At 49.1% G+C, this 104,134-nt stretch overlaps 1 protein-coding gene across 2 annotated transcripts; it reads right to left on the bottom strand.

The window, feature by feature from the left end:
* Positions 1 to 2,365: 2,365 nt before the first annotated feature.
* Positions 2,366 to 88,769, bottom strand: SPTB (spectrin beta, erythrocytic). 2 transcript variants are annotated; one of them, XM_044229791.1, is made up of 36 exons: positions 88,733 to 88,769; positions 67,212 to 67,410; positions 48,977 to 49,128; positions 47,628 to 47,801; positions 46,601 to 46,692; positions 46,080 to 46,160; positions 45,664 to 45,779; positions 45,104 to 45,216; positions 44,154 to 44,341; positions 42,223 to 42,340; positions 41,435 to 41,593; positions 40,405 to 40,707; positions 39,510 to 39,660; positions 37,700 to 38,570; positions 36,497 to 36,634; positions 31,816 to 32,560; positions 30,437 to 30,639; positions 30,235 to 30,325; positions 28,328 to 28,474; positions 26,792 to 27,055; positions 26,216 to 26,422; positions 25,687 to 25,776; positions 22,733 to 23,011; positions 22,123 to 22,253; positions 21,010 to 21,214; positions 20,361 to 20,735; positions 18,727 to 18,971; positions 17,419 to 17,557; positions 16,872 to 16,956; positions 15,846 to 16,042; positions 15,494 to 15,543; positions 14,948 to 15,026; positions 5,480 to 5,727; positions 2,976 to 3,149; positions 2,665 to 2,707; positions 2,366 to 2,537 (listed from the first exon to the last, which is right to left on the bottom strand). In XM_044229791.1, exons 2-36 carry the CDS (start codon positions 67,357 to 67,359, stop codon positions 2,370 to 2,372), a joined length of 6,969 nt encoding a protein of 2,322 aa, XP_044085726.1. In that variant the 5' UTR covers positions 67,360 to 67,410; positions 88,733 to 88,769; the 3' UTR covers positions 2,366 to 2,369. The 2 variants fall into 2 exon arrangements, with proteins under 2 accessions (XP_044085726.1, XP_044085727.1); XM_044229792.1 differs by having other exon boundaries at positions 5,480 to 5,619.
* Between the last annotated feature and the right edge of the window lie 15,365 nt (positions 88,770 to 104,134).

Raw genomic sequence — 104,134 nt, 5'->3', positions numbered from 1 at the left:
GACTGGAGCGTGTCAACCTAGTTTGGGAATACTGCGAAAAGATTGCAAAGTAGAAAATGTAAGGAGGGGAAATCCCTTGCCGGGGCACAGGAACTTCACCCCCTGTGGCACAATCTCCCCAAGCCGGCCTTCTATAGCTTCAGGGCTGTTGGGTGAGTGTCTCGGGGCCTGCGTGATGGGGGAGGGGTGCCTGGGGAGCTGGCAAGAGCCAGTGGGTCACATGCGGCTGGCTGCCATTGCCCAGTCCGGGAGTCCTGGGGGACTGGTGGGATCCTCCCTCTTCCTTTGGGGCCCTTTCAGTCTTTGGGCTATGGGATTGCTTGCTGGAAATTTCTCACCTCAGTTGCTACTTTGGCACGCATGGAAGGAAGGGCGGAGGGCACCTTATCTCCCTAAAGACTGGTCCAGGGAAAGAGTTGAGGAAGATGGTTGCCACTACCTGCTCTGCAGTAAGGAACGTGCTGTTTGCCTTGGAGCACGACATGCCCTCAGATGCTCCAGAGGCCTTCATTGCCAGGTGAGTGTAGTCACTGCACGGCCTCCTGCCTCAGTTTCCCCAGAGGGAGAAAGAGGCTGGTGAGTGGTATATACTAGTTTCCCTGTAGATGCTAAGAGGGATGTAAGGTTAGATGCATAGAGGCCAAGGGAAGACCCTGGCTACAAAGGTGAGACCCACCCCTGATCTGGGGATGTCAGGCTCCCGTGGAGAACTTCCCTCCTGCTGTTCTTGTTTGAAGTTAGTTAGCTACCCTTTGGCAGGGTGGTTCTGATCTCTAAGCTGTGCCTGCAAGAAGGGCTCCTGGGAAGGCCTAATAACTCTGGGTGCCTACCCCTGTGGTTGCAACCGGAACCTCACCCCCCTTCCAGAGGAATCATCTCTGTGTGCCCGAGGCTCCGCATAGGGAAGGTGATAGAGTAGCAGCTGAGGCCCCAGGGACTTAGGGTCTCTTCAGGGGGAAACACTTGCTGCCCCTAGTTTGATCCCTCTTTTGGACCTAAACCCAGTGAAGATGCTGGGTTGGAGCTGTATTGCTTTCAGAGTGGTGGGGGAGATCTTTGGGAACGAGTGCCCTCTTTCCCCCAGAGTTTGGACCTTCACAGCACGGGGAAGGCAGGGTGGGGGGAGCCTCTCCCTGGGGAAATTGTGCACAGGGCTCCTTTCGGCTGGGCTTGGGGAAGGGGGTGTTAGATGTTTGGTGGCCTTTGTACCCATGTGACTTGGTAAGGACCTCAGGAGAAGCTGAGCAAGGGGTGCTGTACCTTCATGGCCCAGCCCTCGGCATTTGTCGTAGTTTCCCAGCGGTGGTGTGACATGGGTGGTAGTACCCAGGTTACGGTTCCGTTTGCTGCCCAGAGTGATAGGTCATGAACTTCACTGTCTGTTCAGCCAGTACCCTCAGATGGTACCAGCTACAGCCAGGACATTGAGCCTTTGGCTTTGGGCTGCTTCACTGCAGATGCTGGCTATCCATCTTCAGTCTGGGGAACTGTACTGTCCCTAAGGGACCCTGGGTCTGAGTTGGACAGTGCTGGTTTGCCTGGGAGTTGGGGAGGATCCCAGAGTGGAGAAGCAGAGCCTTGGGCAATGTCAAGGTCTGTCTAAGAGGACCAGCTTGAGAACTCTTGCTCCCTTCCACCACCTGTGGTGGTATCAGAGGGCCCCGGAGGCAGTGGAGGCCCTTACATTTAGGACCCACCAACCTTGGTAGTGCCCCACCCCCACCTTTTTTTTTTTTTTTTTTTTTTTTTGGTGAGAGCAAGAAGGTGGAAGGGATATGGTGGCCCCTGAGGTATGAGTCCCAGTTCCAAGGAAGCCCCGTGGGAAAGAGGCCCCTTGTGTCCCTGGGGTCCCCAGCAGCCCCTCGGCTAGAGCTAGTGCCCTGGGTGCCTACCTGAAGCTTCTTCCTCATGCCCCTAAGGGGCAGCTCAGGCATTTCCCTTGTTCTCTTCCATTTCCCTGGCCTTGACCAAATGGGAGGCAGCCCCAAGCAAGGCCTGCTTTGGGAGTGGGCAGCATCTGAGGAACCTCCTCTGTCTTTTCCAGTTTTTGTGGGGCTTGAGGGCCAGAGGGCCCTCCGTCGGGAGGAGGGGGCAGGCGGGAGAGGAGCGCGGGCGCCTGGGAAACCGTTTCCCGCCCCAGGGGCTCCTGCCCTGGGCGGGAGCCTGGGCTGCATGGGAGCAGAGGCGGGTAGGAGCCGGCGGAGGCGGGCAGCGCAGCGCAGCGCAGCGGGCCCCTGGCCGCCGGCCGTGGTCGCGGTTGGAACAGGCAGGCACAGGCAGGGGCAGGGGAGGACTGAGCCCGGGCTGAGGCCGAGGGCGCCCCGCCAGTCCCTACACGGCCCGGTCCCGCCGGCGGGGCGCCAGAGAGGCTACTTCTTTTTGGGGAAGAAGCTGAATCTCTTTTCCTTGTCTTTCTTGCCAAGGCTGGCATCGGGACCGGTGACGGAGGGCAGGGGCAAGCTCTGTGCCTTGATGCGGATGCTCTGGGACTCGTTGATGGCGGTGCTCACGCCCTGCAGCCAGGACAGCATCTCCTCCTGCAGGGCGGGAGGGCCGTGGGCCACCAGGGAGGGGCATGCCCCAGGACTGCTGGTGGGAGAGGGACCCCCTGCTCCTTGGGCAGCAGGGGCAGCAGGGGTCTGGGCGAGGCCACCGTGCACTTACCTCGTCCTTGCCGTGGAAGAGCCACTCACTGCCATTGCTCAGCCTAGGACAAAAGAGGGTTTCCTGCTAGGTGGCCACCTCTGCCTGGAGAGGAGCCAGAATCCGGAGCCTCCCCAGGACCAGAACCCTCACAGGCAGCACAGCAACCTGCTGAGAGAGGTGAACATCTGCACTCTAAGCTAAGCCTCTTTGGTTTGAAAAGTTCCTGAGGGGCAACTTAGGTGAGGAGCTGGTCGCCTCCAGGCTGCCGTCCAGCTGCTGCCACCAAACTGAGCTGCCACGGAAGGGGCCCTGGGTGGGAGGGGCCTCACCGCAGCTTGAAGACATGCTTCTTCTTCTTGTAGTTGGCCGCGACCTCACAGATGGCGTGTCTCAGGGCCAGGGGTTCCTCCCCGTGGTAGGGCACCCCCAGCGCCAGATTCTTGGCGTCCTTGTAGAAGGTCAGCTCGCTGTTCCGGAGCACGCAGTACAGGTTGTTCCACGACCTGTGGAGATGCCGGCCAGCCGGTCACGCACGTCTGGGTGCGACACCCCTGTATGCAATTCTTACAGCTTTGCCTTTTTTTTTTTTTTAATGATACCATTTTTGCTCCTATAAATATTAACACATTTTACAGTTAGAAAAGGAAATGGAAATCATCTGTAATTCCACTACTGAAAGTTAGCTATTGTCAACGTTTTATGTATTTTCTTCTAGTCTTTCTATTCATATTTTCTTCTATTCACATGTTTAATGAAAATGGGTTATAGTGTATATTCAGTTTCATAGCCTGCTTTTATTTTTTTCATATCCTGCTTTTAAGATTAACACTATATCAGGGCACCTGGGTAGCTCAGTCGGTTGAGCATCCAACTCTTGGTTTTGGCTCACGTCATGATCTTAGGGTCCTGAGATGGAGCCCTGTGCTGGGCTGCGTGCCCAGGGGAGTCTGCTGGAGATCTCTCCCTTTCCTTCTGCCCACCCCCCACTCATGCCCACTTGCTCTCTAAAATAAACCTAAAAAAAATGATTAACAACATATATCATGAATATTTTCATATATCCTTCAAATCTTTCCTAAAAACAATTTTAGGAATTAATTTTAGGAAATAATAGGGTATCCCATTCTATATATAATCCCTTTATTGGCGGGTCCTATAATTACTGGAAATTTAAACAGTGCAGTTTAAACAGCAATGTGATAAACATCCATGCGTAAATCTTTGCTATAACTTGGGTCTTACCTTGAGGTACATTTCTTTCCAATTTTAGTATATGTGCTGCCGAAGCGAGCACTTGAGGTACATTTCTAAGAGTGGGATTAGTGAGTCTAGGACCAACACTGTAACCTTAACTTTCAAAGCCCTTTGTACCCATGAGCATATGTGATTCTCACCACAGAACTGAAGGGAGCAGAGCAGCATTTTGTTCTGGTTGTTATTTTTCGTTTTATTGAGATCTGCCTGGTATACTATACAAGCACTTCTTAAAGAAACATGTTTGTGCAAATCAAGACTCAGCCGATGTTTGGTGACAAGCTTATAAGCTTACTGGTAGGCAGACCTGAGCTCCTTGACCGACTGATGGGAAACTCCGTACCTATTCACACTTCACAGGAATGAAGGCTGGGGAACAGGGCAACGGTCAGCTTTTCCTCCTCCCTTTGGAGGGCAGGAAGGTGGAGAGCTTGTTGGGCTCATAGGGAGGAAAGACTGCCAGTTCAAAGAGAGAACTTGACCTGTGCTGGACAGGCAGGCTATAGAGCCTTTTCATGGGGCCCAGGTTTCTGACATGCAGAGAAGGATCCTCCAGGAAAGCTCCGATCTTGCCTGCAGCAGTCCTGCTTTGAGCTTGGACTCCCAAGTAAAGCAGTTGCTGAGAAGGAGCTGGGTCCTGGAGTAAAATACTGCCTCAGACAAATGACTTCTCTGAAATTCTGTTTCTCCATCTGGGAAGTAGAAACCTTGGTTGGTATCACAGGGTGCTTGTGAAGATGGTATCAGTCCGAACGATGCCTTGCCTTGCACATCGTAGGTGCTCAGTAAATGCTAGTTTCCCCTTTTCTAGTGGGCTCTGTATAAATAATAAACTTCTTCAGGGTGCTTGGGCCCCCAAATTCATTTTTGGGACATGCTTTAGCATGGTCCACCCTGCTCCCAGCCCAGGCTCTGTATGCTGCCACTTGCCTTCAACCTCCTGATGCTGCCCTGTGTCCCCACAACCCTGGAACGCTGCCGGGACCTTGGGTAGCAGCAGCCCTGAATGGACTAAACTCAAGGACGTAACTGCCTCAGGGCCAGGAAAGGATGTGGCCTTTGAATGAGTTCCTCAGGGTCACAGAGTTGCTGCAGGACAGCACTGGGAGGGACCCCCGGAAGGCATGTATGCCAGCTCCATTCTTCTCCCCTGTTCTACAGCTGGGGAAACAGGCCCAGATTGGTTAAAAAGTGGGCCTTGGTCAAGGATATGTTGTTACTGCCAAGACCTACCTACCTCTTACCAAGCTCTGGGATAAAAATAACGGCTAGTATTCACTGAGAACCTACTCTGTGCTAGGCCTGGGCCTGGGATCTGTACCGGAGGTATGGTCTCCTCATCCTCATTTTACAAATGGGGAAACCAAGGCTGAGTCACTTGTACAAGGGCATCGGATTTGAACTCAGGACTTTCCCCATCATGCCAAGTAGCTCCTGGGCTGACCCAAAGGGAGCTCTCCGGTCAGAGGCAGAAGGCCCCCTTTCCCCTACAAATGCCCGTGTTGCCGAGGCTCTGTAAGGGGAGAGGTCCCTGGGAGGCGCCCACACCTCCCCCCCAGGCGGCCCCTCCCGCACACACCTGTTGGATGCCTTCTTGTTGGGTCCCTCCAGGTCATGCTTGCGTCCCAGGTAGCCCTCCATCTGCACGCTGTACTCGTGGTCCCGCTGGGCTGGCAGCGTTGTAGGCTCATCACCCTCACTCAGAGGCGTGTCTAGGACCTTAAAGAGAGGCTCGGTGGCGGGCCTCTCATCCCCACTGGATTTCTCCTGCGGCCCCGGAAGGAGTGGCGGCTGTAGGTCCTGAGGCCACTGGCTCTCTTCTTCCCCCTGCTCAGGGGCATATGGGAGGAGCACACCTTGCTAGGGGTTCAGATCCAGGGGTGGCTACTTGGCAGGACTGGGAAGGCTGAGCCCCCGATCTCGCAGTCTCCTTTTTTTCTGGCCTTTTCTTGACCTGCGGGGGCCCCCTGGTCTGCTCCCATAGGCTCTTCGCATGCCTCTAGCTCCATCCCCACTCTCCCCCACCAACACTGATGGAGCTGCTTAGAGTCAGCTGAGGGGCCCGGGTGATGGTTTCAATGCGGGAGCTTTCCAATGCTGCCCCGGCCCCTCCAGCTGAGTTAAACGTCTGGCAAGATTTCCTATGAAGGGTTGTGCTGCTAACACAGATGTGAAAAACATCTAGTATATGTTGAATGGGGACTCTGCTGGTGCTTGCTTGTATCTAAGTCCCCAAAGCCAAGGGGACAGGCCCTAAGTCTCCCCTGCCACCTTATGAAGGGAGAACCTAGGTCCTCCTGGGTCACCGCTCAGGGCTAACTGCTCCTGCCCCCTCAGTGGACTGGGGTTGGTTGGAGTAGGGCAGTGGCTCCCAACCCCGGCTGCCTTCTACCGTGGCCTCAGGAGCTTTCACAGAACAGGCACCAGAGTGGGGGCAGCACAGTGGTAGTTCTGAGTAAGCTTTTCACACTCTCTAATGAGCAACTGTTGAGAATCCCTGCTGGGCTGGGGGGAGGGGAGGGGGGGAGTACTGTGGCTTTTACCTCCCTGCACTTCCCTGCGGGGCATGGGGTGTTCCGGCCCCTGCCCAGCCCAGTGAGGGGCCTCCAGTGGAGGCAGATGTCCACAAGAAGGGGAGCGGATCTGGTCCCATCTGCAGAGGCCTTTGTGACCTGCCTTTGTGCCTATGGCAGAAGAGGGCAGGACAGATAGGAGCAGCAGGGGCTGCCGGGCCCCCACCACCGCCGCCAGGTCGAGCACAAACGGGGCAGTCTTCTGTGTGCCAAATGAGCACCAATGAAGGGAGCCTTGCGCAAGCCAGCTCATCAGAGCCCTGTCTCCAGGCCTGACTGCTGGAGACCTTAGAGCACCAGGTGGGAAGGGTCTTTCTTGCAGATCGTTGAGCTGGCCACGTCTGGATGGCTGAAGGACCAAGGGCATCAGCCCAGGAGTACTAGGGCTGCCCCAGGCAGGAGACCAGGTTCCCTTTGCTACTCCCTGCTGCTTGCCTCAAAACTGAAGGTGGAGCCTGGAGAAGCCAAAGAAGGGCAGAGACCCTGTGCTCCCCATTGTGGGTCCTTCAGACCATGACTCAAACCTGAAATAGAGAAATGGAGGATGGGAGAAAGTGGACACAACATTGGATAGTGGATTGAAGCTTTAAACAGACACACACTGGGTAGACTCTTTAACAGCTGAAAGTGACCGAGGACTGCCCGAGATGGTATTAAAGCAATGGAAAGAGAGGCTTAATGCTGAAGTCTGACACCAAGGCTGGGAGAAAGGTTTGGATGCCATCAAATTAGGACTGCCCAATAGACAGTTTTAAGTTGGGGTTCCAGTAAGATCTTCTTTAAAGAAAGGATAATGGGACTGAAAAGTTTGAAGACCACTAACCTAGTCCAATACCTTTAATCTATGAGGAAATCTATGCTCAGAGAGGTTAAGTGACTTACCCAGGCCACACAGCTAGTAAGTATCAGAAGTGACTGAGAGCATGCACTCCAGAATTCAAGAAGGTAAGGGTTTTTGTTTTTGTTTTTTAAAATTGTATCTTTAGGTCTTTCATCTTTTCCTGTCTTAGAGCCCCATGAGAGCTGTGGCTGGCTGACACTCATCTTAACTCATCCGTAGTACTTGTAGCTTCAAATGTCTGCAGTGAGCTAGCACTGGCCACAAGGATCTAGAGGACCCAAAGCCCTGTCCGGATCATCCTCTAGCAGGGAGGGGAAGGGCAGGATTGGCAGGGATGAGACTGGGAGCCTGGGTTCGGGCTTCTGTGGACTCCATCAGGCTGTCTTTCTGACTGGGTGTAAAACTTGGTGGGGGGTGGGTTATTAATGCAGGAAGTGAAGCCTCTTTCATCCCCCAGCTCTCCATCTGGCTGTACTGCTCCTAGTCATGGGCCAGAGCTTTCCCTGCACCTGCAGGGGCTTGTTGGGGGGGGGCAGTCAGAGAAGACCCTCACAGCCATGTGTGCCTCTCTTGCTCAGCCTCTGCTCTCTGCAGACTGGTTATACTGGGGACTGTGTCCACATATTCTCCCCGTGCTGCCATTCTCCTTCCTTTCTGGAACTGTCCTCTGAAAATAAAGGTAGATTTTTCCAGGACTGCCAACTTCATCTTAACCTTCCTTCTACTTCCTCCTCCTGAGTGCCAGACCGCCACTCCCTAGCAGGGGCATTCAGAGGCCAATGGCCTGCAAGGTCACAAGTGAAATAGCCAGGTCATGGGATTGTTTTAGAAAATGGGGTTTTCCAATGTCTGCAAAGGTTTCTTCTGTGCTCTTGACTGTTTGTGTGGAGACAATTTAAAAGCCACTCTGTCCCTCTGTCCTGAAGGCCAAGGCCTGAGCAAGAGCCCAGCATGAGGGAGAGAGGAGTGTTTGGCAGAGCTGCTCTTTGGGGCTAAGGGAGGAGCCTCAGATGAGAAAGATGGGTCAGAAGGGTCTTTGGCCAGAAGGATCTAACTTTCCCAGCCCCCTTTCTAAAAGAAAGCTGGGGGAGGGTGGGAGGTTGAGGGGGGGCATGTTCCTGCTGTCCCTGGAACTGTGCCATGCTCCGATATGAAGAGTCTGCCTCGCCCTATAAGGGAGGGATGGGTGGGGAGCAGAACAGGAGGAGGGGTGGCTAGGTGAGGAGTGGGGCCCAGAGCTACTGGGGCCCAGACTACTCGTGTGGCTATAGAGACAGGCAGTTTCTGCTGAAAGGCCCTGGAGAGGGGAGATGATCTAAGACTCCCTCCTGTCCTCTGTCCTATAAGGCAGGAGGCCCACTGCTTTAGCCCCTCGCCCCCGAGGACAGAGCACAGATTTCACCCACACTGCTGAGGGTGCCTCGCCGGGGGATGCCACTTGGGGTGGCTAAAAGAGAGGGACTGGAGGAAATTCTTGGTGGCAGGCTGGAGCAGCTGCGCAATCTAGACAATAAATGGGAGTGACTGCCTGTGGGAGAACGGCCTGGGTTGGGGGGCTGGAATCAGGGACGTGGAGCCAGGTTCTCCCATTTGGGGAACAGGTGGCTGAAGTGGGGGCATCTGAGAGGGAGTGTGTGTGTGTGTGTTGGCTGCTGGGATCGTGAGGTCAGAGGAGGGTAGAGGACAGGCAGCACTGCCTGTGGTTTGGGGACATCAGCGGAAGAAAAGGCACAGACAGGAGAGGCTTTTAGGATCTCACAGGACTGTAGTCAGGCAGGGAGAGGCCTCTCAGTTCCTGATGGGCAGGGGATGGCCACCTCTTTTCAGAGTCTTGTAAGCTTGACTTTTTAGGGTCCTGCCTTGCTAGGAAGCTGGCCTGGGCAGGCGAAGTATGCAGAGGACCACAAAGGAGGTTCAAGAAGTGGGGGAAAGATGGGTACATTTCTGCTCTGGACTAAAGGAGCTGAAGGTGTACTTCCAGGCCCAGCCAGCTGGTGGTGCAGAAGACAGCACAGAGATGGCCAACTTTCCAGCTCCCATGAGAAAAATCACCTGGCCTGGGACCACAGGGTGTTTTGGAGGTTCTAGAAGATGCTCAGTGAACTCAAGATGTATTAACAAGCAAGGTAACACAAGTGAGGGAGCTTCTCTCTAAAGGAGATGCTGACAAGCGAGAACCAGGCCATGAGGGTGCGCCCCCCCCCCCCCCCCCCCCCGCTGAAGACACCATTCTACCTTGTCATGTGCTGTTCTTGCCATCTGATCTCACAGCGAGGACTGAGCCTGGAATGCATACTTGGGCAGATAAAGGGGGAGGCGCTGGGGGGGGTGGTTTGGGAGGGCTCTGGCAATGGATGTTAGAATTCATATGGAGAAGGCTTCTTTTAAGAGATGGAAGACTGCAGTGAGGGACAGAAGAAAACAAAGGGAAAAATAAAGGCAGATACTCTCCTAGATGCCAGATGTTCTACCTATATTCTCTCTCCCAATAATCACACCTATGAGGCAGGTATCATCACCACCCCTATTTTATAGATTCTGGAAAGGGGGGGTTAGGGGGGATGAGTAACTTGCTCAGGCACACATCTAGTGAGTGGAAAGTCAAGGTCCCGAACTCTGCATTCTTCCTACAGAATCCTGCTGCACGAGGAGCAGGAACTACCGCTCCAGAGGAAGGCACCTATGCGGTGCAGTTCTTGATCAAAATGGGCCGAGCCCGCGGATGTGGGGTGAGTCAGAGAAGACCTTTAGGGGCCGGAAGAGGGGCTTGGGGCCACAGGAGACCTATGGCTGGATGCCTGAGGCAATCAAAACAAGGCTATGAAACGAGGTGAGGGAAGCCAGTCACTTCTACAGATGAGCATTGCATGCTCCCCCTTGTGTCTGATGTCTGGGCGCTCGTCCTCTGGGAAAGAGGTGGGAAGGACTGTGGGCAGGCGGGCTGGGAAGACAGTTCAGAAGACAGTTGTTTACAAGGGAAGAAATGCTTTGTTGAGTTGAGAGCAGAAATGAAGAGATGGCAACTCAGGGTGAGCAGAGACAAATGCCTACAGAGAGAAGCCAGCAGGAGTGGCTGGGGGGCAGCTGTCACGAGAGGTGGGACGAGGGGGCAGAATGGCTCCACATGGGACCCCAGGGGCCAGCTATCCACATGAGATGACAGCTAGCCCAGCAGGGAAGATGATGAGGGTGGAGGAAGGCACCAGGTGAAGTGAGGGGAAAGGAGAGGGAGTGTTCGGGGTCCCCTCAGACAGGGATGGGGAGACCTGGTCCACTGCCACCATGGGTGGGAGGAGAATGAGGCTTCCTTGGGAGCGGTCTTCATCATTCCTGCCAGCAGTGTGGGCTCTTGTCCCTCTGCCCTCGAGAAGCTGGTGGCCGCTCCATCCCATGGTGACTCTGAGCCAGTTACTCAGAAAGATTAAGATGCCCACTCCCCCATCCAGCTCCGACGCCCAGTGGTTAAGCTGGCAGCTTCAAGCCCCATTTCTGAGATGCCTCCAGTGTTAACTGGGTTCTGTCCCAAGTCTGTCAGTATCTGGGATGCTCTGAAACACAGCTTGGAAGAAAGAATTTAGGGGTGGCCTTTGGAGCAGCCCAGCCGGGAGGGTCACATGTGGCCATAGCACAGAGAGCTGGACACACCCAGCAGCGGACACAGGTCCAGAAGGAGCCCGCAGTGGCAGGGGGCAGGGCCAGACTCAGGCAGACCTCAGTCTCGCCACCACTGATTCAGGCATCTGGGGGAGACAGGGCCACTCCCAGGTTTGGGGAAAACAGGTCCTCTCCAGGCCCCTTCTGCTCCTTATGAACAAATGGGATTCGCCTGGGCTGACAAACGCCTGAAGCAGCAGCTATGTTGGGCCTCACGGGGCGGGGAGGAAAGATGGGAAAAGCTTGCTCGGGCATGAAGAAACACAGCTGCTCCTCACACACCCACGTCCCTTCCATCCAAGGAAGCGGAGCCCAGCCTCTGGCCGCGGAGTAAAGCTTCAGGCTGCTCGCCAGGGAAGCCGCTCAGAGGGGAGCTGCCCAGCCTGCCAAGGGGGCGACAGTGGCCGGAGCCAGCCAGGCTTGGTCTGAAAGGTATCCTGGCTGTGACCCAGAGCCCACTCGGCACCCGGCACACGCCCCTCACATCTGCAAGTGCCGGTCATTTCCCTGAAGCCACGGTGACCTCTGAGACCTTGAAAGGGAGGGGCGCGGGATCTAGGCAGCCCGACTGCCCGCCCTCCTCCCGGATGAGCCGCCCAGCCCTCCCTGGGGCAGCCAGCAGCGGGCAGTCTGGGAAGGGCGTGCTGAGAATGCCGTCTGTGGGCTGCGTGTGGCCAGAGCTCTCCCTGGGTCGCTGACGAAGGGGCCCGATAGCAACAGCACCCAGCAGTCGCTCGCTGGAGTAGCCTCACGTGCCACCCCGTGACTCTGAGGACTGACTCGTTGCTCTTGTGGTCACAGCCCCTAGGAACACCAGTCCCTTTCAGGGATGTCCCTTCCATGGTCACAGTTGCCCCACGGGGAGAGTTCCTCACGCAGGCCCCAATTCCCAATCCCAAAGCCAAGAAACATGCAGTGCGCAGCAGACATCCAAGCCCTGTCGGGGACCCTTAAGTCCGGAGTGACTTGGACCCACTGTGAAACCGTCTGTCTGCTGTGAAATCAACCACGTGTCACCACAGATACTACACCAGGGACTCTCAGGCCCCCAGGCTCTGGAAGACGAGGGTGCTTAACGAGACTCCCCAGCCCCTTCTAGAGCCACACCCCGAATGAAGGGGAGAAACGCAAGGCAGGGGGATTAGGGTGACAGTGCCCCAGGCACTAAGAGGAAGGGGGATGGCTCAGCTTGCTGCCAGGCACCCATCCAGCACCCTGGGGCCATCTTCAGAGCACAGACCCCGCCCCCCCCCCCCCCCAGCTGAGGCTCAACCCTGCCTCTCTCCGCCAAACAAGGACGAAGACAAATACCCCAGCCCTTTACCTCCTTTCCCCTCTCCAGCCTCACACCAACTAGCACCTGACAAGCGAACAGGCTCCTCAGAACTAAGGATGAGACCAGAAGAGAGAGGGGAAACCCACCTCTCCCAGCCTCTCCTTTATTTTGGTACATTTTTGACACACAGGAATGTTCTAGATTTTCTGTAATCCCCAAGAGAGGACTTTATAAAGGTGAGGGGACCCAGGAGGATTAGGCGGTTTGTCTAAAATCATGCAGGAAGTCTTCCTTAGAATTAGGGACTGGAACCCAAAGTCCTGACTTCCACTCCAGAAGTTTTGGCTTTCGTGATACCTTGTTTTTTCTGCGTGGCTGCATACATACTTACACACTTACCTGTATGAATGTTTTTTTTTTTGTTTTTTTTTTTTTTTACCAGAACATGCTCTAATGTGGAAAGGGAGTGAGGGAGGCAATTCATTGTATGGTGATGTGCTTGAGGAAAAGACTGAGGTGGAGTGGCACGCCTGCAGCCGGAAGAGGGAGGGCTGAGCTGGGGCCAGCAGACTGCTCCCCACCCCCACCGTGCTGTGTAGCCGGCTAGGCAGGGGTTCAGGTGCCTGGCCCACTCCCATCCGCTCCCTCAAGCAGGAAGCCAGCATGCACTAGTGACAGGTTTCACAGAAAGCAACACCACATGGTTCTATTCTACAGGGTGCCCACACCAGACCACACATAGGGGACAGCAGGAGAGCCACCGTGCCCCAGGCCAGACCAGAGAGAAGGGGCAGCGCACTGCCAGCCCTTCCCAGGAGAAGCCTGTGATTTCTGTAAAGGTGTCCCAGGCTCATGGGACCCATTTTCCTCTCTTCTCAGGTCAAAGACCAATTGCAGATCCTCATAAAGCCCAACAAAGGGCTCAGAAACGAGAAGTAGCAGGGAATTTCTTTCCATGAGGCCTCAGGCCTGGTGTTCCCTGGATTTGCCATCTGGTTTCTTCCTGTACCAAACACAGGTATTTTCCCCTCTGGCGCAGTGGCCGGCTCTCTGGGAAGGGTCTCAAATGTAGGCTCATTCCCTCCTTCCAGAGATACTCAGGTCCAAGCAGATTTTATTTCCCCAAACCCAGTGACATTCAGGCGCTGGACAGAGGCAGCTCTGATGCACACATAATTCCATTTGCACAGACGTACACGACACAAACCACGGAGTCGCACAGGTAGTCACAAAGGAGCCCACAGACCCAGGAAGCCACTGCACGGAGACACACAGGGATGGACAGCCGAAGCACGGGCGGTGTGTGACAGTCCCCGTCCCAGCCCCAGCGTCCACTGTTCCTGCCAGCCCCCAGAGTTCTCTCTCCTTCCAGGAGGGGCTGTCTCTGGGAAAAAGGGGCTGGGACGAAGTCCACCAGAGACCCCACATGCGGTGATGGCGCTTCAGAGGGCACTTCTGGGAGAGGCCCTCCATCGGGAGCCCAGGAATGCCCTCTGCTGGACATGACGGGCCGGTGCAGCTCAGAAAGGGAGGCCTCTGGCCAGGCTGGAGGCCACAGAGGGTGCTCGGCGTGGGAGGGGGTGTGTGTGACTCTCAGAAGTGTGAGAAGAGCTGAGATACAGACCTGATGGGGATTCTGCACAGGAAATATGCATTGTAGGTGCATTTTTCTGGGGTGGCTGGTGTATCAGAGATTTCCACCTAGAATACCAATCTCCCTAAAAGTTCAGGCAAGCTCCAGCGGGCAGCTGGACAGGTGGGGCGCATGCACTGGTGAGCCATGCAAGGCACATGCTGAAGTCTCGTCTTCTTAGCTGCTCCCCAGGGCATTTCTCCAAAATTGGGGTTATAGCCTCAGGTTCCCTGCACGGACACCTTGGGTCTTTTCAGCTAATGGACCTATTCCTTCCTGAAGCCATGTGTCCCACACCTTTGGCAGCTGGTCTATCTTGGACCCTCCCAACACTTCCATCAGCCCAGACTCTGCCGCACCCTCCTTTTCTATAAGGTTGGGGGACTGGCCCTGTGACGCAGAAGCCCTCGGGCTCTCTTTTGGTCCAGCAGGGCTCCCTGAAGTCTGTTCCTGCTTCAGAGCCAGCTCTACATCCCAACCCACCCATAGGCATTAGGCCGGGGGTGGGGGGAGCAAAGGGGAGGGGGCTCAGGGTAGGAAGGAGGGATCTGCTAGAGGGTTGGGTGTCCCCCCTTCACTGTCCTGAATGCCCATGGCTGGGGCAGGTGAGGTCAGATGGTCTGTGTATATGTGAGTGTGAGTGTGTGTGTGTGTGTGTGTGTGTGTGAAAGTGTGTGTAGGGCATGCTGGGTTAAAGACGGAGTAAGACGGAACATGGGAGAATGATGGGATGGTATATAAAAATAAACCTTCCCTGGATCAACTCTTTCTCCTAATGTAGATAGTGATGTATTTGGACAATAAAATTTATTAGACTAGATAAAATCAAACTAAAAAGAGTCATGTCAGTGGGCTGGCATGTCAGTTTCTTTGGGGTGAAGGAAGGAGGGGAATTATTCTAGAAATTAAGAAAACCTAAGTGAGAAGGAAGACTGATGTGAAAGAGGAGTCTGGAAGCATGGGTGGTACAAGCCTGTCCTCACGTTCGGCCCTGGCTGAGCCTAGTACGGATGGGAGGGCTCTGGCAGCAAGGACTCCCAGGAACCAGACAAATAGGACAGGAAACTGACCGGGGACGTTCTCTCGGTGGCTGCGCGATGCGGACCTCGGGGAGCCTCCCCTGCTGTCTCCCCTTCTTCCTCTTGAGGCCTGTGGAAGACCCAGCCCCTCTTTAGAAACTGCCTCCCTGAAGCCAGTGCCTGGCTTCCCGCTCTTCCCACCAGGAGCCTGTCCGCTCTCTCCTGGTCCCGGCCTCCCAGCAACAGGCTCTCAGCAAGGAACTGCTTAATTGGAAACACTATGGCAGACTCTTCAGAAATGGACACAGTTGAAGGCAGAATGGCCTCTGGAGCATGTGTTCAGTGGCTCCCAGAGCAGGGGGCCGTTTCTGCCTGCACCAGGCCTTCAGACCACCCGTGATTTGGGGGAAACACAAGCTCCTCTCTGCCTTTAGCCTGCAGACACCCCAGACTTCTCTGGCTAGTGGCCTAGGTGTGAGAGGAATTATTAAGACATCCGGGGGCCTGTTTCTGATGAAAAGCACCTTCCCTTCCCCTTCCCACCCATCCTCCTTGGCAGAACGCTCCTGCTAAATCCTCCTGGCCCTCCCCACTTACCCACTCTCCTCTTCGGGTCTGTCTGGGGTCTGGCGTTCTTTTAGCTCAAGCTAAGGGGAAGAAAAGACCCAGGGTATCAGAGTAGCCACAGAGAAGAGGCTTTCACTGCTTGACAGCCTTCCCTAAACACAGCTCCCCACGCACCTGGTGTTTGTTCTTTTTGAAATTACCGCCTTTATCTTTTGCATTCGGAAGTGCTTTCTACGTCTCCTATTTCCTTCCCACTCTGCCCCTCGCCAAGCCTTGTATACTGTCCGTGTATGCCTAATAACAGGCTCAGAGTTCCTAACTTGAGGTCCCCCCTCCTCTGAGGTGTGGCTGCGGGGCCTCCCGGTACGCATTCCCAGCTCACCGTGGTGGGCTTCTCCAGGGCGGCAAAGCGCTCCGCCCAGCTGGCCGTGGACTTCTCAAAAGCCTCATGCCTCCTGATAAGCTTCTCCACACCATCCACCGTGTGTCCAAAGTCCCGGCTGGCCAGGTAGGGCTCCTGGGCGATCAGCCACGCTTCGGCCACAGAGGCGTCCCTCGAGAACTGGCACACTTCCAGTACTGCCATGGGGAACAAGCCACAGACCCACCCACAGGGCCCAAGGAGGGCCTGTTAGCACTCAGCAGTGAGCTGCTCCCCAGACGAGGAGCTGGTGGCCAGGCAGGAGGCCCTCACAGGGGTCCCTGAACCATGGGGACACCCTGCTCAGCGGTGACCTACTGCCTGAGACCACTCGATCCCATGCCACATGGGGGAGGGTTTCCTCATCTCCATCCATAGTTATATTGGAAAAACACATGAAATAGAACAAACTCTACTTGGAAAAAAATGTAGCTTAGAGTCCCCTTTTGACAAGCAGCCTTTTGCCCTACACACTCCCTTCCCAGTCCTTGGCTGCCTCCCATAATTGTGCCCAAACAGCCGTGGGGCTGTCAGGTCTTCCTGGCTTGCGTGCAGCTCCCTCCTGAGTGGTAGGACTTTCCCTTTCCTCGGTCTCCAGCTGCAGAGGACAGAGCTCTGTGTCTGACATGCCTCAGATCCAGCAGTGGGAGGTGCTAGAGCCTTAATCTGACCCCTCCCCCCGGCTTCAGGGACACCAGCCTGGCACACAGTGGTGGTGTCCTCCTGGCAGAAGCTGAGCCACTCATGTTCTGCCTGGACCCAGGCGGGGCCGAGGGCAGGCAGGGAGAGGGCATGTGGGCTGGTTAGAGGTGGGCAGCCAGCAGCGTGTCTATGTGGCTCCTCTGTGTGGACCCCCGAGGACCTTGGCTCCAGAACCTTGCTTATGGGTGGCGTTCTGGGGTCTCCTATCTAGGAGGTGAAAATCACTCCTGCCCCGCCCCCACCTCAGCAGGAGTCTGCCCCCCGCCAAGTTCTGGGTGTACTCACGCATGCGGAGCTGTTCCTGGCGGTCCTCCCACTTCTCATCCATCTCCTTCCTCCTGGATAGCACCTGCTTCAGTTTCTCGCTAATCTGTGGGAAGGAAGGGAGAACGGCTCAGGCTTTTAGTAAACCTTCCCCTTGTCTGAGGTGGTGTGCAAATGCGTCCTGCAAAGCATGCTGAGTTTGGTCACAAGGACCTCACTTCAAGTCTTGGCCCTGCCACCAGCCAGTTGTGCCACCTGGGCAAGTGACTTAACATCTCTGAGGCACGTGTGCCTCTCCTAGGAAATGGGTCTTGCCAACGCCACAGCATGCACACATGTGGGTGGCTAGGTGGGCTATGAGCCCACTCTCCTCTACTAAGCTGCCAGCCTTGGCTGGGGCCGATGCGGCCCCAATCCCTGGGCCTGCACACGGCTCTGACGCTCCACGGGTGAGAGAGTCTCCTCAGAGAACCCACGGCTCATAGCTCCCTCCCAGGAAACTGTCCAGCCCAGCGAGAATGCAGGCAAGGACAGAGAGGGGCTCCCCTTCACCCCACTGTCCTCTCACCTCCTCCGAGGCCTGGTGCTGCCTCTCCAGCAGGGACTCGCCCAGCTCTATGCAGGCACTAAAGTTCTTGCTCCGGGTGTCGATCTCCGCCTTGATGCCCTGGTGATACTTCATGAGCAGTTCCACTGAGGAGACATCCCTGGGGGATGAAGGGGGGGGTCAAGGGTCAGGGAGGGAGTTTGAGGAAGAAGGAAACTCTGGGTGACTCTGGCCTGCCTGATGTCAAGTCCAGACCACAGAGGGCCGCCTTCCACCTGCCTGGGACTCCATCCCCACTTCCTCCTCTCTCTCTGGCCAGCCAGGGAGTCCTCTGTCAGCCTAGCCCCAGCGGGAACATTGATGCCCTAGTGTCTTCCATTGGTCAGCTGGCAGGGGATGAGTCAGGGGTTTGGGGACCCCAGAAGGAGTCTGGGAATATTATTTGAGAATAAAAAGGAATGAGGTTCTGATCCTCGCGACAACATGGATGAACCTTAAAAGGTTTGTACTAAGTGAAAGGAGCCAGTCCCAAAGGACCCCGTACTGTAAGAGTCCCCTTCCAGGACAAATCTAGGACAGGCAAATCTAGAGAAATGGAAACTAGACTCGTGGTTGCCAGGAGCTCGGGGGAGGAGGGAACTGTGGGGTGATGACTGCTAACGGGTACCGGGATTCTTTCTGGGGTGATGAAAGTCTTCTAAACTTAGAATGTGGTGAGGGCCATACCCGGTGATGGTGAGAAAACCCCTGAATGGGACATGTTAGTGGCCGAATGGTATGTTATGTGAAGCACATTCTGAATAAGGATGTAAAGTATAAAGTCTTGGCCGTGACGGGCACTCCAGGGCAGAGGGACAGAGATGGGCCAATGACCACTGCCAGCGAGACAGTCCCCTGGAGAGCTGCTCCCTGCCGAGGTTCTGTCATGAACCCCCCCCCCGGCCCCCACCTCACATGCATAATGAGCTCCTTCTGGAGCTTGGGGAAAAGGGCCTCTGCATCCCAGCACGGGGCTGATACATAGGCTCGGACCTGCCCAGCTTTGGGTGTGCAAAGTGCTTACTTTCCCTGACAGCTGTGGTCACTGCCCTGCCATCAGGTCTGAATGGCAGAGGTCTTTCTTGCCACTCTCAGGGCTCCCTTTACAATGAAATGATCGGTGCCCTCAGGAGAAGCTAAGCTACTCCGTTTCTCCCTGGACCCAATCTCAGGTGCTCCCACAGTCCAAGATAGTCCCCCAAGGAGGAGTCGCAGGGCAGCGGCCTGCTCTGCCAGCCTTGGGGACAAAGGGGCTGAGGGGTGGGGCTGTCCTGAGGATGTCCCCCTTACCTAGGCTTCTCCTGGGTCTCAATCTGCCGGATGACGCTTTCCATCCAGGAGAGGAGGTCTCGGGCCATGCTGAAGAAGCGGAATTTGTCTGCCGTGTCTACCAGCTGGGTGCGGCGGCCAGCACAGGCTTCAAGCAGCGCTTGCCAGGCGGCGGACACTTCTTGTTCCTTGTTCTGGATGGTCTCTGCTTTCTCCCCAGCATATGCCTTCTGCAAGCGGCCGGCCACATCCTGGAACTGCTGGACCTGTGGTTGGGCAAAACTGAACGTTGTTCCCCAGAAAGATGTGCCTTGGGCCTCTGCTGGGCAAGGGGTCTCTCTCCTCTGGGTCTCCCTCCCCAGGTCTCTTCTGGAAGGCAAGATCTTCAGCTTTCCACTAATGCTGGGGGAGAAGTCTCCTTGTTTTGGCCTCTATGGACCTAAGCCATCCTTTGGGTTTTGATGAGGATATAAGAGTGAAAGGGACTCTGTGCCCTTTGGTCTCCCCTGAAGTACTGTAATAATAGTAACTATGTGCCAGGCATGCTTCACAGGCACCCTATGAAAGAGGTACTACTGTGATCCCTGTTTTTGAAATGAAGAAACTGAGGTACAGGGAGCCTGAGTGAGTGGCCTGAGGGGTGCAGACTGGATTCCCTGTTCTTAACCTCTCCGTAAGCTGCCTGTCCAAGGGAGCGGCTCTCCCAGGTCCCCTGTCTGAGGCTAGTTCTGGTGCAATGAGGCCTCATTCCTGAGACTTCAGTGGGCTGTGCCCACCTCAGGAGCTACAGCACCCCTGAAGCCCAAGGGCTGCAAGGCAGGCCCCACCACCAGCTGGATGACATTCCCAGGAGCTTCTCTTCGGAGTGAACCAGGGCCCGACCCACCTCGGTGTCTTATCCCTGAGCCCCACTGGGTGGACACAGGACTCCACAGCCAGACCGTCTCTCCTGGGGCCTCTGAAGGGCTCCTGAGGCCTACGCAGCGGGGGGCCCCTGCTCTCACCCCTTCCATCACACCAAGTTCTGTGGAGCCCTACGGGCCTGCAGCAGTGTCTCAGGGGCCACCCCAGTGATGGGAGGAGCAGGTCTCAGCAGTTCCTGGGGTACCCTCCTGCCCCACCAGCTCCCATGTGGAAAGACTGAACAGCCCAGTGGCTGAGGGCATGGGGTCTAGAGCCAGGACGCCCAGATCCGAATCCTGGCGGCACTGTCCACATGTTCCAGGGAGCTCGTTTACGCTCCGTGCCTTGCTTTCCTCATCTATAAAGAGCAGATGATGTTTGTACGTAGCTCTGGAGTATGGGACAGAGTGCGATGCTGACACCAGCACCGAGTGCTGGAAATGCACCGTGTGCGAGTCTGCCAGGAATGCTGTGGCACCGCCAGACACCGAGCATTTTTAGGTATTTGATGCCTTAGACTTTTGTGAGGTTTCAGATTGAAGAACTACTTCCGAAGCTAAAGAATGACTGAAAGCCACAGCTCCCAGCCTTTCTGCCCCAAGCTGTTGCCTTTTGGAAGAGGTGAAATTTGCTGGTGTCCATTCCAGAGGCTGACACCCCCGAGCCCCTGGGGAAGAGATGGACAGCAGGTCCCTGGAGCCTGCAGGGGGCAGGGGCTGGGGTGGGGATGGACAGCAGGGGACAGAAGGCACCTGTAGTTCCAGCAGGTGGAGCTCCCGCTCGAAGGCCGTGTGCACCCGGTGGAAGGACTCGGCCGTGCTGGCGTCCAGCCCCACGTCGTCGGGCAGCTCTCGGTGCTTCTCATCAATGAGGCCCAGGATCTCCGTGCCCGTGTAGAAGTAGCGGTGCAGGTCGTAGGAGGCGGCCAGCAGCTGCATGCGCGTGTCAATGAGCTCCAGGAGGTCTGCCCACATTTCGTTCAACCCATCCTTCCACTCGGCGATCGTGGCCGCCTCGCTGTGGCCGGCGTCGATGAGCTGCTCGATGATGATGTTCACGTTGTCCACCCGCTCCTGCCCGATTGCCCCCGTCTCACGGGCAAAGTCCCGGAACTTGTCCCGGAGCAGCTGGACATGGGGGAAACACAAAGGTGGTTATCGGCGCCTAGGGCTGGGGTGTGTGGTGTCGTCTCCCTAGCCGCAGACTTTCACAAGGCGGGAACCACAACCACCTGGGGCCACACCTTCCCAGGGAAGCGTGGGCTCAGGGGCAGTGTGTCTCCAGCTCCGCGTAGCACTGTGTGTGTGTGTGTGTGCACGCGCGCGCGTGTGTCTGGCCTGACGGCACCCGTGTCTCTGGTATTGAAGGAAGACAGAGAGAGCAGTCACTGTGAGTACTCACAGTAACATGGTCAAAGTCTTGCCCCATCTCAGGGGAGGAGGCCACCAGCTCCTTTTCTGAAATCCACTGCTCCAAGTCATCTGTCTCCCTCTTCAGCTGGAACAGGTGATACATGTTCTCCAGCTTCCGCCTGCGTTCTTCGGCTACCTCCTTCAGCCCTGCGTACTGCTTGTCCACTTGCCCCTGAAGTCGTATGATCTGCTCCCTGGAATTCAAAACCAGAAAGCACTCAGAGATGAAGGTAGAGAGCCCAGAGCTCTGAGCCCAGCTCGGAGGGGCACATCTACTTCTCCCCAGCCCCGTGGCAGGGAAAGCTGGGGAGGGGAACTAGGCGGGACGAGAGCAGATTTTCCTGGGAATTTTGGGTGGTGGGGGGAGAACCATCCCGTGGACCAGAATGCCTCAGGAGAGGACAGAAATGTGTCCTGTCTGGACAGGGTGCCTCCCAGCATTGTCCCTCATTCCAGGAAGCTCAGGGAGACAAAAGGGACCTCCTCCATTATCTCCTAAGGAGGCTGATGGAGCAGCACTGGCAGCCCCGCTCCAAGGGCAACAGGGATGGGGCTCAATCCCTGGGGCTCCTCAGGAGATGCTGGGGTGGCTGCTGAAGCCCCACAGCTATGGAAGCCCTGCAGGCAGCTGAGGTCCGGGCTGTGCCTGGAGGAGCAGCCCGATGGGTCTGGCCCAGCAGACCCACCGACTAGATGGATGTAGGTTTTCTACCTTCATGCCTATATAATGATTCTTGCTGAGACACTGGGAGATCCTGAGGTACTTTCTGGACCATAAAGAGAAAAGCAAAATTATTCTCCAGTGTCTCTTAGCATAATCTAATTCTTAAAAAGATTGGAACTCTTGGTTCACCGAGAGGGTAGCTTCGCTATTGTATTTTCTGATCTTCTTGAAAACCAGGCCTTAGTTGGCCCTGTTCATGCAAAACCAAGGCATGAGATGCAATCAGGCCAATTAGGAGTCCAAAAAGCAGTGGTCTCCAACCCAGTTCTTCCCCAAACTGTTGCTGTTTTCCCCCTTAGACCTGAAGGGATCCCAGCTGGTGGGGTCCCCCAGCCTGATGTCCATCACCCGGCCAAGTCACTCCAGTGGCACACGCACCCCTCAGGGTGGCCCGCGGACAGGAGGCCCTGGGCCCTGGTGGCCAGCTGCTTGATGTTCCTCCCGTACTCTTCCAGCGCATGCTGCTGCCTCAAATGCCGCTTCAGCATCACAATGGCGCTCTCTTCGTCCTAGGAGGCAGTGACTTTCAGGGCACTTGCTCCCAGAGGTGCCCGAGACTGGGGTGTGGAATGGGGGGTGCAGCCAGGCTCGGAGGACCCTCACAGGAGAGTGGTGCACGCTTCCTTCTTGCTACTCGTTCCTCGGCAACACCCCGCCTTCCTCTTGATCTTCTCTGATGCCTACCCTCCCAGGCCCAGCTCCGATCTGACCCTGTGAAAACTTCTTTAGAGGTGACTCACCTCATCCCTCCCTCCCTCCTGGCAGGCCCTCCATACAGAAGCCATGGCACGAAAAAGCTGGGGAAATCTTGGGTTCGATCACATCTAAGTTGACAAACGGGGCACCGGGCTGCGGGATGTCTGCCACAGCGGCTGACCCTTCAGACGCCCCGACTTCCGATACGCGACTGCCCACTGCCAGCCCCACCCCTGCTCTTCCTCCTGGCCTTGGCTCCCAGCCTGGCACCAGTGCCCCAGCCCGGGCCGACCTTGGGGATCTCGTCGGAGATGATGTAGAACTCCTGCTCGCTGATCCAGGCCTCGGCCTCGCCTGCGTCCAGGTAGTACTGCTGGGCTTCGCTGGCGTCCCGCAGGCGCTGCAGCCGCCCGGCCGCCGCCTCCTGCAGCGCGTCCCATGCACCCTGCAGGTGCCCCAGGCGCTCCTGGATGTCCTGACAGTCGATCTCAGCCGCCTCCAGCAGCTGCCGCCCTCTCTGCAGCACGTCCTCCACCCGCGGTGCGTGGCCCAGGATCTCATTCTGCAGCGTCTGCGGCCAGAGGGGAAGGGCTGGGAGGTGAGGTGGGGGGCCAGCCCACAGGCAGCGGCTCTGCCAGGGCCCCCTCTGGTCACTCGGGCATACTCCAGAGCTAGTGAGGGCCCGGTGGTGGCCCGGACCGTGTAACCTGTGCATGGTGAGCGGCAGTGCAAGCCTTTGGACGTGGCTCTCTCTGTTCCCTAGGCCTCCCATGTCTCAGCACAGCTTGCTTCTTAGCTGATTCCTAAATGGCCTTTGAGATCCTATTTTAGCACCTCTGGCTCCATGGGAGACAACAGCTGATGGTGGCTCCTTGCTCAGAGTCCGCCCCCCATTTCTATTTCTCAGATCTTTTGTGAACTCTGTATTGTTTGCTGTTTAAGCCCTTGGTCACGGAGAGGGCATTTTCCTCTCTCTCTGGTGACAGGGTGGCTTTTTTCTTTGGTGGGCCATTACCCGTGTGTGGCTCACTTTGGGGTCCTAGAGGCCCTGCCTCGCTGCTGCTTGCATGTGGGCTCTCGGCTCCCACACCTCATCTCCTCCCTTTCTACAATCTCCCTGCAGCCTTGAAAACCATCAGAGGGCAGGGGCGAGAGCCCTACACACAACCCAACAGTGACTGTCAGCACTGAAAGTCCACAGAAGCAGCAAGAGTCACAAGTCACCTAACTTGCTGAAATACCTTCCGACCCTTTATACTGGGAATCTCAATCCTGACCCTTTTTCATGGTCCATGCAACTGAATTCCCACAACCCATGGTACCAGCTCTGTGTGCCACTTTCTTTCCGTGAGATCCTGTGACCTCTGCAAGGGATCCTAAAATGTATCTCTCTCCCTCTCTTTTTAAGTAATTCCTTTCCAGGCTCCCATGCAGTGTGCTTCCTTATGATGCATTCTTTCTACCTCATGTGTAAAAAGAGAGCTATGAAGTTATTTCCTAGGTCCTGGGCCTCATCCTGGGCTCTAGGGACAATGTGGAAATAAGATCAACAAAACCCCTGCCTTCATAAAGCTTACACTGTCGTAGACAGAGTGGATGGTAAGCATGGAAATAAGTGAATAAATGTGGATAATGAGTGCTATGAGGAAGATACCCCACTGAGATCGAGAGCTGTAATGGATAACCATCAGAGCAGTGTTTCTCAAAGTGGGATCCCACACCAACACCACTGACGTCATCTAGGATCTTGATAGATATGCAAAAGTTACCAGGTTCTCCTCCCAGAGTCTGATTCAGTAGACCTGAGACTGAGCCTGGTCAACTGTGTTTTAACAAGCCCTCTGGGTGAGTCTGGTGCATACTGAAGTTGAGAACCACTGCAACAAAGGGAAAGATAAAATGAGATTTAAGCTATAGCTGGTCTAGCCTGGAGAAGTCTTGACAAGGGCAGCCAGGCTTTCCCAAGAGGCTATCTTTCCCTTCTTGGTTGGGGAAACCCACCTATATTTGTCTTGCCCTTTTCCTGAAATAGCAACCTTCATTCAGCAGAGCTGGGAGTCTTCTGGCAGTCACACTGAGGCCAGATAGAGTCAAAGACTTTAGTGTCAAAAGGACTGATGTCAGCTCGTTTTACAGTTGAGGACTGAGGCCCCAGGATACTGCCTTCTACCAGTCTCCTTCCTTTAACTACAAGTTGTGGCATTAGTGGAACCCCTACCTACTACCTTCTAGCCCAAGACCCTGCCTGTGCACACTGGAGCCTTTGTGACTAGGTCAATGTCAGCTGGAAGCAAACGGTCTGAGGAACTTTTCAGACACCTCTTTGAATGTAACTCAGACCCTTGCCCAGTTGCTGGGCTCTGTGACCAGATGTCAGCTGCTGTTATTGTGAGAAAGTACTGTCTGCCAAGGCCTTTCTTCCCCAAGGAGGTGCTGAGCTGACTCAAATTCTGGGACACACTGCTCTTCTCCAAGACCATTTCCCAGGCTCTTGTTGCTCTTGGGCGTGGCTGCCCCCACTTCCTGACCCAGAGAGTTGAGCAGGCAGGAGGAGCCACTCTCTGCCCAAGACCAGGGGCTGGCCGCAGAGACACCATGAGCGCATGCAGCTGGCCTTCTTGGAAGACAAAACACGACACTTGTACTCCCGATACAGGAGGAAGTACTGCATCTGCTCACTCCCAGGAGTCTGACCAGGGTCTCTGAAATGATCCATGAGGTTTAAGAAAGAGCAGAGCAGCAAACGGATGTTGCTCCAATAGGCTCAGGGGCCAAGTTTAAAGGCTTCCCGTGAGTATCCTCACGTGGCAGAGAAACGGGGCCTACTTGCTCTGAGGATATCCAACAGGCCAGGCTCAGTCCTGAAAGAGGGGCAAGTCAGTCTTAGGAAAGAAACCAGGAGCTATGGGCTTCCTTTCAGGCAGGACACGGGACACATGACACCCCAGGCCAGGGTCCTATAGTCACTCGATGCTCTGGTGGGTCTGAATGGCTCCAATTCCCAAATCATCTGGACACCCCCCTACCAGCCCTGCCATGGACTTCCTAGAATTCTCTCTGCCATCACCAAAGTTCTCTTTTTATGGGATCTCGAGGCCCCACAGCTACCAACAAGAACAATAATCTGCTGTTGCTGGCCCTCTGAAGGTCAGGGCTGGGCATTCCGCCCTGTGCAGAGCAGGCTAGGGCAGGGCTGCGGCAGGGAGGGGGCAGGTGGGGACACTAACGAGATGAAGCAGGACTCACCTGATTCTTCTTCATTAACAGCTGCACGTTTTGCAGATTCGTGCCGTAGTTGGCTGACTGGGCCAGAGGCAGCCTCTCTTCCACCCAGAGCTGTGGAGACCAGAAGGCGGGGCTCAGCGGGTGACAACTGTGGCCACCACTCACCCCAGACAGAGTCAGACAGAGCTCTCTCCTGCCGTGTCTCCCTGGTTCTCTTCCCAGACCCCGTCAGGGTTTTGTCCCCATTTTACAGATGGGGACACTTAGATATTTTGAATTGAGGTTCCAAATAATTTGCTTCTGGTCATCCAGGTGGAAGGCAACACAGCTGGATCTTGAACCCAAGTCTGTCTGTCTCAAAGTCCGTGACTGAGTTACTGTTCCAAAAGCACTGGCTTTACTTTCGTATTTAATATAATTATCATAACGGCTCTGAGATCCGGAGGTGAGAGGACTGGACATGTGTTAAGAACCGCCCTGGGCGGCAGCCAGTTATCCTGATGGCAGCTGCCTGCTCGGCCCCTGGGGGAGAGGTCTGCGGCCAACTCACCGTCTCATCTTCTAAGTCCCTGGTGATCTGCAGCTTGGCTCGGGATGATTCCAGCTGCTTCTTCCTCCTCTCCAGGGGCTCTAGGAGGTCCAGGAACCGCCTTTCGATGCTCATGTCTGTGTCTCCTGCCTCCTCTCCCAGCGAGGGCACCTGGGCAAGTAGCTCCCCCAACTCCTCCTTCCGCACGTTCACTTGGTCCTCCACACGCTGGGACACAAGAGGACATGTTGGTAACAGCCTTGGCCCCTGGGTAGCCCTGCGTCTGTTTCATCATCCATATCCTATCCATCCTTAAAGGTCCCGCCTCCACCAGGAAGTCTCTCTGGATGCCCCCACTCAGCCTTCCCACAGGTGCTTGTCCTATACTTCCTGTGCATTTTTTTTTTTTTTAATCCAGGATCCCTGTCTTACCTACTGCAAAGGGGTAAGAGATGGGTTATCAACCAGGATATCAACTTGAGCAGTTTTGCTCAAGTCCCACTAAGAGGAACAGAAGGAGTTCTCACTTTCCGGTTTCAGATTCCCTCCCCAAGATCTCCTATTCCAACATCCCCAGTCTACAACCCACTCACGTGCCTTCAGCTTCGCCAACATCCGGTTGACACTGGTCAGGTCCTTGCCGGGGTCATCAGACCGCAGCTGGTCCTCCATAGCACTGATCCACTTGTTGAGGTCAGCATGGGTCTGTGAGCGCAGGTAGGAGCTCCTGGCAGCTGAGAGATGCTGGGCCCTCTCCTGTGTGGTGGCCTGAAGCTCATCCCAGAGCCGGTGCAAGTCTTCCAGCCTCTGGGCCACCCGGGCTGTATACTGGGTCTTCTCCTCCATCAGCTGCTTTCCTTCCTGCATGGGGAAGCAGGAGGGCTCACCCTCTGAGGCCCAGCAACCTTGGAGTGGCCCTCCAAGGGTTGTAGTTGCCAGGGGTTAACTGAGGGGCGGTCAGGGAGGCAAAGAATGTGCCTAGAATGCAGGTGAGGCTCCGCTGACTCTGCACCCCCAGAGTTATTTGCAGGAGAAGATGTGACAGGGAGGGGTAGGTCTGGGGCTAAGGGCTCCGGAAGACTGTAGTATGGGGAGTTGTTGCTGACCAGGATCAGCTGATGTAAATTATTTTTTAATTAAAAGAAAAAAAAGAAAGAAGATCCACCCAGGTCCAGCCAGCATGGAAAGGACTCTATGCTCTCAATGGTCTTCCCAGCAGCTGTGCACTGGTCTTCGGTGGTATCTTTTAGTTACTGGGTTTGTCTTACCGGTTTTCACCTGCATAAATGTACCCTTTCAGGTGGGTACAGTGTAATTGATTTGGGCCTAGGAATGTATGTTGCTAATAACAGCCGATATTTACTGCATACCTCATAAGCGCCAAGTACTATGCATGCTAAGCGTTTAATGTTCACAATTCCCTTGCACAGGTACTGCTATTACCCTCATTTTTCAGATGGAGAGAGTGAGGCTCCGGGAGATTGAGTCGTCGGACAGTCTGGCTCAGAATCTGCACCTTCGACCACAATGGCTGCTGCCCTGTGTGGACCCTACACCTGCTTCCTCCGGGACAGCCACAGCAGTGGGGAGCAAAGGTGAGGGATGCCCAGATCGAATGCCAGCTACATTTAACTTGGGCCCTGGAGCGGGCTTGTTATAAGGGGGTCATCCTCTTAGTGTCCCCCATCTATGAGGGGTGTGAGTGACCACTCCTTGGTGGTCTTGCCCATCCAAACGATGAGGTTCCACGGTCCCCTGGACTACTGTGCTCATCTCCCACGTCCCCCTGCCCTCGGGCAGGACAGTGCTGGGGCCCTGGTGAGGATAATGGAAGCACACGGAGAGAGCTGGTATCCTGGCACCAGAGGCTGAGGCACGCACCCAGGTCTCCTCAGTGTCTGGACTGTCCCCAGACTCAGGTGCCCCAGAGGACACACCGATTCTGACCAGGCCTAACAGGACTGGACGTGGCAGGAGCTCTGAAGGTTGGACTACTCTTTAGAGAAGTGTTTCACTTCCAGGTTCTATACTGTCCGGTAAGCTTCAGACGGTGTCCACGCGCCGCGTGAAGCCCCACTCAGGCACACGCATCTGGGAAGAGAGCCCCCAGCGCACCTCACTCATTTCACTTACCGCATCGATGCTATCCAGCCACCCCTGGTGGGAAGCCAGGTCTGCCATAAAGGCTTGGTGCTTTGCCCACTTGTTTTGCAGGTTTCTCGCGTCATCATAGGAGACATCCTGAGATGTTAGCAGCTTGTCATTGATCCAGAGAGTGAGCTGTGGACAGAAGGAGGGAGTCCAACAGTCTTTGAGTGGACCTCTTTGGCCAGGGGCTCAGGGAAGGACCTGCTGTTCACCTCTGACTGCGGAAGGCAGCCCAGGAGAGGAAGTATGAACACAGCGGAGTACTACTCTCTAAGGTTGGGTCCCTGACTCTGAGCACAAGCAACTTAACCTGTGTTGTCTCAGGGCTAAAATAGCGGTACCTGAGCGTCTTCCCCAGTTGAGTGTACGCAGGTGACACCAGGGATAGTTATGCTTCTTGCCATTTTTCCAGGACCTAGGACAGGGCCTGGCCTACTGAAGGAACTCAGGGAATGCTTACTGAATGGATAGATAAATTCACCCCTTGGCAGTAAGGTGAGAAATCACTAATAAACACAGAGAAAACGTTATCTGAGGAAGAAGCCAAGGGCAGATCTTGTAATTAACAATGAGGGAAGAACTCTGATGAGCATCCGATGTTTTCAGGATGTCCTGGCAGCAGACCAAGCCTGGTTGGTGCCAAGGGCAGAGGCAGATAAAAACAAAGTTGTTTGGGCTGAGAGGAGAGGGGTATGAAGACGGGAGAGAGAAAGAAGTCAGAGAAAGCACCATTCCACACAGAAGTACCACTCATGGAGGGGCTCCATGTGTTCTCCAGAAGTGCGGGGTTAAAAACATTCCTTGCACAGCTCACCCCAGGCTGAGCAAGGACCTTCTGAGTCAGCTCTCCAACTAGGAAACTTGTTGAAAACACTACTGTCTCTCTCATCCCTTAAGGTTTTGATTCATCTGGGCCTGAACGGGGCCCAGGACTTTGCATTTAACAAGTGCCAGGAGTGGCTCCATAATTTGCAGGGCCCAGTGCAAAATGGGAATGCTCAAAATTATTAAGAATTTCAAGATGGGGGCGCCTGGGTGGCTCAGTGGGTTAAAGCCTCTGCCTCCGGCTCTGGGCTCTGCTCAGCAGGGAGCCTGCTTCCTCCTCTTTCTCTGCCTGCCTCTCTGCCTACTTGTGATCTCTGTCTGTCAAATAAATAAAGTCTTTAAAAAAAACAAAAAGAAAAAAAAAACAAAAACAAAAAAACAAAAAGAATTTCAAGATGGCAGGGGTGCCTGGGTGGCTCAGTCATTAAGCATCTGCCTTTAGCTCAGGTTATGATTCCGGGGTCCTGGGATCGAGTGCTGCATCAGGCTTCCTGCTTGGAGGGGAGTCTGCTTCTCTCCCTTGCCCTTTGCCTGCTGCTCCCCTGTTCTTGCTATCTATCAAATAAATAGATAAAATCTAAAAAAAAAAAAAAATTTTAAGATGGCAACCACAGAGCATTAAAGCAAGCACGAGGCCCTTCTGAGCACAGGCCCTAGATGAATGCACAGGTGGCATGTCCTTGAAGCCGGCCTTGACCAGGGCCCCACGGGACTTCCATAGAGATAGCCCTCAGGCTATTCTTTGAGAAACCGTGTCCTGGACTAGGCAAATTAAAATCTGTAGATTCGGGGCAAAAATTATAGAACCCACGATTCTAGAGGATGACCTCAGAGCTCCCCTTATGAAATTCTAGACTCTCAATTTCTTTCAAGGTTTTTTTTTTTTTTTTTTTAGTAATCTGTAACCCCAATATGGGGCTCAAACCCATGACCCCAAGACCAACTGATCCTGCTCTTCGGACTGAGCCAGCCGGGTGTCCTCCCAGCCCCCATGACTGTTGTACCTCTAGGGCACTTTGGTCCTAGCAGGGACTCCCCTGCAAGGTGGCCCCCCGCTGGAGCCTCACCTCCTGGCAGTTCTGGAGGAAGTGCTGGAGCTCCAAGTTGTCCTTCAAAATGACAGAAGCCTCCTCGGCCTTCTCCTTGTTTTTCTTGTGCCTGGTAGGGAAGCCAGAAGCTGTTGTCACCACAGTACGGAGCCCGGGGACCTTGTACAACATCACCTGCCCTACCTGGCTCTAGCCCCGTGACCTTGGGGGCGGAGAGTACCTGTCCTCGATCAGCTGCACCTTCTCCAGGATCTTGTCTGAGTAGAGGTTTTCTTCAGCTACCAGCTTGTTTCCAGAGTCCACAGGACTCAAGACCTTATCCTGGTTGTTCTCCATAGATACCAAGAAGTCCTCAAACTTCCGGATTCCAACCTCTGCAGCTTCAAGGGAGTCTGGGGGCTCCAAGTGAGCCAGAGTATATTCCTGTTGAAGCAAGTTTCCAGACAAGGCATGGACACGTGCTGGGAAGGCAGTGAGGGCATGTGCCGGGCAGAAGCACCCTGTGCAGCCATCTAGGCTTCAGCATGAACAGTGCTCCCTGGAGTTGTGCAAGGAAGAGGCAGTGCTCTAGGCCTTGGCCCCACCCCCACCTCAGGGGCATCCATTGAACTGTGTGCCTGAAGCCACATGGAAGGGTAATGGCTCAGGGGAAAATTCACCTCTTCAGCCTCTAGGTGACCCAAGAACAGGGCACAATTTAGGAAACAGGGCTGGAAAAGGCATGTGATAAGGAACAAAGAGGATTTCCCCCCAATTCATGGCTAGAGAGGGTCCTCGGAATCTAGAATTTGAGGAGAAAAGGGAACCTTCTTGCACTGTTGGTGGGAATGCAAACTGGTGCAGCCACTCTGGAAAACAGTATGGAGGTTCCTCAAAAGTTAAAAATAGAGCTGCCCTACGACCCAGAAATTGCATTCCTGTGTATTTACCCAAAGGATACAAAAATACAGATCTAAAGGGATCCACGCACCCAATGTTTGTTTATAGCAGCAACGTCTCCAACAGCCAAACGATGGAAAGAGCCCAGATGTCCATTGACTGAGGAATGGATCAAGAAGATGTGGTGTGTGTGTGTGTGTGGGTGTATGTAATGGAATATTACTCAGCCATGAGGAACAATGATTTCTAGCCATTTATAACAATGTGGATGGATCTAGGTAAGATTGGTTGGTATTATGCTAAGCAAAATCAGTCAGAGAAAGACAAATATCATATGATCTCACTCATATGTGGAATTTAAGAAAGAGATGAACATATAGGAAAGGGGAAAAGAAAAAAAGGGGAGAGGGAAACAAGCCATAAGAGATTCTTACTGTTAAGAACCAGCTGAGGGTTGATAGAAGGAGAGGGGTGGGGGATGGGCTCGCTGGGTGATGGGGATTAAAGAGAGCACTTGTGTTGAGCACTGGGTGTCGTATGTAAGTGATGAATCACTGAATTCTACTCTTGAAAAAAATATTGCACTGTATGTTAACTAACTAAAATTTAAAAATGTAAAAAAAAAGTAGGATTTGGTCTCTGAGGACATTCAGACTCACCCGGGCTCTTGCCCTGAGAGATACCACCCTCCCCCCATCAGCCCCGAATACCTCTCCCTACCTGATTGCTGAGGATGGCTTCAGCTTGCTTGGCATCTCTCTGGAACTCCTGGAAGCCAAGGCACTGGGCGAGGGAGTGGTTGCGGCTCTCCCACATGCGGCACAGGGCATCCCAGCCAGCATCCAGGCCCTCCAGCCTCTGGCGCAGGAGCAGGTACTCTGGGTCTGTCTGATCACGGATCACATTCTTCCCGGACTCCTTGACCTTCTGGAAGCTCTCTTGGTGCCTGTCAATGTCGTCTTTGATGGCCACGTGCTGCTGTAGGAGCTGCTCGGCCTCTGGGAAAGACTCAGGCATGTCCTCGGAGGCCACAGATTTCTGGGCCATGGACAGCCAGGCCTGGAAGTCATCCAGATTCTGCAGGAAGGTCTGGAGTTTGCTGGCTTCCCCCAGCGAGGCTTCCTGCTCTTTTAGGGCTTCCTGCAGTTGCTGCCACAGTGTCTCCACACATGCCTGCCACTGGCCGATGTCCTCTCCTTGCTCGGGGTGTGAGGCCATCAGCTGCTGCGACTCTTGCTCCAGGGCACCCACACGGTCCTGGATGGCGGCCACGTCGCGCTCCAGCCCTGACAGCTTCCGCTGGATGGCAATGATGCCTGCCAGGTCCTTCATGGACTGCACCACCTGCATCTTGTCCTCGATCCACTTGCTGGTCTCCTCACAATCCACGCAGTAGTTTCGCACCCGGAGGGCCGAGTTCACTGCCTTCCGCCGGTCTGACACTATGGTCTGGAATGCCTGCCACCTGCAAAGGGAAACACAGAGACACCCTCTTTTTTTTGCCTTTTTAAAAAATTAACATAAAATGTATTATTTGCTTCAGGGATACAGGTCTGTGAATCATCAGTCTTACACAATTCACGGCACTCACCATAGCACACACCCTCCCCAGTGTCCCTGCCCCAGCCACCCCATGCCTCCCTCCCCTCCCCCCAGAAACTCTTAGTTTGTTTCCTGAGATTAAGAGTCTCTTACGGCTTGTCTCCCTCTCTGGTTTTGTCTTGTTTCATTTTTCCCTCCCTTTGCCTTAGATCCTCTGTCTTGTTACTCAAATTTCTCATATCAGTGAGATCATATGATAATGAGACACCCTCTTTAACATTTCCCACAGGGCCTCCTTACCCAGATTCCCACCGGAGTCTCTCCCCATAGATCTTGTACCCTGAGAGAAATCATCTACCCAACACACTGTGATGAGTGAGACTCATTTATCCAATTTTCCCCAAGACAATATGAACTGTCAATCAGATCTTCCCATCAGCGGGGGGCAAGCAGGGATGTGATTCCAACCATAAGTAAAGGAATGAAAAGGACTCTTAGCTCGGCTCTGTAGGTAGTTGAATTTTGGGCAAACAGAACTTCCTCAAATTTTTTGAAATGCTGAATATAATTAGAAAGTTTACATTTATCAACTTAAGGACAATTTCAGGGCATAGGGCCCCATAGGTTCCTGCTAGAGGAACCATACAAATGCCTGAGACTGTGTTCAAAGTACCCAAGGCCTAAAAAAGTCACCTTGGCTCTAAAAGAAAACAGGCCTTATGAAGGAGGAAGGGGAAGAGGAAAGGGAGAAGCTGGGGTTATAACGGAAATGGAGAGCATAACCTTAACCTTCAGATGCAGGGTTGGCATGGAAATAGGAACTATGCAAAGGAAAGGCACATGCCCTGGGGTCTGGGGTTGGCCAGAGCTCCCGATCACCCTCTTCTAAAGAGCTGTGCATCGCCCTGGTCCAAGACCACCAGGGACCCTTTCCTTGGACTCACTCTGAGTGACATGTAATATGTACGTAACATGTAAGCACATGGGAGTGTGCTCACTGCTCATTTGCTGAGCCCATCTTTCCTGAACACCCACAAGGTGTAAGCATTATGTTAGCTCTTGGGAGGATATAGTCCTGGCCAGACTTTGCCTCCTGGAGTGTGTGATTTAGAGAAAAATTAAGACAAGCTCACAAAATAACTGTAATATAGAATGCTGTGTATAAAGCACACAGCAGGCAGAGAGGGTTAAGGGAGCTGTGAGGGTGACAAGGGTGATGCGGGCGGGTCTCGTGGCGGCCATCTGAGCGGGATCTCAGTGAGCACCTCTCTAGCACTGCCGCCGTAGTGACCTACTTAAGGATGGGGCCCTGGCTATCTCACCCTTCTCTGTACCCCCAATACCGGGGGGGAAGGAAGCTGAGGGACTAGGCAAATGGCCTGGGGAGAGTGTACTGTGGGTTCTCCCAAGGTGTGACAACAGCTGCTAGACAGGTCTGCGAAGAGAAGTAGGAGACAGGCAGGGGAGACCTGGGAATACCAGGAGAGAGAAGAGCAAGAGCTCAGAGATTTCACAGCTTCTGTCCTAGACAGAGAAGTCCTTCAGTTCTGGAGAATTCTGTGCCTCCGTGCAAGAAGCCTCATGGTGATTTTCTAGGTTTTTCCAGGTGTGGACTCACTGCAGCCACGAGCAGAGGCCACAGAGAGCATGGGCTGGGAATTACATATGGTTCTCCATGCTGTGCTGTGTCCCCGATAAAACAAGTTGACAGAACCACTCCAGTCAGCCCTGGCCAGGCCAACTCAGAACCTCAGGTTTGGTCCTGGGCCCAAGATTATTAAAAAAGAAAATATTGGTCAACTGGAGTGCACACGGCAGAAGGCGATCACTTCTTCAGTCAGTGTCTGAATGATTCCTATGTGCCGAGCTTGGCAGAAGATATTTCAGTTTTGTTCCTGTTCACTCATTTCACTAAGCATTTATCAGGCAACTGTCCTGTGCCTTGTGCCAGGCACTGTTCTAGGCTCTAGGGAGGCAGCAACAAACAAAGCAAAGTGCTTATTCTTATTTGAGTGGGAAGGGACAAATAAATAAGTCCATGATTCATCCAAGTGGTGACAAACACGATGAAAAAATAAAGTGAGGTAACGAGATAGAGGCGTGGGGGCTGGGGGAGGAAGGAGGTAGTGGTGTTCAACTGGGTTAGTGAAGTCTGCTTCAATAAGCTGACATGGGAGCTGAGATCTGAATAATGTAAGGGAGTAAGTCATGTGGCTATCCAGGAAAAGAATATACCAAACAGAGGAAAGCTCAATTACGTGCTTGGTGCTCAAAGTACTGTGGGCAGTAACGATACTGCTTTTACTTGCTTATAGTATAGAAGGAAAGTACTTCAGGATAAAAGTAATTATAATACAAGGTAGAATGTAAAGCTCTAAACCAGTACATAAGAGGGAAAGACAGTTTTTTTCATCTCGGGCACAGGGAAAAAGAGGAACCTGAACTGGCCCAAAGGAGGGGACGGATCTGGAGCAGAGAGTTGGAGAATGTGCTCTGGGGCAGAGAACAGTGGAGCCTCGGAGGCAGGACTGTGGGCAAAGATGAAGAATGACAGTTGTTCCAAAAAGTATTTGAAGAGCTATCACATGGAAGAAGAATTAGAATCAGTTTTGATCTCTCTAAAGGGCAGGGACAGAACCAAGGTGTACAAACTGCAAGGAGGGAGATTTCTGTTCAATAGGGGGTCAAACCTTTTAACCCAAAGGAGTTGCCTCCGAATGGGATGGGCTGCATGGTGAAGGGGTGATCCCCACCCCTAGACGTGTTTGTGTGAGACAGAGTGGTCTGGGAGTATTTGGCCAGACTCGATGACTCCTCAGGTATGTTTCAGCTTTTAAGAAAACCATTTTACTATTTCATGCCCCCAGTTCTCTCTCACCTAAGGATGGCAAGTGCCCTGATATATTTCACTTTGGATGGCACAAAGCTTAGGGATCCGTAAAGATCATTCTCAGATGATTTTGTCAGATACACAGCTGACAAGTTCTTCCTGTCTGTCTTGCACACTCACACACATACACACTCACACACACAACACCACCCACCCCCGCCATTACCTCCAAGCCCAAAGAAGAACAAAGGAGCATCTTCCCCTTCCTCATAAACCTCAGATTACAGAGGTTCTCTACTGTGCTGACCTCCTTTTATTTTATTTCCCCACACAACTGGCTCTTTCCCTAACTCCACCTCCCAGATCGCTTTGGGCAGAGCAAGGCTCAGACACAAGTGGGGGGAAAGGGGCTGGGACAATGAGGAGCTGGTGAACACGTGGTATTGTGTGTGCGGGGCCCTGGGTAATAAACAGGAACACAGGCTGTCATGTTCTATCCTCAGAGATCCTTGAGGAACTCATGGCAATTACACCTCAGACCAAATGCACCCCATCTCCAAAGGCTCCTCAGGGCCTGTTTTTTTGTTCCAGCCACAAAGTGTGCTCAAGGCTTCCTGCTAATTCTCCTCTTCATTCAAGCCATCCTCCTTATTGATGCTGCATTCTGGCACAGGCTAGAGCTTTCTTTTATGGACAGTATTTAAGAGCTCTCAGAAAGCAATTTTCCTGGCCTAGGAATGTCTGGGGGAAATGTGGCATGAGTAGCATATGGCCTGATTCTAACAACACGTGCACTGAGAATGGCCCCTCCAGCCCCCAGGATACGTGCCCAGCCCCTGCGGCATTCACCATGCAGGGCCTCCCCCTTGTTGCTAGTGCTCCAGAGTCAGAAGAAGACTGGGGATGAGAAAGAGAAGAGCTTGGAGGGGACAAAAGGGCAGTGCATGGCAGGCATCCTGAAGTCGGGGTCACTCCCCAGTCGGTTGCTGAGAGAAGGTGCCCTCAGCCCCAGCCCTACCCACGCCGCACCTGTCGTTCAGGTGGTCCTGGTACTGCTTCACTTCCCCACTGCGCGGGTGGCCGCTGTCTACCAGGCTGTTGGCAGCGAGGTTCACGCCGTCAATCTGCGTCATCAAGGTCTTCATCTCCTGGTCCAGGATGTCAAACCTGATATGGACAAAGAAGATGACTGGGGAGGAAGCATGGGCACTTTGCCTACCGCCCAGTCTCTGGAATGTGGAACTCTTGCTTTCTCCTTCCATCTCCAGAACACATTTGACGGGGTAAGGGGGCAGAAAGGAAAAAGATATGCTGACATACCCTATTTTCTGGTTCATGGGTTCAGTTTCATGGTTTAGGATTTCTTGGACCAGGCTAGTAAAATGCTGGTTGCTTACTCCATAGGCCACTGGCTCAACGGAAAGGCAGAGGGGAATGAAGAGGTGTGTATGGGGGGCTTCTGATCACCTCAGAGAACACCTGCCATACCTCCAGGGCCACAGCTGCTGTCCTTGGGCCCTAATTCCATGCCTTGGCACCTTGCCCTGAAGGATCCCCTCCCCAGCCAGGTGCTCTGTCCTAGGAGAAGGGGGCACGGCCGGGGGGAGGAATGTAGTTCTGAAAGTGGACCCTTCCTTCTGCCAACCTGGGCCCACCTCAGTATGCTCTAGGGAGCGGCATCTCATGCTCCTCACCTCTCTGATTCTGTGCTTAGGAGGGCCACGTGGACAAGGGGTATGCTCCCCCATGCCCGAGCACAGAAACAATGAAAGTACTGGAAAGGAGAGTGGCCTTGCAGCCTTGTGCTTTGGAAACTGGTCCCTGGGGTCCTTTGGGGTTCTGTGGCTGAGAAACTGCCACGGAAAACTAGAGCTGGTGGGGTTCTGACTTCTCACCTCCCCCTGCACTCAACAGTTCTGTTTTCCTCTGTGCTCTATGTCAGGGGTTCTGACTACAATTCATTTGAACAAAGACCGCTGTGGCTGAAAAGGAATTCAATACCTTGTCTAGAAAGACCCCCTTTATTTTAAGGAAGGCCCCACAGGGTAAAGGACCGAAAGCCACAGAGGCTGATTAAAACCCGTGACTTTGGTGCATAGCCTCAGCCATAAAGGGCATCCCATCACCTCTCAAAGAGAACCTTGCTGATCTAGAGGTGGTTCCCACCCTAGGCAGGGGGTGGAGTGCAGGCCATAGTGGAGGGAGGTAAGGAAGAGAAAGTCAGGCTCTGACCTGTGCCGTGCGACCTCCAGGTCCTCCAGTGTGTCTGGGATCTCCATCTGGGTGAGCCACTTCTCCTTCTCCCCCATCCACAGCTCACAGGCATCTGTCTCCCCAAACACCGTGTACAGGTCCAGGGCGTCCTGCAGCCTCTGCCGACGCAGGTCTGCCTGGGCCACCACCTGCTGATAGAGCTCCCGGAGGGCCTGCAGCCGGTTGGTCACATCTGGGGAATCCCGAAACTCTTGGGGGAAGCCCTGGGCCTGCTGTTCCAGATGCTCCATCACCCCGCGGCTCTCCTCTAGCTCCTCCAGGAAGTCCTTGTGCTTCTTCCCCAGGGCCCGCGTGGCCCCCTCATCCTGCCCCACGTCTTCGCCTGAGAGCAGCCGGTGGGCGTCCTGCAGCCAGGTCTTCAGGTCGTCAGCGTCCCCCTGGAACTGGAAGAAGTTCTCGGCATCCTGGAGGTTCTTCTTGCGAAAGGCGGCTAGCTCCTTCAGCTGGTCCCACTGCGCGGACACCTCCTTGATTCGGGCCTCAATCTGTGGGTGCCCAAACTGCTTCCGCGCGACCATGCCCTCTGCCTCCTGGAAGATCTGCTTCAGGTGGGCGTCCAGCCCGCGGAGCTCATCCTCGAAGGCCTTGTGCTTGCGCTGTAAGATGAGCACACTCGTCAGGTCCTTGCCATAGTCCAGGGAAGAGTAGATCTGTTCCTTCTCCTTGATCCAGCTCTCCGCCTCATCCATCTCCCAGAAGAACTTCCAGAGTCGCTTAGACTGCTGCAGCTGGGCCTTCCGCCCGGCTGCCATGTTGCTCAGCTCCTCAAAGCACTGCTCCAGATGGCTGACACGGTCCCGGATAACCTGGGGGTCACAAGGCTGGTATCCTGGGAGGAATGAGAGAAGGGAAGACAAAAGAGGTCAGGCTTTGCTTGCGGGCAAACTTTAGGTCAGCTGCTAGGCTAGAACCACATGATCTAGAACCTGCCATCTCACGGGGGCTGTGGGATTACGTGTGGGGGGGTGGCAATTGCTCAGATGGCAGGCCAGGTTCTTTATAATTAGTTAGTGTTCTCACTTACACTTCACGAGTAAGTTGGGTCTGCTCTCAGTAGAAATGCACAACAAGAATTTTTTTTTTTTCAAGGGCTCAGACACACGGGAACCTTGGGAGCACAGTCGGTTAAGCATCTGAATCTTGATTTCAGCGCAAGGTCATGAGATTGAGCCCCATGTTGGGCTCTGAGCGCTACACAAAGTCTGCTTAAAACGCTTTCCCTCTTCCTCTGTCCCTCCTCTCTCTCAAATAAATTAATCTTATTAATTTAACAAGATTAAATTAAATAAAATAAAACAAAATAAAAAGGCCCAAATTTCAAGATGACTCTTCAAGAAGGCAACAACTTCTTTTACTTAAGACCCAAAGCTAGAGGGGTGCCTGGCTGGCTCAGTTGGAAGAGTGTGGGCCTCCTGATCTCCAGATCATGAGTTTGAACCCTGCGTTGGGTGTAGAGATTGCTTAAATAAAACTTTATTTAAATTAAAAAAAACAAAAAGACCCGAGGCTAGAAACCTAGATTGTCTCTGTTGTATCTTGAACTAGCAGAGTGAATGAAAGGCAGATGATGCCTTGTTAGGGCTTCTAAGTGCCTTCTGATCAGATGACCCAAGCAGCTGCCTGCTCCCTAGAGAATTCCACTTTCCTTCAAGCTTCTTTCTTGCACCATTAGCTGATGGAGGAAGCAGAATTCTAAAGCTAGGAGACTTATCCAAGCTCGGGTGCTAAAACGCTGAGCTCGGGGATGGAGAGAGAGCTGCGGCCTCACCTTTGTCCTCGGCGAACTGCAGTGTGGCTGCGGTGATGGCCCTCACTTTGTCCCCTTGGATGGCGATGTCAGCCTCCATCAACTTGTGCTTCTGTAGCAAGTCCTCGACTTCAAGCAAGTGCTTCCCGAACTCGGCAGACAAGAGGTGAGCCTGGCAAAGAGGACAGACCAGGTAGAGGGGACGAGGAGAGGTGAAGACACATACCTGCTAGGTGAAGAGACGCCTCCAAAAGGAGTGTCCGTGGTACTTGGGCCTGGGAGTCAGATGCAGCTGGAAAATGGTTGCCACTCAGCGTGGAAGCTACAGAACAGGACCTCCTACTGGGAGTGCCTTTCAGAACCAGGCATGGAACGTTTTTCAGAAGCTCAAGCCTCATACTCGATCTCCTGCATCTGTCTCAAGGTTTGGGGCCTGAGCATGTGTATTTTAAGAAAGCTCCATGGTCGGTCTGCTGGGCATCCTCGGTGAGACCCACTGTGGTGGAGGGAGAGGAGATTCAGACTTCTTGGTTGCCCCTAGGCTGGGAGGTCCGGATTCGAACCAGACTCAAACTGTGATCACTCAGAGCCTGATTCTCTGAACTCCTGATTCTGGTCTATCATTTCTAGGTCCTGTAGGTTGGCACCTGTGCTACCATGAACCTAAGATGTCTCGATCACCTGAAATACTGTGGACCTGGGCTGGTGACTTGTCTGGAGCAGAGGGAGCCAAGCAGTTGTTAGGTGGAGGCAGACAGGCACCGCAGTGCCTCAGTTTCTCCATGCTGGCTCAGGGTCATGCTTGGCTGGGAGGCATCTAAGGAAGCAGCGCTAACTGCAGGACACCCGCACCCCCCAGCATGGAGGTGGGGTCAGGGGCACGGGAGTGCGGGGACGGGCAGCCTCCGGGGCGCACCTTGATCTCGTCCATCCAGTCAATGCTGTGCAGCATGTCCTGGAAGAGCTTCTGCAAGGCCAGGGTGGCCTCGAGCCTCTGGCGCCGGGACCGCAACAGCTCCTGCAGGTAGCTCCACAGGCGCAGGATGTTGTCCTTGCGGGCTGTGATGCGCTTCTGGTCATGGTAATTCTCCTTCTCCAGCTCCTGGGCCAGGTCCTCCAGGGCCCTCACCCGCTCCTCGTAAGCAGCTGTGTCTGTCTCGATGGCCTCGTGCTTCTTCTTGGCGGCCTCCACAGCTGCCAGGTCATACCCAAAGTTATCCTGGCCCATGGGGAGAAAAGCAGGCAACTTACTCGGGCCCCCCTTGGCTGGTCCCCTTAAACACAGAGAAATGGTGGGCCCCTTCTGAACAGTGGCTTGAAGGGAAAACCCACTGCCGAGGAGCTCATTCTGCGCTGTCTTTTTCAGCTGATCTTGTCAGAGCCAAGTTCCAAAGACTACATGTCTTACAGGAACCTTGAAAAGCAGCTCATAATTTTATTCACTGTGCCATGCGTGCGGGAATGCTGTGTGTGAGTCACTCACAGAGCACTCTGGCGGCCTGCTGGCGCTTGCCGCCTGCCTGGGAAGGAACTGCCCGATTCTGGGCAGGAAGGGGCCACTGCTCACTCAGGAGCCCCGCATCTGTAAGCACATGGCTCGCCCCCACGTGATCAACGAGGCACGCACTCTCTAGTTCTCTCACAACACTGGCTTTGCCCTGCCCGGACTTTTGGGTCCAGACTCTTAAGTGGGAAGCAACAGAAGCTCTTACGGCGCACATCCCCGGGGTCAATTTTCAGCTAGTGGAATCTGACCTGGCCCTCAGGGCCAGAGTCCGTGGAGAGTTCTTCCTCAAGCGTGACTCTGGATCTACCCAGGGCTGCAAGGCCTGTGGCAGGGCTCATCTGGCTGCCACCAAGAAGCAAGCTGGGTTTCCAGCCCCGCTGACCGCGGGGGGCTCTGGAAAGCTTCCGCTGCCTGCCATGTCCTGCGTGTCTCCCACTACCTGAGCCACCAGGCGCTGGTTTTCATTGAGCCATGTCTCCCTCATGGCAGCCTTCCGATCAAAGCGCCGGGCCACCTGCTCCAGCTTCTCTTGCCGAATGAGCTCATTCCTCAGGGCCAGCTCCCGCTGATACTCAGCCTCCTCCAGGCTTTCCCAGGCCTGTGTGGGGGATAGATGAGAATTCTTGGGGCACAGGGGCACACCTGGATTTGGGGGTTCCATCTCTTTTACCCAACACTGAGTGATTTCAGGAATCCAGGCAGAGCCTGAAGTTCAGCAAATCGTTTGGCTGCCAAAGATTTGGGGAGCACTGGTCCTGACTTCCCAGTTTCCTCCTCCCCTAAACCTGCCTTAGACTGCTGGCCTGATATAACGTTACTTGTCTCTGTGGGTGTTCAGTACATTCTCACTGACTCATGGCTACTTTCATTGTGTTAGAACGTCCAAGTGGTGCAAAGCCTCCAATCCCTGAAATATCGAATGTGTCATAAGCAGGTAATGTTCATTCTATAGTCAGAGAAACTCAGGAATCTATAGAGACTAAGCTATAAAACTAGCTCCAAAAATGGACTCTGGGCATCTGAGCAGAGGGCTGAGCTAATGGACAGTGCGTGGTGTTGGACCTCTCAGAACTAGGTTCAGAGAGTACCCCCAAATAGCCAGCATGTGTAGTTAATAATACCAACAGAAAGGGGCTTGGTTTAACCCTGTCCAGTAACCATTCTCTGCCCCCTTGTCAGAAACTCAGCTACCCCGCTGGCAATGTATAATGGAAAACACAGCTGTACCCGGTTGATGTCCGACACTAGTTTCCCATCGTGAGGGGTATACACTTTCTGATTGTTGGCTCTCATCCGGGACTGGATGGTAAAAAGTAGGACTTCCAGATTCCCCTTCTCCTGGAACCTGTCGATAAAACAGAGGGAGGGAGATTAGTGTCGAGGTCCCCATTGCCAAATTTTTTGCTAGTCAACATGGAACCCTGGCATATCTTGGAGCTTCGATAGTGAAACATATTTTCTTTAAAAACAAAAAATAAAGAGGATATATAGGTTAATTTACCTGTTAAAACATCTATCATACTCACCAATGGTGATCTACTAGGGGCTGAGTCTTTAAAATACAAACCAGAAAAAACACAAGAGCCTCCACAGTGTTTACTTATCATCTGCTTCCCCAGGGGAATGGCTAACTGGAGGATTCTAGAAATTCCTGAAGACACCAAGAGTTTTACCAAGCAACAGAGAAAGCTCTTCCCTGTTCTGTGAATGATGAAGACTTCTGACTAGCTCTTTAGTTGTTTTTTTACTTTTTTTTAAAAAAGATTTTATTTATTTATTTGACAGAGAGAGATCACAAGTAGGCAGAGAGGCAGGCAGAGAGAGAGGAGGAAGCAGGCTCCCTGCCGAGCAGAGAGCCTGATACGGGACTCGATCCCAGGACCCTGAGATCATGATCTGAGCTGAAGGCAGCGGCTTAACCCACTGAGCCACCCAGGCGCCCTAGTTGTTTTTTTTTAACTGAGCTAGCCAATAAAACCTTAGAAGGAACATTAGCCACGTGAGGACATACTGTCTTGAAAGCAACTTTCACCTGAGTACTAATGAGCAGCCATCCGGACAAGTCCTAAAGGCCTGCTGCTTCTGAGGGGCGAGGAGAGGCTGCGCTCCAGGCCGATAGCAGGTGTAGATGAGAACCGACAGCAGGATGAATGTCTTGAGGCTCAGCTCAAGGGAACTGCATGCTTTTACATTTCTGCATGGACGCCAGTATCTGCCTACTTCTGCACCTCCCACGTAGCAGTCGAAGATGGGCTGTCGACCAGGTCCCCACCCCAAGGCCAGCCTAACAGAACTGACCACTCACAGTCATTTCAAGAGGGCTGGGGCCCAGAGCATCATCTACTCGGCCCAGAGCACCATCTACTCGGCCCTATGGTGTGCGGCCTGAAAGAAGCCCAGAGGAGGTTATCTGTACTGAATTTAGGACTTTAAAAGTGGGTTAGTGTTGGGCCAGAAATCAGTTAATTGCTTATAGTACATTTTAGACTCCGCGTCTCACCTTTCCCTGTTGGAGAGTCATGAATGAAGTGTGGGAGGTAAGGGGAAGGAACAGGGACAAGGGTAACACCAATGAGCTAGAAACTTGCTTCAGAAAAGCTGGACAAGCTAAGGGCAGATGAGCTGGAATGCCCCCTCTGTTTGTGTGTCCACCTGTACACGTGCCTATGGGTGTGTCTGTGCACGCATGCACATGCATGGGTGTGGTTGTGCAGACATATGAGCACATGACCCCTCACTGGGTTTCACTGGGGTGAAGAAGGGGTCCTGAGAGGTCCCCACATGCTCTGTTGATGAGCAGTGACAGATTGGAGAGAAACAGGATGTGCCTGGTCATCAGCAAGACCCCTACAGAGAGCCCTGGGGCTGTGGATACAGAGATCATTACCAGATAACAAAGCACAGATCAGTGCTTCTGAGTTTCTCAGAGAGAAACTTTCTAGTACTTTCTCTGGTTACTCATCAATGCCCCTTTCCTCCAAGCTGATGGCTTGGGAGCAGGAGAGCAAGATGGGGATGAAGGAGATGACAAATGTGATGCTCTCTCGTTTCTAGGTTACACCTCCGGGTATACTGCTCAAGGCCCAGAGCCTGGCTCTGCCTTTGGCAGTCAGGCTCCTAGCCACGAATGCCCAGCCTCCCAGAGCCCAGGCCCTTACTTAGGGGGCTTCTCCACGGTGCGGTAGGTGCTGAAAGCCTGTAGCTGTTGTTGGACGCCCGTCAGGGAGTTGGCAAACTTGCGGCTGTTCAGGACGGCGATGGTCTGCTCAATCCACGTGAGCAGCTCTGTGGCCAGCCCACTATACTTTTCAATCATCTTCTCCGTCTCAATGGCATGGTCAATGACCTGCGGAATCACTTTATTACTGATCCTTATCAGAAGATCAATGACACCAGTGAGGCCACTGGTGGGGCCACCTTCATCGTGAAGCCGGAGTGTTCCATGTTGGGTTTGTTCCCTGAGCTCAATAACACTGCTAAGGCAGGAGGAGGGGACAGGCAAGATTGCTAATCTAGCTCCGCTGGGGTTCATGGGCAGCTCCACCCCTCCCCCAACCCTATAAAAGACTGGTAAATTTGCTGGGCCAGGACATCAGCCACGAGGAAGGCTGAGGTTTTGTTCATTTTAAAATGCATTATTAGGAATCCAAGGCTTCTAGGCACTGCCTCTGCTAAACACCAGGCACACAAGGGTGAATGAGAAATGGTCTCTACCCTTGGGGTGCTGTGGACTGGCAGGGGAAAGGAATCTGGCAAGAGGGTCTGTACAGTGGGTTGGGTTCCCGATACACCACGAGTGAAGAGGCCCAGAACCACAACAGACTAATACATAGAAGCCCATAGTGTCCTGTGGAAATGTTCAGGAGATGGGGAAGAGGGGATCAGAGCTCCAGCCCAGGATATTTTTCAGGACAGACCAGCAGCTTGCCTTGGAATTTAGCTTGGGAGCCATTAATGTGGCAGTGCTTGGCTTAGGAAGGTGGTGGGGATTGATCTGTCTCCCTTCCCTGCAGCTGGGGTGCAGGCACAGAGCTCTCAGGACAGGAAGGGAGCATCACAGTGTGGCAAACAGGGAACCAAGGTGACACCCTGCGGATCAGCTCTGTACCTTGCCAACGCGCTTGCCCTCTACCGCGAGCACCTTCATCTTGGAGAAGTAGTGGTAAAACGCCACCACGTAGGTGATAATGGATTTCTCATCGGGGTTTTCTGTGAAGACATCTGCAAAGGGAAAGGGTGCATGCTCAGGACCCAACTGGAAGCTGGAAACGTTGGGCTCAGAGGGTTCAGCTCCCTGTTCCTCCAGCAGGAAATCCAACTCCAGGTGCCAAGCGACAACCAGAGGTTGAGAATGAAAGTGTGATTGTGATTTTCACCAGAGGATGAGCTCCATATCAGGACCACAAATGGAGTGGAGAGAGTGAAGAAGAAGGATCCACAGATGACAAATGGGCCCCTGGCTGGGCCAGGTGAGGGTCAGGAACCACCACGGATCTGAAGAGCCGGCCCGGAGCAGGGCGCTGGCCCAGCCACCAGCCCCTCGCTATGTCCATGGCTGGCCCTGCGCCGGGCCCAGACTCCTCCCAGTACCCCAGCAGCCCAGGGCTCCCTCTGGCAGGAACGCTGCCTCCCTCCCAGCAGCCAAGGGCTGGAGCAGGTGCTGCTCACCTTCGGGGTCCAGGAGCGGGATGATGCCCAGCTGGCGCTCGGCCACCTTGAAGGCGTGCTCCAGGTTGTGCCGTGCGTTCGAGTCCTTCAGCTTATCAAAGTCAATCAGGTCAGGCCTGGGGACAAGGCCAGACTGCTAAAAGGCGGTGGCCGCAGCATCCCCCACCTACTGGGCAGCCCCAGCACGAAGCAAAGACACTGGACAGACAGCTGGGCAGAAGTGGAAGGAGGAGACAGAAGCAAGGGAGGGACCGCTGTGAGCACCCGAACGTGGGGGGAGGGGCACAGGGCATGCCTGGGGTTTCAGGGAGGCAGGGAAGCCGACAGTGAGAGAAGGCTTAGAGGGACCTACATGCGGTGTGCGCTGTATCCGAGCAGCCCAGGGGTTCGGCCCTCAGCCCTCCTCTCCCTCTTACCGGTGCTTGTGTATCAGGGCGTTAAAGGCCAGGCCATCCTTCCAGCTGGAGGTGAAGTTGGTGACATTGACCTGGGGGTAGCTGTATCCAAGAGAAACGTTAAGACCTAAGAGACAGACTATTTTGGGGTCCTCGAAAGTGTCGGAACTGAGGGACCCATACACGGGAGAGAAATGGATCCATCCCTTCTTGGGCCCCTTCAACAACAGAGAGCAATTAAGCTACACGAAGAGGTTCCTCCGTAAGGTGGGCCCAAGACACTCACACACCCAACAGACACCACGGTCTGACCCAGGCAATTCTGGGAAGGAACCCTGAATTCCAGGTCTTCAAGAATCAGGTCAGGAGGGCGCCTGGGTGGCTCAGTGGGTTAAGAATCAGGTCAGGATATGTTTTGCATCTGTCACACTGAAGGTGCTATAGTTCTGGACGATGGTATGTGTGACCCTTGGCTATGGCGGTCCTTGGGGGAAGCAGGAGGATGGTGGGGAATGGATAGTGAACTGGTGCCCAGGGCTTACCCTGCTGTCTTCATCTGACACCACAACAGTAACGCATCCTTGGCTGAGCGTGTCTCACGGCCTTCCTGAGTTTGCACAACAATGTCCTGAATCTAGGGGTGCAGGAACGAGAGAGGGAGAAATGAGAGTTGCATTTGGATCTGTGCCTTCCTGTTCTCCCTGGGAAGCTCCCTCCCTCTTTCTTCCTTCTTAGCTCTCCATCTGTCTTGCCAACCCTGGGTCCCCATGGCCTGTTTCCCTACCTTAGTTGGCTGTAATGGGCCAGGGATGTCCTCCTCAATTCGGAGGAGACAGCTCTAACTAGATAACTAATGGGATACTGAGAATAAACCAAATCCTCCTCTGAGGCACAATGTCCTGTAAGGGACAATGTGAAAACTGAAAAGTATTGGCTTTGATTAGTATCTTCTCTTTCCTTTTCATTCTCCTCAGTTCCGCGGTCACTACTGTTTAACCATACACATCCACAACTGGAAACCCAGGGCCCCTTGGATGAGATCTTCAGTCTGTGAGTTGCGTGCTATCTTTACCCCCCTTGTCCTCCTGATTCCTCCTGTCCCCAAGCCAGCGGGTGGAAGGCTTTGCTTTCCTTCCCTTGTACTTTCTAAATTTCCTTACAAGTAACAGACTTTGAATTTCAGGGTGGGAAGAGAAAAGTTTCTGATTGAAAAACAATTTAGATCTTCTATATTGTTTTTATAAATTCTGAATCAAACAATTCTAAAAAACCTACACATGTTGAGGGAAAGAGACAAAATCAGATCTCCCAGCCAGACCTCACCCCTGCTACTGGTTTCTAACTTCTCCCTCAAAAGACTACACTGTTGACTGAACAGCTCACCCCAAGCTTCAGCGATTAGTCAGTGCAGACAACGGTCACTTCTTCCTATAAACAGTGCCCCACAGGACAAGTTTCTAGCCTCCCAGAACGTGCACAAACACTCACACTTCATTCACCATTTTATAAGGTTCCTAAGCCCTGGCCCAGAGAGGTTCCCCCACTCCCTCTGCTCCCCCAAGAACTTACCTGGAAGCGAAGGATGATGGTCCAGATGAGGCCCAGGACCAGGCGGTGGTTGCCATCCACGATGTCATGGGAGCCCATGTTTTCCAGGTGTACACGCTGCTCCTTGAGGAACTGTAGGGCCTTATCCACATTCTCCAGGCAGTGGATGCGCATCTTCCCCTTCGTGGGCTTTGGCTGTGGGATGGCATTGGCCCCATGGGCATGGAGGGACCTCACAGTTGCCCCAGGGGTGGATGCAGCCTGGACCAACTCCCATCATCAGCATCCCCTCCTCCACCTTCCTGGCCAATCTCTAACTCTCATGTTCAGTCTTTGATGCTTTTCAACTCCATCCTTCCTGCAAAGTTCAGATATACCCCCTTCCTTTAGCACCCAAAGCTCTGTAATGAGGCTGCATTGGTGCTATTCCTAGATCTGAACAAAGACTTCTGAGGAGTAATAAATGCCATTCAAAAGCACTGGCACATCAAATAGTTAATTGAGCACTTACTATATGCCAGGCACAGTTCTAAGAACTATTAACTGCTTGTGGTAAGAGCGACTTTTTGTTTGGTGACTGGTAACAGAGGCCATCCCACCATCCAACCTCTTCCCTCCCCACCCCCAAATGGCTCCAGCCAAAACTCGAGGGTACCATCAAGAGTAACCACATCATGTGAAGGGTTCCCAGTGGTAACTCTTTCTAGTGGCCTTTCGACACAGGGCAAGAGGCAGGAGCCTGGAGTTAAAAACAATGGGAATATGTAGTACCTTTTCATTCAAACCCTGAGGATCAGGTACAGGTATCATTTTATACTTAGGCGGAAACAAGGAAAAAAAAGGTCTTGACCGATAGACCCGAGGTTACGATGGAAGTAACGGAGCAAAACTTGAATGTTAATCTGGTTCTCCCCCAGAGGCAACATCACTGCCAGGTGGGTCACAATGGAGAGGGCCTATACTACATTTCCACTCGTAAGGGTGATAGAACACACAGGAAATTATCTTCCATGCTCTTCTCTTGGTTCTAAGAAGGATGCCAATTTCTCCAGCTGGGTAACAGAATCTCTCTTAGCCCGCACAAGGACACTGAGGTGGGTCCACTGCAGGCCAGCCACAGGGGCCTAAGTCCCCAGCAGACAAATCAAGAGCTGTGTATGGCTTCCAGGAGAAGCATGAAGATGTGGCAATGGCCCAGAGGCGATAAATTCTGAGAACAGGTCGGAGAACTCAGTGAGCCACACGGACATCTCACCTCAGTAAGTAATGAAACCCTAGAAGGCCGGGAGGGCTGGAAACACCCCCAGACCATGTCTTTTCTAAAGAGGAGGCACAGCACCCGCCACGGGGCTCGGGCAGAGGGGCTTTACCAGCATCTCTCCAGAGAGCACCTCCAGCAGCTTGATGAGCATGCGCCCGTCCCGCAGGTCCTTGTAGAGGTCGGTGATGCGGCAGGGTACGCGGGCCAGGTTCGAGTTCACCCATTTCGTGAAGGTCTTCTTCTGAACAACTTCCCGCTCATCTGAGTGGGGAGAAGAGACTTGGGTGAGGTGCCCGGGGTTGGCAGTGTCAATGTGCAAAGTGACATGGGGCTGAAGGTTGTCTCTTAATTCCAGGGTCCTCCAATCCTTGGCGGGGGGGCTGAAGTGTCTATTCCACCCCCTTCCTAGGGATGTTTGTGATCAGAGTGTAGCCTTGGGAGACATGGGTCTGTGTGCCATGACAAGGCAATAAAGAGATAACTTCCACCACCGCATTCTATGCATTGTGGTATGCACCCCTAATTCAGCCACCTGTTTCCTGTGCCTGGCAAAATGCTGTCCCGTTGTACTTGCAAGCTCAGAATTCAATGCCAGGTTCACCCACCTACTCATCCAACCAACATTCCCTCTGCCTAGAACAGTCCCTCTTGCCCTTCCCCTCCTCCACCCCCTCCAACCAACTCCTATTTGTCCTGTAGAGGTAGTGCTTCTCCAAATAGCTTTTCCTGACCCCTTGGCCAGGTTAGGCTTCCCTGTGTGTGCCTTCACCCTTGAATGCTCATTTCTTGTTTACGACTTGCTTCGCATTCATAGGAGTTGAAAGCCCGCCTCTCCTTCAAGAAGAGTACAGGTATCTCCAGCCCAGCGAAATCTTGTTTGGTTCACTTCTATCTCCCTAAAACCCAGAGCCTGGTATACAGTAGGTGCTCCAGAGCTGTACTGTAGTCGACTGCACATTTATTCAGCTCCTGTTGGTGGCAGGCTTGGGCTTGGTCTGATAATTCATAAAAATAAAACCAACTGTCTGCCCTCCAAGAGCTCCTGGCAGGCAGAGAAGAATGATAGGCAAGGCAAGGGGAATGTGTGGTCCACACGAGGTCAGGGATAAAGGGAGGCATGGGTTGGCGGCTATCCATTGCGTTATGCTGGATTGCTCACCCCCAGAATGGCAGGCAGGGCTTCTCCATCTTCAGACCTGAGAAGCGGATGTGACATCCCCACTCTATACCAGTGGTCAGCCAAACCAGGCTTCTCGCCCAGGCTGTACCAGCTCAGGGGAGGTACCTCTCAGCATCTCTGTAAATTAGGTGCTGGTAATCTGTCCAGTTTGAACAAGATGCTGGAGAGAGGGGAGGAGCTGGGATGGCAGAAAGAGTAGGGGAGGGGTAGAAGGTAAAGAGAGTGAGGAGAGTGGCAGAAAAGAGAAACAAAGGGAGAGAAGAGGGGACGAGGGGTGAACTCTTGTTCTGCTGACTTCAGTGAACAGTCTGTGGCAAGAGGATGCAGGCACTGTGGTGCAGGAGCTGGCCTGGCAGTGGGGCTGGGCCTACGGCCACGGAGGAACCCCAGGGAGGGTGTGTGGGGTTCGGGCACAGCAAGGGCAGACTCAGAACAGCCCGGCCAGGAGCGAGGTCAGTACCCTGGGAGCAGCCCAAAATGTCGGCTCGGCTGAGCCCCAACTGGGGCAGGGCTGGCTTTTTAAATTATTAAAAATCTGATTTAACAACAACAAAAAGAGGAGCCCAGCCAGTGGGGCCTCCGGGATATAATTCTGGCGGCTCCTGAGGCTCCCGGCGTCAGATCCCTTCCTATCGCGCTGCTATTTCAGTGTTAGGAGCTCAGACACTTAAACACTTACTCATTCATTCAGCCAGTGTTTACTGTGTAACTGCGAGGTGTTAGGCTCTGGCGGCAGGTGGGACTCAAGGGCGGGAAAGACAGCCCTATCCTTGAGGCAGACGCACTCTATCATAAAGATGAGTGCTGCTGTCCCAGGGAAAGAAGTCAGTGGCAGACCTCGAAATGAGACTTCCACAAAGAGGAATATTACTGCTGCTGCCTCTGTAAGTCTCACATGTAAAATTAAAATGGCAATCCATTCATACTGGGCCTCTGGGCAAAGTTTCAGGGGGAAAAACTCTCCTTACTCCTTTATTGGCAGCAAATTAAACCACTTTCCTGATTTCAAGGACTGTTCGGTCAAATGTAACTGAAGTTTCAATGATGCATTGGACAGGAAGCAACAACATTTATTCCAGGGCATGTCGGGATTCAACAGAACCAGCCACAACCCCATGGTGCCTTCCCTGGAAACAAGATCTGTTTAAAGAAGGGGCTAGCCCTTTTTTACCCAAATGATGGTGGAGCTTTGACCAAGGGGCTGAAATGCTCAGACCCTTTAGAGATCAGTGTATCAAAAACCCAAGGTGCTTCCTTCTTTCCTCCTTTTCCTGTTTTCAAGAATCCAAGAATTTCATTATATGGGTGCTGAAACCCATTTATTTGCACTTGATAATGGGTAAGGAAGTGCTATTTTAGCTGGGGACATGGGATTTAACTCTGGGCTGCTGGGCTGGCATGTACATTGGTACAGATGTGTCCTCACTTACCCTTAGATCTCCCCAGTTTTGAACATACAAATGAAGCCTCCTGTACCCCAAAATGTTGGAGCCACAGGTTTAGAGCCCAGGGAGGCAGCTTCTCGGCTGCCTTTTATTTGAAGGCGAGGGTGAAATTACCCAGAATCCCCAGCACCCTGATACATTTTGCAGTGTTGAGACATGGCAAAGATTCTGAGAAGCTAATGATGATCCCAAGGAGAGAAAAGGCCCAGGGGTGGGAATTAATTTCCATTAGCTGTTTGCTCTGGTTGTTCCACATCAGCATGCTCAGCACATTCACTCTTAGCATGGCCCAGGCGTTCATCAGGAACCTTCCAAGTGCAGGAGAGGCGGTGGCCCAGGGCCAGCCGGGCTGGGAACCCAGCTAATGTGGACAGGCTGGGGCAATGGTCATGCACTGGGCCTGCTATCCCTAGGGGACCTGGGCCATCATGCAGGGACTCTCTGTGGAATGGAGGCCTCAGCAAGGTCTAGCTCAGGGCCAGACCTTATTTCTAGACCCTTAACCCTGCCAGTGCAGGAAAGAAGAAAATCCACCAGCATAGCCTGATTCAAAGCTAGAGCCTCAGAAAATCCTGCTGCTTCTGCCACCCTCAAGCTTATGGCATCTCTATTCCTGCCTGTTCCTCTTCCTCTTTTTTTCCTTCTCAGGCTGTGGCCACCCTCAGTCCTCCCCTACATGTCAGGGCTTCTCCTAGAAAACTCACCTTCTTCTCTGACCAGCCAGCTAGAACAAGTGTCTGGATATTGTGTCTGGGTGATCTTTCTTTAACACTTGTTTTCAAAGGTTTGGTTTGAGGTCAAATAAACTCACAATACCAAAACAAATATTTATCCACTAACAAGTGAGTTTATACATGGAAAGTGTTTAGAACAGTGCCTGGCACACAGGAAACTAAGCCTTTAAAGTCCTCATCACTGTTAGCATCACTACTACTGCAATTACAATGTGTAGGGTCCTGTCCTGGATGCTGTGGGGACACAAGGCAGCCTTACTCTTCCCAAGGGCCTCATGATCTAGCTGAGGAAACAAGACAAAAGCCTACAGCAGTTAATTCTGCAACCACATAAGAGCCAAAAGGCAGTTCATTTTAACAATATAAAAGCTATCACAAGGTTATATTGGATTAATTACCAGATTAATGGCACATCCAGTAAATGGTCATGGGCCAAAGAGGAAAGAGGTAATTTCTAATTGGAATAGTCAAGGTGGGTGGTGGGTGGGGGGTGGTGTCTCATGAAGAAAATCCCTTTGGATAGGCAGAAGAGGAGGGGAGCCAGGAAGGCAAGACGTTCCCAGAGAGGCATGGAAGATGGAGCTTGTGTGGGGGCTGCCGGGTAGCCATAGATAAGCAGGAAACATGTGGAAATAGGTTTTTAGTGGAATATGGAAAGCCGTGAATGAAAGACTAAGTTTAGATTTAATCCTAGAGGCCAAAGATACCACTGAAGGGATGGCAGGATCATTTTCTGAAATACTAGTTTATAAGGCCCTCAATGATAACTTAAAAACAAAACAAAACAGTGTTTCAGCTTTAAAAAGTAGTGTTTAATAGATCAATGGAACAGAATAGAAAGCCCAGAAATAGACCTTTAACTCTATGGTCAACTAATCTTTGACAAAGCAGGAAAGAATGTCCAATGGACAAAAGACAGTCTCTTCAACAAATGGTGTTGGGAAAATTGGACAGCCACATGCAGAAAAATGAAACTGGATCATTTCCTTACACTACACATGAAAATAGACTCAAAATGGAAGAAGGAACTCAGTGTGAGAAAGGAATCCATCAAAATCCTTGAGGAGAACACAGGCAGCAACCTCTTCGACCTCAGCCACAGCAACTTCTTCCTAGGAACATTGCCAAAGGCAAGGGAAGCAAGGGCAAAAATGAACTAGTGGGACCTCATCAAGATAAAAAGTTTTTGCACAGCAAAGGAAACAGTTAACAAAACCAAAAGACAACTGACAGAATGGGAGAAGATATTTGCAAATGACAGATCAGATAAAGGGCTAGTATCCAAAATCTATAAAGAACTTATCAAACTCAACACCCGAAGAACAAATAATCCAATCAAGAAATGGGCAGAAGACATGAACAGACATTTCTGCAAAGAAGACATCCAGATGGACAACAGACACATGAAAAAGTGCTCCACATCATTCGGCATCAGGGAAATACAGATCAAAACCACAATGAGATACCACCTCGCACCAGTCAGAATGGCTAAAATTAACAAGTCAGGAAATGACAGATGCTGGCAAGGATGCAGAGAAAGGGGAACCCTCCTACACTGTTGGTGGGAATGCAAGCTGGTGCAACCACTCTGGAAAACAGCATGGAGGTTCCTCAAAAAGTTGAAAATAGAACTACTCTATGACCCAGCAATCGCACTACTGGGTATTTACCCTAAAGATACAAATGTAGTGATCCAAAGGGGCACGTGCAGAATGTTTATAGCAGCAATGTCCATAATAGCCAAACTATGGAAAGAACCTAGATGTCCATCAACAGATGAATGGATAAAGAAGATGTAATGTATATATATACAATGGAATACTATGCAGCCATCAAAAGAAATGAAATCTTGCCATTTGCAACCACGTGGATGGAACTAGAGGGTATTATGCTGAGTGAAATAAGTCAATCAGAGAAAGATAATTATCATATGATCTCCCGAAATGAGGAAGTTGAGAGGCAACGTGGGGGGGGGTTTGGGGGGTAGGAAAGGAATAAAGGAAACAAGATGGGATTGGGAGGGAGACAAACCATAAGAGACTCTTAATCTCACAAAACAAACTGGGAGTTGCCGGGAGTTGGGGGGTAGGGAGAGGGTGGTTGGGTTATGGACGTTGGGGAAGATATGTGCTATGGTGACTGCTGGAAGTGTGTAAACCTTGTGATTCACAGACCTGTACCCCTGGGGCTAATAATACATTATATGTTAATAAAAAAAATAAATAGGGTGTAAAATCTACATAAAGAAAATCTGAGGGGCATCTGAATGGCTCAGTCCGTTAAACATCTGCCTTCAGCTCAGGTCATGATCTCAAGGTCCTGGGATCAAGTTCCACCTTGGGCTCCCTGCTCAGTGGGGAGTCTGTTTCTCCCTTTCCCTCTGCTGGCCCCCCCAACTCATACTATCTCTAAGAAATAAATAAAATCTTTAAAATAACATTTAAAAGAAAACTTGAATTTTCCTTTGTGTGCTCCTGAGGCACACAAAAGATTTGAACACTTGTGTAGAAAGGCACATCCAATTCTTGAATAGGAAAACTCAGTATCATAATGTTGTCAGTTTACTTTAAATTAATCTATATTGAATATTATTTTAAATATATTTAAATTGTATTATTCGAGGGAAACTAGAGAAGCTATGAGAAAACTCACTAGGAAAACAAAAATCGCTAGGAAAATTCCCAAAGAAGAGGAACAGGCCTTTCCAGGTGTTTTTTTCTATCAGATAGTAAGTCACAGCATAAACGTACAATGATAAAACTGTGTGCTACTAGAATATGAATAGAAACATCGATGGAACAGAAATAGTCCCAAGCACAATAGGCATTTGATACCTGATAAACGTGGTATTTCAAAAACAAAGGGGAAAGAAGGATTATTGGATAAGAAGTGTGGACAAAACTAGATGCTATCCAGGAAAAATTGCCTTAAATATATACCTCACATTCCAGGACAATTTCATTTGGATAAAAACTGAAATGTAAAAATGAAACCATAAAAATACCAAAACAAATCATGGTTGAGGTTTTTTTGTTTTTGTTTTTGTTTTGTAATGCTGGTATAGGACATAAAATTCCAAAGGCATAAAATAAAAGATTGAAAGCTCAATTACATTTAAAAAAAGTTCATGGGGCGCCTGGGTGGCTCAGTGGATTAAAGCCTCTGCCTTGGGCTCAGGTCATGATCCCAGGGTCCTGGGATCGAGCCCCACACGGGGCTCTCTGCTCAGCGGGGAGCCTGCTTCCCCCTCTCTCTGTCCTCTGCCTGCCTCTCTGCCTACCTGTGATTTCTGTCTGTCAAATAAATAAATAAAATCTTAAAAAAAAAAAGTTCAGGCAAAATTTCTGTTCCTCCTAATTAAAATGAAAAAAAAAAACCCACACTTGGGTAGGTTAGATAGGCACAGTCAAACAAATGACTAAAGATATTTGTAACTCACATCACAAAGGGCCAATTAACTTGGGATATAAGGAACATATACAAATTAATGAGGAAAAGGACCAACAATTCAATAGTGAAATAGACATACGTATGTAAACAAAAAGTTAACAAAAAACTGTAAAATCTCTTAAATGTGCACAAATTTGTCCAAGGTAGTCATAGAAGTATGAATTAAAAGTATAAACATATACACAAAATTTAATAAATGGTCCTTAATTAGTGTGAGAACATTAATCATAAAAGACATTTTTGAGACAACTGGGAAAATTTGAATATTAAATGAATGTTAGATTATAGTAGAGTTGATGTCAATTTTATTCAGTCTGCATTTTTGACAGCACATAGCTTTAAGCTAGGGGTAAAGGGAGGTGTAATAGTGGTACTATGGTTAGGTGGGACATGTTCTTGTTTTTCAGAGGTACATATTACAGTATTAGGGGTAAAATGTTGTGATGATCTTCAATTTACTTTAAAAATACTTCAACCCCCGAAAGTGGAGATACAACGTTGGGGGTTTGGGGGGTAAGAAAAGAATAAATGAAACAAGATGGGATCGGGAGGGAAACCAACCATAAGAGACTTTTAATCTCACAAAACAAACTGAGGGTTGCTGGGGGGAGGGGGATGGGAGAGGGTGGTGGGGTTATGGACATTGGGGAGGGTATGTGCTATGGTGAGTGCTGTGAAGTATGGCGATTCACAGACCTGTACCCCTGGGGCTAATAATACATTATATGTTTATAAAAAAATTTAAAAATTTAAACAAATAATTAAAAAAAATACTTCAACCCCCCAAATGGACAAGCAAATATGGCAAAAAATGAACAGTTGTTAAGTCGATGACTCATTACACTTTTAGCTCTACTTTTTTGTATGTTTGAAATTTTTATACTAAAAGCCAGAAAGTACAATGACATCAAGATACTGTTTCACTTATTGGGTGGGCACAGACCGAAAAGTGTGATAAAATATGGTGTTTGGTTAAGGCGTGGGAAAAGAAAACATTCATATGTTGCTAGAGAAAGTAACAGAGCAATTTTGGCAAGACTTGGCAATTTTGGTCAGAATTACATATGCACATACTTTTGGACCTAGTAATTCCACTTCTAGGAATACGTCCTACAGATAAACTCATATATTGGGAAATAATCTATATATAAGGTTATTCATTGCATTTTTAAAAAGAGACAAATACTGGAATGTTCACTAATAGGGGATGGTTAAATTAAAATTGTATGTCCATATGTAGAATAGTTAATTACTATAAAAAAGAGGTTGTTTATGTATTAATAGAAATAAAACAATCTTCAATATATCTTGGGTCGGGGAAAAGCATATTATAGAACAATGTATAGTTAAAAAAAAACCACTGGGAAAATAATATAGACCATCTGGAAATATATACATAAAATATTCCTGGAAAGTTGCATGAGAAACTGATAACACTGGTCCTGGGAAAAGAACTGGTATCTGGAGGGACCAAGGTGGGAATAAAACTCATTTTATGCATCTTTTGAGTGTTACCTATTGGATGTACCTATTATTTATTCAATATGGAAATACATTTTTCCTATCCTAAAGAAAATATTAAGGAACACTCCCTACACCCCCTGAGAACAGAGCTCAGGAGGGAGAGTTTCCCTCGGCCTCCCTGACCACCACAGAGCTACTCTAGGAGGTCTGGCCCTCTATCCTAGAAAGTTGTTTCAAAGCGCAGCCCTCTCTCCTTGGGGTCAAGGTTCTTCCTCTGCTATGTTATACCTTCTCCAGGCATCCTCTTGGCTCCTCCTTCAACTTCCCTCCTCCTTTGGCCCCACCACACCTGCCACTGACCCCACCCACTCCAGCATCTGGTTCACTTCCTGACATCATGGTACCTGGCAAGTTTGTTATCAGAAGTCCCAGGGGGGATATTTTAAAAATAAAAGTTTCTTACACACTGGCTGTTCTGAAGCCAAGTGGTAAGGCTGAACTATTTTATTTCTAGGTCTATGCGCATCTAGTCCTTCCTGCCACATATATATTTCCTAGTTCTTCCTGCCGCCTATATAATTCCTTGCATGCGTGCTTCATCTCCCTCTTTTGTCTGTTACAAATCTGCTCTCAAGAGGAGAGAATAGCAACCTAAATATTCAAAACAGGATTATATGATCATTTCGGTACTTATAAAGATATTAATAAGGTTGTAGAAGACCTTTCAGTGGCAAGAAAGGATATTAGAATACATTTTAAGGGAAAGTTCAGATTATAAAATTATATGAATAATATGACCCTGGTCTTATAATTTTAATATCCATTTAAAAATGAAAGCCTCAGTTGGATGTTGTTATAGCTGAGCAGTAAGACTGTGGGTGACTTTGCTTTTTGCTTATCTATAGTTTCTAAAATTGCTGCAATGAACATGTATTCCTTTTATAATAAGAAACAGCAGATGTCATGAAGAAAAATAGGATAGAAAGCTCATAAACCCTGAGGAATAAATGACTGATGAAAAGTTACAAAGGTTTTTTGTTTTTGTTTTTTTTGTTTTTGTTTTGTTTTGTTTTGTTTTGTTTTGAGGAAGCCTGTATTTTTACCAGCATCCAGCCCTAAGGTATGGGTAAAGCTCGGTGGTCAGAAAGACAAGAGGGAGAAGAGGCATCACGGGTGGCCCATGGACCCCTAGCCTGGGCCTGAAGCCAATCATTTAATGTTGAGCACTTTGCAAGTTTACAGCTTCAGATTCTTCTCCTTCTCATACTAGGGAGCCGAGAGCTTTGGGAACCTGAGTGAGCGATACTTGTAACTCCCATGAACTCGTGACAAACCCTGAAGATATAGACAGCAATGCTATAAAGCCTAGCATAGCGGCAGACCCTTAGGGGTGCATCATAAATGATGTTGATGGCACAAATTCAACCCCATAGTTTAGTTTGAGAGGAACTTTTCTTTCAGCCAACCAACTTTCAGCACAGTAGTATTGTGAATGGCTAGAACATGATTCCCCTACCTGCAAGATCTAAAACCTATCTAGGGTTGATTCTAAGAGACAACTCTAGGATGCTTACTACATACCTGCAAAGGCAAGAATAAAGCACAGAAGACTGACTTTGAAAGGAGCAGAGTTGAACGCGAAGATGCTGGTGAACTAGACTGGGCTACATTAACACAAAGGAACATTATATGGCCATGAAGAGGATACTCTACATGTTTACTGACCTGAAAAGATATTCACAATATAACTGCTCAGTGACAAAGAGTCCAAGATCATAATATTAGATAATGTTTTAATAGGCATGCATTTATACACATAGTCATATATCTATAGGCATTAAAATATCTGTATGGGTCATTAACAGTATCCCTAGTTTTCCCTTTTTTTTTTTTTTAAGGTTTTATTTGTTTATTTGACAGACAGAGATCACAAATAGGCAGAGAGGCAGGCAGAGAGAGAGGAGGAAGCAGGCCTCCGGCTGAGCAGAGAACCTGATGCAGGGCTCGATCCCATGACCTGGGATCATGACCTGAGCCGAAGGCAGAGGCTTTAACCCACTGAGCCACCCAGGCACCACAGTTTTCCCGTTTTTAATCTATTTTGCTAACTTTATTATATATTTTTGGGGTAATAAAAATGTTTAAAGATATAAAAGTATGCATCCTATTGTTTTTAAAATAGGGTCTTTGCATATAGTAGAAAAAGAAAGCAAGTTATTATAGATCAGTTTAGATTTTTAAAAAAATGTCTTTGAAGAAGGTTAGTTTGGATGTGAAGTTTGAAGATGATCATGGTTTTAGAATGGCAGGGAAGGAGGGAGGTTTTGTTCAAAGGCCTCGACGTGGACACTGGCAAATGTGTGTGTGAGGGCATGTGCGTACAGGTGTGCATGTCTTGGCAGGGGAGGTGAGAAGCAGTGAACTGACCCAGAGCAAAGAAGCTGAAGGACAGTCTAGGGAATTTGAACTTTATACTCCAGGTAAAGAAAAGTCTGGAGGCTCTTTTTTCTTTTCTTTCTTTTTAAAGATTTTATTTGTCAGAGGGAGAGAGAGAGGGCACAAGCAGGGGGAGCAGCAAAGCCTGGAGGTTCTTAAGTAAAGCAACATGTCACTAAAAGTTTCTTGAAGGACAATGCTTCAAAGTGCTGTGGAAACGGGACCAGACAGGGAGAGGCCAGGGCCTCCGCTGGGAGGCAGCTACTGAAGTCTCTGCCTGCAGCACCATGGCCCCAACTGACATGTGACCTGTGCAAATGAAATGGACAGAGTCCAGTGGGACAACCGCAGAACAAGGGTCAGTTGACTCACAGCAGGGGATCATACTCAGAGGCTGGAGGACAGAAGTAAAAAGGAACTCAGGGTTTTGATCAAAGGGGCTCAAGAAGCTGCTGGGAGAAGGAAAATGGGAAGGGGTGTTCTGGGTGGGATGCAGAGGAGGAGATAATGCAGGTCTGAAGGATGTTCGAGAAAGCCCAGGTGCGCAGCCCAGTAGCCCTAAGGCTGCTGGGATGATCCTTGGGATTTGGTCCTGGAGCTCCCTGCTGAGCAGCCTCCAGAATCTGTGGAGGGGTGTGGTGATAGCTCTGCCCTGCTTCCTTCGGAGTGGGAGAAGCCAGTGAGATCATCTGGATAAAGAGTGCAGAGACCACTCAGCAGCGTGCCAGCACCAAGCCCTGTCCTGCATGCAGACGGTGGCTGCGAGGACAGAGGACACTGAGAACACAAGGCCACAGAGGTTGAGATAGTCTGGGACTCAGTTGCAGCCTAGCCTTTATTGAACTGAGAATTTCTGGACAATCTACTGATTTGCTAAAAAGGATCGATTATTCCCTTTCCCTAAGCCAGGAACCAAAGCTCCATGGTTCGGGGTAGAGGCATATGGTCAGCGCTACTCTAACAGGTGGCTTCCTCCCAGGCTGCCAAAGCTGGAAAGTGCATCGTCGAGGCTCAAGCCCCTTGTTTTTCAGGTGAGGAGCAGAAAAGTGACTTGGCCAAGGTCACCTAATTCAGGAAAGCCCATGATAGTGCAAGAGGCCAGAAGAATGACGATGTGAGGACGGCTCACTTCTCCCTGTCGACGGCGCCCAAGCTGGCTCATGCTGCCATCTTCTCCTTCCCAGACTTTTGCACAGCCTCCCCATAACCTGTTCCCCCCACTGAAGTCAGAGTGATATCCAAAACCCAAATGTAACCATGCTTCCCTGTGAGAACCCTTTGATGGGTGTGGGAGCAGCTCCATCCTTCTGGCCCTCTACTGAAGGCCGCAGTTCCTGTCCTGAGTGCCTACAGCGCTCTCTGCTACAGGCTCCCACCCTTTGACCCGCTGACCCTGCAGCTCCTTTGCAAATAGTCTCAGTAAACCCCTCAGCCACCCTTCTTCAGTTTCCTGCAGCTTCCTGCCAGGACCCTGAAGATACCAACTGCCTAGAAGGGCCCTGCGATGTGGCCCCTGCCTGCCCCTCCCATCTCCACCCCTCCTTCCCCGCCTGCGCTCACTCCAACAAGCCCCACTCCTCCTTGGATGAGGTACGAGCTGTAGGTTATGTTAGAAACTCATAGTTCTCAGTAAATCTTTATGGAATTCATCATACTTTGTCATCGTGCACATATGTCTACATGTACAGAGACACGTGTGATTATCTGATCCACTTCCTTCTCACTGGACTGTAAAATGAGATCTGGTTTCCAGAGTCTGAAGGCCAAAGGGTTTGGAGGCAAAATGCTTCCAGAGACTCAGCTGCTTCCAGCTTCCTTGTCACTCTCCCAGTGACACGATAAAAAAGGAAAAGGAACAATTGCTACAGATGCTTGGAAACAACTTTCCTGGTGTCTCTTCGGCCAAGCAGCACGCAGGGAGCGCCTAGCTGGAGAAGGGGGAAACGGATGCCAGCTGCTTTGGAAGCCATAAGCACAGTCAAGGTCTGGTGTCACAGCCTGCCCTTGGGAATGAAGCGGACAGCCCACAAGAATGTCCCGAAGATGGAGGGGCCTAGGCCCGCGGCTCACTCAGACTGCACGGCACAGGGAGGGAAGAGTCTTATTATTAACCTCGGTGTATTAATATTTGAAAAGCATCTTCACAATGATAGATAGCAGTCACCCAGAAATGGGGACAGCTTTGGTTCTGCAAAGCATTCTCAGAGGAAGAACAGCTTTTCTGGAGAGGGGAGGGAGCCAGTGGGAGAAGGTGCTCCGTCTGGAGCAGGGGAGACCACCCCAACTGCACAGCACGGGGGGCAGGCTGGCCTCTCACTGATTTGTCTGCACAGGTCACCAGCGGGTTTATCTGAGCAGCGGTGTTTCCGGAAAGGAGGGGAAACTCACAATGGCTGACCTCCCCGAAAAAGCTGCTGAGCCAATTATTTTTTCTTCTGACAGTATACTAAAATGATTGCTGATGATTATACATATTTCTATGAATAGTATATTTTCCCAAAATATAGTCTCTCCACAGAGCTCCGACTCATGTTTTGAAAGCTGAGAGGAAAACATTTTTTAAAACCCCTCATTAATGACACCATCTTTGTTCTCACAGGTAGCTTAAGAGAGACATTCAGAACATTAACACCTGATGCCTTGGTCTCCAGCAGCTGCATGTGAACTTGTCAACTTAACAGGCTGCCAAGAAGCTGCAGAATCCCGAGCCTATGCCCCACCCCCCTCCACACACACACTGTGGTGAAATCCTGCTCTCTGAAAGACATCATTCAGCCTCTGGACACAAAGCCCTTCTCAGGCAACTGGGGCACCTCTGGGGCACCTGGGATCAGTGTCATCCTGGTGCAGGTGGGGAAAGAGGCCCAGGGAAAGGGCAAGCGTAACCTTTTGCTACCAAAGTCAGGAAGGAGCCCACACCACCCTCTCTCTGGAGTTTCCAGGGAGCCAACATGGGTGGGCAGGGAGTGGCAGGGTCGGAGGGCCACTGTTCTAAGGCTCTGGCGGAATATCTGTCAGTCACAGAACTTAAACTTGGGGCCTGGGCAAAGTGGGTCTGGAAGACGTTCAAGGTTTTAAGTGGCAGCAACTCTGTGCTTCAGAGCACAGGGACACAGCCCGCTGTGCACCTGCTGCCTGTTGTGTTCTCTGAATTGTCCTCAACCAACCTCACCACGCGCGACCTCACCTCCTGTTTAGTAAGAAGGCTACAAAGACAGAATGCAGAAAGGAAAGGCATCTCTAGCATGAAACACCCCTTGGATTCTGATTTAAAGGCAAAACCAGAGTGGGCTACACCAATTTGTACCCTTTGTTTGAGAAGGATGGCTCTGTATTCCCTGGGCCACAGAAGAGGATGAAGGGCACATTGGACCTGCTCTTTCTCACAGACCTTCACCAGAGGCCCCGGACCGCTCTCAGCACTGCAACCTTCCAGATGCCTCTGTGCTCTGAGGAGCTGGAAATCCTGCAGTGGGTGGCACTTGGGATGCCCAGATACTAATCTGAGTGGGCAAGGCAGGGGAGGCTCATGCACACGGTTTCTCTTTGGGGGGGGGCACCTTTCTGTTGCATTCCTTCTCTCCCACGCCCGAGGCAGTGTCCTCACCCAAATCAGTGGGGCACCAGGACAGGTGCAAGGGGGCAGGCAGGCAGAAGCCGCCTCTGAGATGAGGAGAGAGCACAGAGGACGGACTTTTCTGGCTGGTAAATTCCCTGCAGCCTGCAGTGCCTCATCCCTCATCCAGACAGCCACAAATGTTTACCGAATGGCTCCCAGGACGAAAAAGAGGAAGGACAGGAAATGAGGTGTAAGCGAAAATAACAGTGGCTCTAGGAGACACCAGAAGACTTTCTACTGAGATGTGAAGGCTGGATCCTCTTGGAGGAGGTAGACTTGAGCTTTTCAACTGCACCCTTTCCCCTAAGCTTTCAAAAAATTAGTCATCAAGGCAGAGAACCACCCCTGTTCAGGAAGAAGCCTCGGGGCTACCCAGCACTTAACCTCATGAGGTGCTGTCAGCTTTCAGATGCTGATGCAGAGAGCTAACATCTGCCCAGGGACCTACTGGGCAAATATTCCTGCTTGGACCCTGCACCCTGCCCCAGCACTGCTGAGGTCAAATCCATCCCCGTCCAGGAGCCTTCTGCAGCATTTTCTTGCCCACCTCCCCCTTCACTCTAGTCAGGCTCATCCACAGTGTGGAATCCAGTGATTCATTTGGACAGAGGTCAGGTGTTTGTATACAAATGTGGCAGTTTCCACACAGAATAACCAGATGGCTTGTTTATTTCAGTCCAGAGAGGGAGAGTTGGGAATGGTCTGAAAGGCAGAATAGAGAGTATTTCCTTTGGAACTGAGAGGAAGGTGACTTAAGAGGCAGAAAAAAATGGAGTCCAGTTAACCAACTGCAAGTTTTCTAACCACAGGTCACTAAGGGGAGAAGGACCCAGAGAATCTGCCACACGAGGAAGAGCATCTAATAAGACTCATTGTCCTTTGGTTTCTTGGGCCTTCTGGGTCACCCGGCTGATGGCAGAGACATGGCTGGGATCCTGGCTGAGCAACCTTAAAGAGAAAGATCTACAAAGCATGGGGCCTCATCCCTGTGGGCACTGGGTCTCTGGGGACTGAGCCAAGAGCTCCAAGCACAAGCTTTAGCCAGATTTCCTGGTCCCTGGCTCCTTTTTCAAATCCAGGCTTTCTAAGACAAAGGAGGGTGGGGTTAAAAAGGAAGAAACTGGCCTACGAACAGGCCAAGATAACTGGGACAGTGACTGAGCTAATGATCCTGAATGTCTGAAGTTAAGAGAAAGGACAGTTAATTCCTGTAAAAACTAACATTTTTCTAGTATTTTATTACTAATAAAAAACTTTCATAAACTTTATCTTACTTGACCTTCACACCACCTGTGGGAAAGTACTTCCATCGCATTTTATGAAATAGGAAATGAATTTAAACATCATGGCAGTAGCATTAACGGTGGAATCTGGGTCCTGTGACATTTTCCTCCTCACCTCAAGACCTTCAATTTCAGAAATAAAAGGCTAGACCCATCTTTCCAACCTTGCCACATATACCTACAAAGCAGATGACCGCCATCTTATAAGAAATACAGGACCAAATACCTTCCTTGCCAGAATGCTCTTAGGCGTGGGGGAGTGGCTGGAATGAGAGGAACCAGAGACACTTCTGATCCCTCAGTCTCTGTGGAAACACTGATCCCTGCCTAGGCTGCCAGGGCAGCCCCAAAGATAACACTGAAGAGAAAAGGGTCAAGAAAACTGGTGGCACCTGACAGCCCTTTGCTGAGCTCTGCCTATCCACCAGAACAGGTCCAGCTCACCTCTCTACTTTGGACCCTCACAAAGCTTTGGCTTCTCCCACAGGTCAGTCAGAGTGGACTCTCAGGAAAGTCAACAGACTACTTAGGTTTGTTTTTAAAAATCCTGAATGGACCCCAAACTCCCAAACTGCCGTGGTTACCTGTTGGCCAGATGTTCTAAATCACGTCCAGGCGTGCACTTCTGCGCTTCCCCCACCCGGGGGATAGTGGCGGCAGGGGGTGCACACAGAGTCTCAGTAGATGAGCTGCAAGCTCTTAGGGAGACCCAGGCAAGGCAGATGGAGTCTCTTTACCCATCAACCTGATCAACTTAATTCCGCCAGCTTCCCAACCAGCTTGTTAGACCTGGCTGCCACTCACACAGTTGAAATGGATGAAGCTGTGTCATGCCTGTGTGTCACCCTTCACTTCTGAGGGCCTTCTCCACACACGAGCTCCTGATTCTGCCTGCACCTCCTCCTTTGCTCTCTCATTGCCATTTAATTATGCGAATTTCCTATGGTTCTACTCTAACTCAACTTAAGCTAATTAATTATGAACATTGTTCATTTTCCCTAATAGATCATAAACTCCTTAGAGACAGATACTATGTTGAATTCATCTCTGTGGTTTCTTTTCCATTTTCACATCTGGTCAAGAGTTTTAGTTTTACACAGAGTAGGAGTACAATAAATCACTGTTAAAATGGAATTTATCTTGGTTTCTTTAAAAAATAGGGTGTCTGTGAAACGTATCAAAGGATCCCTGCACAAAAGACAGTTCCACTCCTCATACTGTCCTTTGACAAGACTTACGGAATCCCACCCCCCTCTGTCACCAGGGTCACTGCAGTCAGGCTCAGCAGGCTCCGAGACATAAAGAAGGTAAAACCAGACTGGCAAAGACAAGGGTTCCTAGTTTGCTTATTGAAAGAGGTTAAGATTACATAAGCAAAGCAAGGGATTGGTGCTGTTATCTGTCCTCAAGGGAAATCAAGGAAGGACTTTTTAAGGGTAGGGAATGGGGAGGAGGGGATGAAGGAAAAAGAAAGGGAGTTTCCTACAAAGAACAAGGGCACAAGAGCTGATGGCTGTGACCTGCATGGATTCTCCATCATGACCAGGAAATGAGACACCCCATTGCTTCTACAGAATGGGAAACCCAGACACTTGCAAGGTGAAAGGCCATTATGGTCCCAGAGGGGCCTAGAGCCCTGCTCATTCCTCAGAGTCAGCTGGAGACTGAGGCTTCTGGGAGCACAGTGGAGGGAGAGAAGGGAGAAGAGTAGTACTAGGAAGTTCGGAAAGGGCCACTGAGTGATGGAGCACTGGAAGGCTCACTCTAGAAAGTGCTTATGGGAGAGGCTGGGTCCTTCTTACAAAGTGAAGGTGGAGACAGCTGATGATGGGGCAACAAATCTGATTTGGGCGAAGGACGGGTGGAGCATTCCATGACTGGTGGAGTCCACCTCTCCTCCTTCTACCCATCCACTACCCCACGGAACTCAAACTTTCTTTACTGGCCAAGGACGTAGCACCAGAGCATAGCTTCCCTGGGCTGACTCCAGGGAGGCAATGGTCACAGCAGTTGGCAGGAAAAAATCCCAAGAATCTCATCTCAGCCAGCAGGGTGGAGGAGAAACCATTTCTGCTGGAGATTTAAGTGCGAGCCTGTGCGCGCACACATACACACACACACACACTCTCTCTCTCTTTCTCTCTCTCTCTCTCTCACACACACACACAGAGAAATCTATTATGAACCTGCTAAGTAAAAATCTAATTCCAGTTTAAGGATAAGAGGTTTAGTCCAGAAAATCTGGCTTCCTGAGCCACTATGGGGAGGATGTTATCTGTTCTCAATTTCCTATCAAATCACTCTCTTCTTTCAGGACGACAGCGAGGATGACAACAGTTTCTCTCTCCAGGACCAGGCAGGAGACTGAGTGCATCAGGAAGCCCCATGCACTGCCAGCTGGCCATCTAGCCCCTCAGACACTCCTTCACCCAGACTTTTTCTTCGTTGGGACTCTGGCCCCAGGTCATTCAGGACAGAGGAACAGGGCAGGGCCTACCTTGCACCTCCTCCCACCTGGGATGAAGTGAGGGATGCCTGGGAGCAGAGGCTGCCTGAGCCTGTGCTCCCTCCCAACAGGGCTGGGTCTCTCTGAGCCACATAACTGTTATCTCCCTCACGCCCCTGCCACGGCTCATGCCAGTTCACACAGAGGACTGACCGAAGGCAGGGAGGGGGACTGAACCTGGGGACTATGAGACCGGCTCCTCTAACCCCCACGGCCCCAAATGGTACCTGCCAAGGCCTTGATCCGGGACCTCTCAAAGAGCCTGGCTGAGCTGTTGTCATTATCCAGCTCATCGTCCGGGGCAGCCCAGCGGGCATTGATCCGGCTGTACGGTGGCTGGTTGCCCACGTTTTCAAACTCCGTGGCCGATGTCATGTCAGCAGGCTCTCAGCAGTTTCGCCTGCCTCAGTCTTCATGGAAGGGTCCCTAGGGGGGACAGCAACACAGTCAGAGGGTTAACTCCCCTCCCCTGGACTTTTTCTCAGGGGAAACTTCTTTGGAGCATCCAACAGGGGTAGGTCCTGGAGGGAGCAGCACACCATGCCAGCGGACAGGCCATGCTTCCCCCGGGGTCTCTGGGTTATAGAATATTGCAGCGGCAGCGGCAGCAGCGGCGGCAGCCACAGGAACGGCGACTGTGGCAGCAGGGATGGAGAGCTGCATGCAGAAAGGGTCAGGACGACCAGCAGGTGGAGACGTCAGTCGCTGCAAGCCCGCTTCCTCCAAACCTACAGCCACCACAGCTGCAGGAGCGGGGGAGAAGGGAGGTTCTCTGGGAGCCAGGGGGCTGGGCACGGTGAGGGATGGTGTGGGGAGCTGAGGCGGGTGCTGGGCAGAAGAGAAGCTCTACCCTTTGGACTGGGGCAAGGACCAAACCTGGAGGGGAGGTGGGGACAGGAAGGAGAGGTGAGAAGGTAGAAGTTGACGGAGTCCCGCTCAAATGTGCATCAATGGGGAGAGAGACCAAATGTGAGATGCCACAGATGCCACCAGTCCTGGCAGCTGCTGGGGAAAGTGGACTCTTCTCAGAGGCTGCCCAAGATCCCTCCCAGTGCTTTCCCAGCAGCAAATAGTTAGAAAGCTGAGCTCTTGGTTTTGCCTTCTCTGAAATGCAACCAGGTATGTGGACAAGGTCTTCTGTTGAATTCCAAATCAGACCAAGGAGCCCAGATGACTTGCTGTCCCATCAGGTTCATCAGTGTTATGTGGGGGTGGTGGTGAGGGGATCTCACGGATGGTGGAGCCAAGTATGTTCACCCATGCAATGCACATGGGCAGCAGGAGCTCTGTGTTCTTATTCGCCCATCATTTATCATGTTTGCTCATTCATCCGTGATTAATTCACATATGTACCAAGGCCTAACCAAAGGGCAGGCACTGTGCTAGGCAGTCAGGAGCAAGAAAGGAAGGTCCCTGATCTCATGGAGTTTACACTCTGGCAGCAAGATGCCCAATTAAATAAGCAACTCCAGTAAGGTATGATGTGTGCCACCACTGGGAAAGAACAAGGAATGGTGGACGACTCATGTCACGTCAGAGGGAGGGAAGTCTAAGCTGGTTCCTAAAGGGAGCTTAGAGGCATTCTGTGAGGGGATAAATGGAAAGGGACAGGTCTAAACAAAGGGGATAAAGAGCAGGTACAAGAGTTCTGAAGGTGAGAAAGAAAACATGGCAAAATTTCGGAACCTGACAATGTTACTAGAGGGTGAGGGCAAGGTCAGGGAGAAAAGGGGGACAAAAGCTAGAGGTACAGGGCTAGGTCCTAAATGTCTTGGGCCTTTGGAAAATGACAAGCTTTCCTTCCGCCTTAATTTCCCCACCAATACCTGCCTTTCAGGCAACTTCCCATGGACTAAAGGGATTCAGGAGATCAAGTCTCTAAGACCCAATATGGAGCCCAGAGGCTGCAAGAAACAAAAGGGGGTGGAGGTGGGGAGGCCATGAGGCAGGAAAATGCCAAGTGTGAACAACCAGTGAGCTGTGAGGTATACCACTCCCTCCACGAATGTGTGCATACACATGCCACACTCCCACACTCATACACACACATTCCAACACGCACATGTGCACAGACATCCACACATGGACACACACATCTAACACACACACTCACACACCCAAACCGGAATAAGTTTGAAGAAATGATGCAAGCTCACCGATCCAAGTGTAAATGCAGTGCTGTTGCCCTTATTTTTTCGACACAGAATCACTGCAGACCCCTTTCCCCCAGGCTGATTAATCAAACCCACCACATCCCTTTGAGGTAAGACAGGAGCCAGAATTATCCATCTTAACTGCACAAGGAAGAAAACCAAGGCCTCACACTGGACGAGGCCTTCCCAAGGTCATCTAGGGAGTTATTGCTACAGCTAGGGCTAAAGCCGAAGCCATAGCCCATTTATCCCCTTCTACTAGATAGCTTTTAGGGAAGCAGATTAGATTTAGGCAGGATAACACAGCACATGGGGACAGAGGGCATTCCTCCGCTTTCAGGACCTGGCAAAGGTGTTTGCTTCTCAGCAAAGGGAAGGTGTAAGGTGGGGAAGCCATTCTTCACCCCACAATCCCCCACCATGCCAGGCCTGTGCCCAAGAACACCCTCATCACTTAGAGCCTGTTGTCTTCCATAAATGGAGACGGGACTTCCAGGGCTGAGATTTCTCACTGAACTGGTTGGGCAAAGAGCTGGGAAGAACTCCCTCCTCCCCATGCTCCCCCCAGCTTCCCCGAAGGGGAGGCTACTGCTGGCTCCCAGCTCTGCGCAGGAAAACTGACAGCCTGACCACCTCCCATTGGGCCGCAAGCCTGTCCAGTAGCCCCCATGAAGGGCCGAGCTGCCAGACGCAGGAGGTGAGGTAAGATCAGATCCTGCTGCGGGAGGTAACTGGACCCTGGCTCTCCTGCTAGTCTTGGGTTATTTTTAAGAGCGGCTGAGAGAGGCCCAGGCCACGGGCTGGTGGGAGGGTGGGGGGTGAGATTACCTTTGCCACGGCTCCGTAAATAAGTCTGCCCCAGAAAGATGAGCCTGAGCAGGCCCACCAGCAGGCCCAGCATTCAAGACAAGATTGATGGCCCCGGGTGCAGAAGAGCAGCCACTAGACAGCAATTCATCCTGCTTAAAAACGCCATGCTTCCTGCCGCTGTGACTCAGAGAAGGCAGCGGCCAGGCAATGGGTTGGCCCGGAATGTAATACAACACAAGTGTATGTCCAAATAACCAAGTCTAGGGTTTTAGGGTGTTTGGTTTGGTTTTTAGAACGTCAGGTCCCTGAAGACAACCACCAAAGCAAGAAGATTCAGAAACTCAAGGGAATTCCTCTTTCTCCTGCCTCATAACTGTGCCCACCCCAGGGGCCTGACCAGATTGCATTCTGTCAGAGCTAAGGAAGGGGGTGGGGTGTGCTCAGTAGGTCATCAAGGAGAGAATCTTGGAGAATCAGGTGTGAAAGACAGAAGAAAAGAACATCTGAAAACAGGAGAGCTACAGATGGTTATTCCAGGAAAACAAAACAAAAGCAAAAACAATACCTACAACCAAGCTTGACCCAGAGCTTTCCCAGCATCACCCATGTCAATTTTCATTACTGTCGTGATATCCCTTTGAAGGCCTGAGAATAAAGAAGCCAACATGACTGAAAAGAGCAGTGTATGGTGGGGGCTCATAGGGGGGGGGACCCCTAACCAAACGGGGAGTCATGGAAGTGATACTTAAGTTCTTACCTGAGGGGAACATGGAACTCAGGTAATCTAGTCACATTTTTAATGATGTAAGTCATCTATGCATCTAGAATGGTCTTCCATAAGTATGGAAGACAGCAAGTACGTGACTAACATTTGACCTTAACCTGCACCTTATTCCCCAGCCAGCAAACCCAGGAGAAAGGGCATAAGAAGTAGTTCTTTGTCCTTTCACTACCCATCCCCCAGCAATGCGCCCTCAAGCTCCTAAGAAATCCTTCTCCCAACCCATGACACCCTTGTCAGAACACAGGTGGCTCCCCTCTCGCCTGTGTGAAATTGTGCCCAGAGAAAACCCCCTTTCCTGTCTATCTACCTGCCTATCGCAATGGGACAGGCCAGAGGCTTACCCTCACCTGCCGAACTTCTGCCACCCCCTAAAGCCAAGTTATATTTTGATCAGGAAGGGTTCCTAGAAGACTGACCCGCAGCTCAGGACAGAAAAGCTCATCTGATTGGACAGGGCACTCACGGAACGAGCGCCTGCTTGGTAAGTGGATTTCACAGCTTCACTGCGGAAACCCTTAGCTTCACCCTTCACAGTGCGCCCAGGACCTTCTGAGATCAGGTGTGAAGCCTCAGAATCTCAACCTCATGTGCTATGCCCAGTTGATCCCCAAGGCAGTCGGGAATCCAGGAAGTGGTGGCAGAGGTGGCTGTGGCGGCTTCTCTCCCACCCGCAGGGGCTGCCGGCACCCAGCTCGCACACAGCACCAGCCCTCCCACAGTACCAGCACGGGGCAGAAGACAAGGGGTGCGTGGCTCTTTTCTTCCCCACCCCACCTCCTCTTCCCTGGGTGGCATGGATGAGAAGCAGCAGAGCCCAAAACTCTACTTCAGGACTGGGACATGGGGGGGAAATACAGGAGGAGGCTGCTGTTCCTTCACAGGGTCACGGGTCGCAAGCTGTTGCAATGCAGTCTTCCTTCAGCAGAGAACTGAGACCCATCCTACCTTTAATTTTCTGTCTAGATGTAAAGTTGGACTCCTCCTCTGCTTTCTATTTTGTCCTGCCCCTTTCTGCTACCCCAAACCCGCTTTTAAAATATTTTGGTACTATGGCAACCCAGGTCAGGAGATTAAATCCTGAAGTTTCCCTGGTAACTTTTCTGCCAGTGCATTTACTAAAACAGAACATCCTCCTACTCCCTCTGGTAGTAATCTCACTGCATATTCACAGACACCTTAAAGAACAAATACATACCAAAATAGCACGTGAACCCAAGAGACGCCCCGCATAGAGTACACTAACTTTATCTCAAACCCTAACCTCCTGCCCACCCCGCCAAGCTCTAGTCTGGCGCCTCCATCAGTCTACAGATATTGCCACCCTGAAATCACATCTCCATCTCAATATGGCTAAGCCTGAGCACATAGCTCCCAGGACAGAACAGGGCAGTTTCAGGACCATGAGGTGATAGTGAGGCCCAGTGAGATAAACATGCCACCTGTGGGTGACCCTTCCAGCAGATGGACCTCAGCAGCAGCACCTGGACCATGCTGCTTCCCCTCCCCAGGGCACACTGCTTTTCCTACACTCTGCAGTTTCCATTCCGAGTGGCCCTGGCTGCCAGTCTGTGAGTGGCAGAGTACAGTTAGGCATTCCTCAAGTGTCAAGACTCCTATCCACGGTGGCCACCATCAAGGATCCTGATGCATTTACAAATCCCTGGCCATTCTAGCCCACTGCTTCCCCAGACCCATCTGCTCCAGTTTCTGTCACCAGGCAGGGACTTCAGGTCCACATGTCACAACTTGTCCACTCTTATCATGGAAAAATCTCCTACTAAGAACTGGCTCCAGTTAAGCTGCAGCTGCTGGAATGGGAGTGGGGATCTGGTGGGATCATGACCCCAGCAGTTATTCCAGAGATTTGGTTGGGTAACAGGTGCAGATCAGCGTTGATCAGCCCTCAATAGCGTCTATAAGCACCTCACGTCCTACACAGAGGCAAATGTCCACTGGGTATGGTTAAAGGAGAGAGGAGAGAAGATACTCTCAATATACACTGTTTTCAAAGACTATCTTCCATTGGGATTCTTGGGCTCAATATCTACATTTATGGAAAGCAATTACAACCCAGTCCTACCTCTTATCTTTCCCAATTCACTTTCTTTCAGGATAGCCCCTGGTCTCTCTCCACAGAGAGAGAGAAACCTCTCTCTGTACCCCATGGAGAATAAGTAATATTCTACGGTAGTCGAATTAAACTTTGAATGCCCAATTTCTCTCCTTCTATGAAGACTTTTCTAGAATACCCACAGTGACCTCTCTCTTCTCTGATGAAAATTGTCAGAGAGGTAGTAAGTTCTCAGTGTTGGAGATGGTTAAGAATAAGTTGAAATAATTGATTTGAAATAATTATTGAGGTATTTCTAGTGAAATAATTGATTCAGAAAAATATTTTAAAAATAAAATAATTAGGCTAATGGAGAACTAAGAAATGGAATCAAGTTCCCAACACTTGAATTCACTGATAAATCTTAGTATCACTAACAACAGATGCTGGGTGTCTCCTGATATGATACAGTATGAAGGATAACACAACCAATGACATTCTTGCCAAAAAGGTTGAACCTCAATCTGATCAATCTTTAGAGTTAAGTTCTCCTTAAAGGAATTACAGGAGACCAAAAGACAAGCTAAAAGACAATAAGAGAAATTAAGAGACAGACCCACAAGTTGGGATATTCTGCAGACAACTGACACTATTTCTTCAACAAGTCAATGGCTTTAAACAAATAAAAAAGTAGGCGAAGCGTAGGGACTGTTGTAGATCAAAAGAGACTTAGGAGATGTAATAACCAATGTTATGTGTACCTTGTTTGGATCTTGAATCAAATGACTATCAAAACACATTTCTGAGACAACCAGAGATATCTGAATTATAGCCTCAATATTGGATGATAGCTGGAAATTATAGTCAATTATCTTAGGTGTGATAATGGCATTATGGTTCTAAGAAAATAAACTTTTAAAAAATATTTTACTTATTTATATGACAGAGAGAGAGCAGGAGAGCACATGCAGGGGGAACAGCAGAGGAAGAGGGAGAACCAGACCCCTGCTGAGTAGGGAGCCTGATGTGGGACTCCATCCCAGGACCCTGGGATCAGGACCTGAGCTAAAGGCAGTTGCTTAACCAGTTGAGCCACCCAGGTGCCCTAGAAAATAAACCTTTTTTTTTTTTTTTTAGATTTTATTTATTTTATTTGACAGACAGAGATCACAAGTAGGCAGAGAGGCAGGCAGAGAGAGAGGGAGGAGGAAGCAGGCTCCCCACTGAGCAGAGAGCCAGATGCGGGGCTCAATCCCAGGACCCTGGGATCATGACCTGAGCTGAAGGCAGAGGCTTTAACCCACTGCGCCACCCAGGCGCCGAAAATAAACCTTTTTTAGAGATGCTGAAGAATGTAGTGTGTCGGGGGGCAGACAGGACAGGTCATCTGGGATTTGCCTAAATATGCTACCACAAAATGGGAAGCAGATGAGGTAGAAAACCCCTAATAACTGCTGACTTGAAATGATCTACACATGTGGGGGTTCATTCTACACATGTGGGGATTCATTCTACTTTGGGTATAGGCTCAAAAATCTGTACAATAAAAATGTTCACTTACCATTAAACTTAAATTTTATCAATTTTATATTTATATATTTTATTATAAAAAGTCATATACCCTAGATACAACTGGAACTTAGAATACAAGTCAACCCCTTATCATGGTTGTAATGCCTAGCATGGTTTGACTTCTGCCTTCCTCTCTAAGCACATCTCTCCAGACTCACTACCTGCAACCCACAAGCCTTTCAGTTGTTCCAGCTTGCCATTTCTCTGCATGCTGTGCCCTTTGCTTGTGTCACTTTCTGGAGTATCTCTGCATGTCTGGTCCTTTAGGTCTCCTCTTATTTTTTTTTAAAAAATTATTTATTTATTTACCTGAGACACACACACACACACACACACACACAGAGCACAAGCAGTCAGAGTGGCAGGCAGAGGGAGAGGGAGAAACAGACTTTTCACTGAGCAGACAGCCCAACATGGGATTTGATCCCAGCACCCTGGGATCGTGACCTGGCCTGAAGGCAGACGCTTAACTGACTGAGCCACTCAGGAGACCACCTAGGTCTCCTCTTAGATATTATCCCCTTGTAGAAGTCCTCCCAAGCATCCTCCAGTCTGGGCACCTTGTCTGACCCCTTCCTAGCACTCATCATAATAGTAATTACTCATATATCTGCCAGTTTTTGTTTTTGTTTCTCCCTGCCTAGACTATAGGTTCCTTTCAGGCAGCAGCCACATCAGTCTTTTTCATTATTATATTCCAGTGCCTGGGACATATAGGCACCCAATATTCTCTTCTTCCTAGGGACCTAAGCTCAAACTCTGGAGTCTCTTTAAACCCTTTTGTCCCCCCCCCCCATATTCCTTGATCTACTCATTCAGTTATCCCACTTAGGTGTACTGGGTACTTATTCAATATTTATTCATCATCAAAGCCAGTCATTATGCCCTTTAAAGTGTCTTCCTTTCATCATTCTTTTATGTTCTAAAGCTTCCACTTCACTTTAGGCCCTTATGACTTTACACCTGGACTTGGTAATGGTCCATCTCTGTCCAGACTTGGCCTCTTCAATCCATTCTGCATGGTCCCTCCCATGACGACATACCTCTACTCTGTAACACGTCTATCACACACAGTCTGCCAAAGACCTACACTGTCCAGTGCTGAGCTCATGCTTTCCTTTCTAACTCTGAATGTCCTTCAACCCCCACCATTGGGTCAGGTGCCTCTAACTTTATTTGTGCCACAATCCATACACTGAAATTTAGGCATCTTTCCTCTCTCCTGGCAATTTTAAGCAATTTCCAAACATTTAGAGTCACAATATACAACATTTTCCTAGAATCTGAGGGAGGTCACTTTCCCTTCCTATCCTACTCCATGGATCCTCTACCCCCTCTACATCTAAGTGGAGAGGACAACGGGGATGGGCTCAGGGAAAGCTGACAGTGATCTGTGCACAGATTCCCCGCCCCGGTCAGTCCCGCATCCACCCAAGTCTCATGGCTATTTTCGGGTGAGGCCAGATCCTCACTGTCTTGCCTTCTGTCCATCCTGCCAACCTTGGAAGATGAATCCTAAGCTTTTCCTCCCTTTCATTTTCATTTTAACATGCTCAAATCTTCCCTATCTTAAATAAAATTCCTTGCCCTATTTTCTCTCCCCTCTGTCAGAGCCACACTTCTTGACTAATTGACATATGAACAGGTGACTTACAAGAGGAAATACAAAAGAATAAAGGCCTATGAAGAGATACTCAAGGTTATTAGTTACCCAAGAAATGCAGTTTAAAGCAAAAAGGAGATCCTATAGGCAGACATTATAAGCTGGATAATGTGAGGTGTAGGTGGGGATGTGCAGAGCAGGAAGCTTGGGCACTGCTGATGGAAGTGTGAACTGGCCTAGCCATTCCAGAGGGCAGTCTGCCAGTTCTCAGGCAGGTTACACATCTGTAATTCTGTTTCTGGGCCTAGAGAGCAAGGAAACTCTCATACAGTTCTGAAAGTTCTGAAATGCACGATGCTCACTGCAATATTGATGATGGGGGTGGTGGGCAGGTGGAGATAACCTGTGTGTCTATCATAGGGGGGTGAATGATAAAATGTGGTGAACGTACACATGGAGGACACATGGCAGCACTAGAGGATCTTAAAAACACAGTGCTGGATAAAATAAATAACAGAATGGGATCTATAACACACCATTGACATAATTTTTTTTCCATTGACATAATTTTAAAATACACACATATAAAACAATATTTATGAGCATATTATAAACAAGAGAAAAACAAACACGTGAAAATGGCCACTTCTAGGTTGAAATGAAGGGAATGGAGAAGGAAAATGAAAATAAAAGAAAACAACAAACAAACAAACAAAAAAAGAGTCTGGTTAAAAAATGGGCAGAGGACCTGGTTAGACATTTTCCCACATAAAACATAGAGATAGCCAACAGACACATGAAAAGGTGCTCAACCTCACTCATGATTAGGGAAATGCAAATCAAACCCATAATGAGATACCACCTCACACTTTTTAGAATGTTGAAATCAAGAAGATAAGAAACAAGTATTGGGGAGGATGTGGAGAAAAAGGAAGCTTTTGCACTGTTGGTAGGGATGTAAATTGGTATAGCCACTGTAGAAAACAGTATGGAGGTTCCTCAAAAAATTAAGAACAGAAGTATCATATGATCTAACAATTCCAACACTGGGTATTTACCCAGAGAAAACAAAAACACTAACTCAAAAAGATATATGCACCTCTATGTTTACTGCAGTATTTACAATAGACAAGACATAGAAGCAAACTAAGTGTCCATCAACAGGCAAATGGATCTCTCTCTCTCTCACACACACAAATGAATATTACACAGCCATTAAAAAGGATGAAATCGTGCCATTTGCAACAACATGGATGGACCCAGAGGGTATTACACTGAGATAAGTCAAACTGAGAAAGACAAATAACATACGATTCAATTCATAAATGGGATCTAAAAAAATAAACAAACAAAAAGCAGAATCAGAACTATAAATACAGAGAACAAACTGATGGTTGCCAAAGGAGAGAGAAGTGGGGGCTTGGGCAAGCTGGGTGAAGTGCAGGGGGAGGTAAGCCTCCAGTTATGGAATGAGTAGGTCACAGGAATGAAGAACAGAGCATGGGGAATGCAGTCAGTGATCTTGTGACTGCACTGTAATGAGCCAGATGGTGGCTATACTTGTGGTGAACATAGCATAATGTATAAACTTGTCAAGTCACTGTTGTGTACCCAAGGCTAATATAACATTGTGTGTCAACTATACTTAAATTTAAAAAGACTTGTTAAAAATAAAAGAGAGAAAAGAAAAGAAAATCAATCAACCACCAACCAACAAGGAGAATGGCCTTGTCTAGAAACTGAGTTGTATGATGACCTCTGCTCCTAGTGTAGAAATAGATATATTATATTTACGTTCAAGAGAGCTTCCTCATCTCATACCAAATTCACTCTTCAATTCACTGAAATCTGGTTTCCCCAATCACTTCATGAAATTATTCTCTCCAAAGGTCACTGAAACCTCCCTTCCTTGTTGATTAAAATCACAGACACTTTTCAGGTCTTATCTTGACTTCTCAGCAGCATTAAGCTCTGTGGACCATTCAAAAATTTCCTGAAGTTGCATCCTTTGACTTCTGGGACATGCTCCTTGTTCTCTTTCAACTTTCTGGTCGTTCTTCCTTGGCCTCCTCTGTGGGGCTTTCTTCCTCTACCTATCCCTTGAATGGTGATGTTCCCCAGGGATCTATCTTGGGCCCCCTTCCCCTTCTTCCTCTGTCTACGCACTCTTCTAGGCTATCCCTTTCACACTCATGACCTGAATTACCATCTCAAGCTACTGGCTTCTGAATCTATCTCCTCAACTTCCATCCATCACATCCAACTGCCTTCAGAACATCCACCTGGAAGACCCACAGGCCTCTCACACTCAACACGATCCTTAATTGACCCTATGACCATCCCTGTTCCAGTTTTTCCTGTCATATTCTTTGTCCAACAATATCCCAATGATCCAGACCAAAAGCTGGCGTCATATTCTACCCCTCTCTTTCTTTTCCAGTATCTCACCTACTCAGTTCCCTCAGTATCTCTCAAATCTCTATTCTTTGTCTCTACCTTTCCTCACTTCTGGTCACCACCATCTCAAGTCTAATGGTTTCCTGCTGATTTCTTTGGATCTAAATTTGCCATTTTGCCTACCATATCAACCCATCCTCAATACTATAGCCAGAAAGATAATTTTAGAATACAAATATGAAGATGTCACCTCCATACTTTAATAGCTCTTCTCTATCTCAGAAGAAAGTTTAAAACCTATAATAAATTGTAGTCGAAGAACTACATGATCTATCATCTTACTGAACACCATTTCCATCCAATCCTCCCTCCTAACTTCCCCAGTTTCATATCCCCACCATAATGAACTCTAATTATATTCCTGGCTCTCTCTGGTCATGCTCTTTGCACATGCTTTGCACATGCTAAGCCCAGAAAACCTTCCTTCTTTATTGGAATAATTTCTCTAAAAAAAAAAAAAAGATTTTCTTTATTTCTTTTAGAGAGAGGGCAAGCAGGAGGGGCAGAGGGAGGGAGGAGGGAGGGAAGGAAGGGAAGAGAGATACAGAGAGAGACTCAAGCAGACTCTGCACTGAGTGCAGAGCCCAACATGAGGCTCGATCCCATGACCTGAGCTGAAACCAAGAGTTGGACACTTAACCAAATGCGCCATCCAGGTGCCCCTTGAAATAACTCCTTGCCCTCAGAACTATCTTAGCCATCACTTCCTTCAAAAAACTTCCCTACTGGGGTGTTTCAGTTGGTTGAGCATCCAACTCTTGATCTCAGCTCAGGTCTTTACCTCATGGTCATGAATTTGAGCCCTACATTGGGTGTGGAGCCCATTTAATAAAACAAACAAACAAACAAACAAACAACAACAAAAGAGAAATTTTCCCATCTCTACCACCAACCCCTGCAGCTGTGGGAGGTGAGGGTGACTATTTTAGGTTCCCATCACACTCCGTGCTCATGTTCATCAAAGTGCTTAACTACACTGCAGGATAATAATCTACTTCTCTTCTTTCCCAATAGACTCTACTCTACTTGAAACCAGGGACATCCTTATTCATTCTGTCTCAATTAGCCTAGCATACTGCCAGGTGTGTGAAATGAGGCTACAAAATGTTGAACAAGTAGATGAGAACTGAGAAATGCAGAGCACTGCTCCCTAAAAGCATAAGGGTGCTTCCTGCTGAGGACATACTGAGGAGGCTAATTTAGAGGTAAAGGTGGTGAGGGGACTGGAAACACAGCATGAGGCAGCAATGCCAGGGATTAAAGCTGGGCATCAATACCCTGACATTTGTCACTGTTGCCCTACTGTCCCACCCACACATTTCTGACACCTCCTCCTTTCTGGCTAGACTGTGGTGGCATGAAGGATGGACAGTGGCAACAGGACCCAAGCTCCTACAAATCGTGACACCCTTCAGAATAGCTCTGACTCAGCCATGCCTCAATTTCCTCACCCAAAACATTGATGAAAGCAGAAGCTTCTTACCCAGAACTCCTCTAGACAGGGAAACCTACCCCACTTAGCTGAGAAGTCTTTTACTTACTCTTTCTTGTGCCACAGAAATGTCAGTCACAGAACGGTTTCTACCCATACATCTCTGCCATGCAAATGAAAAGAGCTATTTAAAAAGCTGAACCTATAAATAATATATAAGTTATGGGTGCCAATTTAATTATTCATTCATGTTGGAGCTTTTAAAATAATTAAATAAAAATTAACCTTTTAAAAGTTGCTCAGGCCCACAAAGACTCCTCAGGGAATAGATGTTGGCCAGAGGATTTCCCCATCCTTGGCCATGACACAAGCCCAATACAGTGGGAACATCCTCTGGAAGTTGCCTACAAGGGGCAGCTCCATTCCTGCAGCAGAAACAAGTGCAGCCGCTTCAGGCCTGGCAGTTCCCAATGTGCATAACCCCCCAGGCCCACAGAGAGAACACCTCTTGGCCACTAGAGTCTATTAAGCCCCTTCCCTGGGATCTGCTGATAGGGAGGCACCAGCTGCTAGATCATGCAGTCACTCTGCTGCCCACAGTCCTCAGGGAAAGTTCTTGGCTCTTGATAGGACTATGTAGCAAATTCCAGGGCTAGAAAGGGAACCTGGAATTTATTAAGACCTTTATGCATACTGCCCTATCTAATACATACCCACAACTGTTATCTAATACATATCACAACTGTTAAATATTATTGTAATTATTGTTATTGTTGTTCCTGCTCTATCAAAACCATTGAAATCCTAACTCCTGTAGTAGTGCATTCTTCTATAACTCACTTAACTACTCTGTACCTATCTCTTCATCTGTAAAATGGGGGAAACACCCTGTGCGTCTGTGGTGGAGACTGCTGGGGTCTAGCAATGTCTGATTTCTACTCTTTCTACAGACGATCTGGAGGCATTTCCTGTCACCTTGGTGTGGTTATGTGATTAAATGAGCAGACGTGACATGCACCATTTCAAGACATGAGCCATAAAATCTTCCCATAATGTCTTATTCTTCCCTGAACTCCTAGAACCTAGACTACTGGACCAAGGTGGAAGGAGTCTGACAGCTGGGATAGCTATGAGGAAGCAAAGCTTCTGCCTCAGTTTATACCCATTTACTCATATATGATATGAGAAAGAAATAAAAATTTATTTTATAGTTCCATATTAGGGCAGTTAGGGTACCCAACCACTTACAACACAAAGCTGTTATACAGATTAAATGAATTTATACGAAAATGATGTAAAAATTCTACAGTATGATATAGCCCCAAGGTATTCTTATTTACAAATAATATACAGTATCTCCTTGTAGCAGATTTGTGGGTCTACTCAATATGCATGCTCTCATAACAAAAAGGAACGTGTACAATAGGTGGAGTCTATTGTCATTACCTTATTGCCCCTTCTGCCACTCTCATTCCTTTGTCACGCTAACCCATGACAGGTGCCTCCACTGAGCTGAATGATCCAAGTGGAACTCCTTCTTCAAACCTGCTTCTATCTTTACTTTAAAACGAAACTGACATTGACAACTTAATTCCCTATCATTGTAAACTCCTCGAAGGGAAGGATGCCATTTTTACCATGGAGGTACTTGCATGGGTAGGTATTCATTTAGTACATGTTAATTGGGTGAAACAGATATAGATCTAGCCTCCCAAGGTGCCAGACTATCCCTCCCAGGGAACACATCTTAGTAAGGACCTTATGGAAATACAATACCTTAACCCAAAGGAGGGGTAGGAAAGAGACAGTTTAGGAACCAAACCAGGCCAATGGATAAAAGGAGTAGCACATCCAAACCATGCAAGAGAATCAACTGTGTACTGTATCTTTGGGACAGCCAGCTCTGCTTATAGAGTTTCTGAAAAGTATAGACTTAATTCAAGATAAAACTTGTGCTAGGAGGCAATCCTGGGCAGAGAGAAGGAGCTGTCCAAGGTTAAAGAATGTGGGGAGAGGGTCAGAAAGAAGCCCGTATTTCCTGCTTTCTAGAGTTATTCTCAGACTTCTTAACTTAGCCTCACTGCTGTCCTGTCCATAACCAAGGGCTTTGATGGATTTCCCGCCCTATTCTAGCATCTTGTATTTAACTACAGCATCAAGGCAAGCATTCATAAGTAAGTAGAGAGTGTTTATTCATTAATTCCACAAATTTTTATTGAACAATAGCACTCTACAAAGCTATGAAATACTTAGGTACAAATGGAACAAATTATGTGCAAAATCTTAGGCTGAAGATACAAAACACTAATGAAAGAAATTAAAGATCTACATAAATGGAGATATACCATGCCCATGGATTGAAAAATTCGAAATTATTAAGATGTCAATTTTCCCCAAATGGATTTAGAAATCAATGCAATACCAGTAAAAATCCTCATAGAATTTTTAAAATAGGAATCAACAAGCTGATTCTAAAATTTCTATGGCAAGGTAAAGAAAATAGAACAGTAAAGTCATTTTGAAAAAAATAACAAAACTTGAGGACTCACATTACCTGACTTTAAGATCTACCACAAAGCTATAGTCATCAATATAGCATCATATGGCGAAAGGATAGACATATAGGTCAATGGAACAGAATAAAGTCCAGAAATAGACTGACATATATATGGGCAAATGATTTTCAACAAAGGTGCAAAAACCATTTAATGGAGGACAGTCTTTTCAACATATGGTGCTAAACAACTGGACATCAGAAAAAGGGAATGAACCTTGACCCACACCTCATACCACAAACAGAAATTCACTCAAAATGGATTATAGACTTACATGTAAAACCTGAAACTTCCCCCCCCAAAAAAGGAGAAAGTCTTTATAATGTTGGGTTAATATTTTAGATGCAAACCTAAAAGTGTACCCCATAAAAAAAAATCAGGTATCCTAAAAGAAAAAAACTGATAAATTTGGCCACCATAATTAAAATGTCTGCTCTTTATAAAACAGTGTTAAGAGAATGAAAATTTAAGGTTCAGACTGAGAGAAATTATTTGCAAGACACATACCTGATAAAGGACTTGTAGCTAGAATACAAAAAGAATTCTCTAACAAAAAAAAAAAAAGACCTTAATTAAAAATGAGCAAAAGGTTTGTACAGATGTTTTGTTAAGAAAGAAAGAAAAAAAAAGACATGGAAGGGGAAAAAAGCACATGAAAAGATGCTCAATTTCATTTGTCATTAGGGTAATACAAATTAAAACCACAATAAGAAACTACTATACACTTATTAGAATTTTTTCAATATTATTAAAATAGCATTGACTATATTCCCATGCCGTGCCTTTCATCTCCACGACTTATTCATTCCATAACTGGAAGCCTGTACCTCACACTGCCCTTACTCATTTTGCTAATCTTCCTACCTTCCTTCCCTCTGGCAACCATCGGTTTGGTCTCCATATTTATGGGTCTGTTTCTGCTTAATTTATTTTGTTTTTAGAGTGCATATAAGTGAAATCATATGGTATTTTTCTTTCTCCCATTTATTTCACTCAGAATAATATCTAGGTCCATCCATGTTACTGCAAATGGCAAGATCTCATTCTTTATGTCTGAGTAATATTCCATTGTCTAGATGCCCCACATCTTTATCCGTCATCTATCAGTGGGCACTTGGGTTGCTTCCATATCTTGGGTATTGTAAATAATGCTGTAACAAACTTAGGGAAGCATATGTCCTCTCAAATTCACTTCCATTTTCTTTGAGTAAATACCCATAAGTGGAATTACTGGGTCACATGGTATTTCTCTTTTTAAATTTTTGTTTTTCCACGTGGGGCTTGAACTCACATGACCCTGAGATCAAGATCTGAGCAGAGATCAAGAGTCTGATGTTTAACTGACTGAGCCAACTAGGCGCCCCACTCTTTTTAGTTTTTTTTTTTTTCAAGATTTTATTTATTTATTTGACAAAGAGAGACACAGCGAGAGAGGGAACACAAGAAGGAGGAGTGAGAGAGGGAGAAGCAGGCTTCCCCCTGAGCAGGAAGCCTAATATGGGGTTCAATCCCAGGACCCTATGATCATGACCTGAGCCAAAGGCAGACGCTTAAAGACTAAACCACCCAGGCACCCCTTTTTTAGGTTTTTGAAGGAACCTCCATACTGTCTTCCACAGTGACTGCACCAGTAGATTTCTTTTTTTTTTTTTTTAAATAAAAACTGACAATGATAACTGCTGGCCAGTATGCAGAGCAACTCATCTCTCAAACATTGCTGGTGGGAATACAAAATAGTACAGACACTTTAAAAAAGAATCTGGCAGTTTCTTGTAAAATTAAACACACATTTACCATAAGACCCAGTGATTCTACTCATAGGTTTACACAAAAGCTTCTTCATTCATAATGTCCCAAAACTAGAAATAACCTAAAAGTTCATTAACTGGTGAAGAGATAAACCAACTATGGTACACAATGGGATATATTCAGTGATAAAAAAGAAAGAATTCATATACATATAACACGAATGAATCACAAATGCCTTATGCTAAGTGAAAGAAGATGGTCTCAAAAGGCTACACACTGCATGATTATGCGACTTTCTGGAAAAGGCAAAACTGTAAGGACAGAAAACCAATCAGAGGCTGTCAGGGGTTAGGGCTGGGGAGAGGGCTGAAAATAAATGGGCATCAGGGAATTCTCAGGAATGACTGTGGTGGTGGTTATATACTGTACGTGTTTGTTAAAACTTATAAAAATATACACTGAAAAGAGTGAATTTTACTGTATGTAAATTATACCTCAGTAAACCTAAAAACAAAATATTAAAAAATAAAAATACTAAAAATGTATTTATTGAGTATGTACCTACTATGTACAAGTCCACTGTCATGAACTGCTTTGATAAGAATGATGTAGGATGGGGCTCCTGGATGGCTCAGTGGGTTAAAGCCTCTGCCTTTGGCTCTGGTCATGATACCAGGTTCCTGGGATCAAGCCCTGCAATGGGCTCTCTGTTCAGCAGGGAGCTTTCTCCCCCCCACCCCCACCTGCCTCTCTGCCTACTTGTGATCTCTCTCTCCGTCAAATAAATAAACAAAATCTTCATTAAAAAAAAAAAAAAGAATGATGTAGGATAATTATTCCTATATATTTTGAAATGAGAAATTTTTCTCAAGCAAGGTACTAGAATGGAGGATATAAATATGGTGTAGGCATGGATTCTGCCCTCAGGTTGCCTCAGATATGGATATAAGTAATGATACAACAAGACAGAATTAAGTAAGTGTCAAAAGGGAGGCATAAATAAAATGCTGTGGGACTTCAGAGGGACGACAGAATACCGAATGCTGGAGAAACAAGAGTTTTCATGGAAGAGATAGCATTTAGTTAGGTGCTGATGACAGGGAGTGATGATTTTATTGTTGGGGTAAACAATGTTTATCTGAAAGTTTTCTCAAGCAATTTCTCTTTGATCCTCCTAACAACCCTGTGAGACAGGTTGGGGAGGCACTATTCATCTCACTTTCAGTTGAACAAAGACTTGGAGATCAAGTTCCTTGCCCACACTGGGTGGCAAAGTCAAAGCTTGACTTTAGGTCTCCTGAGAGTTTGGTTCATGCTCTGCTCCATGATATACCCATCCAAAAGAGAAGATCTGCCTTTTCATGAGAGAGAGCGTGCTAATGGCCCATTTCCACCTTAGGATCTCTCCAAGAGAATGGGCTGCTTCTAGCCATTCTGGATATTGAGAATACCCTACAGGACTAACATGCTTATTCGAGTCTACTGTATATAGAATGAGAGCCAGCAGAAGGCAGATTTTCTATGGTGTTTGTTTAAATTCATGGTTTAAAGGTCTCAAAATATCCTTTATAAACACTAAAAAAAGCAAGAACCCTGAATGTTACAAAGGTAATATTGACTGCCTCGAATGCATGGCCATGTATATAAGCCTGAAATTGTTTAAGATGTGACCCCAGACCCTGTAGGGCAAATTAAAAAAGCTCTGCTCATTCTTGGAGGGGACAGCTTCCTCAAAAGAACGAAGGCCATTCCCAGAAGCCTCCTTGCGACCTGAAGGAGTGTACCTGTTCACACACTTCACCTGGCTTAGCCGTGACCCACAGAGTGCTTTCTTCATCATTCCTTCACACATGTGGGAGTTCATCTGACACATACCTACTTAACTCCTTGCTTTATCTTTGTGCTAACCACTGGGTTAGCGATGATCTTTCTCCAGGGAAGAAACACATTACCAGAGAGATGTATATGGCCTCGACATTTTGTTGCTATCTCCCTCTTTTTGGTCCACAGCAAACTTAAAAAATAGCGAGACAATGCCACTATGCACATCAAGTTAGCTAACCAAAAATTTCCTGAATGGATACTACGTAAGTGATCATGAGATGGTCCTTGTCCTAAAGTTGCTTATAGGTAATTTAAACATTCCTCCTTGGCACAACTGGAGAAACTGCTTTCTCCTTTCTGTGCTCTAGTTTTCTCACCTGGATAAGAGGGAGTGAATTTCTCCAGCTGTAAAGCTGTTGTCATCAAATATTTACTGAAAGCATACCCAGCAGTAGGCACTAGACTTACAAACACCATCACATCGAATCTGCAGAGCAAAGCCGTGAGGTGCTCACTCTCCTCCTCATTTTATAGGTGAGGAGACTGAGGCGTCAGAGTCATCAGCGATCACCCCAGTCCCTCAGCCTGTAAGGAACAGAGCCAGGATTCAAACCCAGGCAGGCTGGCTCACAGCCTGACCTGAGCCCTCTGTAGGTAGGAATGTGGACATCAAAGGAGTAGGGCACTTATAAACAGTGTTTAAATCATCTGAGACAGATTCTTCCACAACCAGCTCAACACCAGGCAACAAGAACATCAAGAAAGGCAACAGGAAAGAAAGATGATCTATGTTGGGAGGCCAAAGAGGCCCTGCAGGGTCACAGTTAATTCAACCTTGGGATTTCAGAACACGAATACGCCCAGTTTCTAGCCTGCATCAGACCCACATTTCCTCTGGTGATCTCTGGGCACACTTACCCCCAAATCATCAGAGACACAGAGAAGAAGGGAAGCAAGGTAGGGTAACTTTCCCAGGACAAACAAGTGGCAGAGTCAGAAGGGAACGGTTCACGTCTAATTCCCCAGCTCCCCTTGTAAGTCCCACTCTATTTTTAGGGTCTCTCCTTAATACCGCACACATCTATCTATTTACAGAAGAGGAATTTCAATGTGTGCAACCGAAAAGGGTTTCTTGCAGAAGGTTTCCCAAAGTGCCCTGCTTTGATAACACTCTCTCATATCTGTTAAAGAGCGCAGCAAATGTTATCGTCTAAAAGCACCCGGGGCAAGGTACCCCAGTTCTGAGCACTGTAAATGGGCTACCCAGAAGCTTCCAGTGACAGCACATCAGCGCCTCACCCTGTAATCAGGCTGAGCTGCTTGCAAAGTAACTGCTACCACATTCCTCTCTTAAAGACGCCTGACTCCAAATAGCTTGGCTAGGACCGAGGAGGCAAGAGCTGCCAAGTGCTGGCCATTTCTAGGGAGGCATGTGTGTGTGGCCAGGCCAGTGGACACATAAGCCAGGGTAGGTCATCTGAAAGGTGCAGAGAAGTGAGTGGTCATTGCTAAAACAGTCTGTAAGCAATGCCGAAAAGCTTGCCGTGCCTCGATGTTCCCTAGTACCTGGTGGCAATACTCCTCCATTCAGCGAGGACTTGAGCCAGCTTCCCAAAAGAACCAGAGGGTGACCCACAAGGGATTTAGTGCCAGGAATAGTAGACTAAGGTGACTTTGATCTGTGGAAGTGAACCAGGCAGTGTTGCCTAATGGTTAGGGGCATCTGGAGTGACACTGCCAGGAAGGCCTCCGGACTTAGCCACTCCCTGATTGTGTGGCCTTAAGCCATTTATTTCAACTCTGAGCCTCCCCTTCTTTATGTATAAAGTGGAGTTAATAACAGTCATCACCTTACAGCACTGCTGTTTGGATCAAGTGAAATAACATAGTTAAAAGTCCTGTGCAGGGTGCCTGGCACAGAATGCAGCCCCGAATGCATGAGTGGCAACAGCCCTGCGTCTGGTCTCTGGCTGCTTCCACAGCTCAGAATAATGCATTCTTAGCCCCTCTTTGTGCTCCAGTAATAAAACAGCAATTAGTCCTCCCCCTCTGCTTATAGCACTTAAAAACTGAGGACATGCAGAAATTGAGGTGTTTTTTTTTGTTTTTTTTTTTGTTTGTTTGTTTTTTGTTTTTCTAATTTAGAGAGAGAGAGAGAACTTGCATGTGTGTGAGAGTGGCAGGGGGAGGGGGTGGACAGCCAGAGGGAGAGAGACAGAGAGACAGAGAATCTCAAGCAGACTCCATGCCCAGCACTGAGCCCCACATGGGACTTGATCATGGGTCGTGATCCTGAGCTGAAATCAAGAGTTGGACACTCAATGGACTGAGCCCTCCCAGGCACCCCAAAACTGGGGGATTTTTTTTTTAAATACCATTACATGGTACCTACATGGGTACTGGCCATCTTACCCTTTTGGGATATCTGTGTAGATCCTCTAAATGTTGGATGACAGATTTCTCAGTAAAACAAGCAGGCTATGCTTTTGCACTTCCTGAGGCTTTCATGGTGCCAGGAACAGGCCCAAGAAAGCAACCACCGCCCGTGAAGTCCCAGGCATGTGTGGAGAAGAGACACTGGAGGGAAGGAGGCAGAGCAGTGGCGTCGTGCGGCACAAGATCTGTCACATGACGTCCTCTCCCCTTCCTTCCCTCCCGTGGAGAGGGCGATGTTTTTACTCCACTGGGGGGAAACAACACATCAGTGTCTGAATGTTTGCCACAATTCTTCACAACAAACAAAGCAGTAACTTCCTTACTTTCTCACTTCTGCTTGGTCACAGCCTCATCACAATTTCTAGCTTCTCATCCTAGAGCAAAGGGGTGGGAGCGACGTTCTGCTGAGAGTTAGGCTTGTTCTTGTGGCTGCCTTCTCTGGATGAAGATGCTCAGCTGACAAGCCAACCTGAGGAGCTGGGCTGAGAGAAGAGGGGGGTGCACTGAGGGGAATACTGCCTGGCTTGTCTTGGCAGCATGGGGTGCCCCACGGTCAGTGGCAGGCTTAGGGAATAGCAACATTGACCTTCTTTTCTTGACGTACATATGCTCAGGTGCCTTGACCCAAAACACTCCATCACCACTGCTAACCTTCCATCCCAGAAGGGAGCCGTTTAGCCTAGGCGGGGCCCACAATTAATTAGGTGTATTTCCTTTCAGTCAACCCATTACGGTTTTTTGGATTATTTTGAATTAGAAAAGTGACGTCTGCTCAGCCTTTAGAAGATCCCAATAAAAAAGGCTGCTGTGGAGATCCAATAATAGTAGAGTGTACCTATCCTCAAAACAGCGCATCCAAGCTGAGCAGAGAATACTCATGTCCACAGCCAATGGCTGTGTTTGCCAAGTGCGGCTCAGCAAGAGTCCTGCTGTAAACATCACAGGCTAGAAAACCCAACCTTCCTTGATTTCTGCACAGTCCCTTGATCACCAGAGAAAGAATGCTCTCAGCTGTGAACAATCCACAGCTATCCCCATCCCCACCCTCTCCCTGCGTTCCAGGCAGTCAAACCACTGGCTACTCACATGCGAAGGGATCAGGTCCCAACACACAGCAGACATTGTTGTACCTTCAACAACAGACATTTGTAGAATGTCATCACAGGAAACAGCAGCAACAACAACAATAATCATATTTGTGAGGACTCCGTATATGGCAGGCTCTCTGCTACGTGCCTGGTACACATAGCTCATTTCAATAGCAATAGACTCCTATGAGTGAGTTTCACTTTCTTCATTTTATAACTGGAGTAGCTAAAGCTTGCAGAGGTTCAGGAACTTGCCCCAGGCCACAGAACCATGAGAAGCAAGGGGTGAAGCGTGACCTCCACATGCTTGCCATGAGTCCAACTGCATAACTCGTGGACAAGTTGCTGCTAATGTTAAATTTCAACCTTGTTAACAGTCCGCTAATCCACATTGACATTTAGCAGGGCTTCAGCTGAAAAGAAATATGAAGATGCTAGGGTTCCCCAGAAGCACCTCCAGATTTACTCTTCTCCCATTCCCCATCCTATTTCTTCCAAAAACAGCGAACCACATCCAAAATATATCTAAACTGTGTTCCAGGGATCTTACCTAATCTAAGACAATGGTGGTTAGAAAGCCATCTGGCTTCTGTGTTCCCTTTGTGACCACAGCATGCTACTTTAGAATGGAGAAGAAGCTGCTGTTCCTAATAGGCCTGAGCATTTGGGGTCACTAACCCATCCAGAAATAAGATCTGCAAGTCCCGAGCCCTTGAACTGTTGCTCTCACTATGTATAATAAACAATACTGCTTTGTTAAAGAGAGAGGCAGATGGCTAGACATACATGGAAAATAAGCAACACACTGGAGAAGTGAAAGATCCAAAGTAATCCATAACAAACCAGTCCAGGGCTGCCCGTGTGAAAGAAACCTATGAGCCCCCACCCATTATCTGGGCATGGCAGAACTGGCCCGCTCCCCTTACTTATCTCTTTCCGGGGCCTACACAGTTTGCTACACCCACTGCATGTAGACAGCCTTATCAGAAAATAGCCACTTAACAAGTGTTTGCCTTTGAACAGAAGTAGATGTTGAGCCCGCCAAATGTCAGTAACTCGGTGCAGGCTTCTTGGTGTATGTATTATAAGCGCACACACGAAGTTCACGAATACGGTACAGGCACGAAGTTCACGAATACGGTACAGGCACGGACCGCAGGGCCAAGCAGCAGGTGTCTTTGGGAACTGCCCACCTACTCACAAACTGTCAGTGTGAGCCCTTCAACTAAAATCCCTGCCCCTCCCCTCCTCTCCATCAACCAGAAACCGAAGAGAACAAAAGCTGCTGCTCTGTGAATAATTCACATTCATTCATTCCACAAATATTTTCTGAGCCCTGTGCTGCGCGCCCCTAAAGTTTTACCAAAACTGTAGGATTCTGGAGATGAAAAGATCGTGATTACCTAGAAGGCAGCCGGATCACCCATCTTCCAGCCTTACGGATATGTAACAGCCCTTGACGGCACAAATGCATCATTCTGGTAGGGACGTGAGCTTCCCATCCACGTATCTAACATTGTGAAATGATCACCTGGATGATCAGCAATAGGGTTATCTGCTGCCTTCATTTTGGAGTCAAATTATTTTTCAGTCTTTTTAAATTTTATCATTTCAATATGTACATTTTTAAAGATTTTTTTAAAGTAATCTCTACACCCAACACGGGACTTGAACTTACAGCACCAAGATCAAGAGTCATACATTCCGCAGACTGAGCCAGCCAGGTGTCCCTCATTTTGGTTTTTATCGTGTGCATGTTGTTAGATATATTTTGTGGTCAGGTATTTCGGGTCAATATTGATTTCTAAAAAAACACACTCTGCATTTTACATATGAAATAGGTAGACCATGGAGTTGTGATAAAGTTTTTAATGGCTTCGTGGTTCTTAAAATATTGAAAACCACCGCTGTAAAGCAATGTTGCAACTTAAACAGCCTAAAGCACCTAGTGAAATAGGAGATGCTATGCTTCCGTATCACCTGCTGTGATCAGAATGAAAGCAGAGAACTGTTACTTGGACTTGTGGTAAGTAACTTGATTACAATGCATCAGGATGACTGGAATTCCCTTCTCCCTACACAGAGAAGCCTGATCTCAGCAACAGAACAAAGCCTACATGGTAATTAAAAACCCTGCCCCAGAAGTGGAGTGGGGAATGGACCTCATTCTCCCTAAGCATTTGGAAACATCAGAAAACACTGGGGGTGGGAGAGAAAGAGGGAGTTTGAAAAGACCCTCAAAGCTGGGTGCATGTACAACAAAGGTCCCACGTGTAAGGGTTAGCAGGCCTCGTACTCTGCAGAGCATGTTTAGCTAAAGGGGTCTAGAGGACGCACAGCTGCAGAAAGCCTGTGCAGGTACGGGGCGGGGGAGGTGTAGAGTCTATGCTCTTGCAAGGGCAGCTGAGTGCACAGGTTATATTTGTAGCTGGACGAAAACACAAGGCAGATAAATGTACCCACCTGTGTTGTAGCAGCTGATTAATTCAATTAATATTTATTGAGCATCTGCAGGGCTCATGGCAACATACCATGGGGAAAGGAAGTATCCTCTGGGGGGAAAAAACTCATGATCTTGTTAATAAGAAAACAATGGGAGATGATGTAACTCAGTATGCTCAGATACTGTGTGAACCATATACATGCATGGCTTGTTTCAGTTGGGTCTAAACATGTCAGAAATGGCCTTTGTCTCACTGATCCTCCACATTCTTGAATGCTGGCAGCAAGAGGTCAACTCAGTAATTAGATTCTAACCTCCTCTAGCATTTTGCTGATAAAGTGAAAGGGACATCAAGCACTCCAGCCACAGCCTCAGAGCAGAGGAACCGCTGTGTTTGGAGAGAGAAGCACTTGCCGAAAGCATGGATGTCTAAGTCCAGGCTGGTCTGCTGGCAATCTGATAGCTACCAGGAACCAATCACCCATGAGTAGAGCTTATATCCTGACATTCCTTAACAGCCATAAAAGCCACTTGTCTATGGGTAGCATCACTTCAGAGTGTGATCTCCTTAGTTTTTCACAGACTTGTGTCCTGGAGCCAAACCAATTTTGAGACAGGCATTCAGTCCTCAAAGCCTCAGAAAAACAGAAATTCATGAGGAAACAGTGGTCCAACAGGCCTGTGAAGAGAACCTAAGTTGGCTGCTGGTCGTCAGTCCTAAAGAACATCCTGGCCACATGAAGTGTGTTCTGTCCACATGAAAGAAGATGGGCAAACATATCTGCAGATAGCCCTCTTTCCAGTATAGGGTCTTGCTAACAGAACCCAAATGTGGGCATCTAGGGCAGACTTTTCCAACCTATGTCCAGCGGGCTTTGGGGAGCAGATGGATGAGTAGGGAAAAGCCTATTCCTCTATCCTTCAGGTACCTTGCCAGGTCGGTAACAGCTCCTTCAAGTCACACTGGCTTTGAGTCAGATCATCAACTCAGAAGTGGAAATCAGGGGTTGGGAGGAACCACCTAACTCTTCAGCCCAAACAGTAAGAAGAGTCTATGATGAAAGCATTTTTACCTCCATGAGATAACTGGCCAGATGGTGGGAAATACTGACCTATTCCCTTCTTTTTTAAGCCAGATTCTAAATAAACTATTTGAAACTCACCGTAGAGTTCATGCCTAAGGGGCCGGCCCACCCTCTTTTGTTGTATCAACCAGCATGGACCAGTTCTTGAAAAGAAGTGTACCTTGTTTTCTTTACTGCTACCCTCTCCATGCTGAGACAAAGGGAAGTACTCCATAGTGCCCTCACTCCTTCACTGGCTCCTCAGTGCCTGACCAGTGATCATACTCATCTTTTCCTTCAAAGTGCTTTCATTCCTCTCATCTGTGTCCTCACATTTATACTGGTCAAGGTATTTAATGCCACTCTTAAGCCATGGACGCTTCCGTGACACTTTTTGGTGATGTCTTCTGGGACTCACAGCATCTCATTTATATGTTTTAGTTTTGCTCTCATTCTTTTATTTGCCATTCAAATCTTTTTATTTTTATCTATTTTTTAAAAATACTTCCTTTATTTGGCAGAGAGAGCAAGGGAGTGTGCACACAAAAGCAAGGGGAGCAGCAGAGGGAGAGGGAGAAGCCGACTCCCTGCTCAGCAGGGAGCCCAATTGGGGTTTGATCCCACAACCCTGAAATCAGGACCTGAACTGAAGGCAGACACTTAACTGAGTCACCCAGGTGCCCCTCAAATCAAATCTTTAAAAAAATGACAAGTACACGATGGTTCCTCCAATTTTACCTTCAATACAAAGGTAGAATTATTGGCACATAGTTAAAGAAGTCCCTTTCACTCCTCTTGCCTTTTTTCCCCCAAGGCATTTTTTTCAGCAATTTTAGGTTTATAATAAAATCAAGAGGATGGTAGAGATTTCCCATATGCTCCCTGCCTCCACACATGCATCCTTTTGTTTCTCAATACCACAATATAAAACCTTCACAGTCTTTTATTGTAGATTCCATTTTAAAATCACATTCATTTTTTTGCTCTTATTAACACCTACTCCCAATTCCCCTCCTTTCTCCAGAACTAGAAGCTCCCAAATGAGACTCAGCCCTGTATAAAGAGCTGACCAGATGTTCACAGAAGATGACCTCATTGTTGGTGATGTTTTCAATATTGTTACTACAGCACTTAGTTATGTTTAGTTCATGGTTCAAATAAGTAGTTAAGTCTCTGGCATGATAAACTGTCTCTGATATTTAATTTCATCACTATTGTTTAATGAGCTAATTACTGTGCATATTACAGTTACTGAATTACAAAGCTGCAAGACATCTCCAACAGCTTTGACTTTACTACTTTCTAACCTATGACCCATCAAGGCAGCTTTTGGTTTAACTATAGCTTTCAGGAGAATTCCAATATTTTTGAAAATACATTTTGAAATTAGAAAAATGGAAAAATAAGAGCTAGTTGTTTAATAGCCACACAAGATGTTTGTCTTATATCATTATCTTCCTGTTAATCAAGAAAAATACAATTGATTTTTAATGAACACCTGCTATGTACCTGCACCAGGGTAGGTAGGCATTGTGGAAGATACAGTCTCTACTCTCACAGAGCTTCTAGTCTAATTTAAGAAAGGTAGCATGGATCACAAACCCTTCTGCAACAATTCTGAAATTCAAAAAGCTCTGAGTACATAAAGAGATTTGTAATTCATTTGATGGCACTACCCTGAGGTTAGGCTAATTTATAGTCTTCACTTATCCTTTCCATGTAAATATCAGTTATGCTGCAAAAATAATAACATGTTTGATCATAGGATGCTGCCACAAACACTGTGTAATGTTAGATCTAAAGGTTTCTGAATTCAAAACATATTTCCTAACGGTTTCAAATAATTTGACCATGGACCTGAAAACTCACATGAGAAAGGGAACAACACAAGCCAGTTACTCCACCCACGGAGTGAGGGATTAGGCAAAAGACAGGTTAGCCTGTTACTTTTAGCTCTCAACAGCTCTAAAAATCTACTCAGTAAGTGACAAGTAAGTTTCACAGCAATATTTAAATTAACTTAGTCCCTTGGAAAGAGATAGGGACAATCAATATAATTGGAAATTTGGGCCCCATTTTATTAAAACTTGGACACTTGGACTGAACTCAATCCAGATGCAGTAATATCTGTGCATCACCTTTTGAAGAACAGAACTTTGCTTTTCACCTGTTGAATGGAATCTTGCTCACTTCAAGTTATTCACCCTCCAGTGTCAGGGACTGCCATCTCAGTTGCTAAGATTAGAACCATCCCAAGCATGAAGTCAACATCAAGTACAGTGGGACCTTTGTTGTTTTCATTAACCAAAACTCCCCTTTGTTGACACTGTAATTAGGAGGCCTGCAAGAGGGGCTTTCTGATCAATAACCTCCTGCTCACCTTCAGCATTAACTAGAAGTCTTGAGTTCCAGTGTGGACTTGTGGTGAGGTGATTTGCAAAGCCCTGGTTGAGAGTACAAACTGAGCGCACGCCATGAGGGCTTAACTACTCAAAGACAAAGTTTAACATAACCTGGGCTCTCTTGGAGCACTCACTCTGCGCACAGCAGAGCCTGAAGCTAGGTTATGACACTAGACCAGGAGACATCAAATGATAGCTGCTAGCCTGTTTTTGTACACTCAGTCTGCTAGCTAAGAGTAGATTCTACATTTTTAAAGGATTAACAAACAAGAATGTGACAGAATGTGTGAGACCCACAAAATCAAAAATATTTACAGAAAAAAATGTGCTGACCCCTGCTTTCTCTCCCACGAAGAGGCCTGGGAGAAGGATTTAATGTCTGAATGCCCAGTAAGTGTCCCATACCACAACTCACTGCGTATGGTGGCAGGGAAGGGCCTCCCCACACCCTGTCCACACATACCTTGGAATGACATTTTTTAGAATCCCACTTTGGAGCTCCCCAGCAGGATTTCAGAACAAATTGATTCAATCTCAGATTTCTATTTTTCTTCTTCTTCTTCTTCTTTTTTTTAGATTGTATGTATTTGAGAGAGAGTGCGCACAGCACAAGCAGGGGGAGGGGCAGGCAGAGGGAGAGGGTAAAGCAGACTTCCTGCTGAGCAGGGAGCCCAATGTGGGGCTCGATCCCAGGACCCGGAGATCATGGCCTGAGCCAAAGGCAAACAGTTAACTGACTGAGCCACCCAGGTGCCTCAAACCTCAGATTTATTTTCAAAACAACCTGCTTTTTCTTACAGTACCTTCCCCCATCACACCAATATAGACAGGATTTGGGCAAACATCTCCAGGCTTCCGGTCCCTTACCCAGGGCCTACCCACAAACTAGCTGCATCCAGAGCCTAGTCCTGAGCCATCACCACAGCCTGTGCCAAGGTGCTGGCGTCCCCTCCCCTAAGTGAAGGTTCCGATTGTTGGGAGAAGCCAGACAGGTGGAACACCAGCACTTTGTATTTTCTTCTCATTCTTTAGGCTACCAGCCTATGTAAAAATGTAAGTAAATAAACGTTGGGGTTTTTTTTTTCATGGTGCCCCCAGTCTTCCCTTTTCCTCAATGGTCTCCTTTCCCAAGGATGCCATTCTTCCTTCCACTCCCTCCCCACCTCTCCTGTCCTCCTGTCACACTCCGTTCTGAGGGACTAATGATAGTCAGAGTTTAATGTGCTTCCACCCTCACTCAACAACATGGTGGAGAACCAGATGATTAAATCATGTGGTCCTTGAGACACTGGAGATAGAAGAAATACTAACCACGGGACTCAGCTGGCCCTAATCTGGTCATCTTTCTGCCATACTTTTCATGAACACTGCCCTGGTAATAACCTACTTCCCATAAAAATGTCCAGAGACACCCTCTGCTTGCCCTGCTGACCACTTTTGGATTTTTTCCCCCTCCAAGGACAGAGAACATACCAGCCTAGCAAGCAACACAAAGAATTAGATATAAAGTTTTTAAAAGTCCTTGTACGTCATCTTACTAGTGGAAAGGCTATGCCGTGATGGGATTAGGAGCCAGGACTCCGGAGCAGATTGCTGAGGTTCAAGTCCCAGCTCTGCCACTGATGAGCTGTGCAACCTTGGGCTTTATTTCTTCATCTATAAAGTGAGGATACTAACATTACCGAATTTACAGGGTGGTTGTGAAGATTTATATATGCAATGTTTCATGTATGTAGAATATCTAGAACAGTGCTTAGCATTTAGAGGGAGCACAGGAAACATGTATTACTATCAGTAATAGTAGTAGTACAAGTTTGTCCCTCAAGCCCATTGTTTTGAGCTCATTCATTCTTTTCCTCAAAAAGTATGATACGTGTGGGGCAGATGCGTGGCTCAGGCAGTTAAGTGCCTGACTGTTGATCTCAGCTCAGGTCTTGATCTCAGGATTGTGAGTTCAAGCCCCATGTTGGGTGCCATGATGGGCATGAAACCTACTTTAAAAAAAAAAAAAAAAGCATGATATATGCCAGGGACTTTGCTAGGCATGGGGGTTACAAAGATGATTAAACCTTGCTCCTGCCCTCAGGAGCTGACAGTCATAAAAACAGGCTAGGTCCTAATGTGGAGAGAGGAAAAATACCCAGGGCCTTCCAGGAGCACAACAGAGGCAGCCTTCTGCCAACGTGAATAGCTAGGAATCAGAGTTGAACTTATAGGAAAAACAGGAGTTTTTCAGGTATATGTGAGGGAGATAGAGAAGAGGTAGGCTTGACAAGCAGGGGCATTTAAAGTAAGTGGAAAGTATACACAAGACATGAAGGGAAGGAGAGAAGGAATGGCCTGTTCATGGGAACCTGCTGGGAGCAGATGAGAGTTGGGAGACAGCAAAGGGCCACATCCCAGTCAGTCTTTATGTGCTGTGCTGAGGAAGCTGGGTGGTGGGGAGTCAGTGAAGGGTTCTAAATGGACAGAGTGGCTAGATTTGCTTTCTAGGAAGCTCCCTTTGGCAGATGTATGAAGGAATCAATTTAAAGGGGAAGGAACACAATTACAAGCATGAAAAACGATTAAGATGGAACTATAATAGTTGAGACAAGAGAGGATATGGGCATGAACTAGGGTTTTGGTAGTCAAGATGGAGAAGAGCGATCAGGTTATAAAACTATTTAAGATTTGGTGGGCCAATATGAGCTCCCTGATATGAGTAAGTTGAGAGGCAACATGGGAGGGGGTTGGGGGGAAGGAAAAGAATAAATGAAACAAGATGGGATCGGGAGGGAGACCAACCATAAGTGACTCTTAATCTCACAAAACAAACTAAGGGTTGCCGGTGGGAGGGGGTAGGGAGAGGGTGGTGTAGCTATGGACATTGGGGAGGGTATGTGCTATGGTGAGTGCTGTGAAGTGTGTAAGCCTGTACACAGACCTGTACCCCTGGGTCTAATAATACATTATATGTTAATTTAAAAATTAAAAAAAAAAAAAAAGATTTGGTGGGCCAGTGGGAACAGCAAGTTAGAGGAAGGAAAGTGTCCAGAATGACTTCTCCATGTTGGGCAATGGTGGATGATGGTTCTATCAACCAGGGTAGCAATTACAAGAGAAGGAGGTTCAGGGGAAGGAATGATGACTTCAGTGGGTCAGAAATACTCGGTAATAGCCATAATGTTATAAGTTGGGTACGCAATCATGAAGCAAAGCGGAAAGGCTCTCTGCTCTCATTGTGCTTTCAACTAGTGGGCAACACAAAAAGTCCATGAATTGTTACAAAATAATTTATAATCTACAAATTGCAAAGTGCTGAAGAGGAGAAGTATGCATATTAAACAATGATTAACAGAGGTTTCACCTAGTCTGTGGGATATGGGAAGTCTCTGAGGCAAAGTGACTTTTAAATTGTTGCCTATGGGACAAATATGACGTAGGCAGTGAATGGGGAAGAGCACGTGAAGGACAGCAGTAGGAGTCTCAGACATCCTGTGGGATATGCGGGTGGGAACGTGTGGCCTGAGGGTGGGTATCCAAGTCCTGGGGAAATAGTCTAGCAATATTTAAAGTCATCAGGAATAAATAGGTGGCAGCAAAAATGCCAAAAGAAGGCAAGACTGTTCCAAAAGGGGCTGGATGAGGCTGAGGACAGACCCTCAGCAACCCCTTCCTTGGGGCATGCTAAGAGAATGGAGCCAACAAAGCCAAGTCAGGGGATAACCACATCTGGAAGCCTCAGGGGGAGAACATTTCCAGAAGCAGGGAGTGAACAACAGCCTCTAAAATTCCACAGCGCTTTAGTTATTCACAGGTAGTGACAACAGTAAGAACAGTTTCCGTCAGGTCATGGCTGCACAAGTCCAGCTGAAGTGGGGAGTTGAATAAATGAGGGCAAAATACCGTGTAGCACATTCCTTTGAATATTTGATGGGACTTTGACAGTAGGTAGACAGAGATGCAGGGCCAAAGGGTTTTGCCTAATGGGAGAAATCTGAGTTTCTCTTTAGGCTCCAGGAAAACAGCAAGAGAGAGAGAGAAGGATTGAAGTCTCAAAAGAGCTTGGGATTTCTTACATAGTGGGAGTTCAACAGAATTTAAGACTTACCATTGGGCAAAAACATTCAATAGCTTTCCAGAGCCTTGACTGGATATGGCTCTGTCTCCCTCCCCAAGAGGGTACAACACTGGACTCCTTAGACCAGTTATGCTTCAGTTGTTCCTACAGAATTTCCCGTAGTTTAACCAGGCCCAGAAATTTACATGGGTGGGAGGAAACCTCAAATTCCCATCCCATTCTCCTGGATGCTAGGAGACTCACTCCCTCCTCCAGGCCAAGGCCTTGCCTGTCATTAAGGGGAAAACTGAGAATCTCAGTATTATTTCCTGGTGAATGAAATAGCACTACCTCAGTCCAGAAAATTTCCTACGAATGAGTTCTCTGTGAACAGATAGAGGTTGGCAGAGAAGGGCTGCTGACGTCCCTCAGAGGGGCCTGGCTCCGTGATCACCCCTTTTAGGAAGTGGCGCCTGACTGCAATCATCCTTGGGGCTCTTGCCCTTAATTTGTGGCAACTTGCCAGAAAGCAGGTGCCCCTTGCAACCACTCTGTGACAGAGGGGCGCCCGGAACCAGGAGGCTCTGTGGAAGACTAGGGCAGCCTGGATGTTCCACTAGGCAAGCAAAGGGCTTCCCAACCAGCAGAACACTTTGAGCAGCAAGGAACAGATCCCGAAATCATTGGCAGCTTGGAAAAAGCTAGAAAAGAGGGAAAGAATGTGTGTCTGTGTGTGGCACATGCATGTGAGAGAGAGAGAGAGAGAGACAGCCAGCCAGACAGTGAGGTGCCTATTAGAAGAAAAGTCTGGGCCGTTCAGTAGGGGTGACCTAACATAGAGACCCTGGCCTAACACCAAAGAGGATTTTACTCTAAACACTATTCTTTATGAAATATGAAAATAACATTCCCAAAAGTTATTCTTCATGGCTGGAGGAGATGAGAAAGGAGAGATTATATTAGATAAAATATTTCCATCACAAGACGTCGTCCCGCCTTGTATTATAACATGACATAATTGGCTGAAGAGAAATGTGAGCTCTTCTTAGTAAGTGGCCTCCAACTTGGATTTTCCACACAATTCCTCTTCTAGCCACTGGGACCACAACCACCCCCCGACCACACACACACAACAGGGCAAGAAACCAGGGGACTGCAGTAAGTGCAGCCCAGTGGGGAGGGGTGACAGTCGGGAGCTCATTCCTTACGCTGGGACCCACCACCTCAGAGGGAACTGCTTGAGCCCTACCCCTTCCTGTTTCCTCCCAGCGATACTGCCCTGCAGGGCTAGAGCAGGACCCTGGGAGGACACCCACTCAGGGCCCCCGAGATGCTCGAAGGGCTGGGGCTGGGCAGAGCTGCAGAAGCACTGGCTGAAGCCCAGGCTCCGGCCCAAGGAGTGCGGCCTGGCAGATGGCAAGACACACTCAGCCCAGCTGGCTTCGAAGCCGCCTTGCCCGGTTCAGGGGAGGGAAGAAAAGGAAGCCGTGTGCTAATGCTGGGGTCTGTAGACGCCACCAGCATAAGCAGAAAAAATGCAGTAAAGCCTGGGAGGCTGTCTCTCCAGGCATCCTTCTTCTGGAGGAGACAGGCCTGCTGTGGTTTTATACAGCCGCTTCCCTGATGAGAGATGAGCTTCCTGACGCTCATGTTACAAGGTTGGGCCAAGAGCCCTTCCTGAACCCCCTCCCCTGGGCTCTCCACAGTCTGCCACCAGAGAGGGAAGATCCGGTGGGAGGGGGGCAGAGTCACCGCCAAGTTCTTTCCTTCAGCACCAGACCATCCAACTTTCTGGACCCTGCTGACTGGCTTCTGAGCCATCTGCCAAGCAGGCTCAGCAGGACACCCCTCAGGAGGCTTAGCCAGGCTCAGCAAGGGAGCAAGAGCGCCAGGTCTGGAAGGGAAATTTTAGTCCTGCTAATAACTGGATGCTCTGGGCAAGTCATTTCTCTTACTCACAAAGCCTTCTTCAATTTGGAAAGAAAGAGATCATACTACTCAACCTTCCCCAAAAGGATGAGAAGGAGCAAACTCTGCTTTTGGAGTTTCTAATTCCTCCACCCAGGGTGGTAGAAGGTTTCCAGGGTTTATTCCCATTCAAAACATCTTCAAAGAGAGGGCTCTGCCTAAAGGGGAGGAGTCCTCCAGAATATGTTACCTTGTGGGCACGGAGGAGGGAAACTTGGCCCCAAGTATAGGAGAGCCACTGCTGAGAGGCCACAAGGCAGAAGAGATGAAAAGCAAGTGGCAGCAGTTGCTGATATGCTGTGGGATCTTGGACAAGTTCACCACTTCTGTGTGTGGGGAACAAAGTTCTGAGTTTTCCTTTGGGACTCCAAGAAAATTTGAGTCCATGTTCTAATTTCCTTATCATTTGTCCATACGGCCCAGTGTATCACCTTGAGGGATTAGCATCAGAAACCAGTGAACAAAGGCTAGACTCCAAACAAGTAACCCTGGGATGTTGAGTATGAAACCCAAAGATGCAGCATGTCTTCTGCAGGCAACCGGAGTACACAAGATTTCATAGTGGGGGAGCCCGAAAACCACCACCGTTACAATCTGTGACAAACTCCCAAATGAACGGAGAAAAGTCTTTGCTTAGAAACCCTTTCCTGCACATTTGTGGCAACGATCAAACTACAGAGCGTTTCCCCCAACTTAGTTGCTAGACCTCAGAGAAAAAAAGAATCCAGATTCTGAGAGCCTTTTGGTGTAAATGAAAATGGCTTTTCTCTGGAAAACACAGATTATTTCTAGCACAAGAGACTTCAAGGAGACATCTCAAGTTTTGTTCTAAGTTTTTGTTTTATTATTTTACTTGCTATTGCCAAGAATAAGAAACATTAATTGGCAAAAATATTATGTTCAAAGTTTCACATTGTTATAGGATTCCTTTCTAACAGGATATTCGATGCATTGATTCTTTGATCCCTTATAACATAGGAGAGTAGCTAAAAACGAACAAGTTAGCTAAAGAGAAACCAAGCTATTACAACAATAGTGGCTCTCATTTTTGGTCACCTACCATGTGCCAGATGTGTGACATGCACTTTTGTCCAGTCCACGGCACAGTCCCATCTGCACGGTGGAGATCACTATTCCGCATCTTACTGATGTAGAAAATGGAGGTCTGAAAGATGAAATTGTCTGCTGAGGCCACACAGCTAGTAAGTGTGTCGGAACCTGAGTTCGAAGCCAGGTCTGGCCGTAGCCAAAGCAGGTGTCTCTCTGCCATACCACAGGGCAGGGGTTTCCATTAGAAATGAAGTCTCTTGGCAAGGAATGGAAATGTACTATTCACAGGGCAGTGAACAGAGGGTGAGGATAAGTACCAGGTAACATAAGGCAAAGGGGCAGTTGTGGTAAGCTTGGTTTGTATTTAAATCCTTTAAAGGGTAGGGTAAATGATTTGGGGAAGCAGATTTCATATATTTTGCAGATAAGACTACAGGGGACACCAGCAGATGTTAACAAGGGCACCATCTAGAGAAACTGGAAACTTGAGCAGGGGATAAAATGAGATCCAAGTCAGGAGCAGTGGGAGGCCCTGCTGGGGGAGGGGAAGGCTTGCAGAGCTAGAATAGTCACGAATGCCTGGAAGTGAGAATTAGAGGGGAAGCTGCAACTGGACACCAAATTAGCAAGAGGAAGGAAGGAAGGAGGGAAGGAAGGAAGGAAGGAAGGAAGGGGAAAGGAAAGGAAAGGAAAAGGCAGAAAGCAAAACAAAATGGTAGTGTAATGTGGTCTAAGTATGCTTCATAACAAAAGGTGGTGCCTGGGTGCTTCTTGGGAGAAGGCACAGGGGACTTCCCTGTGCTACAGGAGAGGTCTTTCCCCATCCTGTCAGGAGAGAATGGAGGGAGTCATGGAGATCAGTTTTCCATTTCCCAACAAACTTGCCCTCCTTTTATAAGCTCCCTTAGCTTGAACCCACCATCTACCCTAGCAGTTTAAAAATAGCTCCATATTATTGGGTAGAGCAAAGATAAACACACACACACACACACACACACACACAAAATCTAATTTGGCATCACTTAAAAAATTGCTTAAATAAAGTATGATTCTTCCATACACTGGGACAATTTTGAATGAGGAAAATCTATAAATCTATATAAATGTGTATATGTGGAAAGATGACCTTGTGTATTGATGAGTAAAACAACATAAGCTATTAAATAGTATTCACAGCATAAATCTTTTTCTGAATAAAGAGCAATCACATGTTTTATTAATATATGTATTTTTTTAAAGCTAAAAGACTATGCATTGAATTGTAATGAATGATTAGGGAATAATGAAGGGAGGTGATGAAGAACTTTCATTTTCTATAGTCTGTATTTCTGCAAAAGTTAATATTAGTAAAGCTTTGTATTACATTTGTAAATAGTAAGGAAAAAGAAAAATGTAGGGGTGCCTGGGTGGCTCAGTGGGTTAAAGCCTCTGTCTTCGGCTCAGGTCATGATCTCAGGGTCCTGGGGTTGAGCCCCGCATTGGGCTCTCTGCTCAGCGGAGAGCCTGCTTCCTCCTCTCTCTCTGCCTGCCTCTCTGCCTACTTGTTATCTCTGTCAAATAAATAAACAAAATCTTAAAAAAAAAAAAATTTAAGTGTCCCTGAAAGGACTGTGGGTGAGTCTCCAACTTCACCTCAATGACAAAAGATACAATTGACAAAAACACAAG

Source organism: Neovison vison, chromosome 13 (assembly GCF_020171115.1).
Source record: "Neovison vison isolate M4711 chromosome 13, ASM_NN_V1, whole genome shotgun sequence".
Classification (NCBI taxonomy): Eukaryota; Metazoa; Chordata; class Mammalia; order Carnivora; family Mustelidae; genus Neogale; species Neogale vison.
This window is presented reverse-complemented; position numbering and strand designations above follow the sequence as displayed.

Excerpts from the sequence above, each read along its gene's own strand:
- SPTB (XM_044229791.1), bottom strand. The coding sequence starts at position 67,359 with ATGACATCGGCCACGGAGTTTGAAAACGTGGGCAACCAGCCACCGTAC. Across the intron at positions 45,217-45,663 it reads CCCGCTCCTGGACCCCGAAG|ATGTCTTCACAGAAAACCCC; the intron begins GTGAGCAGCACC and ends TTCCCTTTGCAG. Across the intron at positions 38,571-39,509 it reads GCAGTTCGCCGAGGACAAAG|GATACCAGCCTTGTGACCCC; the intron begins GTGAGGCCGCAG and ends CATTCCTCCCAG.